The 144,179-nt window shown below is 37.9% G+C and overlaps 1 protein-coding gene and 1 long non-coding RNA gene across 2 annotated transcripts in view; one reads left to right on the forward strand and one right to left on the reverse strand.

Moving 5' to 3' along the window:
* Positions 1–18,676: 18,676 nt before the first annotated feature.
* Positions 18,677–116,742, reverse strand: LOC137210439 (uncharacterized). Its single transcript, XR_010936522.1, has 3 exons — positions 116,648–116,742; positions 20,208–20,269; positions 18,677–18,770 (listed from the first exon to the last, which is right to left on the reverse strand). It is a non-coding gene; the product is annotated as an uncharacterized lncRNA (long non-coding RNA).
* Positions 116,743–136,034: 19,292 nt separating this feature from the next.
* TMEM74 (transmembrane protein 74) overlaps positions 136,035–144,179 on the forward strand; it is an 8,739-nt gene continuing 594 nt past the window's right edge. The window contains exons 1-2 of the mRNA XM_067711485.1: positions 136,035–136,157; positions 138,246–144,179. The exon at positions 138,246–144,179 is cut by the window's right edge and continues 594 nt beyond it. Coding sequence (XP_067567586.1) covers positions 138,641–139,558 — 918 coding nt within the window. The 5' untranslated portion in view covers positions 136,035–136,157; positions 138,246–138,640 and the 3' untranslated portion in view covers positions 139,559–144,179. The remainder of the gene's footprint in view (positions 136,158–138,245) is intronic.

The raw sequence follows: 144,179 nt of genomic DNA on the forward strand, positions 1-144,179 counted from the left end.
TGATTCAGTGAACAAAACGATTATTCTTTCATAGTGATTTTTGTGTGCCACTTAAAAAAATTTGCCTATTCTAGAGAGACCTTAAAGATGGCAGAGGTACTCACCTTCCTCCCCACAAATACATCAAAAATACATCTACATGAGGAACAAAACCTACAGAATACCTACTGAATGCTGGCAGAAGACCTCAGACTTCCCAAAAGGCAAGAAACTCCCCACATACCTGGCCGTGTGGCTAACAAGGTCTTGGTACTCCGGCCTGATGTCAGGCCTGAGCCTCTGAGGTGGGAGGGTTGAGCTCAGGACACTGAACCACCAGAGACCGCCTGGCCCCATGTAATATCAATCAGCGAGAGCTATCCCAGAGATCTCCGTCTCAACGCTAAGACCCAGCTCCACCCAATGGCCAGCCAGCTCCAGTGCTGGATGCCCCATGCCAAACAACTAGCAAGACAGGAACACAACCCCACCCATTAGCAGAGAGGCTGATTAAAATCATACTAAGTTCACAGACACCTCAAAATACACCACCGGATGCAGTCCTGCCCACCAGAAAGAAAAGATCCAACCCCACTCACCAGAACACAGGCACCAGTCCCCTCTACCAGGAAGCCTACACAAGCCACTGAACCAACCTTACCCACTGGGGGCAGAAACCAAAAACAACAGGAACTACACCTTCAGCCTGTTAAAAAAAGACCCCAAACACAGTAAGTTAAGCAAAATGGGAAAACAGAGAAATATGCAGCAGATGCAGGAGCAAGGTAAAAACCAACCAGACCAAACAAATGACAAGGAAACAGGCAGTCTCCCTGAAAAAAAAAATTCAGAGTAATGATAGTAAAGATGATCCAAAATCTTGGACATAGAATGGAGAAAATACAAGAAACATTTAACAAGGACCTAGAAGAACTAAAGAGCAAACAAACAATGATGAACAACACAATAAATGAAATTTTAAATTCTCTAGAAGGAATCAATAACAGAATAACAGAAAGAAGAACTGATAAATGACCTGGAAGATAAAATAGTGGAAATAACTACGGCAGAGCAGAATAAAGAAAAAAAAATGAAAAGAATTGAGGACAGTCTGAGACCTCTGGGACAACATTAAATGAACCAAGATTCGAATTATAGGGGTCCCAGAAGAAGAAGAGAAAAACAAAGTGTCTGACAAAATATTTGAAGAGATTATAGTTGAAAACTTCCCTAACATGGGAAAGGAAATAGTCAATCAAGTCCAGGAAGTGCAGAGAGTCACATACAGGATAAATCCAAGGAGAAACATGAAGACACATATTAATAAAACTATCAAAAATTAAATACAAAGAAAAAATATTAAAAGCAACAAGGGAAAAGCAACAAATAACATACAAGGGAACCTCCATAAGGTTAACAGCTGATCTTTCAGCAGAAAATCTGCAAGCCATAAGGGAGTGGCAGGACATATTTAAAGTGATGAAAGGGAAAAAACTACAACCAAGATTACTCTACCCAGCAAGGATCTCATTCAGATTCAGTGGAGAAATTAAAACCTTTACAAAAAAGCAAAGGTTAAGTGAATTCAGCACCACCAAACCAGCTTTACAACAAATGCTAAAGGAACTTCTGTAGGCAGAAAACACAAGAGAAGGAAAAGACCCCCAAAATTAAGAAAATGGTAATAGGAACATACATATTGATATTACCTTAAATGTAAATGGATTACATGCTCCAACCAAAAGACACAGACTGGCTGAATGGTTACAAAAACAAGACCTGTATATATGCTATCTACGAGAGATGCCCTTCAGACCTAAGGACACATACAGATGGAAAGTGAGGGGATGGAAAAAGATATTGCATGAAATATGAAAGAAAGCTGGAGTACCAATTCTTATATCAGACAAAATAGACTTTAAAATAAAGACTATTACAACAGACAAAGAAGGACATTACATAATGATCAAGGGATCAATCCAAGAAGAAGATATAACAATTGTAATTATTTATGCACCCAACATAGGACCACCACAATACATAAGGAAAATGTTAACAGCCAAAAAAGGGGAAATCGACAGTAACACAATCATAGTAGGGGACTTTAACACCCCACTTTCACCAATGGATAGATCATCCAAAATGAAAATAAATAAGGAAACACAAGCTTTAAATGACACATTAAACACGATGAACTTAAATGATATATATAGGACATTCCATCCAAAACCAAAGGAATACACTTTCTTCTCAAGTGCTCATGGAACATTCTCCAGGATATTACATTTTGGGTCACAAATCAAGCCTTAGTAAATTTAAGAAAACTGAAATCGTATCAAGTATCTTTTCCAACCACAACACTATGAGACTAGATATCAATTACAGGAAAAAAATCTGTAAACAATACAAACACATGGAGACTAAAAAATACAGTACTTAATAACCAAGAGATCACTGAAGAAATCAAAGAGGAAACAAAAATTCCTAGAAACAAATGCCTTTGTAAAAACGACAACCCAAAACCTATGGGACACAGCAAAAACAGTTCTAAGAGGGAAGTTTATAGCAATACAATCCTATCTCAAGAAACAAGAAACATCTCAAATAAACAACCTAAACTTACACTTAAAGCAATTAGAGAAAGAAGAACACAAAAACCCCAAAGTTAGCAGAAGGAAAGAAATCATAAAGATCAGATCAGAAATAAAAGAAAAAGAAATGAAGGCAACAATAGCAAAGATCAAGAAAACTAAAAGCTGGTTCTTTGAGAAGATAAACAAAATTGATAAACCATTAGCCAGACTCATCAAGAAAAAAAGGTGGAAGACTCAAATCAACAGAATTAGAAATGAAAAAGGAGAAATAACTACTGACCCTGCAGAAATACAAAGAATCATGAGGGATTACTACAAGCAACTATATGCCAATAAAATGGACAACCTGGAAGAAGTGGACAAATTCTGAGAAAAGCAAAAGTTCTGAGACTGAACTAGGAAGAAACAGAAAATATAAACAGACCAATCACAAGCACTGAACTTGAAAATGTGATTAAAAATCTTCCAACAAATGAAAGCCCAGGACCAGATGTCTTCACAGGTGAATTCTATCAAACATTTAGAGAAGAGTTAACACCTATCTTTCCCTAACTCTTCCAAAATATAGCAGATGGAGGAACACTCCCAAACTCATGCTACAAGGCCACCATCACCAGAAACCAAAACCAGACAAAGATGTCACAAAAGAAGAATACAACAGACCAATATCACTGATGAATATAGATGCAAAAATCCTCAACAAAATACTAGCAAACAGAATCTAACAGCACATTAAAAGGATCATAAACCATGATCACGTGGGGTTTATTCCAGGAATGCAAGGATTCTTCAATACATATAAATCGATCAATGTGATACACCATATTAACAAACTTCAGGATAGAAACCATATGATAATCTCAGTAGATGCAGAAAAGCTTTTGACAAAATTCAACACCCATTTATGATAAAAACCCTCCAGAAAGGAGGCATAGAGGGAAATTTCCTCAACATAATAAAGGCCATATATGACAAATCCACAGCCAACATCATTCTCAATGGTGAAAAACTGAAACCATTTCCTCTAAAGTCAGGAACAAGACAAGGATACCCACTCTCACCACTATTATTCAACACAGTTTTGGAAGTTCTAACCACAGCAATCAGAGAAGAAAAAAATAAAAGGAATCCAAATTGGAAAAGAAGAAGTAAAGCTGTCACTGTCTGCAGATGACATGATACTATACATACAGAATCCTAAAGATGCTACCAGAAAACTACTAGAGCTAATCAGTGAATTTGGTAAAGTAGCAGGATACAAAATTAATGCACAGAAATCTCTTGTATTCCTATACACTAATGATGAAAAATCTGAAAGAGAAATTAAGGAAACACTCACATTTACCACTGCAACAAAATGAATAAAATACCTAGGAATAAACCTACCTAAGGAGAAAAAAGACCTGTATGCAGAAAACTATAACACACTGATGACATAAATTAAAGATGACACAAACAGATGGAGAGATATATCATGTTCTTGGATTGGAAGAAAAAAATTGTGAAAATGACTCTACTACCCAAAGCAATCTACAGATTCAATGCAATCCCTATCAAACTACCAATGGCATTTTTCACAGAACTAGAACAAAAAATTTCACAATTTGTATGGAAACACAAAAGACCCCGAATAGCCAAAGCAATTTGAGCAAGAAAAACGGAGCTGGAGGAATCAGGCTCCCTGATGTCAGACTATACTACAAAGCTACAGTAATCAAGAGAGTATTATACTGGCACAAAAACAGAAATAAAGATCAATGGAACAGGATAGAAAGCCTAGAAATAAACCCACACACATACGGTCGCCTCATCTTTGATAAAGGAGGCAAGAATATACAATGGAGAAAAGACAGCCTCTTCAATAAATGGTGCTTGGAAAACTGGACAGCTGCATGTAAAAGAATGAAATTAGAACACTCTCTAACACCATACACAAAAATAAACTCAAAATGGATTAAAGACCTAAATGTAAGGCCAGACACTATAAAACTCTTAGAGGAAAACACAGGCAGAACACTCTATGGCATAAATCACAGCAAGATCCTTTTTGACCCACTTCCTAGAGAAATGGAAATAAAAACAAAAATAAACAAATGGCACCTAATGAAACTTGAAAGCTTTTGCACAGCAAAGGAAACCATAAACAAGACCAAATGATAACGCTCAGAATGGGAGAAAATATTTGCAAATGAAGCAACTGACAAAGGATTAATCTCCAAAATATACAAGCAACTCATGCAGCTCAATATCAAAATAACACACTACCCAATCCAAAAGTGGGCAGAAGATTTAAATACACATTTCTCCAAAGAAGATATACAGATTGCCAAGAAACACATGAAAGGATTCTCAACGTCACTAATCACTAGAGAAATGCAAATCAAAACTACAGTGAGGTATCCCCTCACACTGGTCAGAATGGCCATCATCAAAAAATCTACAAAGAATAAATATTGGAGAGGGTGTGGATAAAAGGGAACCCTCTTGCACTGTTGGTGGGAATGTAAATTGATACAGCCACTATGGAGAACAATATGGAGGTTCCTTAAAAATCTAAAAATAGAACTAACATATGACCCAGCAGTCCCACTACTGGGCATATACCCTGAGAAAACCATAATTCAAAAAGAGTCATGTACCACAATGTTCACTGCAGCTTTATTTACAATAGCCAGGACATGGAAGCAACATAAATATCCATCAACACATGAATGGATAAAGAAGATGTGGCACATATATACAATGAAATATTAGTCAGCCACAAAAAGAAACAAAACTGAGTTATTTGTAGTGAGGTGGATGGACCCAGAGTCTGTCATACAGAGTGAAGTAAGTCAGAAAGAGAAAAACAAATACCGTATACCGGCACATATATATGGAATCTAAAAAAAAAAAAATTTCTGAAGAAACTAGGGGCAGAACAAGAATAAAGATGCAGACGTAGAGAATGGACTTGAGGACACGGGGAGGGGGAAGGGTAAGCTGGGACGAAGCGAGAGGGTGGCGTGGACTTATATATACTACCAAATGGAAAATAGATAGCTAGTGGGAAGCAGACACATATCACAGGGAGATCGGCTTGGTGCTTTGTGACCACCTAGAGGGGTGGGATAGGGAGGGTGGGAGGGAGACGCAAGAAGGAGGGGATATTGGGATACATGTATATGTATAGCTGATTCACTTTGTTATACAGCAGAAACTAACACAACATTGTAAAGCAATTATACTCCAATAAAGATGTTAGAGAATTGCCTATTCCAATGTCATAAAGATATTCTCCTGTATTTTTCAAGAATATTGATTATTTTATCTTTTACATTATGATCTGTATTCAATTTTGAATTAGTTTCTGTGTTTGGTGTCAAGGAGGGGTCAATTTCTTATTTTTCTATATAGATATGCAATTGACTCAGTGTACTTTTTTGAAAATACCACTCTTTCCCCATGAGTGGTATGGAATCTTTGTTTTAAATCACGTAACAAAGCAGGTCAAAAGTTTGTTTCAGAATACTATTTTTTTCCATTATTCTATTTGTCTATTCTTGCACCATTGAGACTGAATTAATCCTTGTATCAACCTGACTGAATTAATTAATTTAGTTTAAAAATAGCCTCAATATAATGTAGAGTAAATATTCCAAATTTTCTTCCTCTTTGAGATTATCTTGGGTAAAGCCTCACATTTTCTTAAACATTTTAGAAACTGTTAATTTTCAACAAAGAAAAAAACAAAACACCCCAGTTTGGATTATGATTAAAGCAGCATTGACTATTGGTCAATTTGGAACAAAATAGGCATCTTAAAATGTATTGACTATTACAATCTATGAACATAGTGTACAACTCCATTTATCTGTGTCTTTTATATTTCTCACAGAAATATCTCATAGTTTTTTGTAGAAATGTTTAATTAGATTTATTCTTAGACATTTAATACTATTTAACACTATTGTAAATGGCAGTTTAAAATGTTATTTTTCTACTTGTTTACTGTGAGTATAGAAAAAAATGATCCTTTAATATTGACTTTGTATGCAGGAATCCTGAAAGACAACAAATGTAATTTCTTCTTTTCCAATCTTGACTTTTTTTCTTGCCTTTATTACTTTTTCTTGCACTTGCTGGGATGATGTTGAATGAAAATATATTAGACGTTATTGCCTTTTCCCATAATCAGGTCAGAATTGTTCAACATTTCATCATTAAGTATTATGTTATTTGTAGATTTCTTAAAAGTAAACTTTGTCAGAATAAGAATTTCCTATCTGGTCCTATTTTTCTGAGGATTTTTATCATGATTTAATATTGAATTTTATCATGTACATTTCTGCATTTATTTTGTGATCATATTTTCTCTTTTAATCAGTGAGTGTGAAAAAGTACATTGATTTGTTAAAATATTAACCACTGAGCCCTCCACAGAGCCAGAACTACCACACCCCAGCCAGCCAGCACCCTTGCACCCACCCAGAAATGAAGGTCTTTCCCCACCAAAGCCAACATGTAAGGTCTGAAAGAGGTGACTGTTCCATCAAATGCACAGATATCAACAGAAGGATACAAAAAACATGGAAAGACAAAGAAACATGACATCACTAAAAGAAATCAATAATTTTCCAGTAACTGACCCCAAAGAAATGGAGATCTATGAATTGCCTGACATAGAATTCAAAATAATTTATTTACATAAGCTCACTGAGCTACAAGAGAACACAGATAGGCAAGTTACAAAATCAGGAAAAAATTACATGAACAAAATGAGAAGTTCAATAGAGAGATTCATAAGAAAGAACTAAGTAGAAATTCTGGGACTGAAAAATACAACGAATGAAATTTTAAAAATGTAGTAGAGAGCCTAAATAGAAAACTTGATCAAACAGAAGAAAGAATCTGTGTGTGTGAAAATAGGTCATTTGAGATTATCAAGACGGAGAAGGAAAAAGAATAAAAGATTGAGTAAAGACTACTTAATTTATAGAACATCATTAATTGAAACAATATTCACATTATGGGAGTACCAGAAGGAAAAGAGAGAGAGAAAAGGGGAGAAAGCTTGTTTAAAGAAATAACAGCTGAAAATTTCCCAAAGCTGGGGGACGATATGGATAGTCACGTACATGAATTCATAGAACTTGGGGACAAATCAAATTCAAAACTGACTTCTTTCTCTATCATTTAGATGAGTAAATATTATTATTTTTTAATCTCTGGGGTCTTTTCTGGCAATGTAAGCCTACTTTTCACGTGTGTCATTATACTAATCATACTTACACATGAGAGAATCTTTGTTCTTCTAACTCTCTTGTGGTAGATGAGCCTTGATTCAGCTGCTGAACCTCACAATGAATTCATTATATATTTAGGGTCTGGATTTAACAGAATAGCTTCTCCAATGCCCTCCCTGATCCTTACAGGCAGAAGTAGACCCCGTCTTCTCTTTTCTGTACCATCTTGTATGTATTTCTCTTTTGTAATTATCTGTTGACTTTACTTATTTTTTCTTTCCTTCTAAATTGTGAGATTCTTAAAAGCAAGTGAACTTATCTTGTTAATATTTGTATCTCTATGACCTATCCTAGTCCCAGTCACGTACATAGGCATCCAACATGTGTTTGCTCCATGAAGAATAGAATTAATGGATGAATAAATGAATGAATAGTTGACTCCACACAAGTTCAAAGACTGTAAAATCATGGGAACCTTTAAACATCTAATATCCAGTTAGAAGAGTCTCAAAAGACTGCACTTATTACTAAAATCATATATCATCATCATAGGCAAGGGCCAAACAATATTGCTTTTAACAAAGGAATAAACAATGTAAACCTTCCTTTAGAGTAAATTCATGAGTAAACATTTAGTGATCTATAAAACACACAGACAGACAGACAGACACACACACACACACACACACACACACACACACACTGGAAGGGATTTTTTTAATCCTTATTATGGATTTCTTGAGAAGCCTGACAAAGAAAGTAATTTTCCCTCTGACATTGGGGTAAGGTGTGTGTGAGAGAGGGGTGAGTGAGATGGTGGTGAAAGGGGAGAAAGAGACAGAAACAGAGATAGATAGAACCAGAGGAAGAGACAATGCATAGGTTTTTTCTTCTTACACATGTAATCCTAATAAATCAATCGTTACTAAAACCCAAGTTTGTGGAAAAACCTTAAACAAACAAACAAACAAAAAAATCATATTTTCTATTTGCTCCAAAGTAATAAGACAAAAAACAGGTGCAGTTTTACTATTCTAAGAGGCAAACATTATCTTCAAAACATCTCTCTTACTAATCATAAGAGGTAATTAAATTCCCATAATGATATCCACTCCTTGTATTGTTCTGGGTAAAAATGGATCATAAAATAAATATAATTTACAATGTAGGACAATAGGGTTGACTGTTCAGTTTAACAAGCATCAAGTTAATGAAACCAAGGGCATGGATGTCACCCCCTTGAAAGCCCAGTAGAATTGCTTTTTTGATGGTTTGAAGCTGCTGTTCCCTGTGCTGTAGTCAAACCATACCTGCATATATTAAACTCATTTATTTCCTCCCAGCACTAATCTCTCACATCCTCCTTCTCTTCTTCCTGCTCTTCTTTCTGTCTCTCCATTTTTCTCTTCCTTTTCTCTATCACTCATTCTCTATTATAAGCGGGGTACATTTTTAGACCCAGGGCTTATAACAAAAAATAGGTCAGTTTTTGTTTACAATATGCTCAGAGTCTAGCTAAAGAGAATTACAATGAACTGTCCTTACAATACAGGTTGAAATACTCCTATAGTGGTATATCCAGAGGAGTAAACAACCAATTGATCTGACGGTAGGATTAAGAAGGACTCACAAAGGGAATTCTCCTTAACATTTGTCTAATAAGAGGACTTTGAGAGAGTGACACTTCTCTAGATACTTTACTACCTTCCTAGCATGTATTACAGGGCCCTCAATAAATATATGCCAAACAACTGAATGAATTAATTTTTAGTTAGAGTATATGGTAAATGCATAATGAGCCAAAAATGACAAAGAAAAAATAAAAATATTTGATCTTTCAAAGGTGATGAGATTGTAAGTAGTTTTCCTGTGGGTTTTTTTTAAAATGAAATTTATGAATTACATCATTTGTGGGAGCAAAATATTTTGCTTTCTTTTTAAAAATCTTACCTGTTTATTAATTTTTTATTCTATTTTTACTTGTAGTTGTATATCAAAAATATTTTCCAAGTTGCTACAAAGTCTTCACAGTTATTTTACAAATGGATGTATAATTGCTTTAAGTTCCCTCATTATTTACCTAACCATTATTTTTATCAGTATTATAACTGAATCATAAGAAAAGCCATTATCAGTAGCTCTCCATTTCTGGGATGGGGGCAAGGAGAAGTAGTACAGTTGGCCCTCCATATCTGGGGTTTCACGCCTGCAAATTCAACCAATTGTGGATTGAATATATTTGAAAAAAAAATTCCAGAAATTTTCAAAACGCAGAACTTGAATTTGCCACGTACCAGTAACTATTATTTACACAGCATTTATCTTGTACTTACAACTATTTATATAGCATTTACATTGAATTATAAGATATCTAGAGATGACTTAAAGTATACAGGAGGATGTGCATAGGTTACATGCAAATACTATGCCATTTTATATAAGGGACATAAGCATTCACGGATTTTGGAATCCATGGGGGGTCCTGGAACAAATCCCCTGTGAATACCAAGGGATGACTGTATGTGTATAGTTCAGTGTGGGCTGCACTTACACAGTGCTCAGGAAGCCATGTCGGGTTTGCACTCTCCCAATTTCCCTGAGGCTCACTAGGTGTATGAAAAGCTTTGAAAAAATAATATATTATGTACCTTGAATAATATCCCCAACCCAAATCACATTTGGGTCAAGAGTTCTTTAACTGGGAGCAACAGCAGCACCATAATAAACATTGAAATTGTAAAAAATTAATAAAAACAAAAATCTATTAAATAGAGTCAGGAGACCAGAAAGGGGAGCTTTTATGCCCTGTGATGACAGCAGAGCCCAACAGGAAAGAAGGAAGATTCCTCTTCTTTCCTGGCAGAGACAACCATTGAAAAGTCATGGACTCTGCCTACTATAGCCCTCCCAACTTCTTCTTCTCTTCTGTAAAAGAGTTCTTTTTCCCTGGCTGTTCAGAGACTTGCACGTGGCTCTCCACAGTTGTAGACCCCAAAATGCAATTCTTTGCTGATCCCGAATAAACCCATTTTTTTGTTGGAGAAATATCTGTCAGTCTGTTTGTTTTAGGTCAACATTTTGGTGCCTATACAGTGATCCAAAGATGATGGTGAGTATATAAGTGTGGTACCCACATTGACCTCATTGTCTCTCACTGCTTTTCTTGCCAACCCTGGAGTTTGAAGGTATGTCTTTCTTCTGGATTTGAGCTTCTGCCCTTTTTATATTTTGAAGCTCCCCAGGATTTACTCAGAATTTATTTTAATGTTTCACTCTGTCTGGTTAAAGCCTTGTTCTGTATGGGACTACTTGTTTGGCACTTCAGTCTAATTTGAAATCAGACTGTTCCAACTGGAACTGGTTCAGCCTTTGGCCCATTCCTTTGGGAATAGGGGCTGTTTCATTGGAACTATGCCAGTTCAGCCTTCAGCTTATTCCTTAGGAATAGCAGCTCTTCTATGGAAACTGAGTTGAGAAGCTTTTGACTTGACTCCTTCAGGACCAAGCTGTTTTCTTAGAACTGCCTGGTATTAGGCCTGCAGGCTGGTTGAGATATTTGAAGTGTTTAAGCTATCTGAATTACAAGCTATTTGAGCTGTTCAGGTTGTTTGAGTTTGAGCTGTAAGCCTTTTCAGCTGTTTAGGTTGTTAAAAAATTATTCTTTTATTCTAGAGAAAAACTTCTGAGAAATGGGATCCCAGCTACCTAAATATTTTGAGGGCACCATCCCTACAGGGACCCCAGCCATTTTATGTTTACAAACTACAGTCCTTCCTCATGTGCCTTTCTGACTAAACAGACTGACCTGATCAAAGGCAATTTAGAATATCAATGGCCATTATGGAGAACTTTTGAAATACTCAAACTTACTTTTCTTAAAACTGAATTGGACCACCACAGTTCTAAAATTTCCAAAGCTGAATGAAATGCCTATTTTGATTAGTATTTTGAGCTTCCAATGTTATTAGGACCCTAAAATTGCCTCTCTGCAAAATAAGATTTTAAGATTAACTGAGGCAAACAATTAGAGAAGTATAAAATGGATTCTGAAGCCTTGTGCTCCTCTTCCTTGGCTTTTCGTCTCAGGCCCCGCCTCTGGTGCTATATTCCTTTTTCCGTCTATACAGCCTATGCAACTATACCCTCAGTTCCCCATACTAATTCTCTCACTGAACATCTCTTTTTCTCCAAAACTCTCCTCACTCCCTTTTCCTCTGAACTTATCAGAACCTGTCCCTTTAAAATTAAGTTTCTGAGGATCCAGAGGCTAAACCCTTAATTTCTTATAATCCCTGAACTAAAACAAGCAATAGTCAAAGATTTTCCCAAAGTAACTGAAGATTCTCACTGATTTGCTGAGGAATTTAATGTAGTCATTCAAACTTATCAACCTGGTTTCTCTGACTTGTATCAGCTAGCTCATATGCTTGTGAAGGCCAGGCCCAGCATTGAATGAAAACTGCTAGCTGGGAAAATCCTGAAAAGTCTCTAGAATTACAACTGGGAGACCAGCTTGCTAACTTATTATTTGATCAGTATCTGTAATTGCTAGGTGATGTCATCAAGCAATTCCTGGGGCTTTTCCAAAGTCTGCTGATTGGAAAAAAATTCATGCTTTAATAAAAATCTGATATACCTGTTCATGACTATTTCAATTAACTTCAGATTGCTTTTCAAGAAAATTCTGGTCTTCCTCTATATGTTTTTTCCACCCAGGTAGCTCTTAACTCTGTGTTTATTAATGGGCTGAACCAGGACTTTTTCCTTCTAGTAAAAAGGATCAGGATGGAATGGGAAACCATGTCTACTCCAGATTCAGTCAATCTGGAAAACCAACTCTCTCGCTTTCTAGATAAGTCACCTAAAAGAAAGACTGCTAAAATTCTTAATCTTCAACTCCAGCTAATGAAGACCCCTAACAAAACGAAAATCTTCCTAGTTTCTGCTATTACTGCAAAGAGCTAAGGCGTTGGAAAAGATGTTGTTACAAATTTAAGCACTTCAGGCAGCTTCAGCCCTCTAACCAGTCCTTCTAACGTCCTCCCAATTCCCAATGATGGGGATCTGAGGAACTACAGGGGCTCTTCCTAATCCCCCCTCTTAATCAGCTTGGAGAAACATTCTCTTCCAGTACTAACTGACACTGAAGCCACACTCTTGGTGCTCAGACCCACTACTATAAGGCAGCCCCTGCCTCAAAGTACCAAAACAGTATGAATAGGGGGGATCTCTAAGGAACCTCAGGAGGTTCCCGTCTCTGCACTGATTTCCTTTTGTTTAGGCCCTATTCCCTTTTGTGTTCACACCTTATTCTCCTTGGTTCCATTTATTAAGCCAAGACTTCTTAGAGTAGTATCATGCTGGAATTTCTCCCAAAAGAGAGAATTCTAGAATTTAGACAGTAGTCATCAAAGTAACCAACAAAGTAAATTAAATGACCTTTTGACATTTTTTATTTGTTTCATTTCTGACAGTACTAGAGCTGATTCTGAAAACACTGATTATTTGTCCCTATTGAATCAGCTACCACCCTTCTTATGGGCAAAATCTCCAACTGATATTGACAAAATTCACAGCACAACTCCCATTAAGTTTCTAATAGATCCCTCAAAATCTCTTTCCAGAATTAATCAATATTTTATACATAAAGCAGCCCTTAGAGGTATAAAGCCCATAATAGAAGATTACAAGGCTCAAGGCCTCATTATCCTTTGTAACAATCCCTGTAATACTATTTTACCAGTCAGAAAATCTACAGCTGAAGATAAAATTTTGTCTAGGACCTCTGAGCAAAAAACATTGTTTTCCCTCGACACTCTTTTTTTCCTAACCCTCATATGTCACTAAGATCCATTCCCACTGGAAGCAAATGTTTTACTGTAATTGAGTTATGCAGTGCATTCTTTAATATTCCAGCTGATAAAGATAGCCAATGCCTTTTTGCTTTCATTGGGGAATAAAACAATTCACCTGGACAGTAATGCCTCAGGGTTTTACTGACAGTCATTCTTATATCTCACAAATCCTGAAAGCTGGTCTGGATGATATAAAGTTCCCTAGGGGTTCTACTTTGTTGCAAAATGTGGATCATTTGCTTCTTTGCTCTTTTTTACAAGCCTCCTCACAGGAGGACAGCATCTACTTGCTAAAGCTTTTAGCCTTACAGGGGCTTAAGGTTGCCAAGGAAAAACTGCAGTTTGATCTGATTATCAGAACAAGGGCTACACTTGGATCCAGACAGACTTCAGGGTGTCCTAAGTCTCCCAAAGCCCAAAACTAAGCACCAACTGAGAGGTTTTCTTGAGCTAGTTGGTTATTGCTGAAAATGATTCCAAATTTCTCTCTTATGGCCAAACCAATGTATGTTTTACTAAACAGTAACACTGCTGACCCAATTTTATGGGATGAACAGAATGGCATAGTTTTCAAGGCCTTGAAGGAGAGTTTGATGAACCCATCTGCCCTTGGACATCCCAATTATCAGATTCCCTTTTTCCTTTTTGTATATGAAAAGGAAGAGAATGCCCTTGGGGTACTGTCTCAAAAACATGGGGACCACCTTTGACCCACAGATTATTACAGCCAGTAATTGGACCCTGTGACATGAGGGTACCCCTGCTGCCTTAGAGACATTACTGCTACTGCCCCTTTGGTTAAGGCCACTGAGGAAAATCATTGTGGGGTTTCCTTTAAGCAATTTTGTACCTCACACAGTAGAAGTCTTTCTGAATTCTCATCACACTCAACATTTCTCAGTCAGCTGCCTCACTTACTATGAAGTCTTTTTGTTAACTGCTCCTCACGTAACACTTTCACAGTATAATAACCTTAACCCTGGTACTCTCCTCCCTTCTGTCACCAATGAAGCTCCTCACGACTACTTAACACTGATGGATCACCTCCTGACTCCTCCTTATTATGATCTGCAGGAAATCTCTTTGGGTAATGCTGACTTCATGGTTCGCTGATGGCTCTTATTTAAAAGGTAACAATGGCAAATATTGTGCTGGATATGCTTGCAACTCCTTTTGATGTTGTTGAGGAGGCATCTTCACCTATGGCTACTTTAGTTCTACAGGCTGAACTATACAGTCTTACATGAGCTTGTACTTTAGCCAAGGACAAAACTGCCAATGTTTATACTGATAGTAGATATGCTTTCAGAGTAGCTCATAATTTTGGAATGTTGTAGAAACAATATGGCTTCCTTACTTCCAGTGGAAATAAAATTAAAAATGGCCCCTATGTTCAGGGATTGTTGGATACAATACTTTTACCTGATGCTTTAGCTATTAAGATTCTGGGGCATTCTAAACTTGACACCCTGGAAGCTAAGGGAAATCATCTTGCTGACATTTTTGCAAGGAATGCTGCCCTTTAGGGAACCAACAGCAGCCAGGCCTCTGTCATGGTCCAAAGGGATATTTCCCCAAATGATAACTTAGAAAAATTGGCTAGGAAAGATCAACAATTGGCCTCAGAAAAGAAAAAAAAAATTTGAAAATTCACCAATTGTTGGTTTGATAAAAAGAGGAAGCTCTGATTTAGACAAAACACCAACCCAGTCATACCAGAGACTCTAAAATGCCCACTCCTCACCACTGTACATGTATTAAACCATTGGTCTACTGACAACAGGATAGAATTCATGAATCAGTGTTTGTGGGAAAACATCACAAGGCTGCAAAAGAGCCTACCTCGATTGTCCCACTTGTCCAAAATACAACCCAGGGAAGTCTGTACTGCTCCCAGACATTTTAAAGTGCCTAAAGAACCATTTTAGGCATGACAAATGGATTTCACACAATTTTTCAGTCTGATATAAATGTTTTAGTCATGGTCTGTATGTTGTCACACTGAACTGAAGCCTTCCCTTATAGACAGGCTACTCCCCCTTCTGAGGCTAAAGCCCTTTTGGAAAAGATTGTCCCTCCATGGGGAACTCCTCTTGAAATTCACAGTGATCAAGGGACCCATATTACTGGTCAGGTCTGGTCGACAAGTCTGTGCTGTTTGGCCAGTTTTACAACATTTTCCATCCTAAATCTTCTGGTTTAGTCTAACCCACTTAATGCATTATTAATACTCATTTGCAAAATTTGCAGAGGCCCTCCAAGTACCTTGACCAAAAGCATTGCTATTGGTCCTTCTAAATCTTATATCCACCCCTTTTGAAACTCATAAACTCTTTGAGATAGTCACAGAATTCCCAATGCACTTGGCTTATGCCTCTTTTGACCCTCAACTGATAAAAGGAGAGATACTCCAATATTGCAAAGGCCTAACTGCTTTAAAATAACCATGTTTTGGCAAAGCAATCTTTTCACAGTGCACCCTTGGGAGACAAAGACCTTAAGTATCATGCCTTGCAACCTGGAGATTTTGCCTATTGGAAAAGATACCTCCAGAAAGACTCTTTAACCTTGTTGGAAAGGTCCCTACCAAGTACTGCTAACCAACTCTAGTGCTTCCAAACTCCAGGGAATAGACTCTTGGATTCACATGATACACCTAAAGAAAACACCAGACACTGCCTGGACCTGTACATCATCTGGTGACCTGAAAGTAAAGATTTCCTGGAATTGAAGCAGAAGACATCTGATGAGATAGACCAGGATATCCAGACCAGACCTATTGGAAGTTTATCACCAAATCTTTGATGATGACATAACGTTTCCAATCATCTCCAATACCTATGATCTTGATAACATATGGACTTTAGATAAAACACCTGAGAGTTCTCTCTCCTACCTCTCCTAGTTATTTGAACGTGATCTCAATAGATTTCCAATCTGCACTCTTTTCCTCTGACAGGAGTCACTACATCCAGGAAAAGTATTTCCTGTCATTTAGGGACAAAAAGCCAATGAAACTGGAAAAACCTGACTCTTGATCAGTGATGCTTCAGAGAAAGATCTTTTTCAAAAGGGAGAATTGTAAAGAATTAATAAATGGAAACCTCAATTAAATAGAGTTGAGATTCATATCTAATAATATTTTGATTGTTGACCAAAGTTTTGAGCTGAGCAAAGAAGGACTATAGGTAGGTGAGAGAGTTAGGTGCTTTTCTCCATTTATAAAATGGCTCTACTGCTTCATAGTATCAATAATTTACTTGGGTATGTCTTTGACATCTTTTTTGTTTGTTGGTTTTTGGAATAGGGGTCACTTCCTTCAGAAATCTGATCTGCTGATCTCCTCTGATGGGTATTTCTCTCATATTTTCCCATTATATCCCGTACTTCAATTGTAATAGCATTTATTACAATGTATTAGATTTACCTGTTTGTACTGTATCATCTTTTTACGGGTGCATTAGATTCCTAAGGCTGTCATAACAAAGTACTACGAACTAAGTGGCTTAAAACAACAGAAATGTATTATCTCATAATAACTAAACCTCCGGAGGCTAGAGGTTTAAAATCAAGGTGTCAGCTGGGTTCTCTGAAACATACATAGGGGAGAATCTTTCCTTGCCACTTCTAGCTTCTGATGTTTGTCAGAAATCCTTCGCATTCCTTGGCTTAGAGATGCAACACCCCAATCTTGTCTTCTGTTGTCACATGACCATCTTTTCCCTGTGTGTCTCTCTCCTTTTCTTATAAGGACACCAGTCATATTGCATTAAGTGCCCACCTTACTTCAGTATGATCTCATCTTCTTAACTAGTTACGTCTGCAATGACTCTATTTCCAAATAGGTTCACATTCTAAGGTATTGGGGGACTTCCTCTTTGGGGGTAAGGGCACAAGTCAACCCATAACAGAGGACAAGGATTGTGTCTACTTCATCTTTTTTACATTTGGATCCTTAGCAAATTATTCCATTGCCAAGCATGTAGAATATGTTCTATTAAAAAAATTGATGAATAAATGAATGTATGAATAGGGGAATGTGTTTATACTAAGAAATCACATTCCATTCTAGAATAAAAGAAATTCATGTAGAGAGGGCAGAAAGTTCCAAGGCCCTTCCATCTTCACAGTTCTGTGATTCTTTAGTCTCAACACTGGTTTGGTTTCAGCTGTAGAAAAGGCCTGAGAATAGAAATTGCCTACCAATTACATATCTGTAAATCCCAAATAGGCAAGATACATTCAAGTGCCATAAAGGATATCCTAGTGCATAGACTTGCATGTCTGTTATTTGGATCTTTAGGGCATTTCAAGGGTTTCTGCCTTGGTATCTGAAGTTGACGTGTTTTTTGGCTATTTAGGAGAGGGACAAAGAATCGATTTGAGTTGTAAGACTGACATCTTCTGGCTAGCACAGGAGAGTGCAGAAAGGTTGAAGCATCAGAAAGGGAAATAAATGGAGTCGTTCTGGATTTAACAGTTAAACACTGGAAAGGGAAAGAAAAAAAGAAATATATATGGAAATAATAGAAAGCTATTCACAGGTACACAGATGCATTTTTTAGAAAGAATGAGCATACAGTCTAGTATATATTCTGTGTAGTTCACCAGAATTGATTTTGGTCTTGAAGAAGAAAGTGAGGGAAATATAAGACATAAATGAAAAGATCATTCAGGAGTTGAACATGAGGAAATGGATTGAAGAAAAATGTTCCTGATGAAAGATTAATGCTCTGGAGTTCTTATAGAGATGTGGGAAAACTATGAAAGAGTTTCTTGGATACTTTGTCAATTGGACTCTGTTTTGCTGTGGTCCAGGAGCAGAGCTATGGCTGGATATGAGATGTCTTGGTAGGAGTTTCCATTTGTACCTTCTGCTATTTATGACTGGCTCACTTGCCCCAATTTCAGGAATACCATTGAGATAATTATTCTTTCATTTATGAGAAGTGTGCATCCTTTCTTACCTTCTAACTTGTTCCCAGTTTGTTATTATCCATCTCTCCAAACTGTTTCATTTTTCCTTTCATAATGCTGCAGTGCAGGGTGCATTTCAGAGCACAAAAGTGTCCTGAGTACTCCTGATGCCTCCGTGCCAGCCACATCATTCCTTGTTTCTATCAATTCCGAAAGGAGGACAGGAGGAAAAAGAGAAAGCAGGTGAAATTCATGAACTGAGCTATTGAGAGTTGCTCATATGTTGGGAGTGAGAGAGTGGAGGGGTTACAAAGTGGTAAGCATGATGGACTGGGTTTCTATCCTTGGAGAAGTGGAAATGGATTCAAGCAAAAAAATTAAAAGAATTAATAATTAATTGTCTAATCATTATCATGGTAAGTGCTTCTAAGGATACACAAGGTACTAGAAAATTATATATAACAGGGAGTCCCGATCTAACTTAAATGAAAGGAAATGTTTTCTAGACATAGAACTTTTCTTTCTTTCTTTCTTTTTTTTTGCGGGCCTCTCACTGTTGTGGCCTCTCCCGTTGCGGAGCACAGGCCCCGGACGCGCAGGCCCAGTGGCCATGGCTCACGGGCCCAGCCGCTCCGCGGCATGTGGGATCCCCCCGGACCGGGGCACGAACCCGCGTCCCCTGCATCGGCAGGTGGACTCTCAATCACTGCGCTACCAGGGAAGCCCTAGACACAGAACATTTAAGCTGATATAAAATGAATAAATGTACTTTAGCTAAAGGAAAGGATCATAAGGAGGCATTACAGAGACAAAATCATGTATTAAGGCACTTAGGCAAGAATAGCAAATAAGAGGAATCCTCATATATAGCTCTGTCTGTGTGACAGGCACAAATTGATATTTTCATATATATTATTTGATCCTCTTAATAACAAAAATGTCAAGTGGGTACCATTCTTACTTCCATTTTACAGATGAGTAACTGAGGCACAGATATATTAAGTAACTTGTCTAAGATCACAGAGCTAGTAAGTGGCCAACTGAGAACCGAAACATAGGCAGTCCAGCTCCAGAATCTGGAAGCATAAGGAATGCAGGAAGTTCAGAGTGGCTGGACCTTGGAGAAGGAGGCAAAGGGGAACCTGAAGCTGGAAAGGCAGGAAGGGACTAGAGCCTGTTGGGCCTTACGACCATGTTAAAAGAATTTGATTTTTATTCTAATAGTGATTGGATGCTGTTGACAGATACTAAGCAGAGATGTAGCAAGGTGAATTTTGCTTTTTATAAAAGTCTGTTTGGCTGCAGTATGGACAGAGACCTTGATTGGCCCCCTCTGAGATTAGTAGGAGGAAAATATCTTTTCTAAATTGCCTCCATGTTTGCTATACTCTGTAAAAACAGCATTGTTAAAAAAAAAAACAAACAGCATTGTTGTTTAACAGTCAACACTATAGCATAAGAGAACAAAGCAATCTGTTCTTATACATTCCTGACAAGGGAAAAGTTATATGGTGTTATTTGTTGTTGGGCTGTGCCCCGTAGGCCTACGAGGCCTGTACTTGCCCAGTTTCAAGACCGAAGAAAGAGCCCAGAGTGAGCGACAGAGACATCAATGGTTTAATGGTTGGAAAACTTACACGTCTGAAGCAAGGTCCTGGCGAAGGTCCTGGCGATGCAGGACATGGCGGCAGTCTTCGATCTGGGAAAAAAGCGAGACTACCAGTTATAGGGGAATTGACATCAGGTGGGCTCATTAGTTACCAGGGAAACCAGCAGAGGGGCACACCCCTCCCGGCCCCTTTGATGAGAACAATCACCAGCTGGGGCCTGGGCAAGTACTAGGCAGGTCAGTCATGTGTGAAGGGCTTATGTGAAGCAGGCACTGGTTGGGCAAGGGATTACAGAGAGCGAGAGAACAGCCATGTTGAGTGGCCTGACCATACATTTGTGCAAAAGATATTGAATATTAGATGTAGAAGGAATGGAAAAGAATATGTCATCTGCATGCCCATGGCCTTGGAACACAATACTGACACATATACTGCAATAACACATGGTAGGGTCACACGACACAACACATATAAGAAAAAATTTATTTGTGATTGTGGATAGTTTCCTGATAATTCATTTCTGTGTATGTAAGGCAAATAATCTGAGACACAATTTGCAAGGAAAGATGGATGTGCTGATATCCAAGGACACTTAATGAACTTGACAATTCTGAGCCTCATTTCCTCAATCCCTGAAGTTGATTGCATGTTGCAGGTGACGTTACCCCCATATACAAACCTTTTAAAAAAATTTAGTGCGATCTCTGTAACAGCTCTCGAACTATCACCTAGTTGAAGGTTTGGTCATGCACAGTTATCCTAGCAGAAACATGAACTTCTTAAAAGCAGGTACCATGTCATATAACTCTTCCTTTCACTATACTATTTAATTTAATACTTCGCTCTTGTACGTGAAAAAAATCGGTGTTGAATGAATGAATGGTGAATTAACAAATGAATAAAGAATGTTGCCAGATGATTTAAGCTGCACTTTTATTTTCTTTAGGTATGCTGCCTGACTTCTACGGATATTCAAACATAGCCTGAGCCTTGTTAGTTCACAGTGAATATAAACTCCTGCTATACTTATAATCCATTTCACAGAGGCCTAGAGGAGGTAAAAATACAAAACCCACTTTCTACAGAAGGAGGTCTGAATGCTTTAGTACAAAAAGGATGTGCAGGAATCGAGTTTGCTGGGTATTGCAAATCAGTAGGTAATTCCTAACAGGCATTTCCGAAAATTTTTGAAAATTTGATTTCATTTGTGAGACATTTTATTAAGGTTAAATTTAATGGGGAGGAACCCACTGCGTATAGCTGGAAGACCAATGAAAACCAAGAGGATTACAGACCTGGCATCTTATAAGTAGCTCTAACCTAATCAAATATCTTTAAAAAGATATATTTAGCAGCCTTAGGTTTGTTTTTGAAAATATTGGTGTAGAAAAATTTCTATTTTATAATTATTGTAATAGAATAAAGCATCTGTTTATTCGTCAGTGTGTTAAAAAACAACCTGGTGTTTGGGTCATTAAAATAACCTTTTTATGCATTGTAGCTGAGTTTGTTTCTTATTTTTTTCTTTTTCTTCCTCACAATTTGAAGTTTTTCATTTTTTTATCATAGTTGTACTGATTCTTCAACTTAAATTTTCTTGTGGCATCTAGCACGAAGTCTCATAAACAAGGTCATACACCACTAATAAAAAATGAGAAATATTATTTGCTTATTACCCAGAGGGCCTTGGTCTGTGATTCTACGTGCAATTTGTTTAATAAGTTTAACAAGTAACCCAATAGTAGAAAAGTTCAGGAGGGGGTCCAGTGAACAGAGGAAGAACTAGTTGCCTCCATGACCTCACTCCATGTGGACACATTTCTGGCCCTCCCTGTGCAGATTATGCAGTGATCTGGAACAACCCAAACCCTCAGAATAGGAATTCTCTGCTTCCTGGGTCCTCTGGGAACATGGAGCTATGCTTGCCACCAACCACCTGCTCCCATGTTAACTACAATAAAATGGAAAAGAAGTGTGATGTTAAGGGAAGAGAGAGCTGCAGTTACAGTTTTTACAAATGTCAAATGTTTTTGTTCAGTGCTTTGCAGTGTGTGATGGTTAATTTTATGTGTCAAATTGACAGGCCTAAGGGAAACCCAGATAGCTGGTAAAACATTATTTCTGGGTTTGTTTGTGAGGGTGATTCCAGAAGAGATTAGCATTTGAATTGGTAAACTGAGTAAAGAAGATACTGCTGTTTCTAAAGTTATAATTAATTACTGTGTACCAGAACCTATATAGTGTGTTACATACATGGTCTTTAAATTACACGTTAACCCTAAAAAATAGGCATTACAATTCCATTTTATTAGATGAAACTGAGGCTCAGTGAAATTAACTTAGTCACCAAAACAATGTTTTCGTTTGATTCTAAAGTTTATGATTTTCTCGCTACAAAGGGAGATCTATGGAATTCTGGGATGTTTCTCTTCCCCCACTAAAACTATCTGCTCATCTAGGATGGGGAATTAGCATAAGTCTTTTTGCTTATGATTGTATTCCCAGTGCCTACAACACTGTCTAGGTGATTAATTTTTATTTTTCTCACCATTTGAATGATGATGGGGACAAGATGATGAACATTCCTCAGTAAAAAGAAAAGTATCTCTAGATAGATTGAAAATAATAATAAAATCTCTGTGCTGGATAATTTGAGATTGCCTCTCTAGATCTGCTCTCCACTTGACCCTTTGGAGGTTGGCCTGGGAGGACTGTGTCAAGGAGGCTCCCTTGCCATCTGGTTTTGGGTTGGTTTCAGCCAGTGGGAGGCACTGGCAGAAGATCAACAGGCTAGTGGAAAGAGAAATCAGAGTCATTACTCCACTGGCTCCCTCCTTTGAGGGCATCTTCATTTGGTTGCGTCTTTCCAACTTGGGTCACAACTCCTATAAGGGACTCCACTACACATGTCCTGAATTTCAGTAACTGCTTCGTCCCCCTGTCTCTTCAGCCCTGGGGGTGGCAATAGCTCCCCAATGTTGTCATGCCTTGTTTGTTTGGTTTTTTTTTTACCCCACTCGCATATTTATAAATAGCTATTTTATTAAACTCTCTTCAGTTTCCTATTGGAGCATGGCATCTGTTCTATTCCAGGAACCTGAATTATTTATTAATGTTCATTCATCCACTTAAATATTTATTGAACTCCAGTTATATATGTGTTGTTGGGAGAGGAGTGGCTTTCAGGAAGCGGATTTACCCTTTCTAGTTATAGATAATATTTTTTCCCCTTCTCCAATATGTCACCATCCAGGTAAACAAATATGGGTGGTTAAAAAGTTTTTTCTTTTACTTTTTTTGGTTTGTTTTGTTTTCTGCTTGGCTAGGGATAGCTTTTTTTACATGCTATGTAACACTGGATGGAAGATAAGCCCCTTCCCCTAAAAGCCATTTTTTTTTCATACTCTTGGAAAACTGGTATCTATTTTACAGTACATAATTTGGACTAGTCACATTTCAAGTGTTCAGAATCCATTTTGACTAGTGACTGCTGAATGGATCATGTAGCTCTGCAGCCTTCATGGAGTGCTCTCTGTCATCTGTTTTGTTCAAGACTCTGCCCTTATTGTCTTTATCTGTTTATGTACTCCCTGCCTCAGAGATCTAATTTATTCCAGACTAATTAGCTATATTGATGATTCCAAATATTATATCTCTATGTAGAATGTTTATGGGCACCATAAAGTCAATGTAACTCAAAGCAGTCTTCCACTGTACCCAAGAAAGTGGCTTCTGCATCTACAGATTTAACCTAATCCTTATCAAATTACCCATGACATTTTTCACAGAACTAGAACAAATAATACTAAAATTTATATTGAACCACAAAAGACCCAGAATTGCCAAGGCAATTCTGAGGAAAAAGAACAAAGCTAGAGGCATAACCCTCCCAGACTTCAGACAATTACTACAAAGCTACAGTATTCAAAACAGCATGGTATTGGCACAAAAACAGACATACGGATCAATGGAACAGAATAGAGAGCCCAGAAATAAGTCCACACACCTATGCTCAATTAATTTTGTACAAAGGAAGCAAGGATATATAATGGAGAAAAGACAGTTTCTTTAATAAGTGGTGCTGAGAAAACTGGACAGCTACATGTAAAAGAATGAAATTAAAACATTCTCTAACACTATGTACAAAAATAAACTCAAAATGGATTAAAGACCTAAATGTAAGACCAGATGTTATAAGACTCCTAGAGGAAAACACAGGCAGAACACTCTCTGACACAAACTGCAGCAACATTTTTTGGATCTGTCTCCTAGAGTAATGGAAATAAAAGCAAAAATAGACAAATGGGACCTAATTAAACTTAAAAGTTTTGCACAGCAAAGGAAACCATAAACAAAATGAAAAGACAACCTATGGAATGGGAGAAGATATTTGTAAATGATGTGACTGACAAGGGATTAATTTCCAAGATATACAAACAGCTTATATAGCTCAGTATTAAAAAACAAACAACCCAATCAAAAAATGGGCAGAAGACCTAAATACACATTTCTTCAAAGAAGAGATACAGGTGGCCAACAGGCACATGAAAAGATGCTCAACACTACTAATTATTAGAGAAATGCAAATCAAAACTATAATGAGGTATCATCTCCCTCTGGTCAGAATGGCCATCATCAAAATGTCTACAAATAACAAATGCTGGAGAGGGTGTGGAGAAAAAGGAACCCTACATTGTTGGTGGGGATGTAAATTGGTGCAGCCACTAAGAAGAACAGAAAGTATGTTCCTTAAAAAACTAAAAATAGAGTTACCATATGATCCAGCAATCCCACTCCTGGGCATATAACTGAAAATGATGAGAACTCTAATTCGAAAAGGTACATGTACTCCAGTGTTCATAGGAGCACTATTTACAATAGCCAAGACATGGAAGCAACCTAAATATCCATCAACAGATGAATGGATAAAGAAGGTGTGGAATATATCTACTGTGGAATATTACTCAACCATAAAAAAGAATGAAGTAATGCCATTTGCAGCAACATGGATGGACTTGGAGATTATCATACTAAGTGAAGTAAGTCAGACAAAGACAAATATCATATGATATCACTTATATGTGGAATCAAATAAGTTCACTTGTAACAGTTTTTTAGATTATTACAAAACAGAAATAGATTCACAGACGTAGAAAACAAACTTATGGCTACCAAAAGGGAAAGGGGGAGGCATTAAAAAAATGAAATAAAGCAAGTGGCTTCCTCTTCACTTTATCATTTCGAGTACTGACATAGTATCAACCATTCAGTCACCAAGGCTTAAAAGTTTAGATTCTCCCTTTCTATCTCTTACCTCTTCATAGTCAGCCAATGGTTTCTCTATCCTACGGCTATGCTCCTAGAATAAAATCCTCCTTGTACTGTTGACCCTTGAACAACCTGTGTTTGAACTGCACAAGTCCAGTTATAAGGGGGTATTTTTCAATAGTAAATATTACAGTACTACAAGACCCCATCAGTGGTTGGTTTAATCTGAGGATGCAGAGGAACTGCAGATAAGAGGGCCAACTGTAAACTATACTCGGATTAACCTTGTAGTTGTTCAAGGGTCAATGGTATTGCTATTTTGGGCCCTTTAAGGATGGTGCTATTTAATTTTTTAAGGTACAGTCCTGATCTTGTTACACATTCTTCAGAAATATTCTAAGGCTCCATATTTCCTACCAAAGGAGACTAGAGATGTTTTAGTTTGGAATTCAAGGTACTTTACAATATCATCTCTATATCCCTATTCTTACCTCGTAGTAATTTTATGTGTGACCTGTGTGCCAGGAAAACAAAAACATGTTCCCTGAACATTCTTTGCAGTTTTTCTCCCTTTATGTCTTTTTACTATTTAATTCTCTACCTAGAATACTTTCCTCCTTTGCCACATGGCTCAATCCTGCCCATGCTCCTAGGCCCAGTACAAGACACTCTTGTATCAACCATCACTATACTCTTTGTCTATTCTCTTAGAAGAAAAAAGTGAATGTGTTCTCTCCCTCCTTGGAACATACAGTTGACTTTGTTTTACCTCTCTTATAGCACTAGCTGACTTTTGCCTTGTAGTGTGTTTATTGTATTATTTGTTCCCTTCTCCTACTTTGTAAGTTTCTTTGGGGGTTATGTTACACATGGGAAGCCATGGAAATAGATAAGATAACCCTCATTCAGACTGAGGGTTTTGGAGAGCAAAGAGGTCCAAGTAGGCACCTTAAGATATAACATTTGAGGATTAGGTGAAGAATTCTTAGTTGTGGAAAAAATAACTGTCTTCCTTCTGCTAGCATCTTCAGATCTAGGCAAACTTGGCATTCCCCTGGTGTGCCCATTAGTGTAATTAAATCAGACTTTTAGTTTTTGTCTAAATAGATGCTAGGACAAGAATTTCTAATATACTTTTACCTTGCTATGGCAGATACATACCGCTAGACAATATGTTTTAATTAGTTTTATCATTTATGTTCATTTTCTCCCACTTCAATGAAATACATAGAGGTTTAAAAGGACATTTACCCAAGTTTTGAAGTAGGTGATCTCAGTGATATAAAGGGAACTTTTCTTTTCTCTTTATATGTTTCTGTATTTTCAGCTTCATTTTAATTTATTTTTACAATAAGCCTTTATATATTTCTAATCATAAATATCAAGTTAAAAATAAAGAACATATCATGAAACTTTTTGGTTGAGCTGCCTCTTATTTTCTTTCCAAAACTTTGCTTTTATGCCAAGTTGCATACCTCTTAAGATCAAGGTAAAAAACAAAAGATAAAAATGGACTTCAGCCAAAGGAGGCTGTCAGAAAGCACTATAGTTGCTCTGATTAAAACCAAACTGAACCAAACTTTCTTGCAAACTGAGGTTTAAAAAGTAACTAAAAAGTGATAGCATATGACACAGCAATCCCACTACTGGGCATATACCCAGAGAAAACCATAATTCAAAAAGACACATGCACCCAAATATTCATTGCAGGACTATTTACAATAGCCAAGACATGGAAGCAACCTACATGTCCATCACCAGAGGAATGGATAAAGAAGATGTAGTACATATATACAGTGGGATATTACTCAGCCATAAAAAAGGAATGAAATTAGGTCATTTGTAGAAATGTGGATGGACCTAGAGACTGTCATACAGAGTGAAGTAAGTCAGAAAGAGAACAAATATCGCATATTAACATATATATGTGGAATCTAGAAAAATGGTATAGATGATCTTATTTGCAGAAATAGAGACACAGACGTTGAGAACAAATGTATGGATATCAAGGGGGAAAGGAGGGGGGTGGGATGAATTGGGAGACTGGGATTGACATATATACACTATTGATACTATGTAGAAAATAGATAACTAATGAGAATCTACTGTGTAGCACAGGGAACTCTACTTAATGCTCTATAATGACCTAAGAGGGAAGGAAATCCAGAAAAGATGGGATATATGTATATATATAGCTGATTCACTTTGCTGTACAGTAGAAACTAAAACAACATTGTAAAGCAACTATACTCCAATAAAAATTAATTTTTAAAAAAGTAATAGCATACAATTTGTATTGAGGGCAGTTGATAGGGTTCTGGAGGAGTCCACTCATATAGTAAAGAGAACTAGAAGTTTGCAGAGTGAGTTTACAGACTATGGGGATGCTTTTAGAGGGTTCTGTGGGGTGTCAAATGGGAATTTTTCATAAAGAAGGTCTAGATTTCTACCCTTTACTCCTAATAAGCATAAGAAAAACCTGTTTAATAATAACAAAGGATGCCTCCTCCTTAAAAATCACTAGAGACCAAACTTGTATGTCTCTGTTTATAAGTTTATCTCTTATTTACACTGTTTATCTTTGTTATAAAACACAATTTTGAGAACCTAAAATTAGAATATCAGTTGATTTTATATTACATTCAAAAATAATCACTATCGGGACTCCCCTCGTGGTACTGTGGTTAAATACACTGTGCCTCCACTGCAGGGGGCACAGGTTCAATCCCTGGTCAGGGAACTAAGATCCCACAAGCCGCGCCATGCAGCCAAAAAAACAGAAACAAAACAAAACAAAACGCCAAAAAAATCACTGTTGAACTTTCCTCATCTTATGCCAAGTGCTTGAGGATCATCTTCACTCTCTGTGTGGCAGGTGAGGAAGGAGGGGGATTACAAAAAGTCAAGTGGATAAAACTCCTGAACAGGAGGAGGAAGCAGAAGGTATGAGAAGATCTGCACCTAAGATGCGGTCATTGAGGAAATTACTGATGTTTCCTACCTCTGATGGAAGCAAGAATTTCAACCACTCCCACACCCTATGGATAAAGTGCTAGGACACAGGTCTAATGACCTGTCACATAAGCAGCCACACTGTGTAATGAGGACTCACTGGGAGAGGCAGCTGGTCAGAGCAATCAGCACTGCAGCAGAAAGACCTTTGACTTTGAAGTTAGAAACTTGGGTTAATTCAGCTCTTCTACTTACGAGCTGGATGACACTGGGAAAATGGTTGAACTCCTGTTAAATGGTATTCTTATTCTTCAAATGAGGGAAAATACCTTTGTTTCTCAGAGAAGTAAATGGGACAGAGTACATATAGAACATGACCACTGTGGATCCATAATTAGTTTCACTTGAGCCAGATGAGGCTAATCCAAGTTTGTTCATCTCTGTTTCTCCAGTACCTGCCATTTAGAATGTACCCAGGGCTACTACATCAATGAATGAATAAAGCAAGGGAAATCCTTGAGTCTTCATGAAGAAAGAGGGACCTGAAGATGTCTTCTCACAAGGCACCTTCTGGGGGGGGGGGCGGTCATAGCAGAGGGGGGAAGTTGAAGATAACAATATAATGATAAGTAAGGTAATAAGGGGAAAAAAGAGGAAAGTGTGGAAAGTGGAAGGAGATGGAAAAAGGTCAGAAAGGGGAAAGATGGAATACTCAATTTTTCTAAGCTGGGAAAATTGTGTTGGAGGATGTGTGTGTGTGTTTGTGTGTGTGCACACATGCATCTTGGTTATGTGCCCAAGAGAAGTATCAGTACACTGCTACCTACTGAGGAGTCGTCTTCCTTTCTTTTTACATTTGTCCCTAAGGTGGGCATGGTTAGCTTGGAGCACATAAATAAGCCAGGGTTATCCCCTAGAATTGTACAACAAGACAAACCAAGTAGAATTAGAGTGGTCTTCTGGAGTTCTTCTTTCTAAAAAAATCGTGTTTTGTTTTGTTTTTTAACTTTTGGTAATGACAGTTATTTTATTCTCTTTATTATGTCATGTTTTCAAATCAATTTTTAATGGGTCTCTTACTCAAAATATGAAGTATATTTTTAAACTGATAAAGTGAGTTTGGCTCTATTCCTGGCAAATATTTCTGGTTATAAACGGAGGTATTTGGTAGGGGCAGACTTTGAAACTACTGGTAAATTAGAAACTGATATCAAAGGAAGAATGCAATTTATTTTGGAGCCAAAAAGCTAATGAAACACTTTTGCAAATCAGTTGTTAAATAAATGCTTCCTTTAAAAATAAAAATCTAGAAAGACAACATTTGGTCTGTGCACAACATGTGTAATCTTTTCAAATGTTTTCAGGATGTCTTCGTGCAATCTAGTTTTTAAGCCTTCTTAGAAGGAAAAATGTGTTTAGCTGAAAAGATAAGTATTTTTTAAGCTACTGTGTTTAGTGTATAATTTAACTTAAATGGAAAATGTTTAAATGCATTTAATTATATCTTTTAACAAATGTACAACTGCAATATAATTATCCTTCCTATTTGTAAAGATTAAAGAAAATGAAATTCAATATTAAATACTTTAAGAAGTATGGTTATAGTGGGAGGTCATTATGTTAAATTCTCATAATAAGCAAATCTTAAAATTCTGTACATCTACCAAATACAGAATGCAATTAAATTTACAACATCTGTGTGTGTAGTTGATGGAAATTTATTTTTAGCTGGAGAAGTGAAATAGGCAAATAGAGTAGAGCCCCAGAACTCCCACTTTACTTGAATAAATCCTCCTGAAAGGTGTTATCCAAGCAAGAAGAAATATCAAAAACAAAAAGAAACAAAAAACAAACAGAAGCAAATTGGAAGAAGTTAAATCAGTAGGAATAGGTAAATGGGGAAAAACAAAAATCTCACATGTATTGAATGCCAACTGGGAGCTGATACTGTGATGGGTGCTTTGCATATGCTGTTATATTTAACCTTCAGAACAATCCATTGAAGTAAGTATCAATATATACATTTACAGACAAGATCATATAGCTGCTATGTAATGTTCCTGGGATTCAAACTTTGGAATATCTCACTCCAAAGCCTGTACTGGAACTGTTAGATAGACTTAAGAGACGCATGAGGTGATTAAAATTATATGAAGAATATTTTGAGGAGGTACAAAAATTTTCCAAGTCAATAGAGCAAGAGACATGTTCTGCTATTAAATAATTTCTTACAGCCCTATAAAAACTCTAGTTACATGTATGATTATGTTTGTGTGTATTAATTAACATATCCATACATGCTATGTTCAATGTTTACAGAACACATACTGTGTTTGACACTGTATTAGTAGCAAGTAAGGAATACCCCAAAGAACCCTCAGGGAACATAAGTTCTAGTAGGGGAAACAAACAACATAATAGCAGATTTTGATAATTAGTAGGTAGAACCATACGAAACTGCCATAACGGTTGAATATCAGAATTTCATGTGGCCCAAACTAAAAATCTAAATATTAAAGTATGTTTTGGGAGTGTGCCTACAGACACTCAGGATATATATTTCTATTATTTGTACATTCTTATACATGCTTCCTTTAGTATCAGGTGTGCACTGAGTATCCATAGAGAGCAGTCAGTCTGTGGAGGATTTTTATTTATCACAATAAATCCAATCAACTTCGTGGAATTATCCAACCTTAGGTTTAGCTCTCTGCTAAACTCTCAGGAGACGTTTGGCAACGTTTGGAGACATTTTTGGTTGTAACAACTAGGGGAGTAGTGCTACTGGCGTTGAGTACATCCCTGAGTAGAGACCAGGAGCGCTGCTAAACATTCTAAAATGTCCAAGATAGCCACTGCCCACCCCCATGCCCCACATACGCACAAGAGTTATCCACTCAAAAATGTCAGTAGAAATTCCTGAGAAATCCTGCACTGAACACAGGAAGAACAAGGCAAAGGTAACTGGGAGAACACTGTACAGTTATATTTCCCAAATCTCAAAGAGTAGCGTTCCCAAAACACCCATTGTGGATGTCTCTGTTGAGATACTCAAAGCTTATGGTGAAAAATATGGAGAAGAGTAAAAGTTGCAATGAACCTTAAAAAAAAAAGCCTTAAGTTGACTAGACTAGAACAATAAACATGACACACCAAACAAATGTATTATCAATCACTTCTCACGAATCACAAATTAGTAATAATGGATACTGTAGAAGTAATTTCTGTTCATCCTTCTTTGCTTACTGGAAAACTTGCAGGATATCCCATCTCTGAAATTTCCAGCAGTTGATTATAAACTTATTCTTCTTTCTATAAGTAATACCTACACTGAAGTATTTTATCTTCTTCTGTATCTGGTCTTGTTTTTATTGTTGTTGTTTGGAGGGCCTTGGATATGCAATGGATTAACCACAGTTATTGCAAACTGTTGTTGATTTGTGCCAGCTCTTATTTATATTTTACTTTCAATATTTGTCTCCATCTCCCATCCTGACTTTTCTTCCCCCTAGTTAGGTCGGCTTTAATACATGTGTATCAAAGAATAATATGCAGTATTCTCGTGTGTTTTAATTTATAGAAATTGAATTGTATTATACTTCTCATTCTGCTTCTTCCTCTTTAGACCCGGAGGTATGTCTTAGACATCTAGCCTTAGTGATATATGTAGAATTCATGCATTCTTTTGACTGCTGACTGCGTTTTTGACATTTTATCTACCCATTGCCCAATTCATGGCCACATTTCTAACGTGGAACCAATGCAGAGATGCAGATTCTTGCCCATATCTCTTTCTGTGTCTGTGTAAAAGATCTTTGGAGCACACTGCCAAGAATGTAATAGCTGTTTTGTTTAATGCTGCCAAATAGCTATCCAAAATAGCTGCATTACTTACACTTTCAGCAGTGCAAGAAGATTCTTATTTTTTTGACATTCCTTTAATTGTTTGCTTTCCCACAATCTAAATAGCCACTTTACACCTTTTTTTTCTCTCCTCAGAACTCCAGCTTCCTGCCCTCAGGTAGGAAGGGAGGGAGTAAAGCTGAAAAACCCTAGCGATGAGTTGAGACCCAGCACTGGAGCTACAGTGGCTGGGGTGGAGGGGAAAGATAGACAGTGACAGATGAAGAGGTCAGAGGGGTACTGGCTGCCACACCTGTGGGGCCCTGTGGGTCACTGTGGTAGACGCTTTGGGGCCTGTTCATAGCCCCCATGCACTGCTATGGGTCCTCAGCACCCAGGAGCCACATTTGATGGGAGGTCACCCCCTTGCATACCGCCAAGGTACAATGTATTGATCGATATGAGTATTTTAAAAGCTGATCTCCTTGCCTCAAGAGGGACTAGCTCTGTGATCCATTTGTGCACCAGAGCCCTACTGCTGTGGATCAGGCCAAGGCAGACTTTGCCCAAGATTACATTGTTTCTCTGCTCTTTCCCTTCCTCTATCCTGCTTCACTCTCTCCCAGGTTGCACCTGGGATCACCCCTTCATTACACCACTTTTACAGGAATCCTCCTCTCAGGCTCTGCTTTTAGAGTGCCCAAACTAAGTCAGTCATTGTAGGGACTTTGGCTTTTAGTCTGTAAGTGAAATGGGAGCCATTACAGGGTTTGGGAAGTGACTTCATCTGGCTTATATTTACAATCACTCTTTTACACTCGTGTTGAGGTGAGACTATGAGAGAGAAAAGGTGGTAAAGCAGAGAATAGGAGGCTATGACAGCAATCCACGTAAGAGATGATGGTGGCTTGGTAGCAATAAATGTGGTGAGAGGCAACTGGTTTCTGGGGATAATCTGAAGCAATATCATACAGAATATCCTGATGGATCACATAAAATACCGACATTAACTGTAAAGTATAATAGTGCACTCAGAGGGCTGGTTCACTAAGTGGTCTGTTTCCTGAAAATCAGTCTTTGAATTCCATTCCCCATAGCAACTGTACTTAATTAGTCATCTGTTTGATTTTGATTCATTTTTTCTTCACTATAAAGTCATGGCAACTTTAAAAATAGTTATATTGGGATCAATTTCCTTTTATTGAGAACAGCTGCAAAATATTTGTAAATTTTAAAAACCTGCACTAAATAATATAAAGACCTAATTACAGCTCACTGTGAGGAAACATTAGGCCAAACATCTTGCCAAAGAATCTATCTAAACCGCTGATGTTTTCTGTGCTTGTTTGGAAATAGATCTGCACCTCAGTGGGTATTTTACCTTCCATGTTCTTTATCCCCCAGATATTTCTCCAGAGATATTGTCTACTTTTGTCCAGATCCCTTGGCTTCTACTATAGATCTAGTTTGACATGAAGAAGCTTGAGTCTGATAACCTCCAGTTATAAACTATTGGGAGAATTGTGAGAGTTTAGATTCTATCAAAGAGAACATTAGTAACTTGAGTGTTTAATTTCCTGCATTGCATACAGAAGAAAGTTAGGCACAAATCCTGCCTGCATCTATAGACAGATAGTTTCTGTTATTCTATCAAGGCCCAAGGTAGACAACAAATCACTTCTTTTTTTTAACATCTTTATTGGAGTATAATTGCTTTACAATGGTGTGTTAGTTTCTGCTGTATAACAAAGTGGATCAGCTATACATATACATATATCCCCATAACTCCTCCCTCTTGAGCCTCCCTCCCACCCTCCCTACCCCACCCCTCTAGGTGGTCACAAAGCACCAAGCTGACCTCCCTGTGCTATGTGGCTGCTTCCCACTAGCTATCTATTTTACATATGGTAGTGTATATATGTCCATGCCACTCTCTCACTTCGTCCCAGCTTACCCTTCCCCTTCCCTGTGTCCTCAAGTCCATTCTCTACGTCTGAGTCTTTATTCCTGTCCTGCCCTAGGTTCTTCAGAACCTTTTTTTTTTTTTAGATTCCATATATATGTGTTAGCATACAGTATTTGTTTTTCTCTTTCTGACTTACTTCACTCTGTATGACAGACTCTCTAGGTCCATCCACCTCATTACAACTAACTCAATTTCATTTCTTTTTATGGCTGAGTAATATTCCATTGTATATATGTGCCACATCTTCTTTATCCATTCATCTGTCGATGGACACTTAGGTTGCTTCCATGTCCTGGCTATTGTAAACAGTGCTGCAGTGAACATTTTGGTACATGACTCTTTTTGAATTATGGTTTTCTCAGGGTATATGCCCAGTAGTGGGATTGCTGGGTCGTATGGTAGTTCTATTTTTAGTTTTTTAAGGAACCTCCATACTGTTCTCCATAGTGGCTGTCTCCCTCCCTTACTCTTCATTCAACTCTTCACTACCCCACTGAATGCAAGAAATCAAGATTTAGGATGAATTTTTATGCTTCTAAAAGTACAACCACTTAATATCAGATCCCCATCTGTCTTGTAAAGGGCGTAAAGAAACAGGAAGTTAACTCAAAGAATATCACATAAGGGAGAGGAATGTATATTTTTCTTGATCACATGTTCTCAGGTAAGTTGAGAGGATGAAACCTTTGTAACTGAACTTGCAGAATCTTGCATTTTCTTAGGATACTACCCCTTCCATTTTGCAACCTGTCTTACCAAAAAATTCAAACTAACTTCTAAGAAAGTATCTCATATCATTACACCTAAATTTTGTTATTTTCACAGGGTTAATGCAATTTAATTTCAGTAACTGAATTGCCATAGCTGTTAATAAAATATGTTTACTATTAAAATAATAAATTTTATTGTATATCCTTAGAATTCTACTGAGATCTCTGAAGGAATTATTAATCAGATATAAAAATTCAATGAATGCTGTGGTTTCAGATTAAGCCCATATCTGGTTTATTAAGTGTGTAAATAATAGTCACCACTTCATGACTCACAAGTGGGCACTTAATATATTTTTCTAATTGGTGATACATGTTTTGAGGAAGTTTAGATTACCCTAGTAACAGTTATTCTCTGTTCCCAGCTTAACCACTTCTTGAGAAAAGTCTTACAATTCTACCTCTTCTTTAAGCCTAGTTTCTTCTCTTATTAATTTCAAACTGCTCAACATGTGATTTGGTGTCTACCTTGGGGCTAGATAGAATAATAGCATCTGTCTCTCTGTAGACACAAGCGGCATTTATGGCTAACGTCTTTCTCTACACAATACAGGAAGTTAAACTCTGAGGTTACCAATGTTCTCTTTTATAGAGTCTAAACCTACACAATACCTCCAATAGTTTATAATCCTGATGCCATCAGACTCCTCCCTCCTTTATTATGTCTCCTTATTTCTTTATTTATCTCAAATATGCCTACAAGAGTGCTAGAGTCTGATTACGTTGACTCTCTCCCACACTTCTTCTGTGATTCTTGGCTTAACAAGTTGCCCTGAGTAATAAATTCCCCTTAGCTGCTGTTTTTCTAATGAAAGGTAGGAATATGTTACAAAACTTTCCTTGAACAATGTAGCAGAGGAGAAAGTTCGCTGAGAGAATTATACAAGTCAGACTAGAATAAGTTCTATACTTTGAATGTAAACAAAGAACTTGTGAGGTTTCAGAGGTGAGAACAATTAATTTTGATCAAGGGAATTAAGAAGGCTATGCAGAAAACATTTCAACTGTACAAAGAAAACTAGAATTTTAACATGAAGGAAAGTGAGGAAGGGCATTATAGGCAGAAAACATCATAAGCAAAAATTGGGAAGAGCCATTATTCTTCGTAACTGGAGGCAGAGGCAGAAGGTGAAACTACAAAGCTGTTGGGCCCAGGCTGTTAAAGGCCTTAAGGGGTCTGGATGGTAGTTTGGAAAATTCTTAGCAACCATCTCTTCATATTGTATTAGTTTAGGAAATTACAGCTGCACAAAGTTTTACCTAACTTCATTTTAATACAAAGATCTGAATCTTTGCTTGGATTAAAGTATCCTCTGTCTCCCACATTTTGATTTTTGTGAAAACTGATGTTTTCAAAGACAGATTTTACTTACTTTAAAGATTCAATGTTTACCAAAAAAGAAAGTTAATTAAAAGGTAATTTAAATTTTTCTAATTAAAATAATCGAGTACAGAAATACCCAGAAATATAATTTTTATTTTATTAGGTCATGTATATATTAAAACTCTTTGAAACAAAGCATTTAATAAAAATATTTCTCAGGTAGGTAGCATTTTAAATTTATAACAGTGAACCTTCCATGGCAGTAGCAAATACATACATGAATAAACACATATGGTTAGTTCATAAAAATGAAGAGTCAAAAGAAGATTTTACATAAAAGCATTAAAAATGTGAGAAGATAAGTATAGTTTGGGACACGGTTTATGATTTTTGGGGAATGGCAAGTTGGGAGCAGTACTAATATTAATAGTTAATATTATTTGAGTACTTACAACATGTCAAAAATTGTACTAAGGGTTTTATATGCATTATTCTTCAAAAATAAAATATTTTAAAGTAAATATTAGCATTATACCCATTTTTCAAGATGAGGAAATTGGGATAACAAGAAGTTAATTAACTGGTCTGAAGTAGAAGAGCCTGGATTCTAATTCAGTTGGTCCATTTCCAGAGCTCCTATAGATCTCTATTCATTACTACCTTGCTTGGCTAAGGTAGGACACAGAAGCTAGAGATACATACACAGGACACTTAGAAGTCATTTTCCAACAGAATTGGAATAAGGAAAATTTAAATCAGTCTTTGGACTGAGATGCCCTCAAGAAAGCTGGAACCAACTATTGTCAGAAAGCTTCACAAGATGATTATATTCACCAGAATCCAGCATCTAGTTGTCAGATATGCAAGTTGAAATTTTAGATCTGATGGTGTTGCCACTGTTAATTTAGCTTAGGGAAGTTGACTCACTCATAAGAGACTAAATTATCAAATTCAGGATGCCAATTGACTCATTTGAAATGAGAAAGTTAACTGAAGGTGGGATAAACATCCGTACCAGGCAAGGAGTGTTCAGAAAAGGTCCTTATAATAAAACAAGAACAAGGGAAGTTAGCCGAAATATGTGAATGCTGGAAGGCACTAGGATCTTCTGTTACATTTCAATAGTGATAGACCTGCCAGGTGGATCTGACTGAGCACCTTGATCTATGAATGGGCAAGGCCACTTTCTGCATCTTTCACCCATTTGCATGCTTGCTATGCTGTCTGATTTGAATCCTTTTGGTTGAATCCTTCTGGTTTGAATCCTTCCTTCTTTAGACTTCAGTCAAAACTTGCTAACATGACTATTTTTACCCTAGTAGATGTGTTTATTTATGGTTAAGTCTGAAAGGGCAAACTTATTTGTTTCTCCAAGTTGTTTGTCTCTTCCTACCTCCCCTTCACCTATACAACTCACTGACTATCATCTGTTTCTTTTTAGTCACAGTTCAGGAGACAGTATACAAAACACGTTACCTCTACTTTAAGACTAACACCTCCATCTGTCCCTTTGTTTCCCATCCCTTCTTTTACTTCCAGGACCCTGATCATTTTCTGTTGCCTGTCCTCTCTTCTGCAGTTTCACCCTCAGCTTCACCAACTCATAAACATGATCAACTTTTTATCATAAAGAAGCCCTCAATTCCACGTTCCCTTTATTTTTTTTTTATTTTTTTATTTTTATTTTTTTTTGCGGTACGCGGGCCTCTCCCGTTGTGGAGCACAGGCTCCAGACGTGCAGGCTCAGCGGCCATGGCTCACGGGCCCAGCCGCTCCGCGGCATGTGGGATCTTCCTGGACCGGGGCACGAACCCATATCCGCTGCATCGGCAGGCGGACTCTCAACCACTGCGCCACCAGGGAAGCCCCCACGTTCCCTTTAAAAAAGAGCAGGGAGCTCTCCTTCAATCCCATGCTTCCTTTAAATATTTCCACACCTCCTCTAATCCACAGCCAATCTCCTTGACAGATCTGCATTTACTATTTCCACTTTCTTACTTCTGTGACTTGCCAATTCACAGAAATCTGACTTTGGCTCCCACTGCTTCAATAAATATACTTTGGCACACATCCCCTATAGCATTCCACTTGTCAAATTCAGTGACCTTTTTTTACATTACATCTTACTTGACCTCATCAACATTTGGCATTCTTGAACAGTTCCTTTGTGAAGCTCTCATCTCTGTTGCCCCATGACACCATTTCTCCTTGTTTTCTTTCTACGTTTCTTCCTAGTATATTTTATTATTTTTTTATTACCTAATCTGCTTATTTTATTCAAATTTCACCACTTGTCCCGAGTGTCCTTTATAAAGTAGAAGAAAATTTAGGCTCATGCATTGTATTCCGTTGTCGTATCCCTTTAGTCTTCTTTAAGCTGGAATAGTTCCTGAGCCGTCTCTTGTGCTTCATGACATTGCTGCCATTGCTACTTTTAGAGTACAGTCCTTTTTTTTTTTCTTTTTTTAAAGAAAGTCCCTCAATTTGGATTTGTCTGTTTCCTCACGATCAGACTCAGGTTATGAAATTTTGGCAGGAGTGTCATGGAAGTGCTACAGGGCTCTTAATGCAGCATATTAGGGGGCACATGGTATGTGTTTGTCCCATTCTATGATGTTCACTTTGAACATTTGGTGAAGATGCTGCCTGTCTGTCATTTTTCTCCGAACAGTGCTGGTTCTTTTCCTCTGCATTACAAGGAGTCTTTTCTTTAGGCTCATTCAGAAGAGCACTACATGACAGCGTGTTATCTTCCTAGTTTATTTTGTTTGTTCTTTTTCCTTTATCTCGCCCTTAAATGTATGTGCTCCTCGAGGCTTCATCATTGGCCCTTTGCGATCCACTATCTACACATTCTATCTCCATGATTATTCCCATTTCTGTGGCTTCAACTACCAATCATCTCTCTCAAGCAGATTCTCTTTTAGGTTCCAAATGCATATATTCAACTGCATGGTGGACATATTCATCAAAGGGCATCTCAATATTCCCCTTTCTCTTCTTGCTCACAATATCATTTGTCCAAACAAACTAGAAACCTGTGAATCATTGTGAACTTTTCTTCTATCTCCCCACTCCTCACTAAATTAGTGACAACAGCCAATCCTTTTAATTCTATTGCTATACTTTGGTAAGCTTGACTTTCTATTAGTCGTAGGCAGCGAGGGAAGTCCTGTTAAGGTTTCATTTTCATCTTCTGACACCTTCTCTTAATGTTGTTGCAAAATCTCACATAAGAGATTTTTAATATTTAATAGTATAGTTTGTCCATAGACTTTCTCTATTGACAGTAAATATCTTCCCTGTCTTCTTTTGTTGCGAATGGGTATACCTCCTCTTCGGTACTCTAAGGAAAATGCTGGGTAGAGCCAGGCAGAACTCACTATAGTCATTTCTTACTAACAAACAAACACATTAATATAAGAACTTCAGTATGGTTGCCAGATGAAATACAGTACACCAGCTCAATTTGACTTTCAGATAAACAACAAAAATATTTTATTGTAAGCATATTCCATGCAGTATTAGGACATATTTATACTAAAAAAAATTCATTGTGTATCTGAAATTCAAATTTAACTGGGAATTAACTAAATCTGACAACTCTAAGCTCCTTGACTTCCAAATCTATACCCTCTGGGATGCAGGATAAAGTAAAGTCTGGAGGCCTAAAGCTACTAGGTGGTCATTATTGTCACAACCAAAGAAATACTGACAGCGTCTCCAATCTCTACCATCTTGGGACTTGTATCACTTACCCTGGGGCCTGTGAGACCCCCAGCTATTCATTATGACCATACCACATTTCCCATTTCCACTGCAGGAATGTGTCCAGATCAGGATCGTGATCTGTTTTTCCTGCCAAAGAATTGCCACCTTGTGGAATTAAACCCTACCTCTCAATATCTCAAGTTTCATTAGGTATTCCTCCCCCGCAACGCACACACTTTTTTTTTTTTTTCGGCCACTGGGTACTGCTTCCTCTTTTCCTTAGTTCTGATTGTATTTACAGACAACAAGAGTTTGGGCTGTTCCCTTGAACCATGCATCTCCTCAAGAAATTTACCCAAATGTTTCTTTTCCCACAAGTCTCTTTATACAGCACACTGACGTTACTCTCCTATGCACGCTAATCCGTCCTAATGAGCTGTTACATCAGTCATTATATAAATTCCAGTCACTGAAAATCCTCCCGTATTCATATTCTAGGACATTAGGCAGATCTTCATGGAAGCACCAGTTTGACTGGCGTTGAGTTCACACATAGAATTCTTCCTGAAAGGCTACCTGAGTTCTTTCATGGGTCTTAAAATAGTCTCTGACCCCCACCCTCACAATGTTTTCTTCTCTTCCAGAAAGAACCCACATTTCTAAAGAAAAAAGTAGGCATATTTATGGAGCCAAGATTAAAAACAATTCTGTGGTCATACTCCATTAAGATTTTTGAACTTTTTCATTGACATAGTGGTGCCTAAGTCTAGTTCTTCAACTGGATAATTTAGTCCCAAAATCTGTTCTCTCAAAAAGTATAATTCCAATTTAACAAGTATCCACATTATCATCTCAGCTATCACTCCAAGAGCTATCATGATTGATTCTGGACCCATTTTTACCATTATCCCAAAATTTGTACAGTCCTGCTAAAATTGCATTGTGGGGTCAGATATAATATACCACTATTAATCTATAGTAAACTGGGTTGTGTGCAGGAGAGACCAAATCTGAACAAGTCTCCCAGTCACACCTCTGTCCCAAAAAGTTGTGCTTAAAAGTTGTGACCTTCAAGAGAATTACAGCCTAATGTTTGCTTAGGTGTCTCAAACATTTATGAAAATTCAAGCCTGCGATTCATGAAACTAATTAAAATAATTGATCTTTTTCCTCTTCTTTACATTCTTGAATACCTTCCTACCCTACCTTCCCAGAATAATTTTCTCTTCTATTATCACAGTCCCAAATTCCCACTATATATATATATTTTTTATATTCTTGCCTCCTTTATTTTATTTTATTTTTAACATATTTATTGGGGTATAATTGCTTTACAATGGTGTGTTAGTTTCTGCTTTATAACAAAGTGAATCAGTTATACATATACATATGTTCCCATATGTCTTCCCTCTTGAGTCTCCCTCCCTCCCGCCCTCCCTATCCCACCCCTCCAGGCTGTCACAAAGCACCGAGCCAATATCCCTGTGCCATGCGGCTGCTTCCCACTAGCTATCTACCTTACTACGTTTTTTAGTCTGTATATGTCCATGACTCTCTCTCGCCCTGTCACAGCTCACCCTTCCCCCTCCCCATAACCTCTAGTCCGTTCTCTAGTAGGTCTGCGTCTTTATTCCTGCCTTATCCCTAGGTTCTTCATGACATTTTTTTTTCTTAAATTCCATATATATGTGTTAGCATACGGTATTTGTCTTTTTCTTTCTGACTTACTTCACTCTGTATGACAGACTCTAGGTCTATCCACCTCATTACAAATAGCTCAATTTCGTTTCTTTTTATGGCTGAGTAATATTCCATTGTATATATGTGCCACATCTTCTTTATCCATTCATCCGATGATGGGCACTTAGGTTGTTTCCATCTCTGGGCTATTGTAAATAGAGCTGCAATGAACATTTTGGTACACGACTCTTTTTGCCAAATTCCCACTATATTAATACTTCTCATCTCTATGCTTTTCTACTGTTTGAACTATGCCTTCCCTCCCCACCACTCAACACACAGCCTTGGGAGAAGAGCTCTTCTTTCACTGTGATTGCTTTTCCACAGTGAGAACATGTATGGAGAGATGCTTGCTTCAGACATCAGGGGATGAAGATGAAGCTAAGTGGGTGGTGTCCAAATGCTCTGCTGGTAATTGTAGGGGGAGGCTGAGAAGCTCCATATGTTAAAATTTTGTACCTTCAGTCAGCTTTTAATCCTGGCTTTCCAGTAAGTGCTAACTGAATCATAAATCTGAATGTTCAGGAAAATAGAAGGGACCCAGGCTGGGAGAACTCTGTGGGGTCTTGTAGGGCTGATGAAGGATCTTTATTGAAAGATTATAAGTGAAGAAGAATCTAGGCCTTATTATTCATGTCTCACCAGAGGCAATTATATGAGGAACTGGAGATCTAGAACCATGCAAAGCTTAGGAGATGAAGGTCCAGGATAAGGACACATTCAGGCTGTGTCAGGAAGGTAAGATCAGATGGTCTCCAAAATGGAAATTTGGCCATAAACTGGGGCAAAGGTTTTGTTTATTTATTTATTTATTTAGTTAGTTAGTTAGCTAGTTAATTCTAAATAGAGACCAGGTACCTTACTGAGAGATTGACATATAATTTCTCATCTAGTCATTACATCACTGTATGTATTCCTATTATGTACTAAGGCTCAGAGAGAATTAGTACATTGAACTGGGTATCACAGTGAGAAAATGGCAACACAGGTATTTGAACTTACATCTGTCTGATTGCAAGACCAAGCTAAACCTTGTCTACTTGGGAATACATTGTTCCATCATTGCCCCACCTAGGATACTTTCTTGCCTATCAGGATGGAGTGACAAGGGTGAAAGCCTAACTTAGATATACTCTCTCATTTCCCTACCATCAGAATTTCTGGTATAACGTTTCTTTCTTTCTTTTTTTATTTTGGGAATTATTTTCCTTTTTTGGATCATGAAAAAATAAAAATGGTATAAATTTAAGGACAAAGTAAAAATTTTGAAGTACTGAGATTTATAAGGTTGGAAGATATGACATACAGGAGAAAAAAATGAGTCAAAAATCTATAAATAACTCCTAATATTAATATATTATATTGTATTGATGAAAGGGTATAAAAGAGGATTCAATTTATTTCTAATTTTCCAAAATAATTTTGCAAGCTGAAATAATAATGTAATAAAATTAGCAACAGATATTGATATATTTTGATTCCTCATTGAATTGGATTTAACAAAGACTGAAGAAAATCATAGAAAATTCTAGATACCTGAATCACAGAAGGTTCAGGTAGGCATATCTACATGGTATCTAACTTACTGTAAAATAATATTAGATGCAGTTTGCTGAGGGCCCACTCTGTGCCTGACACCAGGTTGGGACACAACATATATTGATTATATCAGTTAATCAATACAGTAATTCTGTTAAGGTGGGTATTATTACCCTCATTTGTCAAATGATGAAACAGGAACTCAAGTTACTTATCTAAGATCACACAGGTAAATATTGGCTGGACTGTTAAGCTAGGGTTGCTTGACTCCAAAGCTCCTTTCTTTTCTACTATACCTTACTCTTTCTAGACCAACCCTGTCATGGTGTAGAGGAGGACATATACTCAAGTATCTTTAGAGTGGTTATTTACTACACCTAACTCCACAAACAGACCAACAGAAATTTTAAATTAATATGAAGCATAGATTTGTTAAACATTTTAACATTAAATTCAGAACAGTCCTAATTATGAACATCTTGAACCAAATTCTTGGGAATTGTATTATAATGCTGAGTAGTCAAAGCATCAAAGTCAGAGAAAATTAATAAGGCAAATCATTTAAAAATACTCTCTTTTTCTTAAAAATAAATAGATTTATCTATCTATCTATCTATTTATTTATTTTTATTTATGGCTGCATTGGGTCTTCATTGCTGCACGTGGGCTTTCTCTAGTTGCAGCGAGCAGGGGCTACTCTTCGTTGTGGTGTGTGGGTTTCTCATTGCAGTGGCTTCTCTTGTTGTGGAGCACGGGCTCTAGTGCGCAGGCTTCAGTAGTTGTGGCGCACGGGCTTAACTGCTCCATGGCATATGGGATCTTCCTGGACCAGGGCTCGAACCCATGTTTCTTTTCAAGACTGAAAAGAAACAAAATCTGGTTCCTTTATAACAGTTAGTAGCTCCTGATACCAAGTGGTCACTCTATGTACTGCTCTTAACAATTTTTCCTATCAGGAGAAAGACTGCCCTATCAGGAGGAAAACAAAAAACAAAAAATGATAAAATGAATGCATTTTGTGAGATGCCTTATTTCATTTGTTGCCATTAAACTATTTAAGAACTGGAGATTGTGGGTAGAGATACCAGTGGGTGATTATCAAGTTCTTCATGTCTGGGACTTCCCTGGTGGAGCAGTGGTTAGGAATCTGCTGCCAATGAAGGGGACATGGGTTCGATCCCTGGTCCAGGAAGATCGCACATGCTGCAGAGCAACTAAGCCCCATGCGCCACAACTACTGATCCTGTGCTCTAGAGCCCACGAGCCACAACTACTGAAGCCTGCATGCCTAGAGCCCGTGCTCCGCAACAAGAGAAGCCACCGTGATGAGAAGCCCACGCATCACAACGAAGAATAGCCCCCACTCACCGCAACTAGAGAAAGCCTGTGCACAGCAACGAAGACCCAATGCAGACAAAAATCAGGAAAAAAAAAGTTCTTCACGTCTATACTTTACACATTTATTCCCAGTTTTGTTGCTGGTGTGGATATGTGTGTTAGATTCTTGACAGCGAGCCAAGGGTTTGTACCATCTCTACTGAGCAAGCTAACAAGCATTATAGCATAGATAGCATGGCAGTTAAGAAAAACTGGCTCAGATGAACTTGGGCCCATCCACCTTCTTCAGCCTCTACCAACTAGATGGCTGAGATCTCTTCTATCTGCAGTCTACCACTTATAGCAGCATATACAGGACATCACTGGTGTCATCTCAGCCACTAGCTGATGCTCCCACAGCTGGGCACTGTCAATGCCTCCACAACCACAGCTAATGCCTTGAAACCTTCCTAGTGCCAACAAACCCCCTGTTCTTGAGCTACAGATGCAGCAGAAGCTATGATTTCTTACCCATAAAAGCTGGAAGCATGTTCTTCTTTTTTATGCAACACTCTCTCTCATGAACAACAAAGTGCTGTCCTCTACTCCAATATCTAACAGAACTTTGGATGAAACAAGCCCTTGAAGTCCATCACCATACATGCCTACCTTCCAGCAGATGTCACTTAGCTGTAAGTTGATGTCTCTCTTAAATTCTTAACCTGTATTCTAGGTTTCAAAACTTAATCATTTGCTGTTGTAATTTGTGTAATTTGCAATTACACAACTATTGTACAGATGCAAGACATGGCTCTATGTTTTCCTGGGGCGCTAATCAAAATATAAGGTAAAGATCCTTACATTATTATTATGAGTCTAATACTATGAGTATAAATTTAATGTTCCAATTATTTGATCTTGTTTCTGTCAGGTGTGAGCCATGTCTGTAAACATTCTCTTCAGCCTTAGAGGTTCAGGAAGTACACAGATACAGCTCAGGTTGACAAACCTTGACCTAGATGACCATTAGGGGAAGGGAAAAGATGTAAACATTTTCATTTTAAAAATTATGTCACAGATAATGTTTTATTGCATACACAATTTTTCACTGACAGGAGGAAGTTTTTGGAGTTATATATAATTTTAAATGAAATTATGCTTTTATATTTTTCCCTCTGACTGAAGTAAATCAGAACTCATCATATATATATTTCAGATATATTTCTTGTGCTAAAACTTCAAAAATGTCACATAAATATATTACGATGCTTTTCTGTATAAAGGGGGGGTATTTCTGGGTGCTTTCTTGATTGATTTATGTCGTAAAGACTATCCATATAAGTGAGCTTTTATAAGTTCTAGGAAACCCAGTCAATCAATGACAAGAGTAACTCAAATGCATTACAATTATGAGTCATAATATTGATGTAAATGTTCTATATGGAATAGTCAGCACTGGGTTGAGTTATATTTTAATATTTCAAAAATATTTGTTGAAAAGATGACTTTGGATTATGTTATATTCCAGGAAGAAATTCAAATAAGTTTGCATTTCTCCTTTTCCTGGAAAAAGGTGTTATGTGTTACAGAATTATAAAAGAGAAAAGTAAGCAAATAAAAGTTTGTTAGAAAACCTGAGACTTTTTAAAATAAAAATGCATTCATGGTAGAGTATGGAAATGAAAAATAGTAACTCTACAGTGGAAACCATAGCAGACACCACCTTAACCAAATGATGAAGTGTAACATTAATATCATGTTGCATGGATATCATGTCTCCCCTGCTAGTACATGAGAAAAGCACTTCACTTCTGTGGCATTTTTTCCAAAACCCAAAGCCCAAGTATAATCATGAGAAAAATATCAGACAAACACAAATTGAGGGACATTGTAAAATATCTGACCACTTCCTCAAAACTGTCAAGGTTGTGAAAGATAGGGAAAGGTTGAGCAACTGTCACAGAACAGAAGAGACTATGAAGATATGACAACTAAATGCAATGTGGTACCTTGGATTAGATCCTGGAACAGAGAGAGGAAAACTATTGAAAAATCAAATCTGGAATTCAGTTAGTAGTTTAAAAAAAGCATCCCTGAGCCACAGAGCAAATGAACAACATGCTCGAAGTGGCTTTTTCAATTGCAATAGGTTATACTGCATTATTCACACTCTGTATCAAAACACTGCAGAGAATTGTGACAACGTAGCTCAAATCAAAGGACTTTCTTAAAATAGGTAATTAGATCTTCTCTGCTGCAATCTTACTCCTCTGCCATTGTCCATTTATATGAGTGCTGGAATATGGACATTTTCACATATTCAAGCATTCCTGGGAAGCAATAAGAGATTTCAGTTCTGTGTTAACTGTCTGAATAGCACATCATTAATCTAAGACATAAGTGGGGGGCAGTGCGGCTCGTATGATTTGGTAATGAAAATAGTGCATTTAATTTTTGAACATGATGAGGTTTAGGGACCTAGGACACCAGTTACAGTTGTGGCCTGGAGCTCAAGGGACAGAGCTGCCAGGTATAGAGATGACATATTTGCGAGTCATCAGCCAGGAGTGTAGGAGGGTCTCCCAGGGCAAGTGAGGGCAGAGAGAAGAGAAGACAACAGAGAGAATCCCTTTCAATCAACCCATTTCTCTCATCAATGTCATGTGCACACAGTCACAAAACTCAACCAAGTAAGTTAGCTGACATCATTTTTCTAGCTTATATGTCTATGATAATTTCAGCTTCAAGGAACACTCTGCACAATACTGATACCTGTAGTCACATGGAAATTTTAAGCAATCATACAGACTACTAACTCTTTCAACAAGCTAGAGATATTCCAGTCTAAATTTTATTTCACTCTTTGGCTGCAGTGCTCAATTTGACATCTGTTGGTACAGGTGAAATTAAAAGGCAAAAAATTATCCACAGATTCACACAGGCCTTGAAATCGACCTGAGAGGGCCAAAATGAGAGAAGTTTTTCTGGCATTTATATCTGGAAGAAATCCTTTTTTTTTTTTTACTGTTTGGTAATTGTCAAATTGTTACAGTTCTGTATAAAATAGACTCATGTTCAAATCCATCCTAAAGAAGAAAGAGGATCCTTAAAGTCACAAGTGTTGGTCCACATAAATTTTTTCCAAGCTTTCAAAAAGACTTTCATGTAAATCATTTTAGATTTTTACAGGAGCCTGGACACTTTAAACAAAACTTAATGGTGCCTTACTAAAAGTCCAGATATGGGTTTTGGTGTTTGCAGTGCACTCTTTTCTATGATCTCACTTTGTTTACATCCAGCAAGTTTCCTGTAAGAGCTCTTTGAGGTAGCTCTGCATTGTCTAGCTTGGAGGCCAGAGTGACCAGTCAATTGCTAGGAAGCTGGACTTTTGCCAAAAGTATTTAGGTTGGGAATTGCTGTAATTTCCCAGCAGGTAGAATCTCCCGAAGGTGAAGGTGAATTTAATATCAGGAAATGGAAGAGGTACACAGAAAGATGTGGAAGAGGAGGCAGCCTACCTGAAAACTACTTATCTTGATGAGATTACAAGAACTAAGGGGAAATCTGGCAGCAGGTTAGTATTTCCCACCTCCTTTGCGTTGGGCTCTCAAATCTAATAACCATTTCTGAAGTGTTGAAAAGAGCATCTGGAAAAATACTGCCTTGGGCATTTGGGAAAGAGAGATCTAGGAAAAGAAAATATCTTAGGAGAGGTCTAATGTGACTTGGAAAATAATTCAGGCACCAGCGTCTGGCCTAAAATGAGAGAAAGGATGGCCTTAGATGGCAAAGCTGGTCTCAAGAAACTTACAGCTATTCCTCCCTGCAGCCGATCACCATCCTAAAACTCCTGCCTAGGGCCCAGAATCCACCACTCTTGGGATCTCACTTTCTCCCAGTCGCATAGTGATGCTGCTGACTGTTATTATTGCTTTTCTGTATAGTATGACAAATATCTATTTCGGTGGTTAGTTCCCACATTAGACTATGAGCTCCTCTCATCCTGGCAACTTCCATTCCTAGAGCATTTACGGATTCTCACCGTCACCCTAGGAGGTAGCTAAAACTATCTCTTTTATTTATTTTTTTACATGTTTCCTCCTCTCCTCTCTTCACCTCACTGTATGTTCTACTAGTGCCAAGATCACACCTCTTTAGTTCACTGCTGCATTCCCAGGGCCTAGAATAGTTTAACATTCAGTAAGTGTCCAGTAAACACTGATTAAATGAAGAATGGACATAGAATCATTAACCCCATTTCTTACAAGATCTTATGACAGATAAGTGGCAAAGAAAGATTTGAACCCGGTTCTGCCTGACTTCAAACGTCATCTGTGCTTAACTTCTGTATTGATTAATGACTAAAACCTACTCACTATCCCAAAGCCATCGACCAATCAATCAAATAATCAAAATCAATCAACCTCATATAATACACAGGCACACAGGCAGAAGAAGAAGTTGTAACTGGCACAGCACACATTGGTATAACTTCTGTATCTCCACTCTGACAAGTCTCAAGATCTGAAATGCTGAGACTGCTTAGGGCCTCCTCTTAATAACCAATATTTTTTGAATGCTTAATATGTACCAGAGTTATTTTAAGAGTTTGAGGTATTTTCTTATATAATTCTTACTACACAATCTGAGGAAAATGCTAATATTATTATAGATGATACATCTGAACACAGAGAGTTTAAATAATTGTACTACCTCACATACTGAGAGGGGTATAGCTAACATCTGAACCCACACAATGTCTTGTGATCATGCCCTTAACCATGATATACTGCCTTTCTAAGAACTTGACATATTGATAGGGTCAGGGGGAATAGTTAGCAAAGTAGCCAGCTGTGTCTTTGCAAGCACTAGTTTTTGTTTTCAGTGCCAAAAACAATCCTGAAATTGTAGGTGCTTGTTAAATATTTATGGAATTAATGGGTGAGTAAATCTGATTAGCTAATGCTTCTAAGATCACTAACCTAAGAGGATGGGATTCAGTGGAAAAGTGGGAAGTCTTGAGCTTTGAACAATACTCAAGATAGTGACAGCTAAAGGAAGACATGTTAGAAGAGGGCATGGGAGGATGAGGGAGGCTCTTAAAAAGGATAAATGGGTAAATAAACGAGGTCAGAAAGACGGCTACAATATACAGCTTTACTAATGATGTCCCTGTAATGAACATTTATAAATGCATCTAAGAGCAGCCTGGTGGTAAAAACATCACCAATGAATCCAACATGCTTTAGTTCTCCAGCCCATGACAGATGTGACAACTGATCTCCTTCAAGGCAACTTCACTACTTCATGGCAACTTCCCATCCTTTCAAAAAGTATGCTGAACATATAATTTACTGTTCACACATGACATATAGTCATCCATTAGTAAGCATCCTTTGAGTGTCTCTGAGTCACCATGTTAGGTGTCTATAGCAATAGCCCAGATTTGAGAAGATGCATACCTTCAGTCCGGCTGTTAATTTGAGAAAAGAAAGGAAAGGATGGCAGCAGGAAATATTAGTAAATAATCTCCTCAATAGAATTTGATGACTGACAAGATATAAGTTGAGAGAAAACAAAGTCAATGAGTTAGAATTGACTCAAAACAATGATGGTTAAACATCAATAAAAAGTCAAAAAGGAGATCTGGCTGAGGGAAGGGCAGTAGTGAGAAAAGATGATGAATTCAGTTTTCAAAATATTAGATATTTGGAGATGAAATGACATCCAGATAGAAATATCTAAATACTACGTAAATTGTGAAAATGACTATACTACAGATTCAATGCAATCCCTATCAAACTACCAATGGCATTTTTCACAGAACTAGAACAAAAAATTTCACAATTTGTATGGAAACACAAAAGACCCCGAATAGCCAAAGCAATCTTGAGGAAGAAAAACGGAGCTGGAGGAATCAGGCTCCCTGACTTCAGACTATACTACAAAACTACAGTAATCAAGAAAGTATGGTACTGGCACAAAAACAGAAAGATAGATCAATGGAACAGGATAGAAAGCCCACACATAAACCCATGCACATATGGTCATCTTATTTTTGACAAAGGCGGCAAAAATATACAATGGAGAAAAGACAGTCTCTTCAATAAGTGGTGTTGGGAAAATTGGACAGCTACATGTAAAAGAAAGAAATTAGAACACTCCCTAACACCATACACAAAAATAAACTCAAAATGGATTAAAGACCTAAATGTAAGGCCAGAAACTATCAAACTCTTAGAGGAAAACATAGGCAGAACACTCTATGACATAAATCACAGCAAGATCCTTTTTGACCCACCTCCTAGAGAAATGGAAATAAAAACAAAAATAAACAAATGGCACCTAATGAAACTTAAAAGCTTTTGCACAGCAAAGGAAAGCATAAGCAAGACCAAAAGACAACCCTCAGAATGGGAGAAAATATTTGCAAATGAAGCAACTGACAAAGGATTAATCTCCAAAATATATAAGCAGCTCATGCAGCTCAATATCAAAAAAACAAACAAATCAAAAAATGGGCAGAAGACCTAAATAGACATTTCTCCAAAGAAGATACACAGATTGCCAACAAACACATGAAAGAATGCTCAACGTCATTAATCGTTAGAGAAACGCAAATCATTAGAGAAATGCCCCAATACTGGGCATATACCCTGAGAAAACCATAGTTCAAAAAGAGACATGCACCACAATGTTCATTGCAGCACTCTTTACAATAGCCAGGATATGGAAGCAACCCAAGTGTCCACTGACAGATGAATGAATAAAGAAGATGTGGCACATATAAACAATGGAATATTACTCAGCCATAAAAAGAAATGAAATTAAGTTATTTGTAGTGAGGTAGATGGACCTAGAGTCTGTCAAACAGAGTGAAGTAAGTCAGAAAGAGAAAAACAAATACTGTATGCTAACACATATATATGGAATCTAAAAAAAACAAACAAAAAATGGTCATGAAGAACCTAGGGGCAGGACGGGAATAAAGACACAGACCTACTAGAGAATGGACTTGAGGACATGAGGAGGGGGAAGGGTAAGCTGTGACAAAGTGAGAGAGTGGCATGGACATATATACACTACCAAATGTAAAACCGATAGCTAGTGGGAAGCAGCCGCATAGCACAAGGAGATCAGCTCGGTGCTTTGTGACCACCTAGAGGGGTGGGATAGGGAGGGTGGGAGGGAGTGCAAGAGGGAGGAGATATGGGGATATATGTATATGTATAGCTGATTCACTTTGTTATACAGCAGAAACTAACACACCATTGTAAAGCAATTATACTCCAATAAAGATGTTTAAAAATAAACAAACAAACAAATAAATAAATACTACTTAAAATAATGTAGAGTCCTCTCCATGGAGGGATTGGGGAAATTTTGTGAGAATTCATTCATCTATCCCTTATTTATGGATTCCAATGTTCCTTGCACTAGGCTGGAAACTGAGGACACAAAAAGAATGATTAGATTTACACTTTCCCAAGGAAAGCCCTGATGAACCCAAATAGCTGTAGAAAAAGACTTGGAAAAAATTATGGCACAATGAAGAAATTAATGTTCAAAGCTCAATAGAAGAAGAAGAAAGGAGGAAGTTTCAGAGACATCATGAATAACATGACCATCGAAGGATGGAAGTCATTGTGTTAAGACAATTGTGCCACACTAGAGGTAATTCAGAGAAAAGATGATGGCAAAAAGGAAGTGGTAATCAACCTCATCTGTGGACAGCAGGAGAGACTCTGGCAATGCTACATAGAGGATGAGTTAATTAAAATTTTATTCATAGACTTTTTCTATTTTGTTCATCACAGTATTCTCTGCCGTGAATATTATGCAAATATATGATTGAATTTTTATGTGTTGACCTAGAAATATGACCACGATTTTAAATGGGAAAAGCAAGGGATTGAATGTGTCAAGAACCATCAACAAATTCTTTAAAGGATGGATTAGGGGCTTTGTTGGCCATTTGCCATGTTACAATGTTTTCTTCATCTGTGAAGATATAGACTTGCTAAACTGTCACTGGGAGAGCATGATATAGTAAGATACAGGCTGTTCTACTTCCAAATGGTAATTCATGTATAATATAACAAGCAGAATGAAATGGAACACGGGAACTTCTCTAGCTTTTATATCTATCTTGCGTTAAGTCATGAGGCATTTGTACATGCTTGCTACTTAATGCTAATCTTTATTACAGATTAAAGGGAAACCCATTGCTCAATGCTCTCATGAGAAATTTTGTGATTGGCTAATATCACCATCAATTATCTGGGAATAAAGAGGGAGACAGTCACCTCAAAAGAGGGAACAGGTTCGATTCACAGGTTTAATTATAGCAAAACGATATCTTCTTGTATCATAGACTTCGGGGGTTAGGAGTAAAGAATGATCCTCAAATCATTGATTATGGTTTTGAGATGCTGATTCTAAAATTTTTATGAAGGACAAAAGTCCAAGAAAAGCCAAGGCCCTCTTAAAGGGCCATTAGTGGAGGGGGATTTTCTCTTTAGATATTGAGTTTGTATAAAGCTGTAATAACTAGGAGAGTGCAATTTTGGCACAGAAAAAAGCAAATTCTATTACCAAGGTAAGAGAATAGAGAGTTTAGAAATAGACCAACATCTGTGGAAACTTGATAAATGCAGAGGTAGCATTGCAGACTCTGAGAAAAGGAGGATCTACCTAATAAATAATACTGGAAAAACTTATTAGGCACAAAAAAGATTACTTTAAGGTATTTTTAATTTTACATACAACGTAAGACTTAATTATTCCTCTAAAAAATATAACAGAACTAAAATTTCCTTTGACCCTTCTATCTCCAGTGCTAGCACTTATGCTCCCTATCCTTAGGCAATAATAATAACTAACATTTGTTTAATTTGAGGTGGAAATTTGACTGAGACATCATGAGACAAAAGGTATCACATGGCAAAGGAGGTGCTGGACCATATGCAAAATTTGTAAACAAGGTATCAAGAAACAAGTTACATGACTCTTATCCCTTCATTCACATCAATGGCATAACAGTATTCAGAGTTAGAAATTAGAATGGGGACGTTTCTTTGGAGAATGCTGCATATTGAGTACTAAGGAAGAGGGTTGAAGGGTACTGTCCCCTGAAGTCCAAGAAAAGGGGTCTGAGAATCTTAATATGTGTCACATGCAATGCAGAGACCACAGTGGACAGCGGTCTGAGTGAAACCTGGAAAATCCAATGGCAATGGCTGTCTAGCTGCTTTGACAATGAAAGGAAAAGAGATCAGACAGGACTCCCAGAATTTTCTGAGGGTAGGAAATATGTGTTTCCTAAGGACCCAATATGTGTCACATTCCTATCAGATTAACAGACTTCATAGAAAGAAGCAAGAAGTATCTTTGGGCTGAAAAAAAGTAAGCAACCAGCAAGAAAAGGGATGCTTTTGTTCTTGTCAAGCAGGATTCTTTTAGGAGATTCCCAGCAAGGGTGTTCTCTGGAGAACAAAAGAGAAAGATTCCGCTTTAAACACCTGCCAAGTCCAGCATGCACTGATACTGGACTAATATGACAGTACCCTCCAAGTGGGAACTTCTTTGTGCCTTGTTCGTCTTCTCCCTTCCCCCATTGCTGTTAGCAAGAAGAGATTAAAGTTGAAGGTTAATTGAGGAAAGGAATAAAAAAAAAAAACCTGACCAAATGATTACCATCTCAACCACAGCCTTCCTTTCTGCCATGGAAATGAACTGAGAAAGGGAAGAGGGGGAGATATTTTAACTTTAAAGGAAGATTGAAGTTTTGGCTATCATGTGGACTGAACGTGTTGATATGAACCTGAGATTGCATTTTATCATTAGAGAACTGTTTGTGTTACCTAAACATTACTAGAAAAATCATGGTGCCTGACGCAATTTCCATGCAGAGACAGAAGAAAACTAGACCCACAGAATGGATGTAATGGGATAGTGGGAGAGACAAACAGTATAGCTGTATGATTACATCCCACAAGTGATGTTATTAAATGTAATGGTTGGAACTGATTTAATCCTGAAAATAATCTTATAGGAGAGGTCTTATTATTATTCTCACTTAGCAGAAGAGTCAGACTCATAAAGAGGTTAAACAACTTATTTAAGTAGATTCTAGAAGTAATTAATGGAGCAGGATTACTTCTTTACTCTTACAACAGGGGATGAAAGTGGCTACAGGATAAAGAGAGAGTAGAAAGTTTGGAGAGTATGTGATAAAGGAGCATTCCCTCTCTTGAAGGAAGGTGGTGTACTTGAGAGTAGAAAGAAGGCAGAGTCTCTTCAGCATGGGAGAAAATACCCCCACTCTTAGTTGCCTAGAAAATCAAGCCAAGCACTAAGAGGATTACTATGTTTCCTTGAGGCCGGAATTAGCCAAAAATACAAGAAGAGGCATATATGCATGGTTCTTTTTCTGAACTTTCTTATATGTACCATTGAATTATTCACTTATTCCTACATTATATTGTGTTTTAATTAACATAGCTTTAGAATATGTTTTCTGATCAGATGGGGGCAATTTCAGTCTCTTTGATCTCCTGTTTCTAACTTGGTATGGCTGTTGTTATACATGTATTCTTCCATGTAAATTTTAGAATTAATTTGCCATGGTCCATTAAAAATCCTGGTGGGATTTTAATTGTGATTATAGATTAATTTGAGAGTGAATTGACATCTTTAGAATATTAGCTCTACCTACCCATGAACAGACATCATTTTTATTAGTACCTCTTGACTGGCCTTCAGTTAAGTCTTACAGTTTTTCCCATAAAGGTCTTGCAAATTCCTTGATCGATTAACTACTAAGTTTCTATAGTCTTAGTTAATACCGTCTTCTAATACGTCTTCCAGTACATTATGTTTGTAATGAAAGAACTACTGATTTTCATTTTGATACTGTAGTCTATATTTTATACATTATTTTATATCTTATTCAGTTATCTAATGATTATCTTATTAGTACTAATGGTCTTTCATGACTCTCTCTGTTTATCTATGGAGATAGATATTCATTGGTGAAAAGGAGAGAAATGTGAACATAGCTTTTTATCATGGCAAAGATGTGGAAATTTTCAGATGGGCAACTTCTAAATATTGAATCAGTATTTTAATATTACATTAATATTTTTACTATTTTCTAAGTTGTTTTATTTATTGGGGTATATGTGGGAAATGTGAAATAGATATTTGCTAAGTTTCTGGCATTACCCACTTACTGGGCTAGACATGTTATATTCATGAGCTCGAAATCTTCATATTAATTCCCCCAATTAAATATCACTAACCACATTTTACAGCTGTAGAAAGTGAGTTTTAAACAATTTAATTAATATGACCTATTGATTTGGTGTAGCTGAGCTGATGTTCTTTATTTTTACTGAAATGAAGAAAAAAATGAAATTAAAAAGATTTATATTAAAAACAAATTTAGCATATGAATTGCATTTTTCAAAAGATTTGAAATATTAATAGATTTGAAATATGCTTTGATTAACCCAAAGAACCCATTTACACACAGAGACTACACTTAATGAATAAAATAGATGGTACTCTGGTTCAGGAGAAGAAAATTAATTTAATAAGCCTGGACCAACGTTACATAGAAACTTGTCTTCTAGACCATGAATGGAATCAAGTTGGTTCAAAAGACTAGTTCAGTTGCCATATAAACATATGCCCTCCAGGTTATAGAGAAGATCTGAGTGTCGCACGTTGTGGCAGAGACTGCTAGATGCCTACTTGGTTTTCTCCTTCCTTACAGAACCCTGAGGAAAGTGTCCTGCTGACAAATGACATTTCCCAGCCTCCTAGCATACAGGAGAATTAAAGGAAAGTCTTTAGGTGGGGCTTGCAGGAAGCTCACATCGCCCTCCCTTTTTCCTGCTTCTAGTCTGTAGCTCAGTTGGGGTGGTTGGACCTCAAGCAGAAATCTAGGTCAATGAGGAAAATTAAAAATGGAAACACAAGCTAAGATTGCTAGAGCAGAAGGTAGATAAAATAGGGGGCCCTGGTGACTGTTGGAGCTGCCGTACAGCCCCAGACCACCTACCTCTGTACTTCTTTTACACAAGAGAAAAATGAACTTGTATCATGTGTATGCCACTGTTATTCTGAATTTCTAATACAGCAGCTGAATGCAAATCCTAACTGACACATACATGTTATAAAAAAAAGATACTTTGAGGCAAATGTCATATATATATATACATATACATACAGTATATATCTCACACATATACACATATGTACATTTATACACATGCATATATTGTACACATATAAATGTGTATATGTACATATAGTGTGTGTATATTCAGTATATATATCTTATGTGCACACACACATCCAATTCTATATGTCCCTTGAAGTTGTTACCTTGGACAAACTCGACTTAGTTATTCTATTATGATTGCTGTGGATATTTACTGTGGTGATTTGATAAGAGCAGTCCAAGTTGTTGGTCATGCCACCAGCAATGCTCATTAAAAAAGGAAGAAGAAGAAGAAGAAACAAAGAAATCAATTTTATTTTCCATATGTGCAGCCTTGGGCACAGCATTGGTGGAAGTGGGGAATCACTAACATTTGTTCGGTGGAAAACTGAAGATTGCCATTCATTTCTTTCTGTTTTTAAATAAGTGAACTAGAGATTTCAAATTATAATTTTTATAGAAGTGTAAACTAAGGGGAAAAGTCAGCATTTAAGTAAGGACTAATGATAAACCAAGTCTTTGGCTGGTAACACTTTATTTTGTAAGGGTGGTATTAAAACTACCTTCCCTTCTTCCATCTGTCAGGCTATATTTAGGATTATATCAGTACAATTATATCTTTAATAAAAAGCTCCTTCAAAGAAAATTGCATTTAGTTAGAAAAGGAATGAAGGAGGCATGTCACACTTGGTGATATAAGGTCACTTCAGTCATCAGAGTGTGAAAATCATTTCTCCAGATGGCAGCTTCCTGCTTAGCTGAGCTCATGATTCCCAACAGTAGGGTTTTTTTTTTTTCCTTTTTGAAGCATATTTACTATCATGTATATGTGTATGGTTAACTTTTAATCATATGACTTTTTGGCAAAAACAAACACCAATATATATATTTCCAAAGTATTTTTCAAAGCAAAATATCATGCTTTTGATCTTCACCTATTTTTAGGATGAAAAAATGATGCTTAGCTACATTAAAAACATAGTTCCATGTAATACAATTTGCCAGTTTAGCAGGGCTTAACTGTTGGTAGAAATGATATACTAGGTCTGCTGAGTCTTAATAAGCAATTCTCTTAGGTTAATAAGCAATAGATACCTTCCATGCATGTAGGAGAAATAAATAAGATCATACTGGTAGTTAAAAAGTATTGCTTTATTTTTAGCCTTTAAAAATAACCTCTAAGTGGCAGGAATTATGTTGTGTGCTAGGGCAGTAATGTTGAACAAAAGAGAGAGATTCCTGCCCTCAAACAGGCAATATAGACAATCATATATGGTCATATATTTATAGTCCTATTACTCTTTGAAACAAAGCAGATGGTTATAAGAGCATGTCTTAGAAAGATCTGATATATTCCAAGGGGACAGAGAAGATTTCATCTGAAGAATAATACGGAAATGAGATCTCAAGAATGACTGGAAGTTAACTGGGCAAAAGTGTGGAAAAACAAAAAAGAAGTCAATGTGTCAGGAAGTCAGTGTGTCTGAAAGTCAGAGGGCAAAGGGGAAAAAGGTCCAGGATGTCTGGAGAGATCACTTAGGGAGGGCCTTTTAGATCTTGTTTAGAATTTTGGTCTTTATTCTAGGAACACAGGAAAGTCTTTAATATTTTAAGCAGGAAAGTGACATAATCAGATTTATATTTTAAACGATTACCATAGCTATAGTGTAGACCCTGTACTGTAAAGAAATGAGTGGTAGTGGTTAAAGGCAGACCTAGTGAAAACATTGAGGATGACATTGATGTAATCCTTGTGAATTAAAGGAAATTAGTCCCCAATATTACATTTTAGCCAGACAGACTTCCTGTCTCCTTAGATATAAAAATAAAGCTGTGTATAGATGTAGACACACTATGGTGTAGACAGAGAGGATATAATCAAAGGAAATAGAGGAAAACAGTATATATAAAGAAAGATAATTAGATCTCACAACAGACTTCTCATCACAGCACAGAGGTGTGAAGATAATGGAATATTTTTAAACTGCTGAGCCAAAATAGTGATTAATGTAGAGCTCTATGGGATGTTGAACTGTTGTTCAAGAATGAGTGTAGGGCTTCCCTGGTGGTGCAGTGGTTGAGAGTCCACCTGCCGATGCAGGGGACACGGGGTCATGCCCCGGTCCGGGAAGATCCCACATGCTGCGGAGCGGCTGGGCCCGTGAGCCATGGCCGCTGAGCCTGCGCGTCCGGAGCCTGTGCTCCGCAATGGGAGAGGCCACAACAGTGAGAGGCCCGCGTACCAAAAAAAAAAAAAAAAAAAAAAAGTGTAAATTAAAGATATTTTCAGATATACTGAGAGATTTTACTACTCGCATGTACTTAGTGAAAGAGATAATAAATAAGATACATTACAGGAAGAAATAATGAGCCAAGAATGAAGGAGTTGGATGCAAAAAGTAATGATAAGTAAAGTAATTGAGAAAGATATGAGTAAATCCAAATAGTCTAAAAAAGAAGTAATATTTAAAAATTTAAATACAAAATAATCAACAATAATAGTTTTTTAGGACAGAGAGGGATGATCATATTTACAGCAGTTTAAGGTCCCTTTAAAGGAGAAAGGTAGAATTGTAGACAAAATTAAGACATTGTTAAGTGAAGTTTATGTATTAAAAATTTAAGGATCACCACTATAATAACAGAAATAACATGGATAACTTCCCAAATGGTTTTAAGACAAAAGGAGGAAAAACAAACCTTGATAAATCTAACAGAAAGGTGAAAAGAAGATTCTAAAAAAATTTAGTAAATAGGAAACACAATACAAAATGAAAAAATTAAATATACAAATAATCACAAAATATATAACTAGAAGATGATATACAGATCATTAACATCTTTTCTCACTCTTTCTCCAACACTTCCACCCAAACTCACGTGATAGGTTTACCACTGGAATGAGCGGTTTTAGTGGGAGGCCAGGCTCAACCTTGTGGAGCTGGCATTTTATTCTTTAGAGAGAGAATTTAGGAAGCCTTGGATATGCCTCTAGTTAAAGGGCTTCCATACTTCACTGGCAGAGAGTGAAATGTGTATTTTTTGCTTATAATTTAGATTTAAATGGGATGTCACTTTCCTATAATTTCCTACAGAGTACATCATACTTTAAAACTTATAGGCATAATTTCACAGTTGCTTATCATTGGTGAGACTTCTTTGCAGAACAGATATAATTGACCTGATCTTACAGGTAGTCTTTCTAAATAGATCAGAGTGGAGTCAGCATGCAAGGCTTTTACATCCCCTGAGGTTCTATATCTGCTACAAGTGGCTCCTGCAGCAGATGGATGAGTGTGCAGAAATCCATAGTGGCTTCGTGGCACCTTTGTTTACAAACTGTACTTCCTATTCATCTCAGTCTAATCAGTCAGAAAGTTAATAAACCCCAAAGTACTTGCTCATTTACATTGCTCCATTTTGAGGTAAGAGACCCCCAAATTCTCTTTTGGCTCACATGATATGACCGGGTCCATAGGTCAATTGAAATCAATCTTGCTACCCAGGCTCTAGTTGACTGGCCAGATTTTGGTACCTTACCTGAAAGTATGTTCATGTCTGAACACAAGACAGGTCAGGTGCCTCTGAGACTCAAGTTAGGTCGCAACAACCTGGCATAATCATATCACCTTTTCTTGTTAGTGTAAAGTTAATAGAAAAAGAAATAAGAGGAGGAAAAAGAGTAGTTGTTTTGAACAGTGCCCGGTTATGTTCTGGTACGCGTGATGGCTGTTGTAGTTCTCAGTCTTGCATGCTCTGGGTACAGTGTAACTTTGCTGTCCATGCTACCCTATGGGGAGAACTCCTTCCATAAACCAAACCATTACTGAAGGTAATCTGTGCATAATCTGTCTTTGTGATCCTGAAAATTACAGTCAAGAAAGAATCCCAGGGTAGGGATATCAGTCAGGGAAATTCCAGGGAGGGAGACTTGAATATTGTAAACCCAGGTTAAAGCAGATTTTAAAATGCCAAGTGCTGGCACAGATGTCTCCAGGTCACCAATGTCAGAGCAAGACAATCTTAAGGTGGAACTAAAGATCTAACCTCTCTCTCCTGCCTCCAGCCAAGATGGACCTAGGGAAACCTCATAATGGGATTGGTTCAGGAACCAATGGAGTTTGGAAGTAAAGAGCCAATGTAGTAGCACAGGGAGATCAGCTCCATGCTTTGTGACCACCTAGAGGGATGGGATAGGGAGGGTGGGAAGGAGATGCAAGAGGGAGGAGATATGGGGATATATGTATATGTATAGCTGATTCACTTGTTATACAGCAGAAACTAACACACCATTGTAAAGCAATTATACTCCAATAAAGATGTTAAAAAAAAGAGCTAATGTAGAATATATCTAGAACATACTTTTAGATGTGGTTTTCTCTAATGTTCTATTGAGAGAATTTCAATATTCTTCTACATTACTTTGCCTCTTTTCATAGCACTGACACAGCTTCTAAACAAATTTTCTCTCAAGTTGTTAGAAATGTGTCATAAAATAAATGACTTGTGTTTGACTTTCAAGTTATTTCTAGCACCAAGCATTAGCACTAAATGAAATCCTTCTAATATTTTCTATGGCGGGGGGAATGTGTCAGATGCCTACAGCTTTTAGATTAGAGTCAATTTAAATTTGGTATGTTTCATCACACATAAAGGAAGTTTACTCAGAAACTATCAAGCATGTGTCAAGGTGTTATCTGATAGAAAATTCACCCTGTGCTTCAGAAATAAATACAGGTGAATCACTTCCCTCCTATATCTCTTCAAAACAAATTTATTTTGTTAAATGTCTTGGGAATTCAGCCCAGAATGAAAGAACACAGAATGTTTTAACTGAAAAAGAGAAAAAAACCTGAAGAGATCAGCTAGGCTAATCCTTTAGTTTTACAAAGGAAGAAACCAAGACCCAGATGATAAGTTTCTCTCTTGGGGTCACACAAAAAGCGAGTAGCCTAAAATACTGATTTCATGGCAAGCACTCCAGTGGTCTTTGGACCATAAAATGATCCTTCTGCTGTCAATAGCATTAAAAGTTTTCTCTCCACTCTCACTGAGGATGTATATTCCCCATAAAAAGACAATTACTGTGATATTTTCTTTGCTTCAGAAATGTTTTCCAGGTTTCTTCTCCCACTTAACTCCTTCATATCAGGTCTCCTTCTATGGATTTCTAGGAATCTGTCTGGCTGATTCATTTGGATGGCCTGTCCTGGCTTTGGGTTAGGTCTCTTCCTAAATGCTACCTCCCCCTTGGATTCTCTCACCTCAGCCTCATTCATTTCAGCACTGAATCCCTGCACCAAACAGTGCACATTCTCAGGAACTTGAATTTTGTGCTTGCTCCTAGACTCAGATCAGCCTAAAATTCCCAGGATAATCTGAGAAGTCTTAGCCATCTCCACATTAGTACTTGATGAGCCATCTAAAGCAAATATTCTTTCCTTAGTAGAACAGTAATACAAGTTTGCTGTAGAAAATTTAGAATATGAAGAACTTCAAACAGAAAATCTGTATTTTTCATCACCCACTCATAAACATTTTTGGTTTATTTATTCATTCATTTATGCATGTATTCATTCATATATTCATTGATTAATATGTTTTTACTGAGCACTCACTGTATGTCAGGACCTGTTCTAGAGCTTCAAGATATATAGCAGGGAAAGAAAAGTCCCTGCTTGTGGAATTTATAGTGTAGAGATCCAGACAGTAAACAGGAAATTACAATACAGGGTAGTGAATAAAAGGGGAAGAAGAGTGATATAAGATTACCTAAGAAGAGCACCTGCTCAAACTTGGAGGAGTCAAGGAAGTCTTCCTCAATGAAATAATGTCTTAGGTGAGACCTGAAGGAAGTAAACGATTTAATCAAATAAAGAGGGGCAGGGTGGATGGAGGAATGTTTCAGGCAGAAGGTACAGCCTTGACAAAGGCTACAAGGTGAAAGAGAATAGTATGTGTGAATAAATAAAATAAGTTCAATACGGTTGAAGTCTAGAATAGAAGGTGGTTAGTGGAAAAGGGCAAGGTGAGTGAAAAATGCTGGAGCGAGTTCCTGCAGAGCCTTACAAACCCAGGGTGGAGTTTGGTCTCAGTTCCAGAGTGAAGGTATGCTCTTGAAAGTTTTAAGCCTGGGAGTAACATGATCCAATCTGTTCCAAAAGAATCATTTTGGCTACAATGTGGAGGATGGATGGGATGGGGAGAAACCCAGAATCAGAGATGCCACTTTAGAGATATTTGGATAACTCAGGCAAAAGATAATGGTGGTCTAGAAAGAAGTCAGGGTTGTGGGGATGGAAAGAAAAGCACAGATTTAAGAAACGTTTAGATGGTAAAATCAATTTCACTCTGTATTTCAACCCAGGGGTCTTTTGTTTTTCTTTCCTTTACCAGTAATTTTCTCTTCCATGCCACACTGCCTTTCTCATGGCTGAGAACTTCAGGTCTCAACTTAATGTCATCTTCCTGACCATCCTATTTAAAATGTCTCCCATCATCATTATGTCAGAGCATCTATTTTATTTCTTTACAGAACTATAAAAATATGTAACAACTTTATTTTTAATGACATAATTAGTGTCTGTTTCCCATTAGACAAGAAGAAGCTACATGGATGCAGGTACCATTTCTATTTTAGATCCATATGGAGTGCCCTTTGGACCTTCCACTTAGGTGGTGGGGGTCTGGATTCAAATATATGTCAGTGCATTTTTCCCCATTGTACTCCATTTTATAATTTCTTAATTATTAAGTAGGACCAACTAGTGATAATCGCACATTCTCTTATAACAGGATCACATTTTATATTCTCCCTTTATCAGGTTAATGTGTAGGATTTGTGTAATCATTGTATCTGTCTGATCTACTTCTGCTAGATACAGAACAGGATATAAGCTGAGATGTGAAGTTGAGTACAATCTATTTGAAAACATGTTCATGTTTATGGACAGATGCTATACATCATAACATACCAAGAGCCCTCCAAAAGCTGAAATAATATCTGCAGAGTCAAATTAAGTAACTTGGGGATAACAGTTGCCCTGGCTGTCTCTTTAAGTTCATCTTCTTGGACCATGGGTTGCTATGATGAGAGGTGATGCTTATACATAAGAATAGTATTCAATTTTCCAATGAGAAAAGTGTGTGTGTGTGTGTGTGTGTGTGTGTGCGCGCGCACACATGTGCATGTTTAAACAAGCCTTGGTCAAAAAATGTATTCTTTGGAGCTAGACTTGAGGGAGCCATGGCTTTGTTCTTAATACCAGGGCAGGCATGAGTTCAATAAAGTTTTACAAGGTTCTTAAGCCAAGCTGGTCTCTCTGCTCTTATATGACCCTCAGGACTCCAAAAGGGTATGGTTTTTGGACCCATAAATAAAGTCCCAAAATAAAGGGGACTCTTGATACTAGTAAAATTTTTCTTCCAAGTTGCTGTATTCTTGCCAAGTTTTTCATTCACTCTGATTTTAAAAATAACTGGAGATGTACAAATATTTTACCTATCAAAGTCAGTCTAAGTGTAAATGAATCTTTGAGATCATTAGAATCTGGAAGCAGTGTGGGAGTGAGATGGAGTCCAGTACCAACCCACCTCACAACCCAGAACATTGCTGCCACTGTCCCTAACAGTTGGAATAAAGCTGTGACACCAGCTGCCTCGTTTGGGAAGTGAGAGAGGAGGATTTTGAATTCTCTGTGGTAAACCTTAAAGCTTTCGTGCTAAAATCCTCCTCTCCTCCCACTCTTTTCCCTTTTTAGGAAGCTTGTGGCTGACCACCTGGTGTTCTGAATCATTAATTCATGGAAGACATTCTATCAGGAATTACATGGCACAGGCAGCCTGACAAGTGCCATCGAAACCCTTCAAGCTCCTCGTTCACTTTAATTCACTTCAGTAATTATTTATTGGACACCTACTATCATACCCAGCCTGGTGATAGGCAATGAAGCTTTCAAATGAAGAGAACATATAATTCTTACCCTGGAGATTTAAAAAAATTATTTAATGTTGGATTCATTTTTGGAAGAGCAGACGAAATATTACATGAAACAAAAAATTTTCCAAAATTTACATAAGTATTTCAAAGCACTGTAGCAGTAACAAAATGGAGGAAAACTAGCTTCAGTGCTTGAGTTCTTGCTAAGCAAGAGGTGCTATACATGTATAGGCACTGGGTACTTTTCACATGTCATCTCACTGAATTCTCAAAGCTACCTTAGGAGAAAGACAGGAAAACTCCCACATTAAACATGGAGAAATAGAGGTCTGGGGTAAGACTGGTTAACTAATCTTCCTCAATAGTTGATTCTTCAGTCAAGGAATTGTGAGTCCAAAGTTTACTAAGACAAGGTGTAAACTTCCACATGACTGTAATAGGTAAGACAATTGAGTGAGTTTGAGAAACCACAAGGGACTCCAGGTAGAACAGGCTGTCAGGTGACTGAATCTGAAGCATGTGTTAAGAGTGGCAAGAAAGATGAAGAATATCAAAAGGCAGATGAGACGGGTACAGAAAATCAAGTGACAAAAAAAGGGTAGCAGATGTCTGAAATTCAGGTTAAATGATTAAAATGACAGATTCTGTAGGAATTGAGGGAGCACAGCGACGATGAGCATAAAGCAAATCACCACTGAGAAGACTTTACCAGCAACACAGTTCTGGTTTTTTTTGTTTTTTTGTTTTTTTTTGCTGTACGCGGGCTTCTCACTGTTGCGGCCTCTCCTGTTGCGGAGCACAGGCTCCGGACGCGCAGGCTCAGCGGCCATGGCTCACGGGCCCAGCCGCTCCATGGCATGTGGGATCTTCCCGGACCGGGGCACGAACCCGTGTCCCCTGCAACGGCAGGCGGACTCTCAACCACTGCGCCACCAGGGAAGCCCCCATAGTTCTGGTTTTTGATGGTTCCTAGGTGGTAGAAACTTATCCCAGGCATTAGGGGGCAGATGAGTCAGGGATGGGGCTTCTGGAATTAGGAATATTAACATCTTTGATGGACCAATTTTTTTCCCATTTGAGATGTCTATAATTATAAGAATATTTTTTAGTTTATATTTTCTTCATGAAGCCTTGAAATAAATCATTTTCATTACATTTCTCAATTATAAAGCTTAGTTAATTGGCAAAAATCAACTGATATTCTCCTTAGGTTATCATAGCTAAATATTTTGTGTTCTCACTTTGTGCAGACATCCTGGGACTAATAACTGGGTTTTCAAAATGTAATGGTTACCAAACAAGAAAATCAGTAGCACAACTGGTTAGCTCCACAGAGACCAACATGATTAGGAATTCCTCCTTGCTTAAATCTTCTAGATAATACATTTGAAGTTTTATGGTTATTTTCCTAATATAATTTTCCTTGTGTTCTTGCATGCATTTAGAACATGAGCTCCAATCTGGCAAAAATCTCTCCATCAAAAAGTGATGTCTCGGGCTTCCCTGGTGGCGCAGTGGTTGAGAGTCTGCCGGCCGATGCAGGGGACACGGGTTCGTGCCCCGGTCCGGGAAGATCCCACATGCCGCGGAGCGGCTGGGCCCGTGAGCCATGGCCACTGAGCCTGTGCGTCCGGAGCCTGTGCTCCGCAACGGCAGAGGCCACAGCAGTGAGAGGCCTGTGTACCGCAAAAAAAGAAAAATAAATAAATAAAAAATTTCATCCTCTTCATGGGATGTTTTATGGTGTGGTAGAAATAGCACTGTGTTTAGACCTAAACCAAGGTTCAATTTACGTCATCATCTACGAGTTAAATGACTCATGAAACATTTGTTTCACCTTTAAAATGAAGTTGCATGGTTTGTAAAATGAAAAAATAAAGCAACAATCTATGTTGTGAGAGTAAACAAGATAACAGTTGTGAGTCACCTAATGCCTGTCATACAAACGGTACTCAATAAATGCTTTATTTCTCTTTTTCTTGATTTAGTTTTTTGCTTAAGTCATTTTGCTTCATTTTTTATCATAGTACCATAGCGATACTAAGGGACTGACATCTTTCCATACATTCTGTGCAACTCTCACTGCTTCCCTGGGAGAGGCAGGACATCTCAGCACAAATTGTAACCAGGTGAGCTGGGTTGTCTCTTACTGACTCAGCACCATCATTACTCCCTTCCAAGGCTGGAAACTACATTTCCCTAAACCCTTTCCCTGTGTGGTTCTAGCTCAGAGGCTGCTAATGAGAGAAACTGTGATGTTTTGAAGGCAAAAGTGAAGAGGAAGCCATATTCTCAAAAGGCATGGGTGGCTTTCTACAGATATTTCTGTGGGTCATAGTGGCCAGAAGCAGTGGTTTCTCAGATTCCTGTGTGAGCTCCAACTTCTCCACCCTCTCTAGTGCTATAGGCTGAAGTCGTCAGTGACTGTGTTCCAATCCTCCAGCCTGCCACATTGTGTAAACCTAATTCCTCTATTAATTTCCTCATTCCAGTGATACTTATAGTGGTTCTATTTTTCTACCCAAACTGACGGATTATACCTGTACCCTGACACTTATTCTGCTGTTATACTTCCCAGCTAATATGTTTTCTAACAAATACTTATTCGATATAGGATACCCCCAAAGCACTTTCCAATTCTCTTTAAGTATCCCCAGGGAAATGCATCTACTTTGGAAAAGCCTGGTTGTGTTTCATCTTTAACATGTAGGTCTCCACCATTACTTTTCATGAAAGCTTAGTTGGGTGTGCCAGGTTAATGATCTCTGAGCCATACTAAAAGTGCAGTCTGGGCCAGAATGAGCTTAAGGAGTCTTCTGTACTAAAATTATAAGTGGAGGTGTTCAAAGAACAATTAACACAGGCATTTAAACTAACTATTGGATGTTTGATTCTATTATTTCAATCAAATTTTACAATATCATCTCATCAGTTTCTTATCTTATTTGCGAGATAGTACAGGACTTTGTTTTCAAGGCTAGCTTTAAAATAAAATTTAAATAAATCCAAACTTTATTTCCCAAATGGTGAATTCTTTGTCTTACAAAAACTTCCTGAAGGTAGACTGAGTAAGGCTCCGGTCCACCACCTGGAGTGATTAATTGTACTCTAGTCAATGCTAGATCTGACCGTAAGAGACATAGCTCATTTCAAATCATAAAAATGCTACACTTTGTCAAACAGGAGTTATGATATGACCTATTTTCAAATTAGGTAAAAGAATTTTACAGTCTGGTAACAACCATCATAGACACAAAATTGATAGCTCTTTTTTAGTGTTCTTCTGCTTTTGTTATTTGCTTATTTACTTTGTTTTCATTTTAGTCTAGAAGACATCTAACTTATAGAATACCTATTATGAGCCAGGAACATTACAAGATTAATCATTTGAGTTAGATATTTTTATCCTCATGTTATAGAGGAGCAAACTGAAGCTGAGGCAGATTAATAAAGTTATTCAAGGTAATCAGTTAGGAAGTAGCAGAACTAGTATCCAATCCTTGGTCTGTTTGATTCCATAATGGGTGTACGTCTTACTCTTCCAGTCTGCTTCACATTATAGATCTTATTACTTTCTAAGAAAAAATTATCCAGAAAGAAGCATTTCTTGTGACCCACCAAGCTGAATAAAGAATAAAACTTAGTGTTCAGTTGCTGCTCTCTTTTATCTCCTTAGGAGACTATTGAAATTGAAGACCTATGTGACCAGGACCCTTGATTCCAGGCACATCTGGCACAGCAGAGTCACAATATTATTTTTTCTGCCAATCTATAGAAAGTTTGAACATTGCATGCCAGAGGGCATTCTTTGTGAGACATTAGATGATTCCTGATGCCAATGGGACATTTGTCTGTGTTTCAGCTAGACTATACTCATTTCACAAAGTTCCTCTCCATGCCTTAGTTTTGGGTCCCTTTAAAAAAATTAAATAAAATATCATTAAAAGCTCTCTGTAAATTGGAAGGTTTACATTGTGCAATGGTTTGGATAGACAATACAGAGAGTTGTAATCCAGTATCTATGAATGAATACCTTTGTAGGAATGGCCTTATGACCACATGGGATGTGAAAAACTCTCTATCTCACCTCTGCTCTCTTCCAGTAGAGAAATGGAGGATTGGGGTGGGGGGTAGTGGTGGTATGGGTCAAGGTCAAGCACCACAACACTTCTGAGGTAGAGATTCAATATGAAGAGCCCATTTCTCATTTGAGGATCATAGTCTCTTGGCTCCACTTATGAAGGGTTTCCTACCACTGTGTCATGCAGTAGGATAGGTCAGGGACTTCCTCTTACTGGTAGGCCTGGAAAGCCTCGGAGTGGGCAACTGAGCATGGTTATGCTATGCCGCTTGCCTCCTGAGTGGCGCAATCTCAAAGGCTAAGATAAGGGGTGAGATTTGGGTAAAGGGCCTTAAGAGTCCAGAGTTTACTCTAAGCCAAAGTTCTGAACTCTGTTCCACTGCATTTTTACATAGATATTAATGGGAATTCCAGAGTTAAATGTGTCTAAAATGAAAGCCAGCATAATATATCAGCTTTTAATATTTACAATATACAATAGCATCTTAATGCTTTTGGAAAACTTAAGGAAGTCTCCTTACCTTTGTTTAATAGTTTCTCAAGCTTACTTGAGCCCTGAACATTATTTTTCATGTTTTTTCTTGCTTAATAGTGTTCCACGGGACACTAAGTTTGGGAAACTCTGGTCTGGGTATTAGACTAAAAGGGCAACAGTGGGCCTCAAGACTTATGCCAGGGCCAAGGATTCCACATAGAGATCTGGGGCCAACATCCTGCTGTAACCACCGCCCGCCCCCCCAACACACACACAGCAGGCCAGTTATACTCCATCTTTTCTCACAATACTGATCATGGTTACAGATCTTTCATTACAAAAGAGCAAATTCTTTCCATTTGTGTCAGTGAATTGGCATCCTGGGTTGTAGAGGCTTGTCTAATGCCAGAGGAATACAACAAAAGTGGTATATCTATCATCTAGCTGCTGATTCTATTTTGAAGATAAATCAATTCTAACTGGATTGAATGTATTTTATGCTTTCAATCCTGTTCATTTGCTATCTTTTGTTATATTCAGTCACATCTTGGCAAAACATTGACTTGTTTTGTCTAGCTTTCTTGTCTCCTGCAATATTAGCCTAGAAAAAATTTTTGAGAGGCCAGGAACTAGACAGTATTTTCTCTTGAAATAGCTACCCATCTGAAGCACACAGCATCTGGCCAACTGCTCTTCATTGCATGAATTGTTCATCCTGGGTATAACTGATTGATCTTTTCTGACAACTGGTAGTATAGTTTTCTTGGACTGAGAATGTTCTATTATGGATAAGGACGAACAGATGATTAAAAATCATACACAGGGCTTCCCTGGTGGCACAGTGGTTGAGAATCTGCCTGCAAATGCAGGGGACATGGGTTCGAGCCCTGGTCTGGGAAGATCCCACATGCCACAGAGCAACTGGGCCCGTGAGCCACAATTACTGAGCCTGCGTGTCTGGCGCCTGTGCTCCGCAACAACAGAGGCCACGATAGTGAGAGGCCCGCACACCACGATGAAGAGTGGCCCCTGCTTGCCACAACTAGAGAAAGCCCACGCACAGAAACGAAGACCCAACACAGCCATAAATAAATAAAAATAAATAAATAAATAAATAAGAAAATAACAAATAAAAAAAATCATACACAGATATTAGATGCTTGGGTAAGCCCATATCAAAATGTCTTTTTCTAAAAAATGGAGAGGGCTATTAAAGCACATGCACAATCTAAGAGACCTGACGATGTAAGGGTTGAGGAAATGGACAATATTAAAGTTTCTTGGTACCAGATCCTCATATCAACCTCTATAACCAAAGGGAACTGCAGCCTGATCAGATACAGGAAGCATGATGCTTTCAGACTGGAGCAACATAAATTCAATTGCAAACGGTTTTATATATGAGTAGATGCTATATATTGCTACCCAGGGAAGATTGAGTCTTGAAAAAAAGAAGCAAAAAACAATCTCCATGCAGGGAAAGGGTCTTGGTTGATGAACTGAAGCCCTGTGTCTCCTTGACAGGTTGTCCCTGTGGTGGGAAGGAGTGCTTCATGTTACCTCAGCTCTGAGAGACTTTTAAGGATCCCTAAATCCCTTTGTTCTGCTTCTGTACTGTCCAGGCAAAACTTTGATTTTACACTGGCTGCCCACTTGGACCACCTGCAGTAAGAGTGCACATATTTGCAGACAGGAGAACTCCTGTCAATTTAGAATGAGCTGTCTTTCTTATGGCAAATCATCCTTGGGTAATAGGAAAAAACTCTAGTTCCTATATTTGCAAACTGGAGGTCCCCTCTTCCTCAAATGTGGTGAATCCAACCTAGTACTGTTTCTAAAACCACTAAGTGAATAGGAGTTAGAACTTTATGGAGCTACAATGTGTTCTGCAAAATTATCTTTTTAAATCTCCTGAATATTGTACATTTCTCCTTCCAAACAAATAGACAACAATAATTTTCATTATAAGTTAGCTGTCTTTCAACAGTTTAATGTATTAATCATTGTCATTAGGTCTGATCATCCAACACAATTCCTTTTCCATAGGCAACATTACCCTATACCAGTAAAATTCTTCACCTTTGCAAAAATCCCCTTTACCAAAAATTAATTATAAGTCAAGGCCCCCAAATTACTTTACATATTCCCAGCATTTTTTCTGTCCTATGATTTCTAATTTTCACAAGTAATTGAAACTATTGTATATTTTCATTCCAAAAAATTATACGTATATGTGTGTAGAGAAATATATTTTGCTAATTCTTGAACTATTAAAGAAGCAAACTGAACAAGAAATTTGGTTACTTGGAAGTGAGTAATGAGACAGAGGAAAGAAAATGATGCCCTTGTACAAGATCAAAAATGTTAAGTTATGTTAGATGATCGCTATAGTTCCACCATTTGGCTTGAAATGCATCAATATGAAAAAACAACATGAGTACAAAAAAGAAAGAAGGAAAGAAAGAAAGGAGGGAGGAAGGAGGGGAGGAAGGGAGGGAGAAAGAAAGGCCACAAACAAAGAAGAGGGATGGGCAAGATAGCAGAGGAGTAGGAGGACGTGGAGTTCATCTCTTTCTACGGATGCATCAGGAGTACATCTATAGATGCAACAATTCTCACACAACACTGCTGAACACTAGCAGAAGACCTTGGACACCAGAAAGGACCATAAAGATCCCTGCATAACTGGGTAGGACGAAAAAAAAAGGGAGAAGGAGGAGAAGAGGAAGCGGGACGGCACCTGCACCCTGGGGCAGGGGAGCTGAAGCAGAGGAGAGATTCCCAAATTCGGAGAAACCCCCTCTCTGATGGGGAAACCCTCGCCTCTGACAGGGAAATCAATTGCGACAGAAGGGAAGCATTTGAGGGTGTCTGAAGAGGGTGAAGTCACTGATCTGTGGCAAATGGGACAGAGTGAGAAATACACGGATGGTCAGTACCACGGCCTTACGAGTCATGGACTGGGACATGTGTTCACAGGTGTTTAAGCGGCTGGGATCTGGAACGTGGGGATTGGAGAATAGGCCTGGAGCGAGAACTGCTACTGGTTGTGGGGAGAAGACTGAGGGGATGGGAGGGAGGAAATCTGCAGCAGGGAATGCCTACAGAGGTAGACTGGACTGCCATGGAAGCAGGTGCTACTGTTGAGTCACACACAGTGGGAGGAGCCACTATTGAAGCCTCTCTCTCCCCACATGTCAGTGCCTGCTGACAGACAATAAAAGAATCCCCCTCAGCGCTGGCCCTCACACGCTGGCTGCAGGGCAATTAAAAAAAAGCCCAGGCTTCCCTGGTGGCGCAGTGGTTGAGAGTCCACCTGCCGATGCAGGGGACACGGGTTCGTGCCCCGCCGGGAAGATCCCACATGCCGCGGAGCGGCTGCGCCCGTGAGCCATGGCCGCTGAGCCTGTGCGTCCGGAGCCTGTGCTCCGCAACGGGAGAGGCCACAACAGTGACAGGCCTGCGTACCGCAAAAATAAATAAATAAATAAATAAATAAATAAATCCCTTGCATGTCTGCTGCCAGGCACCAGAAAAAGCCCAGCCAGGGCTGGCCCTCACGTGCCTTATGCTGGGTGCCAGAAAAGGCCCTCACTAGGGCCATATTTCTTGTGCCCGAGGCCACCGGCTTCCCTGCACATTTGGCGCCTCTGGGGCTCCCTTGATCCAAGGAGTCATCTCACCTCTGTGCCCTATCCTCACTGAGGCAGACCCAAGAGCTCCAAGGCAGCCTCAGGACCAGACACCTGTGGGTGGACCACATGCAGAGGTGGGGATAATATCAAAGCTGAACCCCAGGGATGAGGACTAAGGAAGAAGATCGAAAATCTTTCCATCAACTGTACAAGCTGCAGATTAAATCCCTGCGATCAGCTAGGTAGACCCTGTGTCTATGGAATATCTGAGCAGACAATGAATGTTCCTACAAATGAAAACAGTATAGCTCTGGCAGCTGTGGACTTTGGAAAAAAGCACACGCAGGAATTGGGCCAGATGAGAGTCTAAGCTGTCCCCACAGGGCCCACAGCAGGTCCAGAGATCAGCCAAGAGGCAGAGGAGGGCCTCTTGGGGAGGCAGAGGTGCGCTGTGGCTCATGGCATGTGCAAGGACACTTACAGCTCAGACCCCAGGGGAACATAATTATTGCTATTAATTTTATTATGCTTTGATGCATTCTTTTGTTGGTTTTGGCTTGTTTTTGTTTTTTCTTTCTTCTTTGGTTTGTTTTTCTTGTTTTAGTTTTTTTTGTTCTTTTACTCTTTTGGGTCTTCGTGTTTTATAACATATTTTTTATTTTTATATATATATATATTTCTATTTTTAATTTGTTTTCTGTTCTGTGTTCTTTTCCCTTATTTTTTCTTCTTCTTTAATATATTTTTAATTTTTAAAATATTTCCATTTCTACATTGCTTTTCTGTTGTCCTGTGTTTTTTCCCTTTTTATTTTATTTTATTGTTATTTTTAAATCATTTTTATCGGTTTGTTCTGTTTCCTTGCTTTGGTTTAGTTTTTAGGTTTTGTGTTTTTGTTAGTTTTGATCCTAATTGTTTGATTTCATTTTTGAGTTCTTCTATTTGTCTGGTTGTTCCCTTGCTTTTTGTTTTATTTGGTTCTGTTTTTGTTTCTTTCGTGTGTGTATCCTTGTTTCTGTTTGTTTGATTTTGTTTTTACCATTTCTCTGGGGTTTTGTTTGTCTTTTTTTTCTTTAATATATTTTCTATTTTTTTTAATATTTCTATTTCTGCATTGCTTTTCTGTTGTTCTGTCTTCTTTCCCCTTTTTTTCCTTTCTTCTTTTTTTAATCATTTTTGTCTGTTTGTTTTGTTTCTTTTCTTCATTCTTCAGTTGGCACTCTGCTTTGGTTTTGTATTTTGGTTTTGTGTTTTTGTCAGTTTTCTTTTTAATTGTTTGATTTTGTTCTTGGGTTCTTTTGTTTGCTTGTTCTCTTGCTTTTTGTTTCATTTAGTTCTGGTTTTGTTTCTTTTGTGTGTGTGCATGCATTTCCTTGTTTCTGTTTTTGTTTGTTTGATTTTACTTTTTACCATTTGCCTGGGGTTTAGTTAGGTGTCTTTTTTTTTTTTTTAATCCCCTTTATTGCTGGGAAGAGCGACTTGTGGTCTTGGTTCCTCAAATGAGAGTCGGGCCTGAGGCTCTGGGGTGGGAGCACCAAGTCCAGAATGCTGGACCAGTAGAGAATTCCTGGTCCCAGGGAAGATTAATCACTGAGAGCTCTCACGGAGGCCTCTATCTGAACCCAGGACCTGGCTCCACCCAACTGCCACAGCTCCCAGCACTGGAGGCCTCATACCAAAAAACAAACCAGACAGGAACACAAACCCACCCATCAGCACACAGACGAACTACAGTCATACCAAGCTCACAGACACCCCAAAACACACCACCTAACATGGCCCTGCTCATCAGAAGGAAAAGACTCAGCTCCACCCACAAGAACGCAGGCACCAGTCCCTCCCATCAGGAAGCATATGCAAGACACTGGACCAACCTCACCACCAGGAGCAGAGAACAGAAGCAAGAGGAACTATGATGCTGCAGCCTAGGGAAAGGAAACCTCAAATACTGTAAATTAGACAAACTGAGAAGACAGAGAAATATCTTGCAGGCAAAAGAGGAAGATAAAAACCCACAAGACCAAATACATGAAGAGGAAATAGGCAAACTACCTGAAAAAGAATTCAGACTAATGAGAGTAAAGATGATCCAAAATCTTGGAAAAAGAATACACAAAATACAAGAAACATTTAACAAGAACCTAGAAGAAATAAAGAGCAAACAAACAGCAATGAACAATGCAATAACTGAAATTAAAAATACTCTAGAAGGAATCAATAGCAGAATAACTGAGGCAGAAGAAAGGATAAGTGAGCTGGAAGATAAAATGGTGGAAATAATGGCCACAGAGGAGAAAAAAGAAAAAAAGAATGAAAAGAACTGAGGACAGTCTCAGAGACCTCTGGGACAACATTAAATGAACCAACATTCAAATTACAGAGGTCCCAGAAGAATAGAAAAAAAAAAAGGGACTGAGAAAATATTTGAAGAGATTATAGTTGAAAACTTCCCTAATATGGGAAAGAAAATAGTCAAGTCCTGAAGCGCAGAGAGTCCCATACAGGACAAACCCAAGGAGAAACAGGCTGAGACATATTAATCAAAGTAACAAAAATTAAACACAAAGAAAAAGTATTAAAAGGAGCAAGGGGAAAGTAACAAATAACATACAAGCGAATCCCCATAAGGTTAACAGCTGATCTTTCAGGATAAACTCTACAGGCCAGAAGGGAGTGGCAGGACATATTTAAAGTGATGAAAGGGAAAAACCTACAACCAAGATTACTCTACCCAGCAAGGATCTCATTCAGATTCGATGGAGAAATTAAAACCTTTAAAGACAAGCAGAAGCCAAGAGAATTCAGCACCACCAAACCAGCTTTACAACAAATGCTAAAAGAACTTCTCTAGGCAGGAAACACAAGAGAAGGAAAAGACCTACAATAACAAATCCAAAACAATTAAGAAAATGGTAATAGGAACATACATATTGATAACTACCTTAAATGTAAATGGATCAAATGCTCCAACCAAAAGACACAGACTGGCTGAATGGATACACAAACAAGACCCATATATACGCTGTCTACAAGAGACCACTTCATACCTAGAGACACATACAGACTGAAAGTGAGGGGATGGAAAAAGATATTCCATGGAATTGGAAATAAAAAGAAAGTTGGAGTAGCAATTCTCATATCAGACAAAATAGACTTTAAAATAAAAACTATTACAAGAGACAAAGAAGGACACTACATAATGATCAAGGGATCAATCCAAGAAGATATAACAATTGTAAACATCTATGCACCCAACATAGCACCTCAATACATAAGGCAAATGCTAACAGCCATAAAAGGGGAAATCGAGAGTAACACATAATAGTAGGGGATTTTAGCACCCCACTTACACCAATGGGCAGCTCATCCAAACAGAAAATAAATAAGGAAACGCGAGCTTTAAATGACACAGTAGACCAGATTGACTTAAATGACATTTGTAGGACATTCCATCCAAAAGCAACATAATACATTTTATTCTCAAGTGAACATGGAACATTCTCCAGGATAGACAATATCTTGGGTCACAAATCAAGCCTCGGTAAATTTAAGAAAATTGAAATCGTATCAAGCATCTTTTCTAACCACAACGCTCTGAGGCTAGATATCAATTACAAGAAAAAAAACTGTGAAAATACAAGCGCATGGAGGCTAAACAATATGCTACTAAACAAGAGATCACTGAAGAAATCAAAGAGGAAATCAAAAAATACCTAGAAACAAATGCAAAGTAAACATGACAACCCAAAACCTATGTGATGCAGCAAAAGCAGTTCTAAGAGGGAAGTTTAGAGCAATACAATCCTACCTCAAGAAACAAGAAAAATCTCAAATAAACAACCTAACCTTACACTTAAAGCAATTAAAGAAAGAAGAAGAAGAACAACAACAAAAAAACCCCCCCAAAGTTAGCAGAAGGAAAGAAATCATAAAGATCAGATAAGAAATAAATGAAAAAGAAATGAAGGAAACAATAACAAAAATCAATAAAACTAAAAGCTGGTTCTTTGAGAAGATAAACAAAATTGATAAACCATTAGCTAGAATGGTTTATCAATTCTAGCTAATGGAAAGGAAAAAAAGGGAGAAGACTCAAACCAACAGAATTAGAAATGAAAAAGGAGAAGTAACAACTGATGCTGCACAAATACAAAGGATCATGAGAGATTAATACAAGCAACTATATGCCAATAAAATGGACAACCTGGAAGAAATGGACAAATTCTCAGAAAAGTTCAATCTTCCAAGACTGAAGGAGGAAGAAATACAAAATATGAAACCAATCACAAGTATTGAAATTGAAACTGTGATTAAAAATCTTCCAACACTCAAAAGCCCAGGGCCAGATGGCTTCACAGACGAATTCTATCAAACATTCAGAGAAGAGCTAACACCTATCCTTCTCACACTCTTCCAAAATATAGCAGAGGGAGGAACACTCCAAAACTCATTCTACAAGGCCACCATCACCCTGATACCAAAACCAGACAAAGATGTCACAAAGAAAGAAAACTACTGGCCAATATCATGGATGAATATAGATGCAAAAATCCTCAACAAAATACTAGCAAACAGAACCCAACAGAACATTAAAAGGATCATACATCATGATCAAGTGAAGTTTATTTCAGGAATGCAAGGTTTCTTCAATATATGCAAATAAATCAATGTGATACACCATACTAACAAAGTGAAGGATAAAAGCCATATGATAATCTCAATAGATGCAGAAAAAGCTTTTGACAAAATTCAACACCCATTTATGGTAAAAACTCTCCAGAAGGTGGGCATAGAGGGAACCTACCTCGACATAATAAAAGCTATATATGAGAAACCCACAGACAACATTATTCTCAATGGTGAGAAACTGAAAGCATTTCCTCTAAGATCAGGAACAAGACAACAGTGCCCACTCTCACCACTATTATTTAACATAGTTTTGGAAGTTTTAGCCATGGCAATCAGAGAAGAAAAGGAAATAAAAGGAATCCAAATTGGAAAAGAAAAGTAAAACTGTCACTGTTTGCAGATGACATGATACTATACATAGAAAATCCTAAAGATGCCACCAGAAAACCACTAGAGCTAATCAATGAAGTTGGTAAAGTAGCAGGATACCAAATTAATGCACAGAAATCTCTTGCATTCCTATACACTAACAATGAAAAATCTGAAAGAGAAGTTAAGGAAACAGCCCCATTTACCACTTCAACAAAAGGAATAAAATACCTAGGAAAAACCTGCCTCGGGAGACAAAAGACCTGTATGCAGAAAACTATAACACACTGATGAAAGAAATCAAAGACAATACAAACAGATGGAGAGATATACCATGTTCTTGGATTGTGAAAATGCCTATACTACCCAAAGCAATCTACAGATTCAATTAAATCCCTATCAAACTACCAAAGGCATTTTTCACAGAACTAGAACAAAAAAGTTCACGATTTGTATGGAAACACAAAAGACCCCGAATAGCCAAAGCAATCTTGAGAAAGAAAAACGGAGCTGGAGGAATCAGGCTCCCTGACTTCAGACTATACTGCAAATCTACAGTCATCAAGACAGTATGGTACTGGCACAAAAACAGAAATATAGATCAATGGTACAGGATAGAAAGCCCACACATAAACCCATGCACATATGGTCATCTTATTTTTGACAAAGGCGGCAAAAATATACAATGGAGAAAAGACAGTCTCTTCAATAAGTGGTGTTGGGAAAACTGCATAGCTACATGTAAAAGAATGAAATTAGCACACTTCCTAACACAATACACAAAAATAAACTAAAAATGGATTAAAGACCTAAATGTAAGGCCAGACACTCTAAAACTCTTAGAGGAAAACATAGGCAGAACACTCTATGACATAAATCACAGCAGGATCCTTTTGACCCACCTCCTAGAGAAATGGAAATAAAAACAAAAATAAACAAATGGCACCTAATGAAACTTAAAAGCTTTAGCACAGCTAAAGGAATCACAGCAAAGGAAATCACAGCTAATTCCTTTAGCTTTAGCACAGCTAAAGGAATCACAGCAAAGGAAACACACAGCTAAAGGAATCACAGCAAAGGAAACCATAAACAAGACCAAAAGACAACCCTCAGAATGGGAGAAAATATTTGCAAATGAAGCAACTGACAAAGGATTAATCTCTAAAATATACAAGCAGTCCATGCAGCTCACTATCAAAAAAAACAAACAACCCAATCCAAAAATGGGCAGAAGACCTAAATAGACATTTCCTCAAAGAAGACATACAGATTGCCAACAAACACAGGAAAAGAAGCTCAACATCACTAATCATTAGAGAAATGCAAAGTAAAACCACAAGAGGTAACACCTCACACCGGGTTGGTCAGAATGGCCATCATCAAAAAATCTAGAAACAATAAATGCTGGAGAGGGTGTGGAGAAAAGGGAACCCTCTTGCACTGTTGGTGGGAATGTAAATTGATAAAGTCACTATGGAGAACAGTATGGAGGTTCCTTAAAAAACTAGAAATAGAACTACCATATGACCCAGCAATCCCACTATGGGGCATATACCCTGAGAAAACCATAATTCAAAAAGAGTCATGTACCACAGTGTTTATTGCAGCACTATTTACAATAGCCAGGTCATGGAAGCAACCTAAATTTCCATCAACAGATGAATGGATAAAGAAGATGTGGCACATATTTACAATGGAATATCACTCAGCCATAAAAAGGAACAAAATTGAGTTATTTGTAATGAGGTGGATGGACCTAGAGTCTGTCATACAGAGTGAAGTAAGTCAGAAAGAGAAAAACAAACACTGTATGCTAACGCATATATATGGAATCTAAAAAAACGGTACTGATGAATCTAGTGGCTGTGCAGGAGTAAACATGCAGACATAGAGAACGGACCAGAGGACATTGGAAGGGGAAGCTGGGACAAAGTGAGAGAGGAGCAATGACATATATACACTACCAAATGTAAAATGGATGGGTAGTTGGAAGCTGCTGCGTAGCACAGGGACATCAGCTCGATGCTTTATGACAACCTAGAGGGTTGGGATAGGGAGGGTGGGAGGGAGGCCCAAGAGGGAGGGATATGGGGATATATATATACATATAGCTGACTCACTTTGTTGTACAGCAGAGACTAACACAGCATTGTAAAGCAATTATACTCCAGTAAAGGTGTAAAAAAGAAATTTTCTAAAAAAGGAATCATTCTTATCAGTAAACGCCAAACACACGATGACCACCCCCCAGAAAAAAAAGAGATATTGGACATGGTACAACATACACTAAAGCATGATAAACTAATCATTTAATGTTTTTAAATGCTTTATGTATGCAGATCATAGAATTTTCAAACTAATAAAACAAGATTAAACTAGAAAAATCGAAAACAAGAAAATGAAGGAGAGATGTAGAGATGGGAGTAGAACCCTGACATTATTACTGTTGTCTAAAACATTTCAAGCAAAGCAACAAAATAAAATGAAAGAAGTTACTGGAATACAGGTAAATGTATCCATCAATCCAGTGAAGAATTTCAAATATAAAATTGTCAGAAGTACCAGAAGGAAGAAGAATAAAATAAGAGCTAAAATGTTTCAAGATTTCAAGATGCAAAAACCATTACATTTTACTTTTTTAAAATTTAAGATTTTCAAGTGTAAAAAATATTACAAGATTGACAAATGTTATTGAATTTGACAATTAGAAAGACACTGGTGCATTCTGCCAGAGGGGTGTCCTGTGGGTGGTAAAATGAGATTGCAGATGGTGGATTTACATGGAAGTGGAGTTGAGGGGTGTAAACTGTTAGGAGTTTGGAGTGAGGAGGGTACTAAGCCTACCACTTATCTCTGACTCTCCAAGATTCTGGCCATTGCTGTATATGCACAAAGACCAGGCATCAAGATGGAGATCACAGTGTAAGCGTCATTCAGGGCTCACTGGAAATGGCTGGGTTGGAAAACTCAGTCGGTCTCTGACCTTTTCCACTTGCAACCAGGTCCATGAACAGTAGTCTGTCCTGATTTATCCCATCTAGCATAAGCTGAGGAGCTGGTTGAGGGCACAGACCTGGCTGGGCCTACCAGTGGTAGACCTTGCCTGATCTGCTTACACTTTGAGAGTAGGAATGAGAGGAGTCTCAGGCCTTCTTAAAAATCCATGAGAACTGCAGTGAGAAATGCGGTGGACTCAACTGCTTCTTTTTGGAACATAGCAATTGCATGCATAATTAATGTGGATCAAAACAAGTCAGATTTGGCATTTCACTAGAGAGAAGTGAGTAAGGGGAGGGTAAAGACTAAAGTGAAGTTGTCAATGAAGAGGCAGATTCTGAAAACTCAAACAAGTGGAAGTAACAGGAGGCCTAAGCTCCTGCAGAAGATGGGTAGGGATTTAGATAATTTTTATATGGGGAATCAGGAGACTTACGGCCTCAATTTTCTCAAGAGAGAGCAAGTAAGGCTATATGCTGGGAGGGAGAGTGCGGAGGTGGGCTGGCAACTGGAGGGTGGAGAATGTTACTGCCTGTGAAGTTCAACACATACACTGGAGATTGGCATGACAAGATAAGCCTTGCTCCATGCTCCTTGGTGCCACTGACAGGATAGAGTTTTCGGCTGTATAGACCATTGGCCTTGACTAGAATAAAACTTCATATATTTTATATTCACTTTTATTTTCCTAGTGTACCTTTGAGAAGAGGGTTTCAAATACGTATGTGTTTGTGGAACAACATATGCAATGTCAACAGGCTAATAAAATGAATAAAGACAATGCAATTGATATTTTATAGGACTCTTCAAATTAAAGAATGTCTTCCATATTAAAATTGTCCTTCCTACTTTTGGAGGACAAAATGTCCATTCTTTAATAAAACTAGAAAAATGGGTGATTATTTTTAATTTTTGTCCTTACTTAGCAACAATGACAGCAAACATATATTAGTTTCTCTAAGATTTAATTTTTTTAGTCTGTAAAATCCCAAAGTCTGATCATCAGCGCTCTTGAGAATATTTTCTGAACTGTGAGTATAATTGAAGCAAATGAAGGAGGAGGATAAAATAATTATTTAGCAACTGGAATATTAGGTCCTGAATAATAAAAGGAATTAACGTAAGGCAAACCTCATTCTCACAGGCACATGCACATCAAGGTTCAGGTTAGGGGGTGTTTAGGAATCCATAATGACAATATCTCACTGTGGAACACTACAGGGTAACTCTCAGATAGCTGCCACGGCAGAGACCACAGCTTATAATGCCATAGTCTATGTTGCCAAGGCAACAACACAGCCAGCAACAGAGGCTGACATTTTGAAACACACATATGATTTCATTATTTACAAGTTATAGAGAGGATAGCAGAGCCACTGTGGTGGCTTAGAAACATCTGTTCTAATACTGCCTACTTACATTTAAAAAATAGTGCATCATTGCATGTACCCACACTCATAAAGAGGCATATGCAGACTCGTTCATTCATTCATTCAACAAGCACTTACCTACTGAGCACCTGTTATGTGCCTAACACTGGAAATGGACGTAGTCTTGCTATTTTTGCTATATGCCTGATATATGATAGAATGAAACTATCATGGAGATCAATGTACAGGTCTTAATCTAAGGGGGAAAGTTAATCCTCAAACAAGGAAAAAGTTGTGATTCTTTCTCCCCCATCTGTCATCATGAACTTTTGGATAATGATAATCTATGCTACTATTTGTTTTCATTCTTCCTTCAGATAGAAATTCTAGTGACGCATTCACCCTTCAAGATATTTCGTGAAAGGGGAACTCCTAATTAAATAATTTTGAAAAATGCAGGGCTTCCCTGGTGGTGCAGTGGTTAAGAATCCGTCTGCCAATGCAGGGGACACGGGTTCAAGCCCTGGTCTAGGAAGATCCCACGTGCTGTGAAGCAACTAAGCCTGTGCGCCGCAACTACTGAGCCTGAGCTCTAGAGCCCACGAGCCACAACTACTGAAGCCCGTGTGCCTAGAGCCCATGCTCTGCAACAAGAGAAGCCACCGCAATGAGAAGCTCGCGCACCGCAACGAAGAGTAGCCCCCGCTCGCAGCAACTAGAGAAAGACCATGCACAGCAACAAAGACCCAACGCAGCCAAAAATGAATAAATAAATTTATAAAAAAAAAAAAAGAAAAATGCAACAAAGCATATATGTTCCTACACGTTCACAGGAACACTTCTTGGCAGGGTGTCTCCATAGAACTCTATTAAGCAGTATTAGTCTTCCAAGGAATGCACTTTGGGAAAACTATCTTAGTGTCTATTATAAATTAAGATGATGGTGATGACACTGGCAATAAATGCATTAGTCATGGGCAATTGAAAGGCGGTAAGCAGCATACACACCACGGCCTCAACAGAAGACTGCATTCATAATTTATGAATCCCTAAGAATTATGCGACCTTTTATTACATCTTCCTGTCAGAAACAAGCAGCAGGATTCCTGTGATACGAAAATGTTTCTCACAACATGCCTCATTTATATGTCCTTTATGTACCTGCCTGATGAGCTTGAATTTAGTCATCTGAAAGCCAACCCTACTGGTTGTACTTAGGAGTATTTGAATAGGTGAATGCAGCATTCTAATTTAAGGAGGTTATTTATTAAAGCATAGGTGCAAATCTAAATATGAGGTAGGATGGTGACCATACAGATATGCAAGAGGACAAGGGCGGCATGGCTTGCCTGCTGATGGACCCGCCTTAAGTTTGGTTGGCTGTTAGCAAGTGATGTCTACTCTGTGCCACTTCTGGCTTTAGACTTAGTGAGCAGCACCAGGGTGCTTGCATGACCCTCAGGCTCATGCCCTGTGAGTTATGCTTTTGAAATAAAATCTCTCTCCCTCGAACATAGTTGAGGACATTGGAATTCTTCTGTCTGCTTCTGTCATCAGTTTTATTCTTCTGGCACTGCCCTGTTGCTACCTGGTAGTACAATTTAATTTGTGAAGGGAAGAGAAATCATAGTCCTTATTGCCTACAGAGGGTGAGAAGATTAAAAGAGCCACACAGAGCCCCTGCGTGGAGAGGCTGCAAAGGTGTTATTAGATGGAGACAGTGCGTAATTCTGATGCTCCTTGCAGCATCAGTGAGCAGACTGTATTCGTGGGCAGGTGCTTCTGAATAGCAGCATTGCCATGACTATGCGTGGAGGACGCAGTCTGCGGGAGGGTTTGGCTCGAAGCCTTCCTCTGAGACAGCTTGGTGCAGGCACAGATGTCCCAAGTAGTAGTGTGACAGAGCAGCCCTCATGCTGAGAAACACTGTATTGTCTGACTCTTTTCAACACCCTCTGCACATGTTCTTGTATTTTTATACCCATTTAGCTCTCACACTTCACTGATCTTTTAAATTTGTAAATTAACAAAAGAGATGACTGTTTCAAGTGAAATTAAACTGAATTACCTACTTAAAAAAGAGAAGACTGCTATCTAAAGGGTGCATATGTGGGAAGAAGACCACCAGTTTTTTTTAATGCACATGAATAATCTTTGCTATGATATTAGAAAGTCACTGAAATCTAGTATTTAGGAGAAAGCAAAAAGCAAATGTTTGGGGGCCTTCTGTTTTGAAGTGAGGCATTTCCAAACAGTTTCAGTCATTCTCGTTTCATTCATTCCTTCTCTGCTACCTGAATCAGACCCTTTGACATTGGCTAGGATTACACCTAAAAAGGGGCAAGACTAGATTACAGTACATGGCATCTGATATAACTGGGTTTGAAACCAAGCCTTTCAGTGTGATAGTAATATGCAAGTTCCTAACACCTCTAAACACCAGTTTCCTCAACGATGTAATGGGGATAACAGTGGAACCTTCTAAAATGAGAATATTCTAAACATAAGAATGTTGTGAAGAACAAGCTATATATGTAAATGCTTTATATAGTGTTTGGCATAGTACCTGCTTATTAAATAATATCTATTATGATTATTTTTCTCTAAAAATGAATAATCTGTCAAGAACTTAAAAAGATGAAGTACTGGCCTTATTCCCATGTACATGTATGTGTACTTGTGTGCTTGTATCTGTATATTTTGTTTTTCAGCTGAAGGTGTGTAAGGGAAATCATTATGATACTTGTTTGAGCTAGAATTTCTACCCCTCTGCTCCATTAGAGATGATTTAGAGTAAATGTGAACTTGGTTTTCAATAGTGTTTGGAAGTCACTAAAATGATGTGGAAAGCAGTGAGGAAGAACTCTGGATTTATAACTTTACTTTTGCCACCAAGTTACTTTGAAGTGAGAATATTCTAAATAATGCAGACTTTTTAGAGAGTAACCAGAAAGTGCAAGTAACCCAGAAGCTTGGTGTGTAGAGTCATTCACATTTATTTATTCATGCATTCATTCACTAAATAAATATTAATAACACATCTACCATGTTGCCTATGAGAGTTACTAGGTGTAAAAAATAGATGAGTAAGAGGTAAAAATCCTTCCTCTTAAGGAACTTGCAGCCTTAGAGGACAAACAAGTAAAGAAATAACATCAATGTAATATGAAAGGAATTATAATAAGCACAAATTAGGCTATTTGATTTGCAGAGCAAGTTAACATCTCTCCCCTGTTCAAAGGAACTGGAGGTCTTAATTCATAAATATATAGCAACATTTTTGAAATTCTTGGATAATTTTATCTCAACTGACTTTTACTTTTGCTTTATATATATTCTCTCTCTTGAGCATACCCAACCTGGGATATATCTTTAAGTTTATCTTAACTTTTCATATTTTTTCTTTTAGAACAATTTGCAGTTCAGTTTATTAAATGTCATCACACACACAGGAGAGAATGCATAAAATTTAAAAGTAAATAATCAAAATCCATTTTAAAGAAGTTATCATCAAGTGTTTATTTCCTATATGGTATTAAGTAAAAGTAAGTTTTATATTTTAACGGTTTAATGTAAAAAATGGATTTGAGGCCCTCAGCCCCAAATGTAGTCATATTGATCAAAACAGTTTTCTTTCTCTTTTCTCCCTTATGTCTCTCTCGTTTCCTTCATTTTTCTTCCATCCTTTCTCCTCCCTTTACATTCCTCTGTCTCTCTTTTAATTCTTTTTTATGTCAATTTTCCCCCAAACTTGCTTGACTAATCAAATTTATAAAAATAGCCAAGTATTTCTATTCTCTGAAACAGCAAATAGTCTTACATAAAAATTAGGTCTAAACTTGGAAGTTTCACTCATTTATTAATTAGCTTTAAAACTGAAAAAAAAAAAAAAAGAAAGAAAACCTATAAACATTTTCAGACAGGAGCTGTTTCCATAAATTCTGTGGAGGGAAAGAGCCCCACTTGAGTAGAAAGGACACTGGTGCCTGGCTCTGCCTCTAAGATGATATTTTCTCGGTGAAGTTTCTTTACATCATGGATTCCTACAATTATTATTGGTAAAACGAGGGGGTACAGTCACTATCTCACAATTTTTAGTAGCAGAATTCTTTTTTTCCAAGTCAAAACTTACAAGTTATACCATTACATAAAACAGTACAAAAATATAATTGGGTTAGCCAGAGTGAAGGTGAGCAGCTGCGTGGGCAGACCCCTGGTGGATCTGAGGGGCCCAGGGCACCAAAGAATGTCATTTGAAAACTTTTGAGCTGGGAAATCTCTAAGGGCCTTTCTAGTGCTAACAGCATATGACCATAGGTACTAAATAATTCACACTAAATTACACTTTTTAAAATAAATGAATGTCTTCCATTTTCAAGGAAGAAATAACAAAGGTTCTCTTTGTGCTTGCAACACTTACTTCCTTTTTTATCAACAAAACTCAGTAACCTAGAATTAATCTTCCTGAAAGTTACTCGTGACCAGGAAGAAATTTAGGCCAAAAATAGACAACTATTATTAGATTCACAGATGAGGACTATTGAAAACAATATCAATATTTTCACATACCATGAAATATAATAATCTAACTTCATAATTCTTTAAGTACTTGATTACAGTATGATTTCCCTTCATACAACCGCTATTGACCTACAGTGCAGTTGACTGTACTATTACTTACATTTTCTACCTATATATGATAATTAATATCTATACATCAGAAAGGATATATAGCATTAGAAACTTAATAAGTCAATACTTGGTCTTAGCATTATTATTTAAGGGAAGCTTCACACGTTTATTTTACTAACATCATATACTACTCAATTACTCACTTTGTAAATGTTTTATTCATCTATTCACATTAAAGATAGAGAGAATTCCATTTAAAGTTTATAATAGGATATATGTTTCCCTCTTTACGTCTCTCCCATACAATCAGAGCTGCTTCTTTTTTGCAGTGGCAGCTCATTATATTTCAGGAAGTATGCTTGGGTGGTGGATAAGCTGGGAGATTTCCATTTCACGGAGGAGATCCTCCCACAGTATCATCAGATGAAAAATGATAAGTTGATGTAGGAAGGATTTCATCCTGTTGTTACTTTTGTTACAATTGTAGATGGAGTTTTTCCTTTACCAGTCATATTTCCAAGAATTCTAAGTGTCAATGCCACACTAACCTGTACTCAAGATGTGGGAAAGGTTGAGAGTGGGGGAAGTTGGGCTGGGGGTTGTGGAAATGCTCTCCAGAATGGGAAGTACGCTGTGTCATGCCAGCCTTCTTTTTATTAATGAAATGATAGGTATTATAAGGCTTGGTCGGCACTTACATCTATTGTTATTGGTCTTGTCTTTCAGGCAAAGGGATTCATTATGGTAAAGAATCTTCCTTTACCTTTCTGTACCCCAAATATCAACACTTTTTATACTGTGATAAAATTTACCTCTTCATGGGTCTTAGATATCTTAGTCACATTGGAAATATCACTCTATTTTCACACATTATTTGTTTTCAGTATAGAACATAGTGAACAAATTCTACCTTGTGTCCCAAGAGTAGTCTGAAGAAGTTGTGAAATCTGTGGTCCATTTACTATGAGTGAGAAGAGCTAAATATTTATTATTCTCAGTCCAAAATCACTTTTGACATGCATGTTTTCTCATCCAGATGGTTAACACATACACATAATAATCAATAGCATTCAACTCATCTGTAGTTTCTAATTCTTTTCAGTGTCTGGAGTGTTGTGTTAGGAAGTTCGGAGGCTGCCTCCAAGACCAAGGGGAAAGAATGCCATAATCAATAGGAATACCTGCCAGAAGTACAGGAGGAAGTGGTGACATATTCAATAAATTGGTCATATTTGCATGATTAGGAAATGTTGTTTAACGTGTTAATTTAGTTATTTGAGAGTGCTTAGGCGTCTTATCTTGCTCAAAGTTCATTAGGATGCAGTTTTGCCCAAAATTCGCCATTATTTTGATTCTACTATACAGTTTAGGTAAGTGCTGATCTCTGAATTATTTTTCAGGTAACAGTTATTTCTTTCATGCTCCAATAAGTTGGCATTTGAGCAGATTTTTGTGCATTTTTAACAACCCCAAACTGCTATTTTAAGACATTTCTAGCATTTTAGATATTATATCTTTGGCATTGATGAAAAACTAATATATGAAGCAGCCTCATGGAATTCCTCTGTAATTTTCATTATAACTGTTATTAAGAACCCCGTTCATTACATTTGCAATGTCTCATCTATTAAAAAAAATGTTTTGTAGTGAAGTGGATGGACCTCGAGACTGTCATACAGAGTGAAGTAAGTCAGAAAGAGAAAAACAAATACCGTATGATAACACATATATATGGAATCCAAAAAAAAAAGAAAAGAAAAGAAAAAAAATGGTCAGAAGAACATAGGGGCAAGATGGGAATAAAGATGCAGACCTACTAGAGAATGGACTTGAGGACACGAGGAGGGGGAAGGGTAAGCTGTGACAAAGCGAGAGAGAGGCATGGACATATACACACTACCAGATGTAAGGTAGATAGCTAGTGGGAAGCAGCCACATAGCACAGGGAGATCAGCTCGGTGCTTTGTGACCACCTAGAGGGGTGGGATAGGGAGGGTGGGAGGGAAGGAGATGCAAGAGGGAAGAGATATGGGGACATATGTATATGTATAACTGACTCACTTTGTTATAAAGCAGAAACTAACACACCATTGTAAAGCAATTATACTCCAATAAAGATGTTAAAAAAAATGTTGATACAACTTCTCCTGGAGTCCAGTATGTGGAACACATTTACATCTACTGTCCAATTGGTTTGCTCCCAACCACTAAACACTAAGAACTACATTTCCATTTTTGCCCTGGCTGCTAGGAAACCTCGATATAAATATTTCATTCAATTGCTGCAATTTTATCCAAACTTAGAAACTTGACGTAAATTTATTCTCATTTACAATGCAGTTTTGCCTTTTTGATTGTACTAATAATGCTTTTTGGTTTACTACCCCATTCCATTATCATAAACTGTCCCAAATTCTATTTTGGATAAATTTTAAGGTAAGGTAAATAATCTATACCTTTATCATCTTATTCACACTCTTTTTCCAACTTTTCAGTTTTTCCATTTATGCTTTTGTGTGAGCCTGAGGTGCTCTTGAAAGCAGAAACTGAGACAAGGGCTTTCACGCAGATGGTTGAGGGAAGCGAGATGAGAGAAAAGGAAGGACTAGAGAGAGTGAAACAGAAAAGGAGGGGGAGCCAATCCCCTGGTAATATGCCACATTGATTTCTGTGATGGACAAGTGAAGCTCTATCCAGCCAAGACCTTCTGATGTGTTATAGAGGATACACCTCAGAAAGTCTTCCTTTGCGAGAGAAAGGATCAGATTCCCTCTACCATCAGGCAAAACGTGCCTCGAAGAAAGTTAAGTGCTCACATCCATCCCATGATGCTGCATGCAAGAATCCCCAAGCCACAAATGACAGATATATCGTGCTATCAGGTTACACCTGTGAAAACTCATTGCTGCAGCAGTGCTCAGGAAAAAAAGTGAGCCAAATGAATACGAAGCAGGGGACAAGAGATGTCCTATATACTTTTCAACTTGGGGGGACACCCCTAGGGCATCACCTGAGTTTTCCTTCTCACTAAGACCTGACCCCACTGTCTGCTGCAATCAGTACTGGGACAGCATATACCATACCCCTTCCTTAGTGGAGAGAGAACAGAGCCAAACCATTTTATTTATCGAGCAGCTCTTTTTTTTTGGGGGGGGAAGAAATTGATTTAATGAAAGATAATAGGGATATAATCAAGGAGTTCTAAAGGATTTTCCAGAGGTGGAAAGTTGGAATTACCCTCAGTAGTTTTACTGAGATTTCTGGGGTGGTGAAAATGATTCTTTTTCTCACCCGACACCTGTCAGATACACCTGGGGTCTGTGTGACTAGGAGTTAGTTTGTAATAGACTTTGAATTATAGGAGCTGCCAATTAAGTAGAAAGGAGAATGCAAAATCTTGGTTATTGTTTACTCTATTTTCCTTTGTTTGTCTTCTTCCCCTTCCCAACCCTCAATCTCCAGTAATTGGCCCCTTTTCTCCATCTGAAGAGCTCCTACCAAATACCAAAAAAATAGCACAAAGGTATATTTTATTCTCTTTCAGTTCTCACAGAACAATTTGGTATTTCCACTGGTAAATAGGTTTTAGATCTGTTGTCAGCCATGGGATCAGCTTACTGGATCCTTCATAGAATGTGGAAACATATGACAACAGTTTCTACTACTGGTGGAGAAAACTCTGATAGGTGTTCAAAGATGGAAAGCTGGAGGTCATTGCCTTGGCAGTAGCATTTAGTGTTTAGAGGCAAAGGCTCCAGGTTGCTGATCTGGCTCCAACACATACTGGCTATGTGGCCTCTGAAAAATTTATTTATCCTCTCTGGGCCTCAGTTCCCTCAATCAGTAAAAGATATAAAATGATATAAGTCATATAGGGCTGTCCTGAGGATCAAATGAGGTTATTTATGAAAATTGCTTAATATAGTGCCACGCACAGAGAAAGTGATTAACAGTGCTAGCCAGCAGTGTACACTAATAGAAAGAAAATGGAGAAGATAGAGCCAGAGACCCAAGGGATCCAGAAGTGAAGAAAATTAAGACGTGGTGGATTCTGTGGCAAACACAAATCAACAAACAGGAGAAATCACATAATCTTGCAGCCCAAACAACTCACTGTCCCCCTTTTCATGAGACATGGTTTCCCCTCTTAATGGCTAAGAGGGGATGAACTAATCCTTTTAGTTCCAGTAGCTAGAACATCCCAGCAGCCTCAAATGAATTTCTCTCATTAATTTGGTTCTTCCTCTTACCTACTTTAGTTCTTCCAGCTGCCATCTTAATACAGATGAGGGCAGTGCAAAACAGATACTCCACACACTTGTCAAAGCAAATCAAATTTCCGATTCCTCCAACAGCAGAGAAATGGCTTACCAGAGTTTAGAAACCAAGAAGAGGGGAAAATATTATGTTGATCTCAATAATTAAAAGCTATTAGGTAAATACTCATTGACCAGAGATTTTCACTTCATCCACTACAGAACTGATTTTTTGTTCAATAACTTTAGTCTCTTGAGTCCATAAAAATGCATCACCTTTAGTTTGGAAACTATTTACAAGATTGTTTTAAAAAGTATATAAAACTATTTAGACTGTATATAAAGCTAAACTCAAAGTAGATGAGGTCATCTCCCATGCAACTATCAGTGTTTGAGAATAGTTGCTAAATGAGTGGAAAGTCATCCTTTTGCAGAGGATGGGGTTTTAAACCAGCGCTAATCTCCATCTTAATATTACATTTAAAATTAGATATCCTTTTTTTTTTTTTACTGTTGCATGGCTCATGGGCCCAGCTGCTCCACGGCATGTGGGATCCTCCTGGACCTGGGCACAAACCCGTGTCCCCTGCATCGGCAGGTGGACTCTCAACCACTGTGCCACCAGGGAAGCCTTAAAATTAGATATCTTTTTAATCTAGCTAATTCTCTGTTCTGTGGGTGTACAGCCACATAGTCATAAATGTTAAGGAGCAATGGAAACATATTATTCCATATCTTCATCATATTCTTTGATATAATAATGATATTATTTTCTATTGTCGATTTAAGAGGAATCCCTATTGACTAAACGCCAAGGATACAGACAAAAGAACTAATAATCTTCTCTGAGAATGTAGTAGAATGCTTTATATTCTCTAGATAAAGTGTTACTCTTTTTTTCCCACATAGGATTAAGCTGTAGGGTAAGCTAAAATTGACCTTTACATATCATCAAGTACTGTACTCAGGTAACCATTGAATTGAAAATTTCAGAAGTCAACATTATTTGGGTTATGTTAAGATCAAGTAGACATAAATGATTTTCAGGGGAAAAAAAAGAATACCTAGCTTGACTGTGATGAGACTGTCAGGGTGAGTAAGATGTCAACAGTCTCTTCAAAGTAGCTAAATTGTTTGATCAATTGAAGTGTTTCCCACATTGAGGGATGTGTGTCATAGGTAGTCCACAGATTCAGAGCTAAAATGCATTGACTCTGTTAAGAAGAAAATTATGCATTTTCAATTATTTTTTAATTCTTCTGATTATGTTAGTGAGATAGCCTCAGTTTGATGCTGTCTTGTCTTTGCAACATTTACTACTTTCCTTTCTTAATATATGAGGCGCAGGACTTAGGCTTATTGTTTTTTGTAGGCAAGAACATCAATAACAACACAAAAATAATAGCTAAGGATTTTTAGAGCTCTACATACCAGGTACACTTATAAGAACTTCACATATGTAATCCCATTCACATATGTAAACCCACAGAGAAGTTTAATGTATCTATACGGAAAAGTGCGTAAGTCATATGTTTAGAGTGATGATTTTTAAAAAACTGAACTCATCCTTTTAACCTGCAACCTAGTCAAGAAACAGACTATAACAAGACCCCTCTGTGACCTCTTCTATTCCTACCTACTCAAGGATAATTGTATCCTGACTTCTAACAGCTCAGATTAATTTTGCCTGTTAAGGTACTATATAAATAAACACATCTGTATGTACTGCGTGTGCTCAATGTTTTGTTTGTGAGATTCATCTATAACATTGTTTGGAACTATGAATTAGTTATTTTTATGGCTGAATAGTATTCCATTGTGTAAGGATATCACCATTCATTTATCCGTTCCATTATCATTCATTACATCATTGTCCATTTGTACAGTTTCCAATTTGGGGCTACAAAGAACAGTGTTGCTATGAATATTCTAGTATATGTCTTTTGATAAATATATAAGCATATTTCTATTGTGTATATGCCTATGAGTGGAATTGCTGAGTCATAGGTAGGTCTATAATCAACTTCAGTTGAAGACTTTTCCAAAGTTGTTATATCAATTTACATTTACACCTATAGTGTGTGAATATTCTGGTTATTCCACATCCTTTTCAATACTTGCTACTTTTCAACTTTTTCATTTTAGTCATTCCAAAAGAGCCAAAGGAACATATTACATACTCTAGACTGAGCTTCTAGGAATTTAGTCATCCTAAAGAACTGGATTGACTATTGAGCTATGTCTTTGTAATGACCCATACCAACAAAATGAATACCCTTTCTCTATTTCTCTTTTCTTTTCTCAACTTTTAAAAAACTGTGAAATATAGCATAGCATATATATGGAAAATGTGTAAAGCTTAATAAATAACTACAGAGTGAACGTTATCCAGCAGCGTCCAGGTTAAGAAAGAGAACATTGCCGCCAGCTCCCAGAAGACCCTGGCTGTCTCTTCTGATCTTAAATTTCTACCTCCAAAGAGTAATTGCCAACCTGACTTTTGTGATGACAGTTCTGTAACAATTTCCTTATATTTCTTAATAGTCCTACCACATACCTGTAAACATGTTAGTTTACTTTCTTTTTTGGTTTTGAAGAAAATCGTGCTTATCTATTCTTTTATTTCATGCTTCTTTGTGAGGTTCTTACATGTTGCATGTAGTATAGTTCATTTTCATTGCTTTATGGGACCCCTTTGCAAAAATATACCAAAAATTATTTATCCATTCTACTGTTAAAAGACTTTTGGCTTGTTGCCAATTGTTAGCCATCCTAAACAATACTGCTATGAGAATTCATATGTGTCCTTTGTAGATGTGGTTAGGTTTATGGTACATACCTAATATCTTTTCACTTTTAATAGATAATGCCTAAATATCTTCAGAAGTGGCTGCACTAATTTAAACTATTACAGGATGTTTACAATAATAGATATTGTTCTAAATTTTTACCCACACATGTTATTGGTAGACTTTATTATGTCATAATATTTCATTGTGGTTTTTAATTTGTATTTCGCTGATGATGGAGGAAGTTGAACACCTTTATTGGTTTATTGGTTCTCTGGATTTTCTTCTTTGTGAAAAGCCTGTTCAAGTCTTTTGCCCATTTTTCTATTGGGTAGTCTGTCTTACTGATCTGATTTTCAGAAATACTTTATTATATTCTGGGTACTAGTTTTGTGCCATGCAACTATATTACAAATATATCATCTTCCATTGTGGGTGTTTTTTTTTTTTTTTTTTTTTTGCGGTATGCGGGCCTCTCACTGTTGTGGCCTCTCCCGTTGTGGAGCACAGGCTCTGGACGCACAGGCTCAGCGGCCATGGCTCACAGGCCTAGCCGCTCCGCGGCATGTGGGATCTTCCCAGACAGGGGCACGAACCCGTGTCCCCTGCATCAGCAGGCGGACTCTCAACCACTGCGCCACCAGGGAAGCCCCATTGTGGGTGTTTTAATTTTCATTTCCTTTGTGGCTCATGAAGTTCAACATCTTTTTATGTTTATTAGGCATTTGGACATTCTCCTGTGAGAAGGGTTCAACTCTTTTTGTACAGTTTTTTATGTGTTGTGTAATTTGCAAGAGATTATTGATTTGTACGAGTTTTTTAAAATATATCATGGGTATAAGTTCTTTGTCAGATAAATATATTATAAATATTTTTTTCTGCCCATGAGTTGCTTTTAGACACTATTATTATTGCCTTGATGAACATAAATTCTTAATAAAATTCCATTATAATTTAAAAAAAAATAATGGCTTGTGATTGTTTTCTGCCTAAGAAATCTTTGTTTATGCCTAAGTCATGAAGATGGTCTCTTGTGAGCTTTTTCTCTTTCACATTTACATCTTCAATTCATTTGGAATTGACTTTTTTTTTTTGTATAGTGTGAAATAGGGGTCAAGATACATATTTTTTCCACACAGATATCCAATTGATGCAGCACTGTTGAATAAGAACTGCACTGTACTGCCATCGTCTTTGTATTTCAGGTGACTGAATATATGTGGCACTGAATACATCTGATTCTGGCACTGTATTTCGTCTCATTGATCAGTTTGTCTATCATTGATCCTATCTACCAATATCTTGATTAATATAGCTTTCTAATAGTCAGTGAAATGCTTTCAACTTTGTTCTGCTTCTTCAAAATTGCCTTTGCTATTTTCCATATAAATTGCCTGTACTTCATATAAAACTTAAAATCAGGTTATAAATTTTCTCAAAAGAAAAAAATCTGTAGAGAATCTGATTAGGAAAACATAACATCTTTAAATCAGTTTGAAGAGACTTGACACTTTTATTTCATTTAATTTTCACTAAAGTCCTCTGAGATAGGAATTATTATTATCCACATTTGATCAGTGATATAACTGATGAAAAGGTCTCTTGAGAAACTTATTGTACATCATCCAGATAGTTAGCAGTTTACTTTGAATTCCTACCCAGAGTGCCCAGAGAAGAACATAGGTAAAATGTAATGTGTTTTATTTATATAATATTTAATTTTACAATTACTTTATACTTATGTCCTATGATAAAATTTCCAAATAAATAGTAATAGCAAGTTTATATTTGAAATTAAAAATGAGGTTATTTAATGAAAACCTTAAACATATAGTTTAGGTGCTAGGCAGACAGTAGATATTGAGAAATTTGTACATGAAAAGTTGACTGTGTTTCATGAAACTCTGACCAATTGACTTTCAATTGCTTGCTTGGTGGTTATGAAATTAATGCTGAGCTGGTCTGAAGCAATAACTAGCCAAAGATATCTAGTTCATGTCATTGACATTGATGGAGGTAGTTTTCTTGATTTTACTCCTGCTAGCTGGATGACACATAACTCTAAAACCATTAGCTACACCAAAATATTTAGGAAATGAGAAGGGAAACTGGGACACAGCCCCACTTCAAACTGCTTAGAATTGATATCTCATCCATCAAAAAGCTATTTTAACCATTCCCATTCTGGTAATAATATTAATTTTTGAAAAGTAAGATTAACTTGAGATTTACAATAAAATTAGTGTGCTCTGGGAACAGACATTCAGTTATGAAGGAACTGAGCATATAACCCTGAAGTTTTCCCCAAGGTATAAAATTCTATTATTCTGTGAAATCAAAGAACTGGAAAAAGTTGTTAAATACTGCAAAAAAATTTTGTTATCCTATACTATTTTCTTGGTGAAAATGAAACAGAGGTTATTCCATGGTAGCTGTGACTTTAACATGAACAATTAACAACTGCTTTCTACACTACAGGCACAGTTGTAGGTATTGTGCATATACCACTAAACCAAATACATTTATTTCTGCCTGTATGAAGCTTATAGTCTAAGAAATTAGTTCCCATGGAATATTACAATGAAAATTAAATCTTGAAATCTGTTAAGACATTGAGAAAATTTCTTAACCCTACCAGGCCTCATGTTCTAGTGTTTGTTTTTTTTAATGGGATAATATATAAAACCAACTCATTTGTTTTTGCTAGAATCATACATAGGTTGTATTGGGAGTTGGCATTAAATTTTACAGTGAAGGTGAGTAGATTAATAGGTTTATAATTTGAGTATAAGAAGTGTTTCTACCTTTTTGAAGATGGGGTAGACTTTATACCTGTCTGGATAGAGCTATGCTCAATGTATTAACTAAGATAAAGAGTAAGGATTTGAGTCTACCACTAAGGATAAATTTCATACTTCTGATATAACAAACTACTAGTGGGTCTTTTAAACTTTTAGCTAACTATTACTATATTGAAAAATAAATAGAATTACTTTTACCTAATATATAAAACATTATCATCTATGAATTGAGGAATAAATTGGGGTAAATATCCTATGTGGTCATCAAAAGGGATTTGTTTTTATTCATAGTATGTGGGTAACTCTATTGCCTAATCTTAATTTTATATTAACCTTTATAATGGAAGCAAATTTTCTTTAGACTTCTAGTGAAGTCATTTAGTCAATAATAAGATGTTGATTCTAATTTTATCTGAGATTGTGTCTTAGTTCTGATCCACAAACTTACTAGTATTTTTTTTTCTTTCTGTTCTGTCTTTGAGCCCTTGGTTGCCTATATTGTGCTCTTCTATATGTTGTATATATTGGTATGTATTTAGAGGGAAAACCCTCTCTCAGAAGAATCATGAGCAGAATACTGGGCATTTTTTTAACTTCCTAAGGTCACTCATGTAATTCTAAAGAGCCTCATTTTGTTTTCACTGTTCCAGTTAATATGCTTTATCAGATCAAGTGCAATATTGAAGGTCAGAGTAAAGTTAAGGGGGGAATGATGTTTCTCACCTGAATCCAAAATATCTTCTTTAAGGAAGGAGGGAAAAGAGTGTTGACCATTTATTAATTCTAATAAATACTTTGATAACCTGCTCTTAATGAATATAACTAAAGAATTAATCAAAATTATATTTTTACTTTGGTTTTCAGAGTAGGATATGTATAAATAATCAAATTTTTTCATTCTCAACTAGAATCTTTCTTAGCATTTTCACTAAATAACTTTACTGATGTTCCCCCTGAAACACACAAGGTTTTTAAGGACCACTGTTTACAGGTGAGACATTTTGAGTTTCTCTCTGTTTCTACCTCTTGTAGATTGGGAAAGCTTCTCAGTTTGCCCTAAAATTAAACTCTTCAGCAATCACAGTCTGAGTTTTTCATTTAGTTATTTAGTACTTATTCTTCCAATGCACTGTTGTCACCCATATGGGAGAGAAGCAGCAGATTGCCTACCTGTTCCTTTTGAATTTCCTGCTAAACTGTAAAACATAGTGTTTTCTTTCTAGCTTCTTGTCACTATTCTCTACAATCAAGAGAAATTGTGAAGCAGAGAAGGAATATCTCAGTCTCTTGTGGAAAAGTCTTGATGTACCTGTCCAGACACATTTGGGAATGTAGCGCTTACCTAAATAAAACAATGTGTGTGTTAATTAAAAATCTCAGGACAATAAAAGCTAGCAGGCAAATTGTTGTCTGAAGGTCACTGATGGTCAATGACCTGTATATACATTCCTAGATATGTGTATATAAACTTGAATTACAGCAGTAGTGAAGTACTATCACTTCATGATACTCGGGGGAAAAGGTATCAATTTGGAAATATTAAAACTGTTTTAGGTAATTTTTTTGTTTATTGTTGATAACAAACAAGTTCTTAACTCAGTCATATAGGTGCAGTTATTTATCATTCAAAGTCCAGGCAGGAAGGAGAAGGCTCACACAGATGGTATTTTAAAGAAAATGTAATAAAAGGGCTATCTACAAAGGAGTGGACAGAGATAAGGGAACAATCACAGGGTGTAGAAGCACTCACATACTACCAAAAAGTGAAAGGCATTACCAGTGCTAAGCCTGAAGGAGCAAATAGTGTTACTGGAGCCAAGTGAGAAAAGGAAGGGACATGAAGAGGGGCAAGCAGGATGGGAACAGAAATTCCTTGGCCTCTCTACTCCTGCCCTCCAATCTTCTTCCATTGCCTTAGCCAGAGGTTGGATGGGGCAAGGAGATGGGGATTGGGGTGCAAAGTGAGAAATAAACTTGCTAAATAAAAAAATCTTGAAAGGAGTATAACCCAAGACTGTTGTAAAATTCTATTTTATTTCATTAGCCTTTTGTTGTTATTGTTCAGGCCAATCCCATGGAGATAAAGATAATATAAATTTCAAGCATCTAGGACATAGTGAGCACTGAATAAATATCTGCTGAATGAAAAAATGAATGAGTGAATGGGAAATTTGGTTGAATCATCTATTTGAAATGTTTCAAATTTATATTAATAAATGCCTTTGTTCTATTTTCATAATAATTTTAAGATTTAAATACTCTTTATAAAAGCATTCTTCTTTTTATCCCCACTGCCCCATTCTAACCTTGAAACTTATCAATATATTTCTCTAAGCTCATTGAGATAGACGAGTCTTATATTTTCCACTGTCAAACCAGAATGCATATTTCAAATCAACCAGGTGCCCCTTAATAGAGGCTGGAGGAACCAGTCCCGGTCCTTGCATTCCAAAGCAAGAGGATGAAATATTATTAACCTAAATTGAGCATTTATGTACTATGTTTTTTTCCCTCGGTTTTACTGCAGTAAGTCATCAAATACTTTAAATTAGAAAACGGTCCCTGTCAAGGTGAGATAGTCATTTTCTGTGCTTTAAATTAGAAAACGGTCCCTGTCAAGGTGAGATAGTCATTTTCTGTGCTTGAAATATAGTTGTGTGCCAGGAGGGAGCTGAGGTGCTTTAAATAAGCTTTCTCCCCCACCATGTAAGCCCTGAAATTGTTGACCATTTTAAATGATAACAACAATATCAATAAAAATAATAGCCACCATCTAGAAGTTACCTACTAGGCTTAAACCTCATTTGCATCCTCTAACTCAACTATCCAATTTTATGAAGTTGGAATGATTATAATATTTTATAAAGCAGATAACCTTGCCCAGGGCCATGCAGTAGAGAACATAGTGAGTAAGCAGTAGAGTGTACTTGGAGCCCAGGTTGTCTCATACCAAAACCTTCGCTCTTAACCAATACAGTGACAACACTCTTTTTTTTTTTTTTTTTTTACATCTTTGTTAGAGTATAATTGCTTTACAATGGTGTGTTAGTTCCTGCTTTATAACAAAGTGAATCAGTTATACACATACATATGTTCCCATATCTCTTCCCTCTTGCGTCTCCCTCCCTCCCACCCTCCCTATCCCACCCCTCCAGGCGGTCACAAAGCACCGAGCTGATCTCCCTGTGCTATGTGGCTGCTTCCCACTAGCTATCTACCTTACGTTTGGTAGTGTATGTGTGTCCATGCCTCTCTCTCGCTTTGTCACAGCTTACCCTTCCCCCTCCCCATATCCTCAAGTCCATTCTCTAGTAGGTCTGTGTCTTTATTCCTGTTTCACCCCTAGGTTCTTCATGACATTTTTTTTCTTAAATTCCATGTATATGTGTTAGCATATGGCATTTGTCTTTCTCTTTCTGACTTACTTCACTCTGTATGACAGACTCTAGGTCTATCCACCTCATTACAAATAGCTCAATTTCGTTTCTTTTTATGGCTGAGTAATATTCCATTGTATATATGTGCCACAACCCTCTTTTGACTCCCACTTGATTTAATATATTTTTGGCTGAAATCAGAAAAGCTCATGTCTCCCACTTGATTCTGCAGTGTTCTGTGGAGATGTCTGAGAGCAGAAAGACAGAAATTTCATTTCTGCCTTTTGTGCTACAGGGGAGGAAAACTAAGATAACATTATTGAGAGTGACTGTAATGAGAGAAGAGAAATCAATAAAACGTACAATGAGAAAAGTGAATTTTTGAAGGAAAAACTATCACAGTTGACTAAAGGAGAGTGCGTTGTCATACTACTCTGTGTTCTCCTTCCATTGGTATATATTTTCAAAATGTCTCTGTTATCCGAGACATTCAACTTGACCCATCGCTGCCCTTTATACAGAGTTAGCTCTCCCAAGCAACTCTGAGCAGCAGATGCCACATAGAAGAATTGGTGATAACCCTGAGTGGCCTAGGTAATTTCTGCTTACCTTGACTGCTGTTTCTTGCTAATCATTTAACACTAGACTTTAGCTTTCCATATTAGTTTTTGGTCTCTTGGCTGGTGGCCCAGGTGGCCTTCCTTCTCTGGCTTAGTGGCATGAATCTCACTCTTAACCTCTGGCTGTGCCTCACCTTCTCATGTCATCACTGGCAACAGCTTTAAGGGAAGACACTCTCTTTAAAGTCTTGATCCACTAAAACACTTCCAACCAAGCCAACCCCCAGCATACCCACTTAGAGAGGGAAAGTTAAGCCTACCTTTTTAAAAAGGAAAAGTTAAAAACCTTTATGAAATTAGACATATTTAAGTATGGCAATTCTCACCCACTCTCTTCAAACAACATTTAATATGTGTTTTTGTGTGTTAAGCTCTGCAATAAGTTCTTCAATTCCTAAGTTTCTATCTAGGGTTCCATCTTTACGTATATAAAAGAACAACACTTTTTATAGAGTGCTTCATAGTAAAGAAGTTTTTTTGGAGTCAATTAATTTTCAGTGCTGCTAAAAATGACATTTTATTATTTTTAATATAGGCAAAGTGAGGAGGGTCTCAAGAAAGATCTCATCTGCATTACTGACTTTAGGAATGCTAGAATGTTAGAGCACGTGAGATGTATATGCCCAAAACCCAAAGAGCCACTCAGAAAAATAGAAAAGAGGACACAGGATTTACAGAAAAGAGAGACAGCACAGTACAGACTATAGAGTTAAATCTCCTAGGCTCAAATCCCACCTGTAATACCTACTAGTGGTACAGCTTTAGACAAATTTCTTGACTTTCTTTCTCTGCTTCTGTTTTATCTATAAAAATGTGAATTATTATAATTATAGCACCTAGTATTATATGGGGTTTTATGAGAATTGAATTATCCCTTATTAAAGCATGGGGAGTTCTAAGAGCAGTGCCTAGTATAGGAAGTGCTTGATGAATGGCAGCTCTCATTATAACCAGCAACTAGCCATGTGACAATTGCAAGTCACAGACCTTAGGAGCTCACTATCTTCCTCCTTAAACAGCATTGGCCATTGATGAAAGTTGAGTGTTAAAGTCCCCTACTATTAATGTGTTACTGTCGATTTCTCCTTTTATGGCTGTTAGTATTTGCCTTATGTATTGAGGTGCTCCTATGTTGGGTGCATAAATATTTACAATTGTTATATCGTCTTCTTGGATTGATCCCTTGATCATTATGTAGTGTCCTTCTTTGTCTCTTCTAATAGTCTTTATTTTAGAGTCTATTTTGTCTGATATGAGACTTGCTACTCCAGCTTTCTTTTGGTTTCCATTTGCATGCAGGATAAAAAATTAATGCACAGAAATCTCTGCATTCCTATACACTAATGATGAAAAATCTGAAAGTGAAATCAAGAAAACACTCCCATTTACCATTGCAACAGAAAGAATAAAATATCCAGGAATAAACCTACCTAAGGAGTCAAAAGACCTGTACGCAGAAAATTATGACACTGATGAAAGAAATTAAAGATGATACAAATAGATGGAGAGATATACCATGTTCTTGGACTGGAAGAATCAACACTGTGAAAATGACTCTACTACGCAAAGCAATCTATAGATTCAATGCAATCCCTATCAAACTACCACTGGCATTTTTCACAGAACTAGAACAAAAATTTTACAATTTGTATGAAAACACAAAAGACCCCGAATAGCCAAAGCAATCTTGAGAATGAAAAACGGAGCTGGAGGAATTAGGCTCCCTGACCTCAGACTATACTACAAAGCTACAGTAATCAAGACAGTATGGTACTGGCACAAAAAGAGAAAGATAGATCAATGGAACAGCATAGAAAGCCCAGAGATAAACCCATGCACATATGGTCACCTTATCTGTGATAAAGGAGGCAGGAATGTACAGTGGAGAAAGGACAGCCTCTTCAATAAGTGGTGCTGGGAAAACTGGACAGCTACATGTAAAAGTATGAGATTAGATCACTCCCTAACACCATACACAAAAATAAGCTCAAGGTGGATTAAAGACCTAAATGTAAGGCCAGAAACTATCAAACTCTTAGAGGAAAACAGGCAGAACACTCTATGACATAAATCACAGCAAGATCCTTTTTGACCCACCTCCTAGAGAAATGGAAATAAAACCAAAAATAAACAAATGGGACCTAATGAAACTTCAAAGCTTTTGCACAGCAAAGGAAACCATAAACAAGACCAAAAGACAACCCTCAGAATGGGAGAAAATATTTGCAAATGAAGCAACTGACAGAGGATTAATCTCCAAAATTTATAAGCAGCTCATACAGCTGAATAACAAAAAAACAAACAACCCAATCCAAAAATGGGCAGAAGAACTAAATAGACATTTCTCCAAAGAAGATATACAGACTGCCAACAAACACATGAAAGAATGCTCAACATCACTAATCATTAGAGAAATGCAAATCAAAACTACAATGAGGTATCATCTCACACCAGTCAGAATGGCCATCATCAATAGAAACAATAAATGCTGGAGAGGGTGTGGAGAAAAGGGAACCCTCTTGCACTGCTGGTGGGAATGTGAATTGGTACAGCCACTATGGAGAACAGTATGGAGGTTCCTTAAAAAACTACAAATAGAACTACCATATGACCCAGCAATCCCACTACTGGGCATATACCCTGAGAAAAAGAGTCATGTACCAAAATGGTCATTGCAGCTCTATTTACAACAGCCAGGAGATGGAAACAACCTAAGTGTCCATCATCGGATGAATGGATAAAGAAGATGTGGCACATATATACAATGGAATATTACTCAGCCATAAAACGAAACGAAATTGAGCTATTTGTAATGAGGTGGATAGACCTAGAGTCTGTCATACAGAGTGAAGTAAGTCAGAAAGAGAGACAAATACCGTATGCTAACACATATATATGGAATTTAAGAAAAAAAAGTGTCATGAAGAACCTAGGGGTAAGACAGGAATAAAGACACAGACCTACTAGGGAATGGACTTGAGGATATGGGGAGGGGGAAGGGTAAGCTGTGACAAAGCGCGAGAGAGGCATGGACATATATACACTACCAAACGTAAAATAGATAGCTAGTGGGAAGTAGCTGCATAGCACAGGGAGATCAGCTGGTTGCTTTGTGACAGCCTGGAGGGGTGGGATAGGGAGGATGGGAGGGAAGGAGACGCAAGAGGGAAGAGATATGGGAACATATGTATATGTATAACGGATTCACTTTGTTATAAAGCAGAAACTAACACACCATTGTAAAGCAATTATACTCCAATAAAGATTAAAAACAAACAAACAAACAGCATTGGCCTTTGATCTAGAAGTTTCTTATCTCTCTGTTAATGTATTCTTTTACTAGAAATAGGCTCCCTTGACCAAATGTCAACCAGTTAAATTCTGACTGCTGGCATCTCACACATTTTAATATTTCTAAGCTCTAATGTAAATCCCCTCCCAACCCCACACAATCTGTCAAACTAAAGAAGGAGACAGAACAGAAATCTCATCACTCTTATTATTCCCCATGTGATTCAAATGTACTATTGTTTGTCTGTTATCTGCAGTAACTCCTGAAAAACCTCATTCTGTCACTAGAGATACAGCCTTTTAGGATTTGCCTGTACAGTTTGTCAAGCTTTGCAGCCTTCACTTTAATCTCTCAGCCAGAGTGGCTGTCTTCTAAAGAGAGGTCATTCTAAAGCCTATTCAGGTATCGTATTTTCCTCTTTTCTTCTGTTCTCTCTTTTATGGGCTTCCCTCCCCTTTAGGATTAGAGAGAAGAATCACAGAGAGGATTCATTCAAAATCCACTCCCCTCTCCTCCTCTTTGTGTCAGGAGAATATAGTATTTGAGTTCAACATTGAAGGTAGACAGACATAATTCCTGACTCTACCACTTATTAACTGGGTAATGCAAGGCAATTTTCTTGTTATCTTTGATCCTTGGTAAATAAATGTTATTGTGAGAGTGAATTAAACAAGATGACACAGTTGCATACAGCATATAGTAACCTTTCAGTAGTGGTATCAATTACTGTTGTACTTTCCACTCTCTAACATCTGACATGTTTTTCCATGTTTCTTCTCTGCAGCTATGTCAAGGTCTTTATACTTTATTCATCAGTTTATTCTCCTCTCCTTTCCCCCCACCAAAGCATATCCTCTTAGTTATCTACCTGAATCTTTATTCTCCACATGATGTCATTCAAATGTGAGACCCTGCTCCTCTGATTAAAACACTTCTGGTTTGGTGATCTTCCACAGTCCTTTCAAAACACTTATTCTAATTCCTCTGCTTGATTATCTGCAGCACCATACAATATATAGCAATTACCATTCCACTTTTCCTAATGTGCGCAGGTAAAGCTTCAATAATTCCTCTTACTTTCTCTAAAGACCACTTTTCTGAAACAGTAGAGCCCTCTGGAGGAGAGCTCCTAGAGCTGCTAGTGATACTGATATTGGGGTAGATTTAAAGTTGACTGCAGCTGCCTCATACAGAGATACTCCTGGCACAGCTCTGTCCCCATGGTCACTCCAAAGTCTGAGGGTTTGGAAGTTTAAAGGAATCCCTGGTACCAGTGCAGAGGGATAGCATGTAGACATATTATCTAGATCAGATGGTAAGCACAGAATAGAATAATGCTTAAGGATATGGGTTTTAGAATCAAGACAGATATAAAGTCAGATCCCAGCTATACTACTTTCTACCTGTTTGACCTTGAGCAAGTTATTTTAACTTTTCTGACTTTTATTTTAAAAAAGGATTAAGAAAGTAGTATCTGCTTTTTAAAGAGGTTCTAAGCATTAAATGGTATAATGCATTTGAAAGGGCTTAATAAATTGCTTGGCATATTATATTATTATTATCATCATAATCACTGTAAATATGAAATGCAGCTGAAGATGTATATATACACATATATGAAGATGTATAGATACACCTTCAGCTGCATTTCATATTTACAATAATTATGATTGTAATAATATAATAATATGCCAGGCAATTTATATATAAAATATTCGTTCATCTCTTTCTCCACGGCCATGATGCTTCCTTAAGCTGTTATTATACTCTCCCTGGAATACTACCGTAGCTTTTAACTGGTCATCATTCTGTTCTGCTCCTGTATCTTTCTTCTCCATTATTCACAAAGCTATCCAAGTGCTTTTTAAAACATGTAAAATAGATCATGTCACTCTTCTATTCAAAATGACTTTAGTCTTTAATAAGTCCAGTCTAGACCCTGTCTACTTCTCCCTCTTTGTATAGTACCACTTCTCCCCAACCCTCAACTAATTTCAGCCCCAGTAGTCTTCCTGCAGTTCTTCAGGTGCACACGTTTCTCCCCTCTGCCTGGAGTGCACTTCACTAAACTATTTGCCTGTTATCACATTCTATTTCTTCAGGTCTCAGCAATGTTTCTTCAAAGAGGCCCTTCTTCACACCCCTCTGTCTTCATTCCCCTTTTATATTCTCCCATAGTACTGTGAATTTTTCTTTATAAAGCTTATATTTATTTGCATTTCTATATTTATGTTTATGATTTTCAGTTTATTATTTGCCTCATGACTCCTCCACAAGCACAGTGAATATCTATTTTGTTTATAATTTTTACACCAGGTGTCTAACTCAGAGTCAGACCCATGGCTTCATGAATATTTGCAGAAACAATGTTGAGTGAATATGACCAATACAGGACGAATGCTCTCTCTGCTCTTGCCTAGCACACCTATCCCCATCAGCAGCATCAGCAGGATCTTCACAACAGCAGTAGCTATGATTTAGTGAACGGCTGCTGTGGGCCAGGGCCTGTATTAAACTTTTCCATGTATATGCTCATTTAATCTTCACTATCATCCTACCATACTTTTCAGATAAGGAAAAAAATGCATACTCGAGGCCATACAGCTCTGGTGAGACCAGAATCAAACCCATATCTAGCTGACTCAAGACCTTGATCTTGCCACAGGAGAGAGAACTGAGCAGGTTACCACTTATCCAGAGGAATAAAGTAATGCTTTCTTTTTCTTAAAAAATCCTAATTTTTAAACTCTTCCTCAAAAGATACATTCCAACGCTTAAAATTTCCAAATGACCAAGAAATCAAGCATGAATCAAAATGGTCTTCTTTCAATGCTAACTGAAAATTAACAATAAATTGCCTGTGTTCTAAGCTCAGTAAATCCTTTCATGACGTTTCTATTCTTTCAGTCTGTCATGTAGAAAGTAATATTGGTCAGGCATCAGTGGACCACTGCATTGATCCTGGTAGGGTCATTTGTCTCGTCACTCTGTATAGCTACCTCATCACCAACAGTGCCTTTTTCAACTAGCAAATAAAGACAGAGTCCACCTTAGTTTATAAAGAAACATTGTAATGTAATGGAATTTTATTTGTGACTTCCCACAGCAGAAGTATTATATCATCTTAAATGCTCATAGGTAATGCGCTTTAGTTATTTAATCAACCCAGAATTTAATTACAAACCATTGACTTCAGTAGATTTTCATTCCACTTTCCATTCCTCTAAGAATAAGGAAAAAGAAGACATTTACAAAAATTGTCATGCATGAATGTTATCTCAGAGACATGTGGGTTCTTAAAAATAACTCCAGAACTTTGTATGGGCAATATTCAGACCACAAGGAAAATCTACCTTTTTCTGGTTGGCCTTTTAAAATGACATAATCGTTAGCTTAAGGTAACAGATGGCCAACTGTATCCAATGTTAAGCTGACCTTGAGTATCAAGGTCACCAGCACTCAGAATTTTTCTTTAAATTCTTATTTCTGTTTGGCTTCCATGTGAGTGTGAACAATATAAATATTCCCGGTTTTATGCTTGTGTTATTGTATGTTGTATTGTATATTATATTGTATTGTATTTGTTCCCATTAAACTTGACCCTATATCTCTTACCAAGGGGAAAACAAAGTTCTTCTCATTATTTTGATGAGACTGTTATGACCTATTTCATCAGCTTGGAGTACAAATGTGTCACGGTACTAGTCAGCTCAGCTGCCATAACAAAATATCATTGACTAGGTGGCTTAAGTAACAGAAATTTATTTTCTCACAATTCTGAAGACTAGAAGGCCAAGATCAAGATTCTAGTCAATTTGCTTCTTGGTGAGAGCTCCTTTCTGACTTGCAGATGGCCACTTTTTCCCTATGTTCTCACATGGTGGACAGAGAGAAAGAGGTCCCTCTGGTGTCTCTTCTTATAAGTACACTGATCCTATTAGATGAGGACCCAACCGTCATGACCTCATTTAACCTTCATTACCTCCAAAAAGCTCCATCTCCAAATATAGTCACACTGGAAGTCAGGGCTACAACATATGACTGTTGAGGACACACAAACATTCAGTCCATAATAGTCACCTTAATTTTAGTTTTCAATTAATTAATCCAGTCTCCACATAGTCAAACAAACAGGAAGCTAAGAATCTTTTTGAGGCTACATTCTTTCCCTAAATTATTTAAGAATACTTTTTCTTTAATGATTGCAAAAGAGTCCATTCTGCTTTCAAACACTAAGCATAGAAAATGTAAAAGTCAGATTAGTTTGCCAGTGGAGCCCAGCTTTCTCCCTATATTGCTTCTGCCTCCATAATGATGAAATTAACACTGGTCCTGCAAAGTCCTATGCTTCAGTGAGTCCCTAACTCCTCCCAGTTTTGAACAGGTCATAGTAGTGCCCATGATCTGGGTCCCAAGATGACAATTCAACCACTAGAACATCAAACTGAACACAGCCCTTACCATCACCACCTAAGTCTAGGTATTGAAACTGGGTTACCAATCCAGACTTCTCCTCCACTCCTGAATTTTTTTCCAGGGCCTTGATTTCCTTTCCAGCCATAAAACATTAGTAAGACCATATCTCTCCCTCAGAGCAGCGCTTGGACTTTGAAAGAAAGGGTCCCTATGCATGTTTATTTACCTCTTCCCTAGCAACCACAGCTGCATATCCAGGGCTGTTATTCAGAGGAACATCCTTTCTCAAGTTCACAAACATCCTGTAATATCATTCCCCTAGGACTATGGGTGCCTAAGACCCTTATATTTGCAAAACTGGAAAAATCCATTAGAATGATTCTTCTGGAGGAAAAATTATATGTATATATATATATATACAAGGAAGTGGCCAGAAAAGGCACATTTAAAAAAAATTTTAATAGATCTTTATTGGAGTATAATTTCTCATTTTTATTCTTCATTCACCATCTTTATTTATACCATCAGCTACCAATCCACCGAACATTCAAGAGTATCTTCCTTAGGACCCGACCAACTTAGAAAGTGAGAGAGTTGGGAATTATAAATATTTTAAATTGTCTTCAATCAATTGATATTTTCTATAATTTTTAAGGAAATAGAAATCATAGGAGAATCTGGGCAGCAACACATAAAAAAATGTGACAAATAGAAAGGAGACACAGAGTTAGTGAAACCTGGACAAGAGGATAATGACACTGGGATTATGGCCATGGAAATGTTTTCAGATGATGTGAGGGCTTGGATATATGGGTAGGCTTCTTGAGAGCACATGGCAGAGACACTTCATATAAACCATCGTGCATGGCTGTGTATATGCAGGGATACAAAGGAGTCACAGAGGTACTGAATAAGCAACAGATCAAGAAAGGATTTGCCTAGGATGGGAACATGGATGGGCCTTTTGTTAGGAAGATACCAAAATTAGAATTAAATCTGTGTCCTGGTTCCCATAGAGGAAGCTCCAATTTTCAGAACAGGGTGTAGGTTCTAAATAAGGATGTTGGAAGTGTGGATTCTTGAATATACTCACTCACAAGATAGCAGTTAAGATCATGTCTTACGTTTTTTGCAATACTCAGAAAGCTTAAGGATACTCAGCGATAGGCCTCAGTAGTATTACTTTGCATTTACTCAAACATTCTCATCTGTTTATACCTTAGCTAAGGAGACTTTTTAAAATATTTTGAAGAAACTAGTCTCACATGGTTGGTGATAACAGTAAGGCTGAGTCCTCCAGATTCCCATTCAGAGAAGCCCTTTCTATCCTGATAGGATAAAAAAGTAGGCAGGTAGGGCTGTGAAAGACAGCTGTCAGCCTCTTCAGAGATTGCTTTAGCTCAAAAGAGCTGCTTCACCCAAGATTATATGCTTCCTAGAGTAACTCTCTTCTAATGATTGACAGAGGCAGGGATGTAAGGGTCCAACTATTCTGACCCCAAAGGGACATCTCTGATGAGCTATTTTAGCTTCTGAGCTTCCTCTGGGGTTGGTCAAGGATGTCATCCAAGCTGCCTCAGAGTGTGACTTCTTCCCCAGCCCATTCCTGGTTCCCCGCCACACACACAATGAGGCAGATTATGGCAGATGTGGTAATATCCTCCCAAAATCCATTATACACTTGGTACTTGATAATAGAATTCCAAAATTTAGATAGGAATATTGCAGCTCAGATAAAAGAATTTATTTCCCAAAAGAATTATTTCCTTGCAAGTTAATATAGCTAAGGAACTATGTTTGGGCCAAGAAAATATAGGAAAAATTTTTTTAAAGGAGAAAATGTACCTTTTTCACCCTTCCTTCTTGATACTGGTTGTAATAAAGACATGATGGCTGGAGACTGAGCAACTCTTCAGGACCATGAGGCAGCCTGGTAAATATAGTAGAGGGGCAAAATAGAACCCTGGGTACTTGATACTTGTGAAGCCATGACACCAGCCCAGACTATCTACTACTAGATTCTTTTTACATGAAAAGAAATAAATTTCTATTATCTAAGCAAATTTTGAGGAGTTTTTTTTTAATTTTAGTTTTTGTTAGCTTTTTTTTTTTTAAACTTATAGCTGGATCTAAACTAATATACAAGAGATTTGGGGGGTAGGGGTGGGGGAAAAATCAGCAAAGAGTAGAAGCAAAGGCAATTTCCAAGATGAAAGTAAACAACAATTCCAGGAAAAAACAAAAACAAAAACATGTTTATCTGGCTTAGAGAGCAAACTGCTCAGGTCAAAGCATGAAAGCTGGTTTCTAGGAAAAATATCTGAAACTAATAACTCATCTGACATGTTTGACTGTCAAGAAAATTGTACTGAGAGGCATTTTAAAGAGTTATGGGAGAGTGTAGGAGACTTAGATCTTCAAAGAAATGAAAGACAACAAATAAGCAAAGTTTTAGGGCTTTAGTAACTACAGCGGAAATAAATTGTGTAAGAAATCAAAAGCATCATAGCATTCTACTTGGTTCAGCATGAACAATATTTATGTAGTCACAATAGTGAAAACATTGGATATTCTTTTAATTAAAAATTGAAATATGCTGAGATGATGTGAAGGGTAAGACAGAAGAGGAATTTTGAGTTAAATCCTCAAATACCATAATAGAACATTTTTGTTGATGAAGAAGTATATGCATATATTTTTAAATTATGAAGATAAATATCTAGAAAACAAGCTAAATAAGTTGAAAGCAGTTGTCCCTATGGACTAGGACAAGGGGATCAAGTGAACGTCATATTTATCACTATTTACATTTAAGTTTTTGCAAATATTTCTCAATAAAAATAAAATATTTTCAAAAAATCAGGAACAAAACTGAAAAGAGGTTAGAGGAAGGCCCAAAGAAATGTGAGAAACAGATAGCAAGAAAGACTGAAGTAAGTTGAAAACCTGGGAGTGCTTCAAACATCGTTGCAATGTCATTTCTTACCACATGATATGAATAAAATCTGAGCTATGACAATTATAATTACTGCCAATACACTAAAATTTCCTCAGAGAACATTAACTTTCTGCCAATTCACATAAGCTAAATGCCCTTAACTTTCATTCTCAGAATGAATTTTCTTGCCAGGAGGAAAGATCCACGCTACATTCATTTCTAGAATTTGCCATATTGTGAGCTACCTCAAAAGACATTTAAGATCCAGGATTGCCAACAGGAGGTTTTTTCAGTATCTAGTAATTACCACAAACTTCACATGAAACTGCTATATAATAAAAAAGGAAAAACCTCAGCTATTCTTAAGACCATTTGAAGACTTTGTGGGGTTCATTAGGTTCCCCTTTTGAAACTTAACGTTTTCTTTCTTTCCAACCATATGTGACCTCTTTTAAAATATTTAACCCTGGTGGTGCAGTGGTTGAGAGTCTGCCTGCCAATGCAGGGGACACGGGTTCGTGCCCCGGTCCAGGAGGATCCCGCATGCTGCGGAGCAACTAAGCCCGTGAGCCATGGCCACTGAGCCTGCGTGTCGCAACGCGAGAGGCCACAACAGTGAGAGGCCCGCGTACCGCAAAAAAAAAAAAAAAAAAAAAAATATATATATATATATATATATATATATATTTAACCCTAAATTATGCCTTAATGAATATCTTCAGGAATCCCTGTTTTGTGTTACTTATATACTCTCTGCTTACAGAAGAAATAGCATTTTTATTCAGTTTTGTCTAAAATATTACCTAGTTTTTTGTTCAGTGGGTTTTTCCTGTCTTTCCCCCCTTATGTATCCATCACACATACCTCAGCTATAACTGTTAGTACAAGGCTTACAAATGTTTAAAGATGAGATGTGTACTTTAGTGGGGCTAACCAAAAGTTTATCCAAGTTTGCTTTCTAAATCAATAAACTCTGCCAAATACTCAACTATTTCAAATTTTTTAAAATGATGTGTATGTGACTAATATTCTCCTGTATTCAGCTATTTTCCTTCACTAATTAAAACCATTTAGATTCAATTTCTTCAAAAAATTTAAGAGAAAGTTCTTTTACATTATTATTTTTTTTTTTTTTGCGGCACGCGGGCCTCTCACTGTTGTGGCCTCTCGCGTTGCGACGCGCAGGCTCAGCGGCCATGGCTCACGGGCCCAGCCGCTCCGCGGCATGCGGGATACAGGATCCTCCCGGACCGGGGCACGAACCCGTGTCCCCTGCATCCGCAGGCGGACTCCCAACCACTGCGCCACCAGGGAAGTCCGAGGGAAAGTTTTTTAAACTTGCTTTTTGTATCAGAAAAATGTTATTAAACAGGCTGGACCTGACCTCCCAACTGCTTTAAGTAGGTCTTGATTAGAGGTTCCATAAACAGAAGGATTTTGGCTAATTTTGCTGTGTAACAAGTTACTCTAAAACATTAGTAAATAAAAACAACTATTTTATTTTGTTCACAATTTTCTGGTCAAAAATTCAGGAAGAGCTCAGCTGCCCATTTCTTCCTGGGCGTCTCAAGCAGTTACAGTCAATTAATGGCTGGGCTGCATTTATATGAAGGCTCAATGAGGCAGATTGTCCCAGATAGCTCATTCACAGGGAAGACAGTTGATGGAAGCTGTTTGCTGGGAAGTCAGCTGGGATGTCCACTGAGCACTTCCACACAGCCTTTCCGTACATTGGTCTCAGAGTAGTCAGACCACCAACATGGAGGCTCAGGACTGCGAGTGTTCCAGGAAACAAGATGGAAGCTGCATAGCCATTTTCGGCCTTGCTTAGAAAGTCACTCGAAGTCCCTCCTTCTGCATTCTAGCAGTCAGTAATGAGAAACAGCCCCACTGAGATCCAAGGAGAGAGGAAATAGATCCCACCTCTTGGTCAAATCAAACGACTTGTGACTATTTGTCTTAAACAGCCACATGAAGTATAAATGTTGAGGTCAAGTTGTTACAGCCCAAGTTCATATTGTTATTTTTGTGGTATTTTTGAGACTTCATAGTAAATAGTTATTTTGGGTCCCTGTGCTTTTAAAGAGTTTACTAAAGTTAGCCCCATCCTGTTGCATATTTGAAGTCATTTTCTACCCCTGAGTGTTTCTTTCTCTTTGACAAATCTTCCACATTTAGCTTTTAACAAACATGATGTTTTTGCCAAGTAGATGTTATTACAATGGAGAGTTTCTAACCACCTCCTACCACATTATTAAAATACTTTTCCACTTGTTGATTGTCATGTTCCTCTCTTCCATATTTCCTTACTTTCATTCCTTCCTTCTCTCTGTCCCCACACGCTCTTCCTTCCTTTCTTATCCAATATACTTTGACTTTTTGGTTCCACACTCTGCTAGGCACTGGAGATATTGAGATAAATAACAATATTCCCTCCTCTACAGGAGTTGCCTTTTGGTGGCGAAGATGGGAACTGAAACTGACAAACAGTGTGGTAAATATGATTGCAGAGATATGTGCAGAGGATTATGGGAGCACTGAGGCAAGACTGAAGTGCCTCAACACCTAACTTACTGAAGAGAGCGTGGCACAAATTCATATTCAAAGAGAGAGAGAACAGATTCAAGGTCTGAGATACATGACTATGACACCCACACATTTCTGGATCATGGGTTTTGAAATATAAATCATTTTATCTCCTAAAAATAAGATTCTTTTTAAAATAATATTATCTACATTTACACAAACATCTGAAAATATGCATTAATTTGAAATCAACTTCTCCCTCCTTCCAATAATCAAACTATCGAAAGTCAGCTTCTTTGGGGTAGCAGAGATAGCAGGAAAATCCCTTGAGATTGTCAGAACTGCTAACCCACTCCAGTGATTGGATTCTCACAGCTCAATTAAAAGAGAAATAGCAAGCACAGCTGGTCACGAAATTTAAAATATTTATGAGGATAAAAGGCCCTTAACGGTGTTTTTTACTATTAATTCATAGCTAGATGGAAGGGGAATACTTTGGAGTCTTTTACTTCATTATACTTTCTATGACAAAACATACCAACTATTTCCCTTTTGGTTTAGCTTGAGAATCAAATGAATGCTTGATTTTTCTGATAATTTTAAGGTAGTTTCTTCCTATTTTTCCCTCAGGAGAACTTGGATCTTCACTGTTGTTGAGAGAAGGCAGTGAAAAAAAATTTCCCAGTTTATGAAATATCATCAGCACATTCTACTCAGTAGAATGCCAGGTATCTAAAGTGATTCAGTTGAACAACTGGTTAAGTTGGGAGACGTTTAAAGCATCTCGTAAGTAGGTAAATGGGTTGCAAGATGTTTAATACACAGGAACAACTGCTTGCAGACTAAACCACTGGGACTTCTCGGCATTTTTAGGAAGAAGGAAAAGATTGGGAAATGTTCCTTCTACAGGCTAGCCTGTATTACATTGGGAAACACTTGCAAGTAGAGGTGTTAGTCATGTCCCTCTGTCTCTGAATTCCCAGCATCTAGCATAGTGCCTGACCAGAGTGTGTGCTCAATAAATTTCACTAAATGTGTGAAGCAATAAATGTGATGTACAGACTGCAACATAATAAAATATAATTACCAACTATTGCTAGGTAAAGGGTGGATAAATTAAGTTGCCTTGTATTTGAAATGTTGAATTTCATTTTACTTGGTATTATTCTAAGATAGCATCTATTTTTATCAATATCATCCTAATCATAAATCTTGAAGAAAGACATGCCATATTCTCATCTGACATGACTATAAGGAATATATAAGACTTTAATAAGTGCATAAAAATAGAAATGAGGACTCCAATGGGTTAAGAGAATTTGGTAATAAGGTACTTAGTCTGCCTGCACAGTGAGGGGGAGATAGAGTAATACAGTAATGATCCACTTAATTATTTCTAAAGTATTTTTGATAGATGCATGTCATAGCTTAGCAGATGTGACAGTGACATTGATTCTGCACAGTGACAGACTCTTTTATTACATATTTTACAGTTCATTACAGTGTTTTTTTCCCCAATATTTAGCCTTCATTTCTATTGCTACTTAAAGTTACTTTGTCTTGATTTTTAAAAGGGTGGGTTTTATCTTGCAGGCTGAGACATACATTATGTTCTAATTCCCATTTAGATCAAAGAAACATGTAATTCTTACCATGCAAGAGCTCTGGTTCCATCTCACAGAACTAACATTCCACATTGCTATTTGGTTCTCATTTTAGAAAAGCATCCATTTTAGTTAATTTTTGCAACAACCATTGCCAGATAACCGAATTCCCTTTTTCTAGGAGCACTAAAATCAAAATGTTAATAAGGACTAGGGAATCAGGCTTAGCCTGCTTATACATTTTGCAAAATAAGGATGCTGTTTGTAGAAGTGCCATGCTCCTGACATTTCACTATGAACTTATTCTTCAGTTCTTCTGTTGCTTATTTTCCTTTTCTTCTTCTTATTTGAAACCCACTATCCATTAAAAAAAATGATTGGATTGGATTGTTTCTTCTGGAATATTTCTTTCCTTTTGATTAGGGACTTTTATTTATTTATTTTTTTGTGTTGAGGTGTTTGTTTGGGTTTTTTTTAAACCAAAGGCCTTTATTTGTACCTGTTTGTTTTAGCTATCGTTGTAGCAAAATAGGAGAATTATATGAAATGATAGATTTCAGTTTTAAATGCTTCACTTATCAATTGATTTACACATTCGTTTACAAATATGAACTGAGCCCTATGAGTTGGGGGTCTACTCACTGCATTTTGTTTTCTTATTTACAGATATTGCTTCTATTTTATTCATACTGGAGAACCATGTTACAGCAGGCTTCAGATTATATAGGGTCCTTGACCAAACACTTATTTTAGACTTATGATGAGATAGACGCTATGCTCAAACTGGGGAGTTGGAAATAAACTAAACCTGGTATCTACTTCAAGGAGTCTAATGAGATAGAAAATGTATGAAAATATATCATATTTGGATGCTCAAAGATAAGAGAAAATTCAGCACAGTCTAACCTTAACTTTCATTCTGTTTCTTTGTGATTCTTTAGCCTCTTGCCTTCTCCTGTATGTCAGTTTATCCTCAGGCTAACTTACCTTGTGGTTCTAAACAGAAGCAGGGACTATGTACTTCCTCCATTCTCAACCATTGATCAAAATTATGCACTTTACCTTGATTGGAATATTTCTGCGTCAAGTGTGGCTAGGGGAGTCCCGTGTTTTGGGCTTGAGACGGGTTCCTTCCTTTTTCTTGACCAATTGCTGTAGCCTGAGGAATGTGATAAGGCTTATTAGTTTGCACCCTTGAGCAGAGGGTAGAGTAGTCAATATCCCCCAAACCACAGTTCTACTACACAAAAGCGAAAGATGGTTACTTAGAGGGAGATTCAAGTAGTGTTACAAAAGAGAATGGTGGGAAATTGGTATTGGCAACCAATGACTGGATCTGGACAGCATCAGTTTTCCACCCACTCCCACTTTATGTTCAGACTCAGCATTTTATTACTATGGTAGCTTGATTACAAAATTGTCCAAATTGTTCTACATGCTAAGCAATTTGACTTTGTAGGTCCTCGCATCAAGAGAAAGTCTGTTCTCCTATTTCTTGAATTTGGGCTAAGCTGGTGATTTCATTTAACAAAATAATGCCTTGGAAATGATCCTGTTTTGAGCTTGGCTCCCAAAAGGTTTTATGTGCCTCCACTCACTGTCGGAACCCTGCTGCCACCCTGTAAACTAGCCTGATCTAGTTGGCTGAAGACTGGGAGACCACATAGAATAGAGACAAGCAGTCATTCCAGCTCAGGCCATCCCAGACCAGTCAGTGACCCAGGATTTGACCACAGACCCGTAAGTGAGCCTAGTCAAGACCAGGAGGATCTGCTAGGGAGGTGAAAGCAAGGGCTTACACAGGGCCACAACTGTTTAGTTATGATTCTGAAATCCAATAAACTCTTAAAATCAAAAGCAGTTTTATTAATTTGCAGGAAATCCATTTGGCAGCAAAACCAAATGTGAACTTATTGAAAGGCTACTTACACTCTTTCTTTACCCAAACTAGTGTGAAAATCCACTTTTTGCTGAAAAATATATTAATGCGTTTGATCACAGTGTGCTGCCCCAGATCCTACTGGGGATTTTACAAAATATATTATACATGCAAAGTTCTGGCTTTTTAAATTACGTAAAGAAAAACCCAAATCAAACAAGAACCAAAACAAACAAACAAATCACTTGACTTTTGAAACATATCAGGCTCAAGAATTTGGGGACCCCAAAATTATTTTGCACAGAATGTCATCCCCTTTCTTTTTCCTCTTCCCATTCTTCTCACAAAGAATCTTCCCTAATCTTCTTACACTTTTTTTTTTTTCCCCTTCCCTCCTCCTCCAAAATCCTCTTCTAGCCTCTCAGGGTCTGACTTCATCCTCCTTCCCACTCTGGGATTTTTCCTCCACCACCTCTTTCCTTAAATAGTACAACTTAAGTCTTTCTCAGCTTCCCAGTTTGCACCTTCATATATCACCCAGCTTAGCAAATTGAAAGATATTCCTTGACATTTGCCATCTTTTGAAGGCAAGTGAAGGTTGGAGATCAAGGGTTAAAAATGATGACTAATGTTCTCCCCTTTCACGCATATAAACAAATATAATGATATATTACTGATGCTCTGATAGGAGTGTAAGAGCTAAATTAGGCTGAGGTACAAAGAAAGTAGTGGTCAATTCTACCCAGGATAGAGAAGGGTTATTAAAAGAACTTTATAGAGAAAACCATGTTCTAGAAGAGTTGACCTGTACTGACACACTGGGGGAATGAAATTCAGAATCAGCTAGTCTAAGTAGGGGAGGCAGCTTTAGAAAAGGAAAACTGTGGGTACAGCAGGGAATATCAGTGAATCGCATACAGTTTATGAAGCTGGAACATATGGTGGGAGATGAGGAAGAAGAGTTAGGCAAAGGCCAAGTCATAAAAAAACTTTCTCTGAAATAAGCTTCTTTCAAAAATCTGTAAGATTGTCAGTGGGGAAGAAGTCAAGAGAAATCTCCAAAATATGAAAAGCAGGATAAGGTGTGATGGATGAAATATGAGACCACTAAAAGGAAGCTATCAATACAGATGGAGCAGCAAGTCCAACACAAAATGTCCATTGTGGAGAGCAGCATAATAAAAAAATGATAAAATATCTGAGGAAAGACATTCCATGAAAGAGAGACAAAACTGAAGACCTTATACCCAATAAGTAGTTAAAAGAACAATCAAAATTGCTATGGTTATAAATTTGAATATATTGTATAATTAATATCCATGGAGAGTTATGTCAGGACATCATATTTAGAAAATAAGAAATAGGATAGATGATTACAAATAAGAAAACAATAAAATGGTTAAGAAGTGAAAAACGTAATTGCTGAAATTAAATAATTAATAGATGGACTGAGCAACATAATGGAAGCAGCTGAAAAGCAAATTAATAGCTAAAAAAAATAATATACTAATACTTATTGGATCACTTATATGCCAAGCATTGTTCTAAGTGCTTTGCATACATTTTATTTACTTCTTCCTCACAGTAGTCAAATAAGCAATGCTATTATGATCCTTATTTTACAGATAAGAAAATTAAACTACAGGAGTTTTATAAAACTCACTCAAAGTCACATGTGTCAACTCCAGATAACACCTACTAAACCACTGTACAACATATAGAAGATTGAACCTAAGAATCACTTTAGAATGCAATACAAGAAGATAAAAATATGGGTATAAAGAAATAAAGGTTAAGGATAAGGAGAATAGAGCTAGAAGTTGCAGCATCTAAGAGCTTAGTGATAATGAAAAGGGAGCAATATTTAAATGTATGATAGTCGAGAATTTCTTACAACTGAAGAAAGATAAGAGTCTTCATTTGAAAGAAGCCATTAAGCCATTAGACAATGGAGATTAGGTACAGGATTTTAAGAAGAGGATTGCCATAATCAGATTTTTTCTTTCATAAAGATCAATTCATGGGCAGTGTTAAGTATAAATTTGAGGCTCAAGATTATAGGCAAGGTACAACCTATCAGATAATTGCAGTAGTCCAGACTAGAGATGATAAGAGCTTACACTGAGGAAGGAGACATAAGGAAGAAGAACCAAGCACAGAGTCAGAAAACTGACGCTAATACTAACAATAATGGTGAGATGCCAAAATGTCAAATCACATACCATAAAGTTTAATGACATAAAAAAAATTTTTTTTAAAAATGAAGCACAGCCACCACCGAAGACACTTGCTAATCTAGGGTCTCCAACAGTAGCATGGCAGACTTGAATCATAAAGGGTCTTGAAAAATATGAATCAAAATACGAAATATTATCTGATATGACTGTTGAAAATAAAATAATAATTTCTTCATAACAGTGTTTCCCAAAGTTTATTTTATATAACAGTAGTTCTACAAGATGCTTTGTGGAAAATTAAAGATTCATAATCCTATAAGTTTGGGAAAACTTTAAAAACAGGTCTTACCCTTAGAGTCTCAAATCATGCCTTAACAAATTAAAGAGTCTCAGAAGTATTATAATAATGAAACCTGCTGAATTTTTAAAGAGTGGAATATTCTTCAGGAATATTTAGTTATACCCCATGACACTAATTTATATGTGTGTATATATATATGGAGGTACATATATTTAGGAAAATACTATTTTAGAGGCATATGTTTATGCATTTATAGGAATTCAATTTTTATTATTCCTCTGACGTACATTCATAAGTATGAAATATAGCTTTACAGTGTTATTATGCCTTTCAAATATTTTATAGAAAAGGAGAATGTGAGAAAAAATGAGGAAGATTCAAGTAGAAAGATAACTTAGTTTAAGTATTAATAATATCACTCAAAAGATTAGCAGTAATAATAATTATGATATGAAAAAGTCTAAAATAAAACCTTTACTCTCTTTAATGTAAAAGGAAAGCAAAATATAATAATTGCTTAAACCACTATCTAGTGGTAGATAACCAGATCCCTTCTGTCCCCCTTCTGAGCTCCTTTTTGGCTCAGGAGGGGCTGCAGTTAAGGAAAGAAGGCTAACTTGTGTCAAACAAGTTCAAAACCTCACGGCCACAATAGAAGTTTGTTTTACGCTCGCATCTGAGTCTGAGATGGATCAGGTAACTCTCTTCTAAGCTGTGATTCAGCAGCCCAGGCTGCTTTCATATTGTGGCTTCAGGGTCATTTTAGCATCATTCAGATAGCACATGGCAGGAAGAGTAAATGGGCAGCCACATCAGACCCTTAACTACCTTATCCTGGAAATTAACTCACATCATTTCCACACACATTCCATTCCCCAGAACCAGAAATGTGGCCCCACAGAGATGCAGGGAGTACATTCATAGTTTGGATTGGTGTATCTTCTTCATGAATTGACCCTTTATCATTATTATTTCCCTCCATACCTGGTAATATTCAACATCCTAAAGCCCACTTTAATACAGCCACTTCAGCTTCCTTCTGATTAATGTTTGCATGATATACATTTTTATCCTGTAACTTATCTATATCTTTATATCTAAATTTCACTGTCATTAGCTCTTGCTTGAAGATGGTTTTTATAAGCTCTTTAATTACACTAAGCTAGCTCTTCAATCTACTCCCCAGCATGGTCTTTTAAAAATTCAAGTATGATCTTATTCTCCTGCTTAAAAACCACCATTGACATTTTTTTTTTTAGAAATAAATCCACACACCTTAGCCTTTATTACAAGTCCAAAGATAATCTGTCCTCTACTGAAACTTCCAGTATCATTACTGACATTCTTCCCCTCACATTTCATACTGTATACTTACTGAACTTTTTTCAATTCCAGTAATTCCACTTCTGAATTGCCATCCATATGCTACCTCATTCTTCTAAGGACTAACTTCTGTCTGGATATTATATCATCTAGAAATCTACTTTGACCTGTCAATTCTGAATTAAGTACTCTTCCTTTATGTTCCCGCTGTACCATTTATTCCTTTATCACAGCACTGATGAAATGGCATTACACTTGCCTGTTAAACTGGCACACCCCCCATCAGATTGTAAACTCCCTGAAAGTTAGGATGTATCCATTCAGTTCACTGCTGTACATCTGAAACTTAGCATAGAATCTTTTGACATTTAATTAATACTTGTTGAGTGAGTGGCTGAATTATTGAATATTATTAATGACTTTAATAAGAAATTTCAGTGCAGTGATAGACCCATAAACTGGAACATATCTCGAAAAAGAGATGTGATAAAGGACAGGGAAAGAGTTGAAGTCAGTTGAGATATTTCTTGAATAAATAACAGGAGACCATGGTGGTATGGTATCAGGAGTACTGAATGATTTTATACTCTCCCACTCTCCATGCATAACAGTATGTTGGATGAAGTCAAGCTAGAGAAAACTGTCTTTTAGTTCTTCTTAAGATGAGAGAACAAAATCCTTACACTATGATACAAACTCTTAAAGCAGAGATTCAGATCAGGTGCTTGAAACCTGAATCCTCTCCAAAAGCATATTGATCTTTTATAATGAACTACTACATACAGTACGGTGCATGAAATTAAGAGTCAACTCCGATACCTAACTCAAAGAGAATGCTCATATAAGCATATCTAGGTCAACGTGCCAGTGTCCCAAAGCCTCTCCTTTTGCTTTCTGCAAATCACTATTCCCTCCCTCCCTTGCATATGTAGCCTCTATCTTGAAATTTATGGCAACAACATTCCTGCTTTTCTCATTGTTTCACCAATATCCCAAAGTACTCTGATATAGTTTTGCCTCTTTAGCTAACAATATAAATGGACTTGCACAGTTACACATTAGTATTTTTTAGTGGCTAGCTTCTTTTCTTCATTCTTACTGTTGGGTTTTAAAATATTCATAATTATTAATTTTTATCCAGAATGTACTCATGGTATTTGGATCAGAGACCTTACCATTATTCACTTAAAAAGCAAATAATGACCATGTGGTTCCCAACACTCCACTTTTACCCCTGGGACAACACGAGGAAAGCCAAGTCAAATGTCTTATGCATACAAACTTCAAAGTCTTTATCAGAGATGAGAAACAGAGAAAAAATTGATTTTGTCTGCTTATACACAGACGCCAGAAAAAGCTGCCTTTTCCTCCCCTCCCAAAAGAAGAGAGAAAAACTTCACTCTTTGGACACAAGAATCTCTGATTGAAACTTGACTGTTTATCCTCTATATCTCTTTATCCTCACTTTTGTCTTTTTCATCCTTTTGTCTCTTTGCGCTTTCTTTGAGATGTTTTATTCTGATCTACCTCCAGTTTACTAATTCTCTCTTCACTATGTCTAATCTCTTAATCTGTCCACTGAGTTCTTAATTTTGATTCTGGCAATTTTCATTTTTTATTCCCAGTTCTCTGACAAAATTCTAAATTTTGTCTTATTTCATTGAGCACAGCAAATATAGTTATTTAAAATTCTCTAGGGACTTCCCTGGTGGTCCAGTGGTTAAGAATCTGCCTTCCAATGCAGGAGATGTGGGTTCCATCCCTGGTCGGGAACTAAGATACCACAGGGCACGGGACAACTAAGCCCATGTGCCAAAACTACTGAGCCCGCGCACTCTAGAGCCCACACGCCACAGCTAGAGAGAAGCCCACGTGCCACAATGAAGATCCCACATGCTGCAACTAAGATCCGATGCAGCCAAATAAATAAATAAATATTTTTTAAAAAAATGAAATAAAATTATTTAATATCTGAAGTCTCCCATTGGTCATTTTCTATTGTTTTATGTTTCTGTTTGTTTTCATACATGTGATATAATCTTCTGATGTGCTTGGGTTTTTTCTTTGTTTTACTTTTACTTTTAAAATAATTATAGATTCTTGGAACGTTGCAATGATATTACAGAAAGATCGTGTGTACCCTTCATTCGGTTTCCCTCAATGGTTACATTTTGTGTAACTATATATAATATCAATCCAGAAAACTGCTAGTTTACCACATGCGTAGATTTGTGTAGCCACCACCCCAATCAAGATACAGAACTACTCCATCACCACAAAGATCTCCCTCATGCTATCCCTTATAGTTATGATCACAGCCACTCCTATACCACCCACAATCCTTAACCCTTGGAAACCACTAATGTGTTCTCCATCTCTATAACTTTGTCATTATGAAAATGTTATAGATATATAACGTTATATATATGCTATATATAATGTTATATACATTATATATATATATATGAGAGAGAGAATTATACAGTATGTGACCTTTAGAAATTGGCTTTTTTTTATTGTTATTTTTTATTCTGAGTTAATGTATTTGCAAAATTGTTTGTAAAACTGGTTTGAGATGATGCAGTATTTTTTTTTCCTTTTTCAAAGATTGCTTCTTATGCCAAGTACCTGGTGTTCTAGCACTCTGAAATTACCGTGGTTAAATTTTAGGGATTGACATCTTAACAAAGTGAGGTGCACTCCCTGTGAGGTCCCATCTAACTGCTTCACACTGCTAGGATGCAACCTTTTAGGATTTTTAACCCAAAGTTTAAGGAGTGGAGCAGATTCACTATAATTCCTTCCCTTGGTGGGCTCAGAACCCCAGTCTCCACTCTCCTTAGCTTCTTGGACTCTCAACTATTTCCTCTTGAATCACCTAACATCCCCAAGTAAAAGGAAACTCCAAGCTCCTGACTTGCCTCACGGACTCTCTCTCCTTTTCTGGATTGTAGCCCAGTAACTTTTCTCTATCTTGTTAAATTTACATGTCTTCAAGCAAGTGATTTTTGTACATTTTGTCCAGATTTCTTTTTTTTTTTTGGTTCCCCCTTTTACTTTATTTATCTATTTAGCATCTTTACTGGAGTATAACTGCTTTACAATGGTGTGTTAATTTCTGCTGTATAAAAAAGTGAATCAGATATACGTGTACATATATCCCAATATCTCCTCCCTCTTGCGTCTCCCTCCCACCCTCTCTATCCCACCCCTCTAGGTGAACACAAAGTACTGAGCTGATCTCCCTGTGCTATGCATCTGCTTCCCACTAGCTATTTTACGTTTGATAATGTATATATGTCCATGCCACTCTCTCAGCTTACCCTTTCCCTTGTCCCAGCTTACCCTTACCCTTCCCCGTGTCCTCAAGTCCGTTCTCTACATATGCGTCTTTATTCCTATCCTGCCCCTAGGTTCTTCAGAACAATTTTTTTTTTTTTAGATTCCATATATATGTGTTAGCGTATGGTATCTGTTCTTTATTTCTGACTTACTTTACTCTGTATGATACACTCTAGGTCCATCCAGCTCACTATGAAATAACTCAATTTCATTTCGTTTTATGGCTGAGTAATATTCCATTGTATATATGTGCCACATCTTCTCTATCCATTCATCTGTCAATGGACACTTAGGTTGCTTCCATGTCCTGGCTATTGTAAATAGAGATTCAATGCACATTGTGGTACATGACTCTTTTTGAATTATGGTTTCCTCAGGGTATATGCCCAGTAGTGGGATTGCTGGGTCATATGGTAATTCTATTTTTAGTTTTTAAAGGAACCTCCATAATGTTCTCCATAGTGGCTGTATCAATTTACATTCCCACCAACAGTGTAAGAGGGTTCCCTTTTCTCCACACCCTCTCCAGCATTTATTGTTTGTAGATTTTTTGATGATGGTCATTCCGACTGGTGTGAGGTGATACCTCATTGTAGCTTTGATTTGCATTTCTCTAATGATTAGTGATGTTGAGCATTCTTTCATGTGTTTCTTGGCAATCTGTGTATCTTCTTTGGAGAAATATCTGTTTAGATATTCTGTCCATTTTTGGATTGGGTTGCTTGATTTTTTGATATTGAGCTGCATGAGCTGCTTTTATATTTTGGAGATTAATCCTTTGTCAGGTGCTTCATTTGCAAATATTTTCTCCCATTCTGAGGGTTGTCTTTTCGTCTTGTTTATGCTTTCCTTTGATGTGCAAAAGCTTTTAAGCTTCATTAGGTCACATTTGTTTATTTTTATTTCCATTTCTCTAGGAGGTGGGTCAAAAAGGATCTTGCTGTGATTTATGTCGAAGAGTGTTCTTCCTATGTTTTCCTCTAAGAGTTTTATAGTGTGTGGCCTTACATTTAGGTCTTTAATCCATTTTGAGTTTATTTTTGTGTATGGTGTTAGGAAGTGTTCTAATTTCATTCTTTTACGTGTAGTTGTCCACTTTTCCCAGCACCACTTATTGAGGAAGCTGTCTTTTCTCCATTGTATATTCTTGCCTCCTTTGTCAAAGATAAGGTGACCATATGTGCATGGGTTTATCTCGGGACATTCTATACTGTTCCATTGATCTATAGTTCTGTTTTTGTGCCAGTACCATACTGTCTTAATTACTGTAGCTTTGTAGTGTAGTCTGAGGTCAGGGAGCCTGATTCCTCCAGCTCCGTTTTTCTTTCTCAAGATTGCTTTGGCTATTTGGGGTCTTTTATGTTTCCATACAAATTGGGAAATTTTTTGTTCTAGTTCTGTGAAAAATGTCAGTGGTAGTTTGATAGGGATTGCACTGAATCTGTAGATTGCTTTGGGTAGTATAGTCATTTTCACAATGTTGATTCTTCCAATCCAAGAACATGGTATATCTCTCCATCTATTTGTATCATCTTTAATTTCTTTCATCAGTGTCTTATAGTTTTCTGCATACAGGTCTTTTGTCTCCATAGGTAGATTTATTCCTAGGCATTTTATTCTTTTTGTTGCAATGGTAAATGGTAATGTTTCCTTAATTTCTCTTTCAGATTTTTCATCATTAGTGTATAGTAATGCAAGAGATGTCTGTGCATTAATTTTGTAACCTGCTACTTTACCAATGTCATTGATTAGCTTTAGTAGCTTTCTGGTAGCATCTATAGGATTCTCTATGTATGGTATCATGTCATTTGCAAACAGTGACATTTTTACTTCTTCTTTTCCAATTTGGATTCCTTTTATTTCTTTTTCTTCTCTGACTGCCATGGCTAAAACTTCCAAAACTATGTTGAATAATAGTGGTGAGAGTGGGCACCCTTGTCTTGTTCCTGATCTTAGTGGAAATGGTTTCAGTTTTTCACCACTGAGAATGATGCTGGCTGTGGGTTTGTCATGTATGGCCTCCATTATATTGAGGTAAGTTCCCTCTGTGCCCACCTTCTGGAGGGTTATCACAAATGGGTGTTGAACTTTGTCAAAAGTTTTTCTGCAGCTATTGAGATGATCATATGGTTTTTAGCCTTCAATTTGTTAATATGGTCTATCACATTGACTGATTTGTGTACATTGAAGAATCTTTGCATTCCTGGGATAAACCCCACTTGATCATAGTGTATGATCCTTTTAATGTTTTGTTGGGTTCTGTTTGCTAGTATTTTGTTGAGGATTTTTGCATCTATGTTCGTCAGTGATATTGGCCTGTAGTTTTCTTATTTTTTGATATCTTTGTCTGGTTTTGGTATCAGGGTGATAGTGGCCTTGTATAATGAGTTTGGGAGTGTTCCTCCCTCTGCTATATTTTGGAAGAGTTTGAGAAGATTAGGTGTTAGCTCTTGTCCAAATGTTTGGTAGAATTTGCCTGTGAAGCCATCTGGTCCTGGGCTTTTGTTTGTTGAAAAATTTTTAATCACAGTTTCAATTTCAGTGCTTGTGATTCATCAGTTTATATTTCTTATTTCTTCCTGATTCAGTCTTGGACGGTTGTGCCTTTCTAAGAATTTGTCCATTTCTTCCAGGATGTCCATTTTTTTGGCATATGGTTGCTGTAAAATCACTCATGATCCTTTGTATTTCTGCAGTTTCAGTTGTTTCTTCTCCTTTTTCATTTCTAATTCTATTGATTTGAGTCTTCTCCCTTTTTTTCTTGATGAGTCTGGCTAACGGTTTATCAATTTTGTTTATCTTCTCAAAGAACCAGCTTTTAGTTTTCTTGATCTTTGCCATCATTTCCTTCATTTCTTTTTCATTTATTTCGGATCTGATCTTTATAATTTTTTCCTTCTGCTAACTTTGGGGGTTTTTTGTTCTTCTTTCTCTAATTGCCTTAAGTGTAAGGTTAGGATGTTTATTTGAGATGTTTCTTGTTTCTTGAGGTAGGATTATGTTGGTATAAACTTCCCTCTTAGAACTGCTTTTGCTGCATCCCATAGGTTTTGGGTCGTCGTGTTTTCATTGTCATTTGTTTCTAGGTATTTTTTTATTTCCTCTTTGATTTCTTCAGTGACCTCTAGGTTATTTAGTAGTGTATTTTTTAGCTTCTATACGTTTATATTTTTTACAGATTTTTTCTTGTAATTGATATCTAGTCTCATCTTATTGTGGTTGGAAAAGACACTTGATACAATTTCAATTTTCTTAAATTTACCGAGGCTTGATTTGTGAACCAAGATATGATCTATCCTGGAGAATGTTCCATGAGCGCTTGAGAGGAAAGTGTATTCTCTTGTTTTTGGATGGAATGTCCTATAAATATCAATTAAGTCCATCTTGTTTAATGTATCATTTAAAGCCTGTGTTTTCTTATTTATTTTCATTTTGGATGATCTGTCCATTGGTGAAAGTGGGGCGTTAAAATCTCTTACTATTATTGTGTTACTGTCAATTTCCCCTTTTATGGCTGTTGGCTTTTGCCTAATGTATTGAGGTGCTCCCACGTTGGGTGCATCAATATTTACAATTTTTATATCTTCTTCTTGGATTGATCCCTTGATCATTATGTAGTGTCCTACTGTGTCTCTTGTAATAGTCTTTAAAGTCTATTTTGTGTGATATGAGAATTGCTACTGCAGCTTTCTTTTCATTTCCATTTGCGTGAAATACCTTTTTCCATCCCCTCACTTTCAGTCTGTATGTGTCCATAGATCTAAAGTTGATCTCATGTAGACAGCATATCTACAGGTCTTGTTTTTGTATCCATTTAGCCAGTCTATGTCTTTTGGTTGGTGCATTTAATCCATTTACATTTAAGGTAATTATCGATATGTATGTTCCTATTACCATTTTCTTAATTGTTTTGGTTTTGTTATTGTAGGTCTTTTCCTTCTCTTGTGTTTCCTGCCTAGAGAAGTTCCTTTAGCATTTGTTGTAAAGCTGGTTTGGTGGTGCTGAGTTCTCTTAGCTTTTGCTTGTCTGTAAAGTTTTAAATTTTTCTATCAAGTCTGAATGAGATCCTTGCTGGGTAGAGTAATCTTGGTTGTAGGTTTTTCCCTTTCATCACTTTAAATATGTCCTGCCACACCCTTCTGGCTTGTAGAATTTCTGCTGATGAATCAGCCACTAACCTTATGGGGATCCCCTTGTATGTTATTTGTTGCTTTTCCCTTCTGCTTTTAATACTTTTTGTTTGTATTTAAATTTTGATAGTTTGATTAATATGTGTTTTGGCATGTTTCTCCTTGGATTTATCCTCTATGGGACTCTGCACTTGATTTGGACTTGATTGACTATTTCCTTTTCCATATAAGGGAAGTTTTCAACTATAATCTCTTCAAATATTTTCTCAGTCCCTTTCTTTTTCTCTTCTTCTTCTGGGACCCCTATAATTCAAAGGTTGGTGCGTTTAATGTTGTCCCAGACGTCTCTGAGACTGTCCTCAATTCTTTTCATTCTTTTTTCCTTATTCTGCTCTGTGGTAGTTATTTCCACTATTTTATCTTCCAGGTCACTTATCCATTCTTCTGCCTCAGTTATTCTGCTATTGATTCCTTCTAGAGAATTTTTAATTTCATTTATTGTGTTGTTCATCATTATTTGTTTGCTCTTTAGTTCTTCTAGGTCCTTGTTCAATGTTTCTTGTATTTTCTGCATTCTATATCCAAGATTTTGGATCACCTTTACTATCATTACTCTGAATTCTTTTTCAGGTAGACTGCCTATTTCCTATTCATTTGTTTGGTCTTGGGGGTTTTTACCTTGCTCCTTCATCTGCTGTGTATTTCTCTGTCTTCTCATTTTGCTTAACTTACTGTGTTTGGGGTCTCCTTTTTGCAGGCTGCAGGTTCATAGTTCCTGTTGCTTTTGGCATCTGCCCCCAGTGGGTTAGGTTTGTTCAGTGGGTTGTGTAGGCTTCCTGGTGGAGGGGACTGGAGCCTGTGTTCTGGTGGAGGAGGCCGGATCTTGTCTTTCTGATGGGCAGGACTGTGTCCAGTTGCATGTTTTGGGGTGTCTGTGAACTTATTATGATTTTAGGCAGTCTCTCTGCTAATGGGTGGGGTTGTGTTCCTGTCCTGCTAGTTGTTTGGTATGTGGTGTCCAGCACTGTAGCTTGCTGGTGGTTGAGTGGATGTGGGTCTTAGCATTGAGATGGAGGTCTCTGGGAGAGCTTTCGCCATTTGATGTTACATGGGGCCGGGAGGTGTCTGGTGGTCCAATGTCCTGAACTCGGCTCTCCTGCCTAAGAGGCTCAGGCCTGACACGTGGCCGGAGCACCAAGACCCTGTCAGCCACATGGCTCAGAAGAAAAGGGAGGGGAAAAAAAGAAAGAAAAATAAAATAAAATAAAGTTATTAAAATAAAAAAATATATTAAAAAATAAAAAAATTTAGAAAAGAAGGAAAGAAGAGAGCAACCAGACCAACAAACAAATCCAGCAGTGATAACAAGCACTAAAAACTATACTAAAAAAGAAAAAAAAAAATGGACAGACAGAACCGTAGGACAAATGGTAAGAGCAAAGCCATATAGATAAAATCACACAAAAGAAGCATATACATATACACTTACAAAAAGGGCAAATGCAATATATATATATAAAGAAGAGAGCAAAATCAGTAAATCTACCAATGATAATAAGCTCTAAATACTAAACCAAGATAAACATAAAAACAGAAACAAATTAGATGCAGAAAGGAAACCCCAAGTCTACAGTTGCTCCCAAAGTCCACTGCCTCAATTCTGGGATGATTCATTTTCTATTCAGGTATTCCACAGATGCAAGGTACATCAAATTGAATACGGAGATTTAATCCGCTGCTCCTGAGGCTGCTGGGAGAGATTTCCCTTTCTCTTCTTTGTTCGCACAGCTCCTGGGGTTCAGCTGTGGATTTGGCCCCGCTTCTGCATGTAGGTCGCTTGAGGGTGTCTGTTCCTGCCCAGACAGGATGGGGTTAAAGTAGCAGCTGATTAGGGGGCTCTGGTTCACTCAGGCTGGGGGGAGGGAGGAGTACGGAATGCGGGATGAGCCTGCGGCGGCAGAGGTTGCAACAGCCTGAGGCGCACTGTGTGTTCTCCTGGGAAAGTTGTCCTTGGATCACGGGACCCTGGCAGTGGCGGGCTGGACAGGCTCCCGGGAGGGGAGGTGTGGATAGTGACCTGTTCTTGCACACAGGCTTCTTGGTGGCTGCAGCAGCGGCCTTAGCATCTCATGCCCGTCTCTCGTGTCCAGGTTGATAGCTGCAGTTCACGCCCGTCTCTGGAGCTCATCTAGGAGGTGCTCTGAATCTCCTCTCCTTGCGCACCCCGAAACTATGGTCTCTTGCCCCTTAGGCAGGGCCAGAGTTTTTCCAGGACTCCCTTCTGGCTAGCTGTGGAGCACTAGCCCCCTTCAGGCTGTTTTAACGCAGCCAACCCCAGTCTTCTCCCTGGGATCTGACCTCCAAAGCCCGAGCCTCAGCTCCCAGCCCCGCCCGCCCCGTTGGGTGAGTAGACAAGCCTCTCGGGCTGGTGAGTGCTGGTCGGCACTGATCCTCTGTGCAGGAATCCCTCCCCTTTGCCCTCTGCACCCCTGTTGCTACACTCTCCTCCATGGCTCTGAAGCTTCCCCCCAACCCCCCCCCCCCGTCTCCACCAGTGAAGGGGCTTCCTAGTGTGTGGAAACCTTTCCTCCTTCACAGCTCCCTCCCAGAAGTGCAGGTCCCATCCCCATTGTTTTGTCTCTGTTTTTTCTTTTTTTTTTTTTCCCTACCCAGGTACGTGGGGAGTTTCTTGCCTTTTGGGAAGTCTGTGGTCTTCTGCCAGCGTTCAGTAGGTGTTCTGTACGAGTTGTTCCATGTGTAGATATATTTCTGATGTATTTGTGGGGAGGAAGGTGATCTCCACATCTTACTCCTCCGCTATCTTGAAGGTCCTCTGTCCAGATTTTTTAATTATCCTCAGCAATGGGTGGGTCTAAATCACTTTGTCTGCTGTTACCAGAAACAAACGTTTCCTATAGTTATGTTTTCTTTGATCCATACAAATTTAAAATTTTTTTCATTTAAATTTTAAAGATTTTAAATTTTTAAATAAAAATTGGGATATCTGACTTTTATTGATGTATGAATTCACTCAAGACAAACATCTGGTAAAGCAGTTAGGGGACACTGACCCCTTAGGAAAAGCACTTGCTCTCAATTTGGCTACAGTCTTCCCTCCTCCCTAGTGTCTGTATCTGTCCACTTTATTTATTTAAATAACTTGCTATCCTGGCCGCTATAGCATTTTTATTTAAAGAAGACTTTAAAACTTAATGTGACTTTTTTGTTGTTCCTAGAATTTTGTTAGTAAATGAGATCTTCATTACTATAAAAGTTGGTCATTTTTATCCTTTTCTTCCACCATTTAGAAGTGTCAGCTTGGACATAAAGTAAATCATATTCCTTGTACTATTCCCATGAAGTCACTGAGCCTCTATCCAGCCAATGTCTTTCTTACCACCCTACAACCTAGCCTCTCCTATTAACTCTAAATCCACTAAGGATATTTATTTATAATCAGTCCTTTTTATTATTGCTGAAGAGAGAAAACTGGAAAGTATCCTCAGTCATCATTACAAGAGACTATTTGTTAAAAGTCCCTGTACTACCTTTCTGGCCACTTGGCGAGGCTTGTGAGATCTTAGTTCCCTGAACAGGGATCGAAACTGGGCCCTAGACATTGAAAGCGTGGAGTCCTAACCACTGGACCACCAGGGAATTCCAAAGTCCCTGCACTACCTTTGGTTCACATGGTAAATTTACTTCTCAGAGTCTATTTTTCCAGTTGGTGTAATCATGATTGTGCCTCTCATACCTCATGGAGTATAAGTAAACAGGAAAATATGAACCATATTAAAAATTATGTAAGATCAAAATCATTACTTAGACTTCAGTATCATTTTTTTTATTGGTGTCAATCATTTTGTAAGCATACAGTGAAGAACCATTGTTGGCCATGTATTTCTGCTGTTTCATGCCCAAGTGTATCTTCAAAGTTATAGAAAGAATATATTGGTTCTCAAAGAGCTTAAATTTTATCTGGGAAGAGAGACAGCAGTCTAAAGAAAGCAGTATAAAATATATATGAAATACTTCTATAGATGTAACATGATAGTATAAAAGGAAGTGTATTATGCCACTAGAATGCCAATTAGAAGAGCAATAAGAACTTGGGGGTTGTGAACAAGAAAGCCTCTTGAAAAAGGTTCCTGGGTGAGATTTTGAGGGAATTTTAGACATGAACTTATAGGAGAGAGAGGTGAAATTATTCTAGCAAATGGTATTTTTCGCAAAGCTTTTCTTTCCAGAAGCTTATTAAGTTCACATTTATTCTTTTTCTGCAGAATTTTGAAGGAGATTTTGTACCATGTTGGCACAGAGTTGATTTTATTTTAATGCTCAAGAATATGTAGACAGTCAAGTGTACTATATTCAGAAATAGGAAATGAGAGAGAATAATGTGAATAGATAATCATCTCCAGTCTCAGTTCAGTCTTGGCATTTTCCTTCACTCTACTCAGTAGAAATATTTTACTTCTGTAGGAGATAATAAGACATTTAATATGTGGATACTGACCTTAAGGAGCTTACAATTGCTATTAGAGGTTTAGGCACCTAAGTGAGAAGTTAAACGATATGCAGTAGTTACCTAGACATTCTAGAAATGTCACAAGGTAGTGGCTGATAAATATTAAAAAATGTCAGTGCTGACAAGTCCTAGTATAGTTCATAGGAGGTAGAAGCTTTGGGAGCTGGCTTGGAGGAAAAGGGCTTCATGAAGGAGATGTAACTTAGAATCATTTCAGCAGGAAACCGTAGAGGTCCTCTAACCCAACTAGATGAATCCCTTCTGCCACATCACTAATCAATGGTTCTTTTTTTTTTTTATCCTCTCCAGTAATAACAGAATTCACTTTCATGAGACATCCTGCTTCAAGCCCTTAAAGAGAATGTTCTTCCTTATGCTCAGCCTCAAATTAGCCTCTTTATTAAGTCTGATAGTGTTATCCAGAGCTTCCCAGTCCCTGTATCCATCATCCTCAGGTGCCCCAGTATACTACAGATGTGCCGGTTTATCTCTTCCCTTGGGCCCCCTAGCTGTCTTGCAGGGCCTGAAGTACCCATAGCACCAGGATGATGGCCATGAGAAACCTCCTGTGTTTATCCCAGTGCAATACTATGATCATTTCTTATTTATGCTCTGCTGTGAAAATGATTGTGAAGCAATGCTCAGTATAGTGTAGTGGTGAAGATAGACACGAGTTGGAATCTTGGCTCTACCAGCTACTTATTACTTCTAATACCTTGGGAAAAAGACAGTTTCAATACTCAATTTCTACATTGTAAAATGGGTATAATAATACTGGCTCCCTTATAGAGTTGGTCTAAGAATTAAAGATAACACATTAGGACAAATAAATACTATTATTGTCATTGGTTCTGCTTTTCTCTTTTTTAACCACAATATAGAATTCCTCTTCTATTCATAAACTTCAAATAATTTAAAGTTAGTTTTTGTTTCCTTTGAGTCTCCTCCTCTGGCTAAATATCCCAAGTTCCTTTAGCATCTCCTTGTCCAACGTGAGTTTAAGTTTCTTCAACTTCTTAATTGCTCTCTTCTGGACACTGCATGGTGTCTTTGGGCTCCCTTTTAAATATATAGTACTAAGAACAGAATGCACCCCAGCAAATGTGGCTTGATGAGCTAATCCTTGAAGCGTGGAGGGAATAGGGGAATGAGGAAAGGATATTCTCACTGGAAAACAGTGTAATTAATGAGCAAAGGAGAAAAAGCCATAATAGATATGTCATGTTTAGCAACAGATGGGCTTAACTGGCTAAAAGAGAGTCATAGTGAGAAAAGATTTAAAAGTGTTATATTACGAAGTCCCTGGAACTATGAGACTATGAATTCTATCAATATAAAGGAAAACCAACAAAATCATCATTATAGGAGATTGATCTATTATTTGAAAGCAAGCAACCACAGAATTTATGTGAGCTACTCACAAGCAGGAAGATGTTATATTATAACCCTTCTCTTGCTCCCCTTTGATAAAAACAATCAATAACCCTAGAATCACCCCAAAGGAGATGCTGAAAACTTGGAGACGATTCACAAACCGCACATTCTGTTTGGCTGTTGGCTGTCGCAGTGTTGGCTGTGGTTAGAAAGAGGCTGATGACCCAAAGAAGTTACTTTGTCCTGTCCTAGGAATCACATCTCAGTAGCTTCAACCTCCAGATTTCCTTTATTCCTAACCCTTTCTTTTCTTGCCTTCTGGTCCTTTTTCCATTCTTTCAATTTGCATAATGCTTAGGACCTTTGGGGGTTCATGCCACCTCTACCGAGTACTAGCTGTATGACTTAGGGCAAATTACTCAGCTTCTTTGTTATTCAGTTTCCTCTTTTGTAAAACCCCATCTTTACAAAAGTGGATTTTTACAGGACTTTAAAAATTAACTGTGGGGCTTCCCTGGTGGCGCAGTGGTTGAGAGTCCGCCTGCTGATGCAGGGGACACGGGTTCGTGCCCCGGTCCGGGAAGATCCCACATGCCAAGGAGCGGCTGGGCCCGTGAGCCATGGCCGCTGAGCCTGCGCGTCCGGAGCCTGTGCTCCGCAACGGGAGAGGCCACAACAGTGAGAGGCCTGCGTACCGCAAAAAAAAAAAAAAAATTAACTGTGACCATTAAATGAGTTAATGTATCCAACGTGATTAGCAGAGAGCCTGGCAATAGTAAGTGCTATGTATGTTAATTATTGTTATTTTGGGTCATTATTATTCAAACACTCTGCTAGGCACAGGGGATGCAGAGGAGAACAGGACAATCCCTTACCCTCAATGTTCACATTTCTCCTGATTTTGTGACCAAGGCAATGACTTTGGAAGCAGATTCTTGGATACAATTTATTAGCAATCATTAATTGTCTTTGTAACCCTGGATGAGGCACTTAATTCCTCTGAGCCTCTTTCCTTATCTGTAAAATGAGGATTAATAAAATCTACGTGGAGGATTTGTTCTGACTTTTAAACAAAACGAAATATGCATATTGCCTGGCACATAGTTGTAACTAAATATACACTCCTTCCCTCATAATCCTGTGGCCACACCTGAGGCTAGGGGACCTAAGCCTGAGTTTAAGAGCCAGCGATTTCTTCTAACGTGCCAGGCCGGAGCACGGAGGTATAGCGGGAACTCGTCTTCAGGAAGGGCAAAAACGAGAAGGTAGGACAGAAGAGAGACAGGAGGGAGGCAGGGAGGCCGAACCGCACTACATCTCCCGGGATGCTCAGCAAGAGGGAGAGCCGAGCCCCGCCCCGGCCCGCCCAACCGGCACAGCAGGCGCTGCCCACCCCACGGAGCCCGGCGGCGCGCAGAGGCTACAAGTGCTGCGGCTTGTGAGCGGGGTACTTTCCCGAGGAGCCGCGCAGGGACAAGCGCGCGGTGCTCGAGCATCGCTGGGTGGCCAAGGCAGGAGGTGAGTGGCGGAGAGAGGGACGGGGAGGAGGCGCTGGGGCGAGGGAGAGACCCCGAGAGCCTGGCCGAGCGTCCCCAGTCCTTGCCCAAGGTGCCTGCCTTGCCTTAGGGTATTTGGCGAACGCAGCCCAACACTGGGTACCTCGGCGGACGCGGAGTTCACCCGGAATGGATTGACTGATTCCGCGAAGGACACCGCTGCCCGGAGCTCGCGGCGCGCCCTTCCCGCACAGCGCGCGCAGGACGGATCCCGAGGTCGCCTCCCCCAGACCAGCCTCGCCTGTGTCAGTTAGTTCCAATGCAAATATTAATGTCCTTAATTGCTGGCAGACGGACGAGGGAGAGTGCTGACCCCTCGTTTTGCGGTGCAGTTTTATTAACCGCGCTCTTAAACCAGAGACGAGAGGGAGTAGACTGAAGGAAAGAGCCTTTAGCTGGTCCCCTGGGATTATCCATTCTCCCCTGAGAATGGAAGCCCCGGATAACGGAGCTGCAAAGGAAATCGACTGTGCGGCTTGTTCCGATGGAACAAGCAGTCTCCCTTTTAAGAGAAAAAGAAGCAGGAGAAGGGAATTAAGTGGAGATTTCTCTCCCTCTTTGTTATAAATTGGAAGTCCCATAAGGGACTCTGCCGATTTTTATCTAAAGTAATCCAATTTGATGGGTTATTTGTGCCAAGGGTTAATCACAGCGCCTAATGTTTGAGGGAACTGCGAGATGATTTCTCATTTCAGTAATTGGTCAAACCCGTTATCATCGCTTCCTTCACTGAGGGATCCTGCAGTGGGGGTCTGTCCACCTACTAAAGGAAAGCTCTGGTTCAGTTGTGTTTTTCCTGCACCTGATTTTGTTTGCTTTTGTTTTGGGTTTGGTTTTTATCTGTTTTAGCCCCAGAGAAACGCTGATAATAGGAGAGAAGTGAGTGTGTGTGTGTGTGTGTGTGTGTTTTAAACAAACTCTAATGTAGAACAGAAAACATGTAAATTTCCTCTCCCATATTTTAAGTGAGTTGCCAGGTGGACTTTAGGTTAGCCTACCTGCGTTTCTGTGTGGGTTTACCAGCTGCTGGGATGTGGATTTTGAAGCATAATAAGCCTCCAAGACATGAGTTAAATCAGTTATTACCCTGAACTTGGAAGCAAAATAAAAAGGGCCCTTGCTTGAAACCTCTGTACTTGGTGATAGTGGAAAGTACATTTTTATTCCTCAGAAAGATGGCAGAGGCAGAGAAAGATGGGCAACTGGTTTTCTGCTCAACACAAACTTCTATCCCATAAATGTGCCTTGCTGTGGTGGGGCTGAGGGCATGTGACGGATACAGAGTTCCAGAGGTAACTTTGGAAATAGCTTTCCACCTATTTGCCTCAACAAAACTGTGACTCTGTGGGTTGATGATTTGTCTTTTATTGTCAGTTTACTTCTAGATTGGCTTTGTGAAAACTTCTAGACAGTTGATTTCCTGTACACATTTGTTAGCAAACCATGCCGAGGTAGAGGAACTCATACCCACTCAGACCCAGTGAGTGGGAGTAGCAGACCTATACCTGGAGCAGGCAGGTGTGTGTGTGTGTGTGTGTGTGTGTGTGTGTGTGTGTGTGTGTGTGTGTGTGTGTGTGTGTGTGTGTGTGTGTAGGAGTGGGCTAGCCCATTGTGTTTTGCAGAGATCACACAATGAGGTGTGTCGTCCACATACTTTTGGGTCCAGAACATGCTACCACCATCTGGCAGTAAGCTGAGAATGGAAGCACTGTGAACAAGGCTGTGTGACTAGGGTCTCTGGATATACAAAGTGTAAGGTTAGGAGGGGTGGCTGATCAAGCTAGCCATCTTTCACCCATTTCAGAGCTACCCAGTCAAAATGCTGAGCCCCAGCTCCAACAGAGCCCAACTGATAGTGACATACTGATTGGTTCACCCATGGTGACGCTCTAACACTAATCTGTCTTAGAATCTGTTCTGAACTACAGAGAGTCTAAACACTTATAATTTAACTGAATTGTTGAGAAGTCTGTGCTTCCCTAGATTCTTCAGAAAATCAGCAGCTCTGCTAAAAAAGGTCCCTGCTTTTCTCATTTGTATCTCTATGCAGGAAACCTGCCTTCTCGTTTGAGGGATCCTGTCACCGAAATGTGTGAGTCCTTGGATAAATTTGGCTTGGTGACGGCAATGCTTTCTTCAGAGACACTGCCACTTCCTCCATGTTCCTTTTCTACCCTGGCCTAAATTTCTCAGTGTTAATCCCTGTGATAAGACAGAGGATTTGCCCTTCTCACACTTTCCCACCACTAGGTAGCCTCTCCTTTCTCTTACCTCTTTTAGGAGGAATTGGGGCTGAAGTGTCAAGACCTGTGGCTACAAAGGAGATGAGGGCCTCAGGAGCAATACTGCTGGTGGTACGGCCTTAGCTCCTGTTGGGTTCTTATCTAACTGTGTTGCTATTGGCAGACTTTCTGGAAGCTGCTGGGGGATGTCTGACTAGCTCCAATGGAGCTCCACTATCTTGCTAAGAAGAGCAGCCAGGCAGCCCTGTGTGATGCTGTGGACTGGAGTTCAGGAGGGCTTCCCAGGGACCAGGCAGATGCAGCAGCCACTAAAGCTGCTCTCTGCTGCCAGAGACATTGTACGTCGACACCAAGAGCACCAGAGAGGGAAGGGTCTAAACTTAGCCCTTCTCCAGCATCCCCTTCCCCCTCACTGCAAGACAGTGCTATTCAGCTAGACTTCTTGCCACCAGGGCTTCTCAACTCAGGGAACAACCAAATAACAGCAGAACAGAAAGTCTGTGACTGCTGTAGCCAGGAATTAGAAACTTCTTTTACCTATGTGGATGAGAATATCAACCTGGAGCAAAGGAACCGGCGCTCCCCTTCAGCAAAAGGGAGTAAGCACCTGGGAGACCTTGGCTGGGGAAATCCAAATGAGTGGTCCCCCGAGGCTGCCATATCGCTGATATCCGAAGATGAAGATGATGCAAGCTCGGAAGCCACCTCTTCAGGGAAGTCAGTAGACTATGGTTTCATAAGCGCCATCTTGTTCTTGGTCACTGGCATCTTGCTGGTGATCATCTCTTACGTTGTCCCACGGGATGTGACTGTGGATCCCAACACTGTGCCGGCCCGGGAGATGGAACGTCTGGAGAAGGAGAGCGCGAGGCTGGGGGCCCACCTAGACCGCTGTGTGATTGCCGGCCTCTGCCTTCTCACGCTTGGGGGGGTCGTTCTTTCCTGTTTGCTAATGATGTCCATGTGGAAGGGGGAGCTATATCGGCGTGACAGGTTTGCCTCTTCCAAAGAGTCTGCGAAACTCTACGGTTCCTTCAACTTCAGGATGAAAACCAGCACTAATGAAAACACCCTGGAGCTGTCCTTGGTAGAGGAAGATGCTCTCGCTGTACAGAGTTAATTCTGGTTGTGAACTTCTTGAGAGTCTGCCTTGGCATTTTATATGAACAGAACAAAGCAAAGCAAAACAAAACACAACACATTTCTTAAAAGTAACAGTGCAGTTTATTTGCCTGGCGAGGAAAGTCTATTTCCCAAACGAACAGCCAGTGAGTGTTTTTGTTCTCTATGTACTTTTATGTAGAAGAAAAGCCATGTAAGATGCATGAAGAAACCACAACCAGCTTCACCAGTCCTCAAGAGCTGAGAGTAATTAATCTGTAATGGCCATCAGCTTCTACTTCTATAGCAAAATACTTCTAACAATCCAGTGTGCAAACGATTTCTTTTACATGATATGGGATATTATTCTTTGGACACTAGGAGGTGTAGGATCAATTAGCAACCTATTTTGTGAAAAAGAATGTAAGCGCTAATCACATAATAAGGCTTACATTTAATTCTCAAAGGTGCTTATCCATTTTCTTGCTAAATTTATTCTTCCTGTAATTTGGCTAAACACTAAAATATGGGGTTTTGACTTTGAATATTTCGAAGCTTGAGGATACTGATTATTTAAAAATGCAAAAACACATATGTTATATTCAAAACTATTCCAGTACACAGAAGTGGTAACTAAGTCATAAGAATAAACTTTCTAGTAAAATAAAATTATATAAATCAAACAATCTGAATTTAACCCAGAATGGTAGTGTCAGATATTAGGCAGTGTCACATGCCCATTTTCTAGATGAAGTAAAATTAATTGCTGATATAAATTTCATTTTCTGTTTGTGATTTAGCTATCATACTGGTTATGCGCACTCTTGAAGTCTTTCCTGGTTCTCACACCAGAGAGGCAAGAATAAGATGTTTTTATCCTATTTCCAGATATCTAAGCATCTAGGCAGGTTGACTCATGATTGGCTCAGGCACACTCCCAGGTGACATTTTGTTGTTGTTTGGAGAAAACCTCCAATACAAGTGCAGCTAGACTCTTGGGGACCGTGCCTAGAAACTGGTGTCATTTACTCAGGCCAAGCAACAAGTCATTGCGCCAGGATCCAGCAGTCCTTAAGCTCACAGCCAAAAATATTAAAATGAGAAGAGAGAGAGACAGACTAAACACACTGACTCAGTGGGAACTGCACTCCTCACCAGAATCCACCTGCCCCTAACAATGGTCTAGGCATCATTCTGAGCACCTAATATCCAGGCCCTGAGTACCTGTGAGATCTTGCCTCATGAATTCAAACTTGCTTGATTAGAAGCACCATGAGCAAAACAGTAAATACTTTGTAAAACACACACCTAGCATCCATGCTAACTCAGTGTCTTGGTACGGTTATGGTTCAAGAAGGGGATGGGGAATGCAGCCTCAGAAATATCTTGCATTTTAGAATTCTTCTCTGAGGTGTTTCCAACTTCCCACTTCAAGAGTTGTTTTAGTTTCCATTACTGTGTTACCAGGATCAGTGGGGCCATTCTTAAAGAGGACTGGAGCTGGGAATTGGGGTGGGAGGGCAGGAAAGGGGAGGTGAGAAAGTGATTTCTTTGTAGATTATAAAGCCTAATTCTAATGTCTGAAGTTTTTGTTGTTATTGAAGACTGTGGAATATGTGGGTGACTTTGGCTGGCAGAGTGTGTGAGTCAGGATATTTATGTGAGTGAGCTCTTGTGGGTGTCAGATTGATTTGAAGAGTTAGGTACACTATGTGTTAGTAAGGGTTAAAGCGAAATGCAAAAAGAGAAGATCAGAGGATAATAAAAATAGTGAGGACAGGTGTGTGAAAGAATTATTAGGTTAAAATGGTAAATTATATGGACATCAGAGGAAGCTGGATGTAGCTGGATTACCTTATCCTATGTAACAGACTATTGCTGATTTGGAAATAGTTGGTATAATATAGACATGATTTCTGTTTTCTACTGCTTTTTGAAGAAACTTTTGTTTTACCGTGACCCTCATGTGTTGAGGCCGGCTTAACAGCAGTATAAATTTCATATTCTGAGGTTTATATATAAATTTTCAGATTCTAGCCTGCTTGAGGATCTACTTTGCGTGACGTTGAGGCAATAAGGGAATAATCTCCTTGGCTTCGTGAGTAGGTCTGAGCTGTGTGTTTTTTTAAAATATACTTTTAAAAAATACATGTTTATTCAGAGATGCTAAATGGCATCAGCTGAGTTTTGTTTTTATTTATTGATGAAACAGGATTAATTAGTCAAATTGCAGACAAACAATTAATGAGAAGCCTGATTTTTCAGCTTCTGAAGTAAGACAAATTTGAGAATCAGGTGTTAGGACGTTTTTTCAGTTCTGTAAAACTGATGCTAAAGGAGAAAAAGTCAAAGCTCTTCATTTGGAAGCAATTAATGAATGTTGTAGTGCTACCAAACTACATATAGTTCTGATGTGATCTAAAGGATATATATTCCTACATATATATTCATATAAATATATGTATATATCCCAATTAGGAAAAAATATTCAGGGAAAAAAAGACTTAGAATATATTTCTTCCTTTTCTTCCTTAAACTTTTAAAATTGAAATATAGTAAGTATATGCTTACTTATGTCAACATTATTTAAATCTGCTCGTATATAGGGCAGATATATAGGGCATATCTCTTTTAACTTCTCCTTTTATGTGGGCAGACCATTACTCCAAAAGGAACCAATTCAGAACATCATCTGGGTGTCTCCTCTAGTGCTGTGTTGACAGGATTTAGACAACTGCCTTAATCAGTTATGATTTCCCCAGGTATTCAGCTGTGTAGCTGTAGTTCATCCTGTCAGTGCCTAAATTCAAGAAAAAGATTAACTGAATTTAAAGTGATGGTAACACAGGTAACAAAAAACCCTGAACTTTAGACACTGTTTTTTCCAATCTGATAAAGAGGGTCTGGGGCTCTAAATATATTTATTTAGAAGTACTTTGGCAACATCAGGTGATACTGTTATAGTCACTGAACAGACCATAGCTATGGTGCTGGTCTTGGAGTCTTCCTGGAGATTTGTGACTTTACGCCTATCTCTTTAACATGGTGCTGGTTGTTATCTATGAGAGCTTTTATTGCTAGACCTGGAGAAGCAGAACTCTTTTTGCAGAGGTCCATAGTTTAGGTCTTTAACTTTTTACCAGGTTTTAGAAAACTAAACTTAGAGTCACCTTCCTAATCTTAAAAGAAGACAGCTCATTGTTCAGCGTTGAGACCCAAAGCGGTGAGTACCACAAAGAAAGCTGCCTTTCTCTATTACTACCGGGATCTACAGGCTGCTAACGAACAGTTTAATTGTCTTAATGACTTTAATAAAAACTGTTCCTTTTTAGTTCACCTTAAACTGTTTGTGGCAGAGCTGCCGTGATTTCTTTGTAATGTTGTGTGTCCTTTTTAGCCATCTGGAGCTCCTAAAGCAGACCATCTCATATGATGTACTGGCTCCCTCATAAGAAGAATGTCTTTCCTCCAGGCTCCCCATTTCATAGCTGGTTTGTAGTTTAGAGGATTACAGGACTGCTTGGAACCATGAAATTCTTGGTGGCTATGGGTGTTTTTACCCACAAAATTGCCATGCCCCTTGATGCTATACTACCTAGCTACTTGCCTTGCTATCAGTCTCACATGCTTTACTGTCTGCTTAAAATATGAGTCCATCCCTCTCATACTTAATTGTTTTAGGGACCCAACTGGACCAGTACTGGCACATGTCCTTCGAGGTGCAAATTTAGACAAAGAGACTGCCCTACCAAATTCCTTTGTGCCTTCTCTTTGCTGCTGGGCATAAGGATAAATGAGTGAGTGAGAATTATGTCAGTTGAATATCAGGAATTAAAGGTGTGAATCCAAGTGGCTCTACTTTTTGTTACTTCTTTGTGAGAGGCAAAAATTCTGGGCAAGAAGATTTGAACATTTTAGGCTTCATCTTTCACACGTGCAATGACAGGCACATGCAAAACCTGCATTATTCATATAAAGTTAAACAACAAATGTTCTATGTATTTATTAGGAGAAGGTTTTCCAATCTGAAGGCCAGATTCCATTGCAGCAATAACTGCTACCACAAAAATGTGGTCTGACAAAAGAGATTCACAACCTTCACCAATGGTTCACCTGTTCAGCAAGATTTAATACCACCAACTATATTCCACTGTGACAAAGGAATAAGACAGATCCTTATAGTTCTCTATAATGGGGTTTACCCTTTCCCAGAATTGGGCATAAAGAATGACTACAATAAAAAGAATTACGATGAAATCTCACTGGCTTTTCTCAGTATAAAATGATTTGTAAAGAGAATTGACATATCGGCTTTCAGCTGATTTTCAGCCATATCATTTTATGGTTCATAGTATTCTATAATATTCTTTCCTTCCAACTTTCATATGGGCATAAGCCTTGGGAAGTAATTGGCCTGACTTGTGCACTAGCACTGTAAAAAGTAAGATGTTATTTTAAACATAAAAAACTGAGTTCAAAAATCCATGGGTTACTTTTAAGAGTGCACCTATCATTTCTGTTTGCTAGTGTGCAAGTTTATGTACACTCAAGTCTATGTATCTACTAGGAGAATATTTTATAATTATAGAACTGTAACATTTAAAGCTATCATTAGAATAATTTTCTTATAGGAAACTTGG

This window comes from Pseudorca crassidens, chromosome 17 (assembly GCF_039906515.1).
Source record: "Pseudorca crassidens isolate mPseCra1 chromosome 17, mPseCra1.hap1, whole genome shotgun sequence".
Taxonomy (NCBI): Eukaryota; Metazoa; Chordata; class Mammalia; order Artiodactyla; family Delphinidae; genus Pseudorca; species Pseudorca crassidens.